The following is a 111,561-nucleotide window of genomic DNA, read 5'->3' as shown; positions in this document are numbered from 1 at the left end:
CGGTGAAGCTCCTGAACGCACCGTGCTCTAGAGTACTACGGAGGAGAGTTTAGTGAAGGGAATTCCGGTTCTTTTTTGAGATCCAGATGATTTGGCTCAAACTCGGATCTTGTGCTCCCGAACTGCTCTTTGCTTCCCATCTCTTCTAACTTTCACATATCTCAACTCCTTATAGTTATTTAGTATGTGTCCATACCTGCTGCAAATGTAAAACACTAATAACACTCCAAGCATAAATGGTATAATTTCTTAAATAGCTATCATTTTTAGCTAATGATACAAAATAAGGTCAAATCTCACTTCCTATTGTTACCTTCATAGTTACTCCTTGGACGTTCAGTTTAACACATCTAAGCGTGAAATAGGTAGTGTGGATCAAATATCCATATGAACCCATTAAAAAGGAAAGAAAGTACATGACCTACTGTCAGTAGTTTGTTTTATGCAAGTTTTGGCAAAGGCTTTTTGAGGTTTGCTCTCTCTGTGGAGGGTACCAATGATTGTCTGCTGGACCCTCACAATCCGGAATAAGAAAATGTAAAGTGAAATTAAATGTTACCATAAGTAATTTCATACAAGTATCTTCAAAGAGTTGTGATGGTTGGTGATGTTGTGGGCAAGAAGGATCTCACGTAGCAGTCAATCTTGCAAAGTATCTGATGAGGCCTCTGACTGAAGACTGTTGTGTGACAATCTAATGAAGAGTTATGGTTTGCTAACAACTCAACAACCAGGCAGTGGAGACGATATTTCGCAGTAACATGTCATTGGAAAACAGTGCTAATCCACTAATTTGCTTTTGTCATTCCCACATGGGCTTCAATACTCCACTGTGCAACTGGCTGCTGGACTTCCACATGGACCGTGTGGGTAACAACACCTCGAATGTCATTTCTTTACACACTGGCTCCCCACAGGGCCGTGTCCTGAGCCCTCTGCTGTTCACCCTGATGACCCACGACTGTCGTCCCAGGTTTAACACCAACCGCATCATGAAATATGCAGACGACACAACAATTGTGGGCCTCATTCAGGACGACAATGGAGTGAACTACAGAAAAGAGGTACAACATCTTGTGGACTGGTGCAGAATAAACGGCCTGCTCCTGAACGTCGACAAGACAAAAGAGATCATTGTAGTCTTCAGGAGGTCTCGACCCAACCACACACCACTCCTCATCAACGATAGAGCAGTGGAGATCGTCAGCAGCACTAAGTTCCTGGGGGTCCACATTACATTACTGTTTGGAAATGGTAATTATTACTTTTATATTATTTAGTTATAGGCACACTTGTGTTTTTGTGTGTGCCCCGGTGGCCAAGTGATGACATTTCATTGCCAGCTTTACTCAAGTTTCTTTGTGCAATGACAATAAATCTAAGTCTCTTTAAATCTCTGTCTGGCTGTATGGTCAGAAAACCGATCAGAGAGACGTTGGAGTAGGGGATGATTGTTACCCATTATGATCAACAAAATAGATGGTTTGAACTTCCTCCTTCTCTCTCTCTGCACCAGTGAAGCCTCCTTCCAACTTCTCTGGGATTTCAGGTGATGCTGATGCCAATCAGCCGCTCCCATTTGTAAAAACAACACACTGTTGCCACGGTTACACATCCTAACAATTGTTTGAAAACAAAAAAAAGTAAGACCAAAAAATCTTCTAGCTGCATAGCATTAAAACCAGAGGGAATAATAGTGCAAACATGCAGCGCCTCAACAAAAAACAGTTACCCACACAAGTCCAAAACGCTCTTCTATGAGCTGAACTACATTCTAGAAAATGCTTGAAATATTGTGTAATTAGATGATATGAATTTTGACTTTTGAGTCAAATTACTAAAATTAAACGATTTTAAAAAAAATGATATTCGAACTGTATATCCCCGAGATAAGGTTGTGATGGGATATTTTTCCGTTTCGTGACATTAGGAACGAAGTAGAACGTTCGCGGAGATGAGCCGGCACGTCGAATCGGCTCGGTCACGGACTCCTCTCAAAGTGAGCGACTGTGCCGCTCCACGGTAGCAGCTCCGCTTCGCACTTCCAGCCGCCAGAGAGCCGAGCTGAGCAGGGCCGGGGGTGGGGGGACAGACGCCTGGGCTCGGTACGCTGTGATGTGCAGTAAATGGGATTAACCCGCACAGACAGCTCTGGGAAACGCTAATAGTAGTATAGTAGTAGCGGTAGTAGTGGAGGAGAGAAGGGAGGCGGAGGAGGAGGGGGGGGGGGAGCCCCGCGTAAAAGCTGCGCCGCACGTGGAAAACTTGCGCTGCTCCGTCCCTTGGAGAGAAAACAAGCTCCCCCTTCCAAAACAACAGACGCCAACAAACAGACCCGGGTCCAGACTCGCAGCAGCCGTCCGGACCGACCTCTAGCTCTCCTCGCGCACATGCCTGCTGTGTTGATGTGGAGGAGCGGGGTCAGCGGACCGGGGAGCATGTTTGAATCATCTCGCTGAAAGTTGCAGGGGAAAACCAATTCCAGCTGACCATCTCGCTTTCTTCTTTTCTTTTTTTTTTGTTTGTTTGTTTAGTTTTTTTTTCTTCCTCTTTTTTTTGTTGTTGTTGTTTTCCTCGGTGGAAACCAAACTCAATGGAGGGCCAAGCGGGCGAGCTGCACGGCAACGAGGACGTGCGCAAGAGCGGCTACCTCCGCAAGCAGAAGTCCATGCACCGGCGCTACTTCGTGCTGCGCGCCGCCTCGGAGCGCGGTCCGGCCCGCCTGGAGTACTACGAGAGCGAGAAGAAGTTCCGCGGCAAGGCCCCCGTCCCGAAGAAGGCGGTGGCGCTGGAGACGTGCTTCAACATCAACAAGCGGGCCGACTCCAAGAACAAGCACATGATCGTGCTGTACACCCGGGCGGAGAGCTTCGCCGTGGCCGCGGAGAACGAGGAGGACCAGGACGAGTGGTTCCAGGCCATGGTGGAGCTGCAGTGCAAAAGTAAGCCGCACACACGCTCACCGAGACCCCGCGTCTCATGCACTGGGATGGTGGATGAGGAGAAACGTGGCAGTGGCTGCAGAGGCGCTCTGCGGGGACATGTTTCATTGGTGTTTTGGGGTAACGAGAAGGGATTATTTGAAAACCATTACAGCTTGACTAGACGAGTTAGTCTGCGTGGCGTGGCGTGGGTTCCCACCCTCTCTGACCTTTAAAAAAAAGTGTTTATAAACATCGTTGTGCTCGATTTTAGAAACCCAACCCAGTTTAAAGAGGTGCCTGGATTTGCCTGAACACATGCCCTGTTAGTATGGAGACCCAAAAGGGCCACAGTCCACATAAAAAAATAAAAAAATAAAAAAAAACAACTGAAGGAATGAACGAGTCATTCATTTCTAAAGCTGCTTTCACAGACAGGTGGTTAAGATCTAAATATTAGCTGTATTTATGTGAATAAAGCTCACGGTTTCTACTTTAGCTTTTTATGGACATGCATGTAAATAGATTGGGAACACTACTCCAAATGAAAAAGGCTGCTGGAGACAGTGTTTACTTTCATTTCTGCGCAAAAATCAAGCATCTACCGTAGAAATGTTTGTAGGTTTAACTCATCTGAACTAATATTTAGCTCATTATAAATACTGTTTCTCATAAACAACATGTTTTCCAACAGATTGATGCTACTGTGACCTTGGGTACAGCTTTAGATCTTCTTTTTACCAGATCACTCAGGTAAGTTTGTAAAAATGGACAGAGGCACTGCTGCAGATTACAAACAGTTTATTGAATTCACAAATGTTTCATGTGCAATAATAGTCAACTTATTTTATTATACCAAATGACCACACTAAAGGTGGAAGTCTATGCTGGCCCTGGGATCCTTAAAGCTGAATAATTAAAAACTAGATAAAAATTTGACTGTTTGGGGGAGGAATAATAAGAAAACAAAAGTATAACCAAATACACCTAAGTGTTCCAACAAAAGCACACTCACACAAAAATCCCTAGTGAATACAAAGGAAAAGAAACAAAGAAACTCCCCTTCCACTAGTCTCCTCAATCTAAATAAAACAGCCTAGGACCCAGGGACAGCATAGGTCCCAGTTTAAAACAAGTCAGCGGGCTAAAATAGAAAGTCCCTTTCCCTAAACAAACCCCCAAAAAAAAGAAAAGTTATTTTTAATCAACAACCTCTAAAAATAAGTAAATTGAAATCAAAACAAATCAAAAACTGAAACAGTAGCAGGCCAACCTACACACAAAAGAAATCAAGTTAGACAAGAACATTAACCAGCCAGATAAATCATAAGAAACGGCCCTTACCTTTTCTACAGTGAAACCAGTAAATGTTGCTCTTGACGTCACTCTCTAAAGTGCGTTTCCTACAACAATCAGTGGCAGAATCAGACAAATTCTAAACTCACTCCATGATTGATGTTAAACATACCTGTGCACAAGTTCTCAGCCTGCATCTGATCATCTCAGCGATCTACCTGCTTTTAAATGCAAATGCTGATCACCTGTCTCCCTAACAAGCCAGCTGCGCTCTGTCACAGCATCTTCCATATATGGGCAAGAGGAAGAGGGCGCAGCAGCACACATTCAGTGTGAAACAATATGCCCCGGCTACAATCTACCCCAGCTTTTTATGTTGACGGCCCGTCAATATACAGATTTTCTAACACCATGGTCGAAAAATGTCAGCCACACTGCTACCAGCACTAGTGATCTGAGAGACTGTAGCCCCTTCTGCCCTACCTCTTGGCCTCTCTGGAAGGTGATGGGGGTTTGAATGATAACCAGCCGTTTTCCTTGTTGTCCTTCGGAGGGGACCCAAACTTTCTCTGGTCTCTTCAAGAGCAACTGTAGGGGCAGATGGAGGGAGGACAGGAGGAGTACATTGATTTTCAGCCATCTGAACCGTAGAGGCCGATGCCTCCACACCCGTTGATCGAGTTACAACATAGACAAAATCCAGCTCCTCGTCCACATCTTCTTCCCTAGTGTTGGAAACGTCCTTGCCTCTCTTAGGCTCTTGGGGCCAGAGTCCCGCAGGGACTGGTTTCAACATCAAACGGTGCACTGTCCTCAGCCTCTGACGGTTATCCAAGGGTGCAACAGTGTACACAGAACCTCCAGGAGTTGGAGCTTTAATCACAGTATGGATGATGGGATTCCATACATCCTGGATCTTACTCCTCCCTTTACTACTGTGGTCTTGAACATAGACCAATTCATTTTCAGACAATTCACTAGTCAGACCTCCAGCATCATGACGCTCCTTGCGACGGTCAGCAGCCAGTTTCAGGCGATCTCGAGCACCATCAAAAGCAACCTGGAGTCGGTGCCTATGTTCTCGCACCCAGTCCTCCACTCTCCCCTCCCGGATCTCTGGAACCCTTCCAAGGAGAAAATCGACAGGTAAACATGGCTCTTGGCCAAACATCAAAAGGTAGGGAGACTCACCCGTGGACTGATGGACTGTGGTGTTGTAGGAATACAGAACTTGAGGCAAATAATGAGGCCACTGTCCCTTTTTCTCAATAGGTAGAGTTCGCAGCAAATCATGCAATGTTCGATTAAATCTTTCACATTGGCCGTTACCTTCAGGATGGTACGGGGTGGTACGAGTCTTCTGCACTCCATACAGCTCACACAACTGGTGGATCAATGCGCTTTCAAAATTCCGGCCCTGATCGGAGTGTAGTCTTGCTGGGACACCAAACTTGTAGAACCAGTCCTGTACGAGAACTTTAGCAACAGTAGAGGCTCTCTGGTCTTTGGTTGCTACAGCCTGGGTAAATTTGGAAAACACATCAGTCATGATGAGAACATTTTCCTTACCATCTTGGGATTGTTCCAGCAAGGTGAAATCTATTGCCAAGACTTGGTTTGGTCTTGAGGCCAACAAATGGCCCATGGCCGTCCGTGCCTGGGGGCGTGTCGCTTTGGCCAAGGTGCAACGTTCACATTGTTGGCACCAGTCTCTAATCTCCTTGTGCATCATAGGCCAGTAGCACCGTTCCCTAATGAGCTCAGTGGTGCGCTCCACTCCCTGATGTCCATGACTTTGGTGAAGCTGTCTCATCACCTCCTCCTTCAAGGAATCGGGCAGCAGCAACTGATGAATATCCTCACCCCCATCAGGACGTTGTGTACGGCGATACAACAGGCCATTCAGCTGGACCACCTTGCTCCACTGTCGAAACAGCTCAAGGACCTTTGGGGAGAGACTGGCCCTCTCTGCTTTATCTGGACGTCTCTGTGCCCTCCATGACTTTAGAAAAGCACTTATAGTAGGATCAGCTTCTTGGAGTGCAATGATGTCCTCAGGGGCATGAGCAGGGAACACAGACACTGCAGCTTGGAGCACATGTTGGGTTACATCTAGACAGCTCGGCTGCTTCATCAAAGGAACCAAGGTCCCAGGCAGAGGAATGTCAGCCTCTGTTACAGTTGGTGGCTTCCTTGAAAGGGCATCCGCATTCACATTTGACCGGCCGGATCTATAACGGATAGAAAAGTTAAAATCTGCCAACTGTGCTGCCCAACGCTGTTCAGTTGCCCCCAATTTAGCTGTATTTAAATGGCTGAGGGGATTATTATCAGTCCATACAATACATTGCTGACCCAGCAAATAGTCTCTAAATTTCTCTGTCATAGCCCACTTTAGTGCAAGGAACTCTAACTTCATGGAGCTATAGTTGGACATGTTCCTTTCGGTTGGTCTGAGTCCTCGGCTAGCGAAGGCAATGGGGCGGATCTTTCCTTCTTGCTCCTGAGAGAGCACTGCCCCTAGGCCGCTGCAACTGGCATCTATTTCAAGGATAAATGGCAAAGAAAAATTTGCATATGCCAAAACAGGCGCATCAATCAACCTGATTTTCAACTGACTGAAGCCCTGTTCACAGTCTTCTGACCAGTGGGCGCCCAGCTGCTGTTGTCGCTGATGACCTTTTATCTTCTGCATCTCGGCAACCAGTCGATGAAGTGGTGCTGCCAATTTGGCAAATCCTTCAACAAATCGTCTGTAATAGCTGGCGAACCCCAAGAAGGATCTCAGCTGTGAAACTGTGGTGGGACGAGGCCAGTCCTTTACAGCAGAGATTTTATCTGGGTCTGTGGACACCCCATGGCTGGAAATAACATGACCAAGGTATTTGACCTCCTTTTTAAAGAAAGCACATTTATCGAGCTTCACTTTTAATCCCTCCCGTTTCAAACGGTCTAGCACAGCTTCCAAACGTTGCAGATGTTCATCGACTGAAGAAGAGAAAACCACAACATCATCCAAATATAACAACAAAGACTGACAATGTTGGGACCCAAACATTCGCTCCATTAATCGCTGAAATGTACTAGGGGCATTGCACAGACCAAATGGCATTCTATTAAATTCAAACAAACCAAACGGTGTACAGAAAGCAGTCTTCATCCTATCAGGTTCAGCCACTGGCACTTGATTATATCCACTTGCTAGGTCAAGCGTGGAAAACCATACAGCCCCAGACAGAGCATCCAAGGACTCCTCTATTCTAGGTAGAGGGAAGGCATCACGGCGAGTCTTACTGTTGAGTTGTCTATAATCAATACACAGGCGTATACTCCCATCCTTCTTCTTGACAATTACAACTGGGGAGGCGTAGGGGCTACTGCTCTCACGAATCACCTGGCTATCCAACAGCTGCCGAATGTGGGTCTTTACAGCCTCATATTCTGAGGGAGGAATCCTCCTGAACCTCTGACGTACTGGAGCATCATCTAGCAAAGGTATTTCATGGGTTATCAGATCTGTACAACCCAAATCACCCTCATGAGCAGAGAACACATCCACATATTTCCTTAACAAAGACCTAACTTTCCCTTGTTCTGTGCAAGTCAAAGCTGACAAATCCAATGCTGATAATGGGTCTGACAAAGGTACAACAGAACTGAGCTGGGAAGAAATGGTGGCTTGCACTGGGCCAACCACTTCTGTAACACCTCCTGGGAGACTGACAATGTTAGTAGGGCCTAAAGTCCCTATTGGAGTACGTGGATAAAGAACCACATCCACCTGACCTACATTAACAATAGGGATGTGAGTAACCCCCCTAACCACCGTCACCAGTGCTGGGGACACCAACACCCCTGCTGGGAGGCAACTTTTATTGATAAGTGGTTCAAAAAGCCCAGATTCCATAGAGTCAAACGCCGCTTGAGAACAGGTAGCATCAACAACCCTTATAGTACCAGCGGGCACAGTAACTGGCCTGCGACCCCTTAACCGGACCATACCCATTTTAGGGCAAACAGTTTGTACTGGAACACTTTGACAATGTTGAAAGGCCATGTGCCATGAAGATCCAGCCTGACTGATCGTGGGTAACTCAAACAAAGCAGCACCATGTTGTTTAAAAAGCTCATTATAACATTCTCTAATAACATTCATACCCAATACACCTGGTACTGTAGACTGAGGGGAATGTTCCACAGGGTCCTTCACAACCAGAACACCACGTCTGGGTACCACCCTGCCCAACACCTCTACATCAGTTTCAAAATAGCCAACATAAGGGATGCTAAGCCCATTGGCTGCATGAAGCTCAAGCCAAGAGCAGGCTTGCAAAGGGCCCTGACAATGTTGGTTAAAGAAACTCTGTGTAACTGTTGTTACCATGGAACCAGTATCCAAAAGACACTTAAGTGGAACATCCCCCATTTTCACCAGTACAGTGGGACACTGGCCAACCAAAGGTGACCCTGAGCATTTGTTTTCAAGACCATTTGAGCCATGACTGCTCCCTTCTGAATTGTGGCTCGGCAAAACAGAAGGAGCTAGTTTCCCGCCTGCTGATAAGCAGTTGCAGCCTCTCCTTGCAGTGGAGTTGGATGCTGCGGGGCAGGATTCACCCTCGGTTGGTTACAGTTTCTGGCTATATGACCAGGTTTCTGGCAGCGCCTGCAAATAACAGGGGTGGTTCTGTTCAGAGGTGGAAACCTTGAGGTAGATTGCAGCAACAATACATTTTGAGAGAGCAGATTAATCTGTTCCTGTTGCTTTAACAGCATTTCCTTTATTTCTGACAAATCAGAAGTCCTTGAAACAACCTCTAAATGTGGGCTACTACTTTGGGATCTGTGTAATGCACAATATGATGGTACAGAGTAGCTTCTTTTTCTTACTTCAGCTGGTTGTCCCTCCTGTTCCCACCTAATTGCTTCCTTCCTAATGTCCAAAAGTGTAAACTCTGGGTTTTCTCTAATGAGCTTTTTCAGTTCCCTACGTAAAGTAGGATCAAGAACATGTTCAGCAAACTGGTCTCTCAAAAGCACGGCATCATTAGCAACAGCATTTGGTGCATTGGCAGTAATCTTTTCCATTAAACAAAACAGTGCATGAGAAAACTCCTTTAATGATTCACCCTCCTCCTGTCTTCTAGAAAAAAAATCTTCCTGCAAAGTTACATAAGACTTAGCACAACCATACAATTCTTGCAAAATGGCAAAAATGCGTTCAGGGTCCTCTCTTTCAGCCCGGGGTCTATATCGAATCTCCTCCTTGGCTTCACCTTCCAGGTGATCAAATACAAAATAGGCTTGGTCTAGAGGAGATAGATGTCTGGCCCGTACACTGGATCGAACCTCCTCTATCCAATCCATAACCCCAATCCCAACATTACCTCTGAAAACAGGACATTTACGTTCCCTTGGGATGTAAAAGAGCCGCTCCATTACAGGTACTTCCGCTGCAGAGACAGGTTGGGGACAGTTCCCTCTCACACCACTAGAGGTAGATGGTAAAGAGTCTTGATCAGTCATAAACTTTTCCTTAAGTTCTTGGTTCTCCGCTCGAAGGTGGTGAATCATGTCCTTCAGCTCCTGAAGTTGCTCTTCCATGGCTCCACAACGCAGAGTTCCTCTCGCGTTCCACCACGGATCAACTGGACTCTGTCCCCCGCTGAACCTGCTACTGTTTCAGTTAAAAAAAAAAAATGGGAAAGTCAACTACTCCTACCTAGCCCTATCCAACTCAATGAAACAAACCCTGCAAGCATGTGCCAGTGCCTTACAAAATCCTGCCAACAACGCCAGATTGTGACCTTGGGTACAGCTTTAGATCTTCTTTTTACCAGATCACTCAGGTAAGTTTGTAAAAATGGACAGAGGCACTGCTGCAGATTACAAACAGTTTATTGAATTCACAAATGTTTCATGTGCAATAATAGTCAACTTATTTTATTATACCAAATGACCACACTAAAGGTGGAAGTCTATGCTGGCCCTGGGATCCTTAAAGCTGAATAATTAAAAACTAGATAAAAATTTGACTGTTTGGGGGAGGAATAATAAGAAAACAAAAGTATAACCAAATACACCTAAGTGTTCCAACAAAAGCACACTCACACAAAAATCCCTAGTGAATACAAAGGAAAAGAAACAAAGAAACTCCCCTTCCACTAGTCTCCTCAATCTAAATAAAACAGCCTAGGACCCAGGGACAGCATAGGTCCCAGTTTAAAACAAGTCAGCGGGCTAAAATAGAAAGTCCCTTTCCCTAAACAAACCCCCAAAAAAAAGAAAAGTTATTTTTAATCAACAACCTCTAAAAATAAGTAAATTGAAATCAAAACAAATCAAAAACTGAAACAGTAGCAGGCCAACCTACACACAAAAGAAATCAAGTTAGACAAGAACATTAACCAGCCAGATAAATCATAAGAAACGGCCCTTACCTTTTCTACAGTGAAACCAGTAAATGTTGCTCTTGACGTCACTCTCTAAAGTGCGTTTCCTACAACAATCAGTGGCAGAATCAGACAAATTCTAAACTCACTCCATGATTGATGTTAAACATACCTGTGCACAAGTTCTCAGCCTGCATCTGATCATCTCAGCGATCTACCTGCTTTTAAATGCAAATGCTGATCACCTGTCTCCCTAACAAGCCAGCTGCGCTCTGTCACAGCATCTTCCATATATGGGCAAGAGGAAGAGGGCGCAGCAGCACACATTCAGTGTGAAACAATATGCCCCGGCTACACTACTTAACATTAATTATGTCAGGATGCCGGATGCTGGTTCAGGTTCGCTGCGTTACCTGAAGTCCTCTTCACCTGCCATTTTTTTTTTCCTCCAACGGGACTTTGCAGGGATTTGTCAACGACAGCTTGACTACACACTGGCATGTTCTAATAATTACTGTCTTTACAAGCAACTGTAGACGTTCTTTGGTCCGTCTAATCAGTTTAGCTCTTCTTTGTTCCGTTGGAGTGAAAGTTTTCTGTTTTCTTCCACATCCTACTGCTTTTAGTTTCCATTTTGAAGGATTTAAGGTCATTTTGGCTATTAATTTCTGCGTTTCATTATATGTTTCCGATTTTTTTTCACTATTCTTCTTAATATAAGTACGCTGTATTTTCATCCTTGGATAAAAGCCAGATTTTTGACACCTGTTTTTATAGAATGAATGACCTCACTAATTGCACTGTACGCTGTTATTATTACGAACAACTCCCTTTTGTCGGTGATTGTTGCTGCGCTGCTAATATTTCAAACACGACAACGGTCATAAAACGCTGTTCGAGATGAGATACCATAAGAATCCAAATTACGGGACATAAAAATATAAAATATGTGAATCAAATCAATAAAACTATAAAAGAAAAAAAGAAGTACAGGAACAGGCATAAGAAGTTAAATATTATCAAGAGGTAATTTTAATACAAACTCTAAAACACTTGACCTAATAAATGGACCTTTAACTGTTTTTCTTAGGAATACATGTAAATAAAATTACCCTCCGGTTATGAGCGCCGGCCTTGGCGAAGGGACAGAAGCAACCAGTTGCTTGGCGAATGTGTGTGAGCATGTTTCAGGCTGGGCTCTAATCATTGTTTCTGTTTTTCTGGTGTTCAGATAAGTTATCAGCCTTTTATCAGAGTGAGGCAGTAGATCAAGGCAGATAGCTTCATCACACTGGTCTGGTTTAAAAGACTAGCACAGCTGCACATGATGGCAGGCATATAACTGTTGACCAAATACTGGTTAGTGTCTGAAAGAGAACGTAAATGAAATGAAAATAGCAGTGGGCCAAACGTTGAGCCTTGGGGATCCCTGCAGGGTAAAGAAGCTTGCTAGCTTTTACTCCTGTATGACTTCAGTGTGTGAGTAATTAATCCAGGAAGCAGAAACAATTGAGATTTATGTTTTAAATGTAATTGTTATTGAATTGTGAAGTTGTTTTAGCTTTTCCCGTTCCCAGTGGACGGAGCTAATGCTGCTGCCGTGGAAGCTGATTGGTTTGAAGTGAAGTCAGTGTGCAGGTCAACCAATAGGATTGGTCCGCATTTATTGTTTGAACGATTCACTGCAGCCAAAGGACCAGGAAATATAAATATTATTACTAAAATAATGACATATGCATTTATCACGTTATGACAAAAAAAAGGTCAGATTTATAAATTAGATTTTTTTTAAATTATGTACTTAAATAAAAATTTTAAAGAATTTTGAATAAATTAATTTAATTAATTTCACTGCCGCTACAACACGTAAAATTTTATTAATAGATCTTACATTCATTCTTTGCTTTTGATAAAATCCATGAATATTATTAAATCATTTTGCATACATTAATGTACATTTCTGCATTAATAGCACAAATAACATACAATTTCATAAATAAGCATAAATTTAAAAATAATAGGGGTTGCTGCGGTGGTGTTAAGCACAACCCACAGACGAAGGCCTTAGTCTTCGATACGGCCGCCGCAGGTTCGATTCCCGGCCTGGTGACCTTTGCCACATGTCTTCCCTCTGCTCTCATTGCCCACTTTCCTGTCACTTCACTGAATGAAAGGCCACTAGAGCCAATAAAACAATAAAAATAAAAATATGTTGAACTAATATAAAGTTTTACAAAGAATTCCAGATGTGCACAACATATTCCTGTTCCATTCAAATCATGGTCCGTATAAATAATTACTTGTATGTTGAATACATTTTGGCGCCCTGTAACCGGACAGCAGCGTAGGAGTGTCGCCTCCACGGCTCTTATCGTGCTGGTGTCACATTTACTCCCAGACTTCTAGTGTGTGTTTTCTCCCCTCCTCTGTTGGGCCCCAGCTGTGTGCGAGCTTTTTTTTTTTTTTTTTGCCTCTGTGTCCCAACAGCTCAAACACACCCTGTCCTCGTGTTTTCTGGCCGTCTTTTCCTGCTGATGCTGCAGAATCACACGGTGGGTGGGTGGGGGGTAGGCGAGGAGTGGGTCGGGGGAGAGCATGGATCCAAAGTGGAGATCGGAGATTTCAAAAGTAGGCAAAGAAACGCCGGTCAGGTTTTCACCAATCGTTAAACATGTGGGGAAAAATAAAGACCCCACAAACACGTCATCGGTGTGGATATTTCTCAAACAGTGTCTGTCTGCCGCAGTGTAAACACAGCTGTCACAGTAGCCCCAGATCACCTGTTCCCTTATGGCCCGGTCAGGCCGTAAGGGACACATGACGCAACCTCAGCAAATCGAAGATATGAGTTCAAGGTGCCTCTCATAACCTGCTGGTTCTCTGTTGCATAAGGAGAGATAAGGAGGCTGATAAAAAAAAAAAAAATAAACGCTCCAGTTTTGTTTTCTGACTTTCTTTAGAGCTGCGCAGAAAGTCGAGCAAGTTTTTCTGACCTTCGAGAGGATCCTGTGACGTCATCGTCGTCCACTCCCCCCTCGGGGGTTTGTGTTTTGTTGTGTTTTAGTGTAAAGCCCAAAGGCCACGCTGTCCTGCAGATCCTCAATCAGGCTCCTTGGAGAAAGATGCTACAGAACGGCCCAGTCCAACACAAAGTACTGCAAATTATTATGTAAAGAAAAATAATACGTGGTTTTCTGACATTTTTCACACACAAAAAAAAAAAACCCCTGAAAAGTATGTATGTTTACAAAGCTACATCAGGTATTTTTTCGGCTAGGCATCCAACAGAGGTTGCAACTTTTGCCTGTTCTGCTTTGCAAAAATACTAAATAAATAAAACTTAAATTTGACAAATCTCATCAGATTCTAAGTTAGATTTAGGTCTGGACTTTTCCTGGACCGTTCTAACATATGAACCTCGTCCCCAGACTCCTGTTTTTTATTTATTTATCTTTTATCTGACTCTGCTAAAGAAACACAATCCTACAGCATGACGCTGCCACCACCATATGCAGCACCGTCCTCCACATGTCCCTAAAAACCTTGTGGAAAAGGGCAACCTTGACTTCTTCCTGTGCTTTTTCTTTATCAGTGGATTTTTTTCAGACAGAGACCAAATTATCTCTCCTGTTGACGGATTCTCTCACCTGAGCTGCAGCTCTCTGCAGAATTACCATGTGCCTCATGGCTGCTTCTCTGATTAATGCTCTGCTGGCCGGGCCTGTTACTTTAGGTGGGCGGCCATGTCTTGGTACTTGTGCAGCTGTGCTCTCTAATAAACCTCTGAGGCCTTCACGGAACAGCTGGATTTATGCTGAGATTAAATTACACTCACTCTGCTAACCATCTCCTTCTGAAGGCATCGTGGGCTGGATTACGTTAAGGTGTCATGGTAAACAAACAAATCCACGTCACACTTTTCTGGTTTTTATTTGTGAAAACCATGTCTTCAGAAATTTTCCGCAACTTTTGTTAACTTGCCTCATAAAATCCCCACCCGAGACAGAATGACATTTCCGATGCGCATCCTTAAAAAGACTTAAATTCATGTCTCCAAAATTAAGACCTTATTTTACAAAAAATTAATAAGGCCTTAAATACATTAATCGCAGAAAGTGCGATTTTAATTTTGCACATGTACTTCTTTTTTCTGTTCGCTTGAGATCTTCATTGCATTCTGTGATTTGAGGTGGTTGATGCTACCGCTAACTAGCTGCTATTATACCCCTGCTAGCTAGCTAGCTATCTATCATGGCTAAGTGCAAATTTTTTCACCAATTGGCTGGATGTTTGTTTGCCCCACTGGCTCACCTCTGTTGCCAAGCATTATGAGATTGGGTGCATTCTGTGCCAAAAAAAGCTAAAACAAAAATTTAACTCAGGATCCCCCCAACACCCCACCTTATTTATAGTCTTAAATTTAATTCAAGCTGGTATTAAAAATGTATTACAAAGTCTTAAATTCGACTTGCTGATTCCTGCAGATTCCCTGCATTGCAACAAGACAAAAGTGTAAAGAAGAGCAGTTCTATAAATGGATGCTCTTCTCTCTCTGAAGGAGACCAATCTACTGTCCTCGTTCAGACGTCATTCCGGCTGCCATGTTGTCCCTTTGGAGCTACGTTGCCACCGCACTGACGGCTTCTCGTCCTCTTTGTCGCTACAAGTGTTGTCTTTCTTGTATAACTCAAGCCTCTGGCTGTCAAAGACAAAGAGGCTGCGGCTGGCTGATGCATGAACTCGCACGCGGGTGTGCAGTGTTTTTGTTTTTTTTTCCCCTTGTGGTATGCACTGCTGCTGCATGGCTGCTGTTTGCAGGAGAACAAGGCCAACTCTTGTCTGTCACACAGGCTCGCCTCACTGCTGGTGCAGAGACGCGGAGGCGGCGGCGGCGGCTGCAGGTTCAGCGTGTGACAGACACACACGGAGTCAGGATTTCGGTCTGCAGTGCTGTTTTCTCTCGGAGATGATGGCACACAGTTTCCACCGCTCCCTCACATCCGATACCTGTGGAGCCGCTCGGATCAACTTCTGTTAAATCTCCCAATATCTCCTCGCTCCGGTCCGTGAGAAGTTCGCTGAAAGCAGCCGGGCCTCCCCCGGAGCCGGCCGCAGTTAAACACGAGCCGGACAAAATCCCCCGTTATTTATTCAGCTGAATCCTCTAAGACCCTTTCAGGCAGCGAGTACAGTATCGGGCTTTAGGGCGGCTGTTTGCTCAGCTATTAGGAGGCGGCGGAGTGTGTGTAAAGGTTTAACCTCTGCGGAGCGGGCCGCCTCATGGCGAGCTGCAGTTTGACCTCCACTGGAAAGGAGCGTGATAAAGTCCGAATGAGAGCGAAACACTATCACCAAACACACCCACATGCTCGCCAACGTGCCAAAACAAACAGGCCAGCATCAGATAAAGAAGAAGGTTTGATTCATGCCTTGAAGATTCATGACAAGCTGTTTGATTATCAGTTATTTATTTGGGTTATTAGACAAGAAAACAAAGTGTCTCGCTGCACGTGGCTTTTTATCAGTTCAGACTCTTTTCCTGTCACATTTAAGTTTCTAGATGTTTAAAGCATGAGAAAACTTTACTGCACTTTACCTTAATCATCTCTAAAGGAGTCCTGCACCCTGAAGTGGCGTCTCTCCGTTCAGATCTGGTTATCTTACAAAGTCCTGAATAAAGTTGAATATGTAGTTTTATACTTTTGGAAATGGATCAGATCTGTTTTCTTAAAAACGTGCCTTGAGATGACGTTTGTTATGAGTTTGCATCCATGTAGACAAACTGAACCAAATTTGAAACTAAGTTTGACGGTTTTCTGACTGCAGTCGGGCCATTTAACTTAACTACCTTAAATAGAAGGTAATAAAAACATTTAAAATCTGTTTTACTTCCCCTTAAGCTTGACTTTGGTCATATATTTGCCTTATTGTCCCATAATTTCTGACCTTATGTGTATTAAATGTGTGTTAATTAAGGTAAAATAAAGCTGGGGCCGGTCATGTCACGGTAAGACATTTTTCTGGACGATAAACTGTCCCTGAAATGATTGCAATGAAACATAATAATTGTTGTTTTGAGACAGTTTTCAAGTAATATTTTCACAGTGGCATTACAATGCAACTTCTCTCTTTTATCAGCGGAAGATTTAAAATAAGACATGACAACCAAGAACAATAAACAAAATGGATTATGAAGTCTCTGTAAACAAAACTGACCTTCAGGGAATGTTAATCAGAACAAAAATTATATATTGAGCTCCTTTTAGTTTAGAATGCGGTTAATGGATTAATTGCTCATTGCGACCGGCTTAGCGGGGTTTATTGAGGAGTTTATTAATAGTTTGTTTTTGTAGCTGGTATTGATTGATTTTATTTTTTTCTTTCTTTCTTTATTTTTTGTTTATCCTGGAGTGGCTTTTTTCCACCCTCCAGATCTGGACTTCCCTAAGCAGGCCGATAAAACGTCGAGCCCCGGTTGAAGAACCTCTCATCTCCCTAATTAGGCTGTAATTACTGTCTCGAGGGTCGGCTGATGGCGGCGCTGCGAAGGCTAAACAAGTCAGACACAGGAGCTTTTTTTTGTTGTTGTTGCAGGAAGCTGAATGTTCACCGTTATTAGCTGCAGGTTTCCCAGCTAGAGAGCGACGTCTCACCATTTGCTCACGTTAGCGCCCCGTAAGTTCACAACGTCCGATCGGTTCCGTCAGGCTGCGACGCGCACACCCGGCTCTTTGAGTCGATGTAGTACAGAAAAAAAAAGAAAAACATGGTGGACATGAGTCCCCAATGTCCCGCCGTCCCCTGCTTTGTCTCTGCTGCTGCTGACTGTCAGTTAAGTGCTCTGGGTTGATGATGGGCAGCAGAGGAAAGCCAGAGGCAGGATAATCCATTTAGTCAATGAGTGCCAATATGTTGAGCGCTGTAGAGCTGCGGGGGATTTTTGGATGGATTGTAACCTTTTTTACAGCAGGCTGCATCGATCGCTGTCGGTTGAAACGGGCCCATAAAAGTTGGAGCGGGGTGTCAGGATGTCCTCAGGTGATCTGCGTTGCCGGCCTCCCAGCGAATGCGTCACAAAGAGGGAGATTAGAGGAAATCCTCTGTGCTCTATACCCAAGCCTGTCGCAATAAGCCGCAAATCAATTAATCGCGGGATAAAGTAAAACATTTGCATGATTGATCATTTTTCTCTTGAAAGCTGGAGGACAAAAGTTTTCGGTGTTGTGCGTGGGTTTCAACTGTCCCTTTTTTTGAAAGACAGTTTTGTTTAGGGATTTCATCATTTACTTTTATTTGTTGTTTTGCAAATTTATTTTGGATATTTAAAATGTCTTCCAGTTCCAAAGTTCAGCATTTAAAGTCTGTTGATCTCTGAGTACATTAACTTCCGGGTCAAAATGTGTCGTGACAGAACTGACTGTACCTGTGAGATGTTCCTCTGCTAAGCTAAAGAGCTAGTTAGTTAAAGCTAGTTACCTGCTGTAGTGTAAATGATGCTTTAAAGGGTCAATTAGAGGAGAGACCTCCTCTAATTTGTTTTGGAAAAATAAACAGTGTCCATGTGGCTGGGGGCCAAGTCGCCCAGTAAGCAGCACAACACAGAGGCGTCCTATCTCCGTGTCACAGCATCCAAAAACCTGCTGAGATAATAAACAGCTGATGTCACCCGCATTCGAAAGCTGCTGTCTGTGGTGAAAAGTGGAGCAGGAGAGAGGAGACTACAGCCAGTCTGCAGAGCAGAGTGTGAAGTAATAAAGTCAGGATGCGCTCTGGGTCCTCGGTAGTTTATGTTTTTTTTTGCAAAAGTTGTTCTGCCTCTTGGAGACACACCTTAGTGAATTTTACTGGGATTTTATAGGATTAGATTACCAAGTAATGCTCACTTCAGTTACAGCAGCGAGTCCTTTTGGGTCAGCCGGCTTTTCACATCTGGAAACTAAAACCTTTGCCTGTTCAGTGCATCACAGTCGGTCAGATTGAACGGGGAGCATCTAAAGAATCTAAAGAATTTCCATTGAATGTGGGTCTGGACTTTGACTAGGCTGTCCTGACACATAACTACTCTTTGAACTAAACCACCCTGGGAGGTGAGACGTCTGCTCAGGATCTCTTCGGTAGCCATTAACGGGTTTCCTTTGTTGTGAGCTGCGTCCGTCTTTCATCAGCTCTAGACGGACGATCTCTTACAACGTTAGCCATAAGGTTTAATCTGGTCCGTGACACATTTGGAGCACCTTCTTCCACTTGTTTGCTGTTTATTTCCACACGATTTGAGGCAAACGGACCCTTTTTCATACAGACCAGATATGCATCGTCTACAGCTATTCTGACAAGAGTTTGCGCTATAAGCTAACTCTACTCTGAACTTCTCCACGTCTTTCTGACCTCTCTGCTGTGTTCCTTGGTCTTCCGGATTTGCCTCGTTTGTTATCGTTCTCTCATAAAGCTCTGAGGCCTTCGCAGAACAGCTGGATTCAGGGGGTTGAAGTTGACCCCTCTGCTTTTGGGCTGCAACTGAAGTTTCATGTTAAATTTGTCAGCAGGCATCATTTCACTGCTGTGTTCTGATAAACCGGGGGCGCTCAACAGGGGATAGGCTTTGCAGCTTCATCTAATTGCTTAATTTCTGTCCTCCGTTGACTTTGCTCCCTTGCTTAGTATAATTTTTATTAACTCAGCACCAGACCAGCCTTCAGCTTCGGTTTGGGCACGAGGGAATGGCAAGCCTCACCTCGTTTGTGTCACTGATTGTTTCATATACTGAATGTTTGTTTTGTACTTTACGACTAACACGAACCACATGCGAGATTCCCCCCACCCCCCCCCACCCCCCCCCACCGACTCCCCGAAGGCAGATGATGATGTTGAGTGTTGACGAAGAGTTGTGTGCTGAAGTTTTGGCCTGGACCAGGATGGGGGATTAGCGATGCTGGAGATGGATGAAGAGCGAGGAAGTAGATGCGTTTTAAGGAAAACGATTAAATGATCAGGCATACATGGAGGGCAGAGATTAAACTGAAGTCGTTGCCTGGAAATCTTCCTCCTCTCTCACAGTTTGCACAGGTCTCTGCTGGGGAGCTGGGGCTGGAGAGACATTTGGGGCGGGGGGGGGTGTAGTGTACACACAGGGTAAAGAACGATGGTTTAGGCCTCAAGTATCTCAGCGCTGTTTTTTTTTTTTTTTTGCGGTCTGCTAGCTCTGCGCGTTCGAGCAGTGAGGTCAGAAACATGAAACAGAGCCCAGCGAGCGCCAGAGTAGTTCTCCGTCATTTACAGGCAGCATTAACTGACTAGAAAGAAGTGTTCCTATAAACTCGAAGCATTTAAATTTGTTCTCTTGCAAATTTTAATGGCTCTTTTATAGATTTAAGGTAGTGGTGCAAAGACGGCTTTAAAAAAAAAACAAAAAAAAAAAAAGACTTCTAGTTCCTGAATCCTGTCAAGTGGCTTCAGGAGAACCAGCTTCCTGAGGATTTGCGTGATAACCTCAGCAGTAATTAGCCTGTCACTCTGAGACCTGCTGACAGCGCTTCAGCGAGCTTCTGGCAGCCTCGGGGGGGTAAATACGGCACCCCTAATATTCCCTTAACGGTCCCATTCATCTTCTTAATGACTTAAGGCCGACCAGGGGAGTTGCACGCTCTGCCAAAGCCGAGCCACGAACTGAGTTTTAAAGGAAGCGCTCCAGATCCGGATCAATCTCCACCAGGATTTATGGAAAGTTAGCCGAAAAATTTCTGCACAATTACATGTTTAGATCCCTCAGTTACTCAGTTACCCCCTTGCGTTTTGTGCTGTAGTCACTCTGTTGTGCAGAAAATGGAGTTTTTGTAAAAACATTTTTTTACATTTAAAAATCCCCACTTATCCAGATTTAAAGGTTACATTTTGAAGCGTAAACTCAGGTGTCGGATAAAGAGCTTGCAGTAGCCACACTCAGATGGATGAGTGTGACTTAACAGATTGACAACAAGGAAGGATATGTGGATACTAGAGGGATGGAGGAGATATAAACCTCTTGATGGGTCGATGGAAAGACAAATCGGTGGATGATTAGATGGACGGAATAATGGGCTTTAGGTGGATGAATGTGTGAAGCACTTACTCGGTTTCCAACCTGTAGCTCTGGAGCCTAACTAGTGTTTTTAAGTATAGATATAATAACGATAACTTTGAGGCATTTTGCTAATCTAGGTGGTTTTTAAACATTTTTTTTTACACCATTTTCCACAAATGACATCCAATGGAAGGAATTGTGTCCGTCGTGTTTCGGCAGACATTTGGTTTTCTTTTAACAGCTTAAATTAGAAATAAAACGTTGGTTGTTTAAAACCAAAGGCCACGTAGCAATTGTGGTTCTAAATGAGACTTAATTTGCTGCACTGGAAATAAAAAAAAAAAAAAAAGGGGCTAAAGAGTTTGCAGACCCCAGGGACGGGTGGATGGAGTCTCGGTATCCTGGCTGGTGTGTTCACTAACTGGTAAAAGATGGCATTTTTACTTTCCGATGAGCCAGTCACCTATTACCTTGTTTCTCTAGCTGAACCAAATTGGAAAAAGGTTTCTGCGATTAAGTTTATTTTCGTTCTCTCAGCAGTTTCATTCCATTCACGTGACCCACCTTAAAACTGACCTAGTCTCGATGCAAACTTTCACGATGCACCCGTAAAGTCTGGAAAACCAGATTTCTTTCCGTCTTAAAGCTCTCTGCCGCGACCGCATGAACTCAGCTGCGCTAACCGGTCGAGATCACAGCCTCCCAAAGGATCTGAAAGGACTCGGCTCCGGGCTGGCATATGAAGGACCGCGAATAGATGCCAGTGTCGGGATGCCGCTCGCGAACTGCACGTACGTCTACAAAGTTCATGCTGAAATAGAAGTTAACAGATGGTGTGTGAAAAGAGCCTATGTGGGCTGCTTTTAGTTTATTGAACGGGGAGGTGGAGGAACGTGATGCTAAAACAAAACTCTTCCTCAAGGTTACATAAAAGCTGGTCTGAAAGTTTTCACCCTCATGCAAACCAGCAAGTCTTCGTCATCGGATCCTCAGTCGACCTGCGGGTGTGTTTAGTTTTCACACGCTTCCGGTGTCGGCCTTGGGCTCCATCTCCGGCTGAGGGCCGCTCTGTTTTCTGAGGGCTCGTTGTAACTTATAGAGCTGGCGGAGGGAAGCTCACATGCTGATGGTTTCTCAACGGACTTCTTCTGGTTGGGGACCAAATAGAAACACACATTCACAACAACAACAACAACAAAAGAAATATTAAGAGCTCCAGAGTAAAAGCTTTGGGTGGGGAGGGGGAGCATCTATAATTTATGCTGCTCTGTGTTGGAGCAAAACCAGTGTTATGTAACCACGAGCAAATGGTTGTGATGTTTGGCAGAGGAGCATCAGTTTCTGCAAGGGTCTTGAAAGACCTCTCAAAGTTTTTGAGGGGTTTTAATATTTGCAAGAGAACTGACTCTGGATGAGCTACATTTCTTTGCAAAATTCAGAAGGAAATTGGCTAAAGATATACATTTTTCTGTGAAGCTTTTCTAGGGCAACCGCTGCTCCCACTTGTTCCTCTAATATCTGTAGAATCTCCTATGATCCCGCATGTCTCTGGTCCCACTGAAAGGTCCTCAAACTACCTCTTCCTGTTGTAAATCTCATGTCGAGGAAGCATAACGGAGTGAAAAGCAGCGCACGAAAACACCCATCTAGTGCATGGGGGAGTGCCTTCACACACACACACACACACACACACACACACACACACACACACACACACACACACACACACACACAGCCACCAATCCCCATCCTCTCTGGCTTTCAACAAAACATCTATTCTTGGTCTGTTTCGAGTTCCTATCGTGCGATCTTCCATTTGTGCGGGGGCAAACTGAAAGAAGATGTAGCGGGACGCTTCAGGCCTGTCACTTTTATTGTTGCAAGTTTTTTGGGGGTGTGCATATTGGGAAAAATATTCATCATGACAGAAGCTCGTCTAACAGGGCGACCACAGTGTACGCGGAGTCCCTTGTCTCCATATGGTAGTCATTGCAAAATTTGCAGCAGGAAGGCAGAAGCTCGCACATCCAGACACAGAAGCGTAGATTTGTTATGCTGTGGTCAAACTACTTTCTGATTAGGATAAATTATGACTCCGTTGCTAAAGTACATCCTCTTTCAATTAGAGGGGTTCTACCGTCATAACTTGATAAAATTATGTGGTGTTTCTGGATTAAATGTATCCTGTCAGGAGTTTGCTGCTCAATAACCTTTCAACTCAAATACTTTATTTACCCCAAAATTAAATTAAATGTTGCCATAACACAAATCCGAGCAGATTCAAAGAATCATTGTGGACGGTGATGCAGTGGGCAGGAAGGATCTCTGTTAGTGGTCAGTGTCGCAGCAAATCTGACGAGGCCTCTGACTGAAGACACTGTCGTTGTGTGACAATGTCCAGCTTTTGGAGGCAGGAGCTGCATGTGAGACTCTACAGGTCTCAGTTAGCATTTTAAACGTCATGACAGAGCAATTTCAAAGAAAATAATCATGTCTTGTAAGATATGAAAGAGGAGATGGTTTGGGCTTGTTTCCCAGCAACAGGACCCAGGCAATTTGAAGACACAAATTGGACCATAAGGCCAGCTGACAACTGAAGCCTTGTCCGAAGTATGTCAGAGAAAAATGTATGAAAATGAAAAATAAGTATCATCAAGGTGTTACATTGGCCAAGTTAAAGTCTAGACTAGGGATGCACTGATATGGGCTGAAATCGATGGTCGATATTAATACTGTTGTTCTGGATGTGTAAACGTGACCACACCACTTACTCTGCTTCTCTTGTTCAGTCCTGTGTCACACCAGTCTGACCGTCACATGGCAGAACAAATCCGACATGGCCAGTCCTCTCCCAAAACACACAAACAGCACCAACATGGAAACATCAGTTATTATCGGCCCTGTTTAACTTTTTGAACCAACACTGACGTGTTAAAAAAGGATTAAAGTCATCCAGTACCAACCTTCATTCGTCTTTAAACCACAACGAATTGATGCACAGTACAGCGGACCCTAAATGAATCTACAACAAATTAACCGCAGAGGCAGACAACTTTCTTTACACCATGACTGTATATGAGTCTTTACTCGTTCAGCTGTCAAGAAAACACTTTTCCTGTCAATACCAGATGTGGCAGACTAATGAGACAGGTTCTCAAAATTTTTCTAGAAGTTTTTCTGCTGTGGTTTTGACATTGATTTATCCTGCTTGGTAGAAGGATATCATGTTCAGACATGTGTTCAGTCTGGGAACATAATGAACCTGGAAATGTGGGACACTGAAGGATAGTGGTCATGTTTAAAGATATTTAGTTGGGGAGTTACCTAGTCCACCCAAAACATGAGTCACATGGTTTTTATTTTTATTTTTTTTTTCAATGCTAAATTACTTTTCGGGAGACAGATGTTTTGTCTTTTGTGGGTGGAAGTAAATGAGTCTAAACATAAACCCTGTTCTTCACGAATCCCATGGCATGACAGAGCGAAGGTACTTTTTAGAGGATAAACATCACATGCTGAGCCTCAATAATCTGAACAATACAGTGACTTTAAACCCAAAATATGCACGCAAATAATAATAATAATAAAAAAAAGTAGCTAACCAAGTCCTCTGCCTTTGTTAAATAAACATTTTGAACAAAGCAAGTTGAAGACAGATCAGATTTTCTGCATTACTGCATCCCTGTGGAAAGCTGTTCCCTCAGCTGCAAACTGTTTCACAGAGAAACTTTTGTTTTAGCGCATCATCAATTTGCTTTAGTTTCAAAGGAGGTTTACTTAAGAAGCATTTTCCATGGTGGTTTGCCGGAGATTTTTCCATAATTGCGGCTTTTCTCTCGCAGTCATCATTTTAGTGCAGCGCTTCAATTGTTGACTGTTTGGCTTTTCCATACCGGTTGTGGGTGTGAGGCTCTTGAGATGCCAGTGTGCTTGACAAATGGGACCTCAGATATGAGGCCTGCAGGTACTCTGAGGCGGTCTCACAAGCTGATACATGCTGACTTTGTGCTCAAGATCTGATTTAAAATCTATTTCAAAGCCCCAGCATAAGCATGGCACTCATAAAAAAAAAAACCCTTGCCTTCCACCAAGAGTGGTAGCTACATTTGGTAAATTATAATATGTGCATGAAAGTCAAATTCACTCCTTGATTTTGTTCTTTGGTGCGTTTCATTTTTCTCTCCTGTAACCTGCAAATGTTTTTTCTGTCTTTGAAGGTAAAAACCCTAACGACAGTGCGACTTCAGGGGACTATGGCGCGCCAAATCCAGGACCTGCGTTCAAAGAAGTTTGGCAGGTGAAGGTGTGGCCTAAAGGCCTGGGTCAGGCCAAGAACCTGGTTGGCATCTATCGCCTCTGCCTTACCGACAAGACAGTAAACTTTGTGAAGCTGAACTCCGACGCAGCCGCTGTGGTGCTCCAGCTGATGAACGTCAGGCGTTGCGGACATTCGGAAAACTTTTTCTTCGTCGAGGTGGGACGTTCTGCTGTGACGGGCCCCGGCGAGTTTTGGATGCAGGTGAGCGTGTGACTTGGAGTAGTGTGTGTGTGTGTGTTGGGTTTTAACATTCTCCAGTTGAACAGCTCTAAAGAACCAGTGAACAACACTACAGGAAAACCTGCATTCAAGCTCAAGCACTATGCGCTGTTTTAGGGTTTAATCCGTTGACTTTTATGTGTTGTGTTCTAGGTCGATGATTCTGTGGTGGCCCAGAACATGCATGAAACCTTGCTGGAGGCCATGAAAGCCCTGAGTGAGGAGTTTCGCCAGCGCACAAAGTCTCAGTCAAACTCTGGTCCTGGAGGAGGCGCCACAGCTTCCAATCCTATCAGTGTTCCTTCTCGCCGCCACCATCCCAACCCCCCTCCAAGCCAGGTGGGCTTCCTCCGCCGTCCCCGAACTGAGCCTACCTTAGGTGCTAATGTGGGAGCTCCGTTAGGCAGTTCCAGTGCCTCTCCCACACCTCGGCACAGCTTCCCGAGGTCCCGCACCGCCAGCGATGGAGGGAAAAGTGAAGATGGGATAGCAGGATCCAATCCGCTCCACGGTGTAAACACAAGTCCTTCTACCAATGGTTCCTGCTCTACCACCCCGATCCTCAGGTCAAAGTCAGCCCGCTCAGTACCAACCACTGCTGCTAAAACTCCTTTTGGGTTGATGCGTTCCATTTCAACTCCAGCCCCATCCCCATCACCGGCCCCAAGTCTCTCGTCCAGCTCTGGGCACGGATCTGAGTTTGGAGCCATCACATCTGCTGGTGCTGTCCCAGGGTCTGGTGCTTATACTCGTGTAGCCTCTCATCATACCTCAGTCTCGTGCTCACCCAGTGATTACGGCTCCTCAGATGAATATGGCTCCAGTCCTGGAGATCACACGGTTCTACCCTCTCCAAGCCTGCCAGGAAGCTCTGTCAGCAGCACTGGCAGCCAGTGCCTTGGTGAGGATGGAGCGAACTACATCCTAATGGGTCAACGAGGTGGGAGTAGTGGTGGTGTCAGCAACAGTAATCAAGGCAACATGATGTCCAGCTCCCAGCCTGTGCCTGGAACACCAACTAATGGCTCACTGCCCCAGACCAGGAGAGTACTGCGTCGATCTTCTAGCCGTGAATGTGAGGCTGAACGCAGGCTTCTGAGCAAGCGTGCATCCTTGCCTCCTATGGCTCTGGAAAGACTGGCCCCACACCAGCGCAGAGCTGAGGAACCTACGGATGAAGATTCAGCTGATTATGCCATTATGTCAAGGAGTACCAGTCGGGAGTCCTTTGCATCTACCTGCTCATCTATTCAAAGGGAATCAACCTTAGGCTCTTGCGTAGGGGGAGGAGGGTACTTGGACGTAGCAGGAGAGTTAAAAACTGATGGTGGTCCAGGAGCAGTTGCAGGTGTGGACAATGGGTACATGTCCATGCTACCAGGAGTCACCCAGCCTCCTGTTTCCTCATGTCAGACAATGACTATCTCTGTTCCAGAATCAGATTCCAAGCCTGCTGATGACTACATGGCCATGACCCCCAACAATAGCGTGTCTCCCCCGCAGCAGATTCGTCCCCTGCCAGTGTCTGACGGCTATATGATAATGTCACCCAACAGCAGTTGCTCCCCTGACCAGCGTGGAAGCCTCTCTGAAGGTGCTTGGGTTGGCAGTGCCGATAGCAGAGCTGGTAGCGACTACATGAACATGTCTCCCATTAGTGCACCTTCTGTGAATGGCAGTCCCCCTCAAAATGAGCACAACTGCCACTTGGATACCAGTTTCCAACAGCCACCCCCAAAGATGGTGTATTCCTATTATTCCCTTCCCAGATCGTACAAACATAATCCCACTTCTGGGCTTTTTGACGATGGGCCTGGACGAGGTAGACGCCCCAATGGGAACTGTAGCAGAGGGGGAGGTGGCAGCAGAAACTCGGGGGGGCATCTAGAGCAGACAGCAGGCAGTTCAGGGACTGGACGGCACCAGTCACTCTCTTCGTCCTCATACTCCTCCAGCTCAGCTAGCAGTGAGAGTCTTGGAGAGAACGATGACAGGACTAACCAGGCTCTGGGTAATGTGACAACTGGTTCTCAGCCCAAAGAGGTGAGCAAGATTGCTCAGAGGCGGAGCTCTGGTGGGTTAACAAAGCAAGGTAGCCACTTTAGAAGCAGACCAGTAAGCCTATTTGTAGATGTATCTAAGGCCAACACTCTTCCTAGGGTCCGTGAGAACCCCTTACCCCCAGAACCTAAGAGCCCTGGAGAGTATGTGAGCATTGAATTTAAAGGGGAGCAGTGCAGCCGGACTGGTGTAGGAGTTGGGCGAGGTAGAGGCCTGAGACATGGATCATTGCTGAATCATGGCTCAAGTCACCAGCATTCTCAAAACAGACCAACTCCATCTCTAGAAACCTTTATTCCCCTGTCTCATAGTCCCTCTGACCCTGTCTCTCCACCAACTCCATCAGAGTACGTCAACATGGACCTCGGCCCTTCACCATCCCCTTCACCCCATTCCAATACCCAGTTAGTTTTTCCACCTTTCCACACCCCTCCCACACCCCCAGTTCTTGCTCATGCCCCTAAAACCTGTACGGAAGGTACTGCTAGTCTGTGTCAAGGGACTGTTGAAGTTGCTGAGCCACCTCTTAGGAAAAGCAGAGACAGTGTTCCCTCAGTGACTGAGACAGAGTCTCCTACATCCTGTGGAGACTACACAGAGATGGCTTTCAGCTTGAACAACAACACTGCCCCTCGGTCATCGCCAAGCGTCTCCCCCAAAGTCCCCTCTCCTACAAGAACTGATCCTTCTGTTTCAGTGCTCTCTCGGGGTCTAGACTTCCCTCTAGGCAAATCAGGACTGAACCCAGACCAGGGTGCTAAAGTAATCCGTGCTGATCCCCAAGGACGCAGGCGGCACTGTTCAGAAACCTTTGTGGCCACACCCTCCCTGTCCACCTCTGCGTCTACTTCTTCTTCTACTGCCTCCCTCTTTCCAGAGCACACCCAGGCCGTCGCCCGCCGCCTCGGCTTTGAGAGCATGTTGTGGGGGAACGGTGCCGTCACTGATCCTCCAGCTCAATTTCCACTCCCTGCACAGCAGTCACTTCCCGCAAACAATCAGACATTATCCACGGAGCAGGGTCTCAACTACATAGACTTGGACTTGGTCAACAAAGAGAGTCCCCACGCTGGTCTGGAAGGCGCCACAGGAGGCCAGCCCCAATCTCGGCTGTTCTCTGTTCTTGGGTCGGGCTCCGTGGTTGGGGGAACGGGGGCAGCAGCTGGAGGGAGCAGCAGTTCAAGCCTCAACACGTACGCCAGCATCGACTTCTACAAATCCGAGGAGCTACGGACACATCAGAACGGGAACAAAGAGGGAACAGGTAGGAATTTTAACACTTACTGGAATAGTTTTCACGTTTCTAATTTCAACCTTAACCCTTTGCAGCTGTCTTTGCTTTTTATAAGATTGAAAGTGAAAAGAATATGTTCTGAAGATAATCCAGTGTCTTTGACCAATGCTTGCAATTAAACCATAACTGGCCCCAAATTAAAATACAGACAGCTGTCTTACTCATAAGACTGTCAATATACCTGCATATAAAGCCTAGTTTGGCTCCTCCAGCATTGATTCCCATTAAGGGCCTTAATCTTCTGCTTGTGCAGGATTTAATTAGGGTAGGCCAGATAGTCCAGTCATAAAAACAATGAAAAGAAATCTATGTTCTGGAGATCTTTCTCAGTTTTATTTCTCCAGTGTTGAGCAATAATGAATTGTGACATCTTTTTAAGTTTTCCTGTTGGTGTTCATCTTTAATCATCATTTGCTGCTTATATATGAGAAGAATTATTCTGCTCCGGTTGAGCCTTTGTGCGTTTTTTTTTCTTTTTTAAGAGAAGAAACGGTCAAGCAAATCTACCATATGCGCAGGTTGGAGCAAAGGGAACCATTCAGCCTTATAGAACAGATGCATTATTGTCCCAGTAGGAAAGTTCTGCTCAGTTGGTGAACACATATAGCACAAGCCATTTAAATAACTTAGGCATCATAATATCCGTCCTCTGAAAAGACAAATGGCAAAACAATAAATACATAACTGATTAAAAATGTTCTCGTCAGTCTTCCTATTGAAGCATTGCGCTTCCAAATTCAGTTCGGCTGACCCTAGTTTTGATTGACTTGTCTATATAAAATCCCTCACTGTAAGCCCAGAGCATCGGAAAGGACAAATGTTGTGCTTTGAAAATCATATTCGTATTACGATGAAACATCAGAAAATATTCACTTTCACATTTCGTTTTACACAGTTTGAGCTACAAATAGGGCCCAATAATGAGATACAAGCTTTTTCTTTTTCTTTTCTTTTTTTTCCAGAAATACGTATTGCCAAAACTATGTAAAAAAAAAAAAAGAGGTTTCAAAAAGTTTCACAGCCATGACTTAGTGTTTTCCTGGAGCATCCCAACTTATCTTGGGTTTCTCTCTACTGCCTTGGTGCAGCTGTTTTTGGCTGTCATCTACAATTTCCCTCCACAAGCCCCCTGTTTCTCTGTCAGATTGGATAAGTGGCGTTAATGGCCGGTGATTTTTAGGTTTTTCCGGTGATGTTTAATTGGATTTAAGTGCAGACTTTGACTGGGCCACTGAAAGACTTTCACATACTCCTCATATAGCCACTCCTTTCTTATCTTGGCTGTTTTCTAAAGGTAAATTGGTCTGACATCTAGTGCGCAGTGGAGCAGGTTCTCTATATTCCTATATTCCTATATTTAGCTGATGCCAACCCACTGTCTACCCAGACTAGTTTGTGGCAAACAACCTCCCCACAGCATGATGCTAACACCACCATACTTCATGTATGATGTGTAAACCCCCTAACCATATCACCCCAGAACTGATAGGATTAGGTGTAGAAGATCTATTAAGTGTTTTGTTTTGCTTTTATTGTACCAGAGGATTTTGCTTGCTCTGGTCTGGTGCTTTTTCAGACTGCCATGTGCGTTTTAGCGAAGAGCAGCTTCTGTCTGGCCTGTCAGATCTGGTAGGTAAAGTGCATTAGCAACGGTTGACCTGCAAGATATTTCTCCCATCTCCACAAGGGAACACCTGGTTTTCCATCTTAGTTATAGTTGTGGTTTTTGCTACCTCTCTTCCCTGGGTACTCAGTTTGATTGCGAGCATGGATATAGAGGGTCTTTGTAGCTCCAATCTGCTTCCAGTCTCAAACAATGGAGACCTCTGTATTTTTCAGGACACTTCACGCTGCTAGAACTGCTTTGTGTCTTTCCTCAGATTTATACTTTGACACAATCTGGTCTCTGAGATCTTCAGACAGTTCCTTTGGCTTCACTGTTATCTGCTTTATGCACTGACTGTGAGGCCTTACATCGACAAGATAATGCTTAATCAGATGAACCTGGCAGAGGTGGATTTCAATTAGGCTGCAGAAGTATTTCAAGGACGAACATGTCATGAAAAGGGTTTGTTGGTGGTGAGGTGGAGAGAACGCAGAGACCCAGGTATGAAGATGATGATTTTAATTAAGATGACGCTTGGAGTAGTCCATACAGGCAGCACGGCAGAGACTAGCTCACAGCTAAGTACCGGTAGCAACTGATTAACGGAACTAACATGCAAGCAAACACAATCCGGGACTTAGCAGTACGACCGGAGAGCAATACAGCTTGACGCAATCCAGGACTTAGCAGTACGACCGGAGAGCGATACAAGTATGACAAACAAAGACAAGGACCCGACGAGGAACACAGACAACAGGAGGGTTTAAATACACACGGGGTAATTAAGGGAATGAGACACACCTGGGGAGCAATCAACGGGGAGGACAGGACAGAGACTCACAGGAACACAGGACTGAACACAGAGAAACTCAAAAATAAACACACAGAAACACGGAACCTAACAGTACCCCCCCCTCAAGGGCGGATACCAGACGCCCACAAAAACAGAAAAGTCCAATAACAAAAAACAACCCAGCAGGGTGGGCGGAGGGGCGATGGCAGGAGGGCTAGAGTCCAGAACAACAAAGAAAAACAACCCAACAGGTGGGCGGAGGAGCGAATCCGGCGGGCGTCGCCGGCACAGAAACCGGAGTCCCAGAGGCGGGTCCGGCAGGCGTCGCCGGCGCAGGAAGCGGAGTCCCGGAGGCGGGTCCGGCGGGCGTCGCCGGCGCAGGAAGCGGAGTCCCGGAGGCGGGTCCGGCGGGCGTCGCCGGCGCAGGAAGCGGAGTCCCGGAGGCGGGTCCGGCGGGCGGCGTCTCCGGCGCAGAAACCCGAGACGTGGAGGCGGGTCCGGCGGGCGGCGTCTCCGGCGCAGAAAGCCGAGACGTGGAGGCGGGTCCGCCGGGCCGGCAGGAAGGCCGGCTGGAGCAGACTCAGGAAACTCGGGGGGAGCAGACTCTGGAAACTCGGGCGGAGCAGACTCAGGAAACTCGGGCGGAGCAGACTCAGGAAACTCGGGCGGAGCAGACTCAGGAAACTCGGGCGGAGCAGACTCAGGAAACTCGGGCGGAGCAGACTCAGGAAACTCGGGCGGAGCAGACTCAGGAAACTCGGGCGGCTGCGCTCCGGCAGCAGACTCGGGGAGCTCGGGCGGCTGCGCTCCGGCAGCAGACTCGGGGAGCTCGGGCGGCTGCGCTCCGGCAGCAGACTCGGGGAGCTCGGGCGGCTGCGCTCCGGCAGCAGACTCGGGGAGCTCGGGCAGCTGCGCTCCGGCAGCAGACTCAGGGAGCCACAGAGCAGGCCACGCCACTAGCCGCGCCGCTTGCCGCCCAGGCGAAAGTCTGGCTGCCTGAAACCCCAGCACCAAGGGGACGGTGGCGACTGGAGACGGGCGGACGGCGGTGGCTGGTGAGGAGGCAGGAACTGGTGGAGGTGTCGGGCAGATAGCGGCAGCTGGAGTGGCTGCTGGGACTGGCGGAGGAAACGAGTTAACGGTGGCGGCTGGAGGTTTGGCTGGTGCAGGAGACAACGGAGAGGCTGGAGAGATCGGAGCTGGAACAGGTGAGGTGAACCTTTGTTTATGCTGGAATTCTTCGTAGAGTTCTTCCACAATTTCTAACATAAACGGGTTTCCTTGAAACATCTTGAAAAAAATTTGAAAATCCTCCTCAAACTCAATATTGTAGATGTCCTTGGATTTAAGGAAAGGGTATACGGATGAAGCCGTGGCGGTGGTTGCTGGGTCCATGATGTTCCTCACCTCGGTCTGGTCGGGTCCTTCTGTCATGAAAAGGGTTTGTTGGTGGTGAGGTGGAGAGAACGCAGAGACCCAGGTATGAAGATGATGATTTTAATTAAGATGACGCTTGGAGTAGTCCATACAGGCAGCACGGCAGAGACTAGCTCACAGCTAAGTACCGGTAGCAACTGATTAACGGAACTAACATGCAAGCAAACACAATCCGGGACTTAGCAGTACGACCGGAGAGCAATACAGCTTGACGCAATCCAGGACTTAGCAGTACGACCGGAGAGCGATACAAGTATGACAAACAAAGACAAGGACCCGACGAGGAACACAGACAACAGGAGGGTTTAAATACACACGGGGTAATCAGGGGAATGGGACACACCTGGGGAGCAATCAACGGGGAGGACAGGACAGAGACTCACAGGAACACAGGACTGAACACAGAGAAACTCAAAAATAAACACACAGAAACACGGAACCTAACAGAACAAGGAAATGGGACCTGCTCAATTTTGTGTGTCACCGCAGTAAGTTTGGATGGTCATTCACCTGTTATTTTATTTAAATCTTTACATTTATTATAAATTGAAATTTTCCTAAAACGTAAAATAGTCACATCTGTCTTGGAATAAGTTTGTAGCAATATGGAAAAAGTAAAGACTTTCTGGCATCCAAGAAATTGGAAAACAAAACAAAACAATGGGAATAATCAAAGGAAGTGGTTGAAAAGAGTATGGTTCCTGCAGCTATCAATGACATTTATGTTTTCATTTCCTACATCTACATCTACTTTCTTTTATTTTTCCGTGTTTACATCCATTCTTACTGTAAGGCGCATTTTTCCAGCCTTTGAAGGACCACCCCAGCTAAACAATGACTAAACTAAGTCTCCACGAGACATTTCGTCATCGGAGAAGCATTCTCTTTGAACCGCTGTCTGCACCAAATGATGGGTACTTTCTAAGAAATAAATGCTTGCAGCTAAAGCAGATAGCAGAGACTGTAAGTGGATATTTGGATTTATATGCATCAGTGAAACACTTGGTAGCCTTCCACACTGTGGCTTCTGTCTTGTTTCTGAAGTAGCTCCGCTTGCCTTCTCATGATTTGCACTGTAAGCTGCGTTGGAATTAAGCCGCTCGGGAGTTTAGTGGTAAACATTTCATAGCTCGGCTCCACAGATGGATTTAATGAGGAATTTAAGGCATTAGCAAGATATTCATACGGGGGTTGTTGTGGTTTGTGTGTGTGTGTGTGTGTGTGTGTGTGTGTGTGTGTGTGTGTGTGTGTGTGTGTGTGTGTGTGTGTGCGCAAGGAAGCCGAACTTGACGGTTGGTTTTTATAGATTTCTCGGATGGAAATGAGCAATCAGTAGCCCGCTTCCGTGCAACAACGTGTTGGATTTATTGCCAAATGATGGCTACGTTGGTGAAAGCATGGGGTGTTTTGAAGTAAAAATGGTTGCTGGGTCCCACGGTGGGGCCGTTCGGCGGCCGGGAATGCCACGGGGCAGCATGGGTTGGGGGGTGTTACACGTTGGCTGTGAATGTTGAGATGGGGCCAGTGTTTCACTCACACTGCTCTCGAATACTTCTGTAGAGTGTTTCCCCCCCTGCTTTCATCCTCTGCGTCCAGCATCCCCCTCGTCCCTCTGCCAATAAATGATCCTTTTGTTTGCGTGTGTTTGCTCCGGCGCGCTGGCAGTCCTCAAAAGCGACAAGTCCCCAAGACCAGTGGCCTCTCCTGAGACACTTCTCCTCAGCAGCCTATAATTTTCCCCCTTTCAAATGTTGTTTTCCTCTCTCTGCGTCCATCTTCATTTTTTTGTTTTTGGATCTGTGCTGCTTCCCTTTGTTTGTCCGTCACACGGTTTGTCCTCGGCTGACATCTGGGCTGATGGATTTTTGGAATTCCTCCCCTCCCCTGTTTTTGACGCTCGCTCTATTCAACGTTTTATTTATTTATTTTTTTATTTTTTTGTTTTTACCATTATGCAGCTCTGCTTCCTCTGCTTCCACACAGCATTTCTAACCATCCTGTTACTGCCGTTTTACAAGTCTCTCAAACTGAGCTCTCATCCTTTAGCAATCAGCAGCGTCGAGACACAGCTTTTACCCCCAAAAATGTACAGAATGGGTGTGTTTTTACGATTGCTTGTAATTACAGGGGAATTTTTCTTCCTCCAGCAGCCATAAGCCAGTATAGGTAATGACTGTGTGCATGTCCCAGGGGCGAACACCGAGGGGGCCAAAGGCTAAAATTAAACATGGGTCGTGTGCCAGAAATGGTCCTATTAGATGCCAGTTATGTAATGTGTAAAAGGAACCTCATGGTTAAGATAATGAAGTGAACTGTTTCACTCTAAATGATGCCTGCTGTAGAAAGATATTTAACTTTGAGGCAAACGTTTTAAGCCAGGAATATTTATTCCCAGCCACAGGAAATACTGAGCTACTTTAATGTGGGGAAAGCCCCTCGAAAAAAAAGCATTAAGTACTCATTTTATTTCCAGGTAATTTATTGAGTTGTCTAGAGATTTCCAGATCAGGGTTTGAGCCACAATCATTTTGTTAAAATACATGCAATTTGTGTTGGGAAAACTCCAGTAGCTTTCTGTTTTGATATGTTTCACTGAGAGTTTGTTCACAACTTTTTTAACGCAGTTAATGGTATTTGAACAAAAGCTACAGGAAGAGTTCTCATGTTTCATTAATTTAGCTAGTCACTAAAATTTAGTGACTGGTGTTTCAGCTGCTTTCCCAGACAGCAGGGGGAGAAAAGCTGCAGAAGGATAAAATAAAAAGTTTCTTTAAACCATTAATACAGCTTGTTAGTCGTGCACAAGTGTTGTTTTCATGAATTAGGTTTAACAAATTGTGGCCCCTGAGCAAAATCACAGATATTAATTACACCTGCAGTTGGTATCAAGAGCTTTAGTCAGGCACCCATCTGGTACTTTTTTGATTTCTAATTTCTCATGGGTCAATTTTTTTTTTCTTATCAAAAAAAAAAAAAAACTGCTCATTTTCATGAACTTTACCTCCTAAATAAATAACTCCTAGCAGTTTGCCTGTGTGTTGAATGAAATGCTCCGAAAAGAATGAAACATGTTAATTGTTCCTGTTGATTTGAGAACAAAACACTTGACATTTTTATTTTTTTATTTTTTTATCTACACCTCCTCAGTTCACTTACTCGACACGGACTTAAATCTGACACAAACTTCGAGACTCGTGTAAAAAAAAAAATAACATTTGAAATTTTAATTGGCAATCCTGTATTTAATCATTATGTCTTCATGTAGCCACTTAAAAGTGAAATGATAATCGGCTGAACACATTTGTGCTTTGCAGCACCGTGACAAGCAGCCCATTAAGTGCGCTCTTACTCTGCAGAAAGCAGTCTGCCTGTGTGCGACAGACCCGTCTGGCAGGGTGTGTAATCCACGCCGATGCTAGTTTAGACTGACAGCACTAGTAGTGTTACGTAAAACACAAGCTCCAGGATTGGATGTGACCCCTTCCTCCTCCTAAAGAGGGTTAGGCTCAGGGCATATACATACATATATGTTTACGTGTACATGTGGTTGTTTATGTGCTGGGACGTCTTGCTTTGTGCTGAAGGCAGACTGCCTCTCTCAGCACAGTGACTCACAGTGCCGCTCACATTAATGCAGAGTGTAAGTGCATACAGATGTGCAGCAGAAACAGCAGGACTGAACACGTGGTGGCTAAATCCAGGGTTGGTAGAAGTCTGAATCCCGAAGCGCTTCATGCAACTTAATTTAGATATTTAGATGCTTGTGTTTATTTAGCGTAGACTTTACATAACTACTAATTCATCCTTCAAAGGTTCTTCTTTTTCTGGTTGTTTCTTTTTTTTTTTTTGGAATAATTGATTGTATAGTCTGGGTGGCTCAGCCCCACCGACTTATGATTATGTAACTCATATTAAAATGGAAATTTGCTGCAAACTCAACCTTCGTTCATTAGCCTAATTACAGCATTACACAACGGGATTTACCCAGACAGAGTGAAGCAAAAATAAAGCCATGTGTTTGCATGGGGACGGCTGCCAGGCCCAACAAACTCCATATTCCTGTGTTTATCTTTGTTTTATTCCTCACACATGTATTTAGATGTCTGTGGGACAATTTCACCGAGCAAATCTGCCAACGATCCATTTGAGGGAGCTGGAGCGTGTTTTTGTTGAAGTCAAGGATGCGTCCTTCTCTGAAGTCCAGTCTCGATTTGTTTGGGTGGTCTGCTCAAGAAAGTGACGTACTAACTTCACCCTCGGGAACAGCTACCCGCTGTTTGGGTTGTTTTTTTTTGTTTTTTTTTTTGTGGGAGGCCTTGAAGGGTGTGTGTTCGTCCGCACGCTGCACCTGTATATGCCGGAGCGCTCGAAGGCTCCTGGCGCAGAGCGTGCGATCACATCATCGTCTCGTCTTGGTCTTCTGACTCGGTCTGATTAGGGAAATCCGAGGGACGGAGGTGTAATCTGGGCTGAGACCGAGACGCGCACACAGACGGCTCTGTGACGGATGATCGGGCCGATGCCCAGAGCTGTTGTAAATATGCAAAGGGCTGTGTGACACGGTCTGGAGTTCAACAGTACAACTACACAGCAGCTGTAAACTATTATGAATCTGTGCAATTTAATCAATTTCCCTTTATTCTTTCTTTTTTTTTCTTCAAAATATGGCGAAATATGCATCATTTCGCCATAAAAAAGCAGTTAAACACTGACGTTTCAAAGCTGCTGTCTTTTAGTTCAAGCTACAATATGGCTGAAAAACATACCACGACGTAAGGGTTTCATATCAGTCGATATTGATAATTATTGATTAGTTTTAAATAACTGAAATACTTTCAAACTGTTGGTGTCTGGCCTTTCAAGTTTCATCCATAATTTCCTCTTGAGCTGCTGTTCTCATTTTCTCCTTTCACTCTTTTTATTTGTAAGCAGTTATGAGGCACAGTGGGGAGACCTTTAGACAGCTGTTGCTCAACAGGTTGTTGCTAGGTAACCAAAGAATGAGTGAGTTGCTCGGTAACCAAAGAGTGAGTGAGTTGCTCGGTAACCAAAGAGTGAGTGAGTTAGTTCATGCCACCAAACTTGCTTAGCTGGCCATGAGCGGTTGAGAGGCTAAAGTCTGTCCTTTGCCTACATCCCCCAGAATGCAGTGTGGTTCTGGATTGAGGTTCAGTGAAATTATTGATCGAATATTATCTGTTGGCATCGATCATGTGTTTATCGCGACACGTTGTTTTTGATGCATTGCCGAGCTCCAGTTCAAGTCTAGATGGGGTCTTAAGCATAGCATGAGAGTCGTGTTTAAGGTCATGCCACAGATAGGTCCAGGCTTTGACTAGGCCACTCTAAAACCTTCTTCTATGTATTTTTAGCTGTTGGACTAGCTGGTGTGGTTTGGATCTTTGTTCTACTGCATCATGCAAGCCTGACAGCTGGACATTCCCCTTCAGGAGTTTGAGCTGGAAAGCAGAATCCATGATTCTATAAGTCAAATGAAATTAGTCCCAGGCCTTCACACTACCGCCACCGTGTTTGAGTTGTCGAATGCTACACTAGCTTTGCACCAGATAAAGCAGGATATTCCTCTGACGAGTTTCACTTTGTCAGTTTATCAGGTCTGGATCAAGCTAGTGAAACAGAACCAAAACCCTTTGAGCGTGACAAGAAACCTGGAACAAAAGAAGTCTGCAAGAGGGGGACAAGCACTTCTTTTTAGCGCTGTCAGCTGTTTTTAGCTCCTAAATCTGTTGGCTCTGATTGAGCCTGCGATCAGCTGCTGAACAAACCCGCTTCTCCGGCCGGTGATCTGACGCAGCAGCGTCTTTGAGTTTTTGTGACCAGAAATTATTTCTAAATAGAGTTAGTATGTTTGTAACTGAGCAACAGGTGGAAACTTGGTAGTCTGCAGCAACTAGTGTGGGAGGGGCTCCGGCACTCTATGATTCAAACAGTTTGAGAAAAACCGCTGCCTCTTTCTCTGGCATCTTGTTAAAAGGAATTTAAACATGAACGATAAAGAGAAGGAACGGTTTTATTAAGCAAAAAAACTTTGTTTACCTCGATGCCAGTTGTATCAGTATTTACAGCTTATTGTGCAGCTTTATTTTTTAGGTTCTGTCTTTTCTGCTTCAGATTAACAGTGCTCTGATTCTGATGCAGCGGAAGAAACAGAGGCATTTTGGCTCTGCGTGAGGAATAGAGTCTGAATCTGCAGTGCGTGGTCGCTTCATGCACCTTTCTGCTCACTAACCTGACTCATCCTGCTGATTGGAGGAGCAGCACTCAGAAAGAAAATGAAGTCAGTCTGCGTCAGTCCGGCGTTGGCTCTTATTGACTCGCTTCCACATCAAAAATACAAAGGAAAGAAAATATTTGACTCCACAGAAACAGTTTGACGCAAATCCTTGTTGCCTTGGCGAAAGCTGGTGATGAAACCTTGTGTGTGTGTGTTTTTTCCCCCCTCCCTCTTTGTCTCTGTCACTTCTCCACCGCCAACAGATCATCAACTCACTTTGCTTTCGGTTAATTTCCTCCCGAAGACCTCGACCCGGTCGGACCTCACCCCGCCCCCACTCACCGTAAATTCATTGCGCTGTCGCAGAGAGACCGTCTTGCATTGTCACACCTGTCAACGCCTCTTTATCTGCTAATTCACAACTGGCGTGATTCATCGTCGGCAAGGTTGAGCATGGATGTACGAACTCTCTCAGGCGTCACGGATCACAGATCAGATGAAGCGATTGTTCAACGACGCTGTTCGATGATGCAGTGCGAAGGAAGTTACTGGACTACAACCGATAACTTTTTTTTTCTTTTCTGTGAGTTTATTTTATTAGCCAATTATCCAGGTGAAGCTGAGCCTCATTAAATACTGCAAAATTGAAAAAGATAAAATCCAGAAACCAGCTTATTTTGTTTCTCTGTAATAGCAGACGTTCAATTGCTCCAAATAGAAAAACATATAAAGCATGGGTTGTTTTCTGATTTTATGTGTCCTGATTAAACATATTTTAGAAATAGATTTAACAAAGTTTTGCAACATTTTCTGACCATGGTGGCCTTCACTGAGGTCTGTTAGTATTTAAACAATTAAGCAGAACTATCTGACTTCATCTTTTAGTCATTTAGAATTGAAAAATTCAGATTTTGGTACATAAACTTACATATACAACAAATACCTGCTTCAGTTGGACCTTACCTTAACATGAGTGATAGGTGGCACTGACAAGCGGCCCAGCAACAGGTCAGGGAGGGGCAGCTTTACTTCATGCTTCTTTCAGGCGGAGAAAACTCAGTTCGAACAAGCCTTGTTTCTGGTATCCTATTAAAAAGGCTTAAAAAATCCTTAACAGCCATGTCATGAAAATGTGGTCTGATTTGTGGGTGTAATTAAAAACCTCAGCTGAAGGCTTTGGACTGTTGAAGGAACAAACGAACACACAAACAGCCCGGCGTTATCGGTGAAGCACCAACGGGCGAATTGACCCAGAGCATTTTTTTTTTTTTTTTTTACTTTTTTTCCTTTTTAAATCTTTGTTCCCATAAAATCCCTCCTCAGGCTTTTTTTTTTGCTCTCGTCTAATGGTTTGTCAGCCTTTGATCGTTGGGTGGTGACTTCCCCCAAGAGCGCTCCTCCGCACTCCTTTGGGCGCATGCATAAACGTATAGCTCCGCAAAAATAGACGAGATTTGTATTTTCAGATCCGATAATTCAGAACCAGAGCGGCTAATTTTCGGTAATTCTCCTAATTTCCCTCGTCCGGCAAAAACAAAAAAAAAAAAAAAAGCATTTCTTTCAGTTGAGCTGCCAGTGGAAAGGTTCTTTCACAGGAAGTCGACTGCTTTTGTTTTTGGTGTGTACGTGTTTTTGTGTTGCGCTGGGGAACTGCCCGGCCATCCACATGGTAATTAGGTAGTAAAACCTCGACTAATGGTTCAGTACTCCAGTCATGTTTTGACTGACTAGTGCCTTAATTCACATGCATTTGGCACGCATGCACTCGCATGCAGGGGAGTGAATTGTGTTGGCAGCTCGGCCAGTCCGGGAGGCGCCGCTGGACAGACCGAAGTGTGTGTGCGTGTGTGTGTGAGTGTGTGAGATCTTCTCGCTTTGAACTGGTCACTGGACGTCACGTGACTGATTGCCAACCACACCTGTACTCTTTTGTTCTTACTTTTTCTGTTTCTGTCTTTCTTTCTTTAACTTCAAAGTGTTTTAGTTTCAACAACACGTCTTGGGTTTGTTCGGTTTACTCGCTTGCATGACAACACATAAATCACAAGTCTGTTGGTGGGAAAAAAAAAACAACAACCCACAAACGGTTTGTCTGGACCACCTTCCAGGAAGCGGGAATCGGCCAAAAGCGTTTCAGCTAATGGATAGATTTCACCTCCCTACCTCTGTCTCATTCACACACACACACCTATTTTCTCTTTTGTCCGAACTGTTTCGCCGATTCTGTCTTCCACAAAACCCATCTGCCCCTCCGCTGCCCCCCTCTCCCCTCTGCTCTTCCTGCCCTTTCATTCCTCCCCCTGCAGACTTTTTGTTTGCCCTCTTCTTTTATTCTAAATCCAGACTTTCCCCTTTTCTCCCTCTCTCTTGCAATCATATTCCAAGGATTTTCCACTCGGGCGTGTGAGCAGCGCTTTTGTGCAAAATGAAAACACATCCAGGATGATTAATAGAACCAGATTTACATTTTTCAGATTACTGGACCCAACAGAACAGATCCTGGTCTCAGGCCGACTTTTTATTTGTGCTTTGAACATGACTTTGTTTTATCAACCTGACATGTTGGATGATGTTCAAACAGGTCAGGTTCTTTTTTTTTTTTTTATAAAGTAAGACTTTATTTTTAGAAGTGTAGTGGCCATAATTCAAATCATTTTAAACTTTGTTTGAAACGAGCGGGTAAATGTTCTCTCAGCAGCAAAAGAAAGATGAAAAAAGCAGGTTTTTTTATATCAAAACATTTTCATTTGAAATGATATAAACACAATGTTTTAATGTATTTTAATTTGGTTTTATGAGATAAACCAAGACAATTTAGAGCATAGGTACAATAAGAGGGTTCTACTGGAGATTCTCAATTGGATTTAAGTCTGAACTTTGACTGGGCCATTCTCTTTTATGCTTAGATCTAAACAACTCCATTGTAGTTAGTCACTGCTTTGCTCCAAAATCCATTTTCACAGCTCAGATGTTCCAGATAGATTGACCCAAACTCTGATTTTAAAATTCTCTGTTCCTCAATCGTCGCACTCGAGGCTCCGACAATCGATTTTTTTTAGGTTTCCAAACTAATCTCTCAGTTGTTTCAAAATTAGTTGACTGGTAAACAGTTTATTTTCTTTGCAAACCTGCACAAGTTCAGTTCTTTAGTTTATGAATTCTCATAATAAATTAAAATAATTGGAAAAGAAAATAGGAAAAATACTTTATTTACAGTGATCCTCAGCTCTAACTGAAACTTAAATATTTAAGTCAAAGCTGAATTGAATTAAATGTCATTAATCATGTAAACCAGAGTTTGTGATTTGTTGAGAATATTGGATATTAAAAAATCGTTCACTTATCTGCAATATATCTACTTTATTCTTTTATGTGTTAATTTGGGGTCTTTAAATAAAAATAAAAATAAAGGTCATACTTGAGATTATATCTGTAAATAAATAAAAAAGTGTAGGTTTTTTTCTTTTACTTTGCAGTTTGTGTTGGTCTTTCACATAAAATCCTAATAAAATCCAATGAAAAGAAACGTGAAAGGTGTAAAAGTTCAACAGGTAACATGTGTGCAATGCACTCTAATAATAACTCAAACTATCGGAGTTCAGGAGTTTTTATGGCAAAAAAAAAATTAAAAATAGCAAATCGACACATGAAAACTGCTACATTAGAGGTGTGTGTGTGTGTGTGTGTGTGTGTGTGTGTGTGTGTGTGTGTGTGTGTGTGTGTGTGTGTGTGTGTGTGTGCACCCACGCTGTGTATCCGCGTGCGCTTTCCGGGCGACGTTCCAGCTCCGTGTGTGAGAGTGATCCTGGCTACAGAGCAGCGATTGTGCGCCGTGGTATGGGATGTATGCTGGGCTCCGACTGAGTCGGGCCCTGCCTTAAAGAACGGAGTTGCCACCCACCGACCCGCCGGGGTTACTGAGTGCACTGGGGGGGGGGGGGGGGGGAGGAGGACGAAGAGGAGAAGGAGGGAGTTTTTTCCTCTTTTCACACACTCATTCTTATTTGTGTCCCTCCCTCATTGTGCTCCCTCTCAGGATTTACTTCTTCTTTTTCTTCCCATCAAACTCCTCTCCCTGCTGCCTCAGGTGTTTGCCACCATCACCACCTCCTTGCTTCCTCTCATGCTTCAGGCATGATCTCTCTCTCTCTGTGTGTGTGTGTGTGTGTTCCCAGTCCTGGCATCAATCAAAATCTACCTCTAACTGGGTTTGTCTGTAAAGAGCTTAGCGCCGGTGGGCGTTTGGGGAGCGCTAAGCTGATTACTGTCCACTAACGAGCCACTTCTCACATGCAGACCGGCCCCGGCTCCCGCGCTGCTCGTCTGTGAGGTTGCGTGGCGCGACGGCTCGTATCCCAGTTGCGTGAGCCGCCACTTGAGCTGCGGCGAGGCCGAGCGAATCGGACGGTGGGCGCTCGGGACAACAGGAGGTCAGAGTTGATCCCGGGGCCGGCCGAAGTGCTGACTACGACAGCGCAGCGGGAATTCGGTCTCTCGCTGCCGGGGGTCAAATTATTCTCACGGGGGGGGCCGCCTTGAAATCCTTCTTTTTTTCTTCCACCTGCTTGGGCTTCACTGCTAACCTCTCGGCCCGATTAGACCGCTTGAATTGGGTTTAGTTAAGCCAATTTAAACTGGATGACCTGTTCTGAGCGACTGATGCGCTCTGCTGATTGTTTTTGTTGTTTATATCATTTCACTTTTATTATTGTTAACAATATTTACTGTTTTGAGTTGAGTTTCTTTTTGTTTTGTTTTTGAGCCAGAAGCATTTGCAGAAATGTAATGCTTCTCGGGGGTCGGAAAGAAATATTTTCTTTTTTAGCAATTTGTTGTCAAATGCTTGAACTAGACTGGATTCTTTAATCTGAACTTTCCCCAACAAATCCAGACATTAGAAGTGTATAAAATTTGAGGAACTTATCCCAAGTGTAACTCACAAGTGTGTACAGAAGAGTGCTAAAACTTTACAGAATCTGTATTTATGGGCTTATTGATAAAATGTTTCAAAGCCGTTGCTATGAGAACTTGAGCTAACGTTATAGCTACATCAGAAGTGACTGATTAGGGTCATGTTTACTTATTTAATCAATTTTTTTTAGCCAAAATTTAGTTAAACCGAATAGCTTAAATAAATTATTTAATCTCTCTTTTTTTTTTTTTTGCAATTGTTCATGATCTCTGACATTTTCTTAAAATTAAACATTATAGCACAAAATAAAGCAATCGCTCATGCATGATAAGACTAAGCAGACTGTCTCACTGTTGTTTTCTCAAAACCTAGAGCCAAGCCATTGTTTATTTCTTCTAAAAACAGCAGAAGAAGGAGGAAAAACCTGAGAACATCTTTGACTTGGTTTGGGATTGCTCAACTCCAGCGGCCGGCAGAGAGGAAGCTATAGGAGGAACTTCCACATGCAGGCCCCCCTTCAGTTGCGTAATCCTGACAGAGCGTTCAGCTGTTTGCGCAGCGATCAGGAAGCCAACAGGGATCTTAAAGAAACCAGCGCCCCGGCTGACAGTTTCCAGTGTAAACACGCGCAGACTTGTGTACGTTGCTACGAGTCGACATAACAGCCTTCCCACCACCTGAGCACATCTGGGACAAGTTCGCTTTAATGCTCTGGGAGGGCAGCCGAGAAAGGGAACACATGGCACCTCCACCCGCCTTACGTAACTCACAACACTGCGCCGTTTGAAGCGGCGGAGGTGTTTGCTCACCGCTACCATTACGGGCTGCAGAACGGTCATTAACCTTTAGAGCGCTGCCTCACCTCGGCGTCAGCGCCGCAGCCGGGCCGCCCTCTGATTTAAAGCGTGTGCGTTTTTGTCTTGTGAATCGCTCAAACTGCAGCGTTTAGCAGACCGTGTTTTTGTGTCAGGGTTCTTCGGCGGCCCGGAAAAATCTGGGATTCAACTTGATACAAGTATTTTCAAGGTCTGGATAAGTAGGAGGCTGACTGCTGTCGCTACCTGCTTGGTGAATACTGCAGCACAATGACTTGATGCAATCTGCTGGGTTTCCTGAGACGGAAAACAAGTTTTTAAACTAGTTTGAATAATAAACTGAGCTTGCTGTACCGTTTGATAAGTCAAATGAGTTGAATTGAAAGTGCCTCCAGATGTCATGGGTTGTAAATTGACTATATAAGTCAAACTGAATTGAACTGAAGCTGGATTGCGTAATGGAAGAAAAGAAATGCTGTGGAAAATGTCCAGATTCTCTAAGCATCGATTCATTGGTTTCTTCCTCAAATTATTTATATATGCAAACCGTCCATCATTCTGGCCATCAATCCATCCGTCAGTCTGCGCATTTATACTTTCATCCATCCATCCATCGCTCCATCCATTCATCCAAACAATCATTGGCTGCTTCATCCGTCTGTCCATCGTTGTGTCCATCAATCTGTCTGATCACTCAACCGTTGGTTTCTTCATCCGTCTGTCTGTACGTTCATCGATCATCCCTACGTGTTTCAATATTTTATCGTTAATTCTCAAGGTACTGAAGCAATCCGAATTGATTTGATCATTTTCCAGATGTAGGTGAGCATGGAAAGAAATTCTGCACAAAATTGTCTGTGTTCAGGTTTTATTTGTGCTCAAATCTCCCAACCAAAAGCATCCTAGTCATGTTGGTTCAGCTTGGTGTCAGTTTGCCTTGGGATTTACCTGGTTTGAAATTGGGTGTGCATCCATGTTTTTGTATCTTAAACAAGGGGACTGTATTTGCTTTTATGGCTAAATGGAAACATTTCCCTATTTACAAGCAAGACGTGCTGCAAACATTGGCAAAGCAGCTGATCAGACTGTTGAAGAACCATCAAGAACCTGTTTCTCTTAGCCACTCTTCAAAAGGGGAAAGAGAAGGAAACATTCGATTCAGGTGAGGCAGAGGTCTTTTTTCGTCCTATAAGTCAGGAAATGTGTACAAGGAAAAAAATCAGTAAGATGAAAAAATAGTGTTTATACTGTTAGCTGCAATCGTACTTCTTGCACAAAGCTGTAATTGAGGAAGCAGTATTGAGTAAAGACGAGTAATTTGAGCATCTTTATGTTAAAAACACAAACATAACAGCTTAGCAAACCGAGGTACTGACCTACAAAACAACCAATTACAGACGAGCACAAACGGCAACAAAAAGAACAAATTACTGATTAAAATGTTTATATTGAGGACAAACAGAGAATATAACCAAGTGGTGTCCCAACATTACTGCAAAGAAATGGTTGTGCTGTCACGACTATTGGCACCCTTGGCCATTAAAGGTGGTTGAAGTGCCTCAAGCAGGGCAAATATATATTAGAGTTTTATTGCATGGCACTTGAATTATAATGTGGTACACAGTGTGCATGCATGTCCAGTCAAGTTTATTAGCGTAGCACATTTCAGCGACAAGGCAGCTCAAAGTGCTTTGCATCATAAAAACATCAGTCGTCGCTAGTATGATGTAATTCAATAAACATTAGATTTATTTTAAAATGCTATCATCAATACACATCCTATGTTTTGATCAGTGTTTCATTTATTATGAATGAAAGGGAACTGTAAACAGGTGGGTCTTTAGTCTTGATTTAAAGGAACTCGGTGTTTCATGTGCCGTTGATAATAAAACCCTTAAGTTCAAAATCTCCGCCTGGATTTTTTTTTTTTTTTTTTGCTTATCTTAATTCTACGCAGTTCTTTAAATGTCCTGTGAGTCTATATATTTTCCCTATTATTCATAACAACTGGAACTTTCAGTATGTAGCAAACCGTTTTCGCAATTTTGCGTCTATTTAAAGATCTCAGCTTAATTTCACGGCGGGGGTGAAATTACCGTAAAAACCCGATATTGGCTGGAAAGCTCAACGTCTCCTTCAGAAACCGTTGGGATTTTTTCAGATGGGGGCAAAGCGTGGCGGAATTACGGTACTGCAAATTTGGCTGGATGGCCCGGAAGGGTTAATAGAAAGTTGGGTGGAAGGAAAAATGTCACAGTTAAGGGTGCACAGACTTTTCTTTGATCTAATTTAAAAGAACTCATCTGTTCATATGCAGTAAAGTGGCGACATCTGTACATCTGCTCAGACTTCCTATCCAACGAGCTGCTGGGAAACGTGCTGCTGTCGCTTTTCTGTTGCGAGAACACTGAGGACCACTTCCTCCTCCTCCTCCTCTTCCTCTTCCTCGCTCACCTCTCCACAGCCGTCAACACAATGTTCCTCTCCACTGCAGGCGTCACGGCGCCCTAAGTGGAGCATTAGCAGCATCAAATTGGCAGTAGGGAGGAAATGAAATGCTCTTAACTCTCTTGTTTACTCATTTAGTCATACCTGTTCAAGAGTAAACACGCTGAAACTGCACATGGGGGAGGGGGGACGGAGGGGAAGGCATCACCCTTCTGTTTCTTTTAGGGCGTCATCTCAAATTAATGAAATTGTTTATATATAAGACGTGTTTTTGTGCCTAAATTAGTAGGGGACAGGGTGTCTGGTTCCGTTTTGGTTCCGTTTTTTTTTTTTTTTTTGGTGGCTCACCAGAATCTGAATATGAATCATTACGTCGCGTATGGAACAGAGCGGCGATTTCGTCACGATGCCGTTAATTTACATGAAACGGGAACTTTGTGTCCGCAGCTGCCTCCGCCGACCTTTAACAGGACCCATGAATTCATCTGATGCTGGATTTATTGGTACCCCTCCTGTTAATACCTTGCAACTTTATTTGTCCTCTTTATAATTAGACAACAAAGAGTGCCTAATTGGAGATTTATCTTCAATAATTTGATTCAGCTGAAGCAAAAAAAAAAAAATAAAATCCTGACACTTGAGGAGTTCTGGGTAAAACATTTTTACAGACAGTTTTTTTTATATCTTAAATCCAAAATGTTTATATATTTTGTTTTGTCATAGTTACTTTGCTGAGGGTGCTGTTCTTTTAGTCTGTATTCTCCACTTAACGATTGTTTGATTATTGAATTAGTTGATAATTATTTCAGTAATCAGTTCATTACGACTAATCCGATTAATTGTTTTTGCCGTAATGTATAACTACATTTATCATCCAGATATATTCTCTGTGTCCCAGCAGACATTACAAAGATTAAGACGTGTGATCAATACCAATAGATTATACGTCTGACAGAATATTCAATATTCAATACATAGAATATTTACTGATCTTGGGTCCAGAACTGCACAGCATTCTGGGAGATGTAGGCCAGGGAAAGGCTTCAGCCGCTCAACGCTTCACAGCAAGCTAAGCAAGGTTGGTGGCTTCAGCTAACTCACTCACGTTTTAGTTACCTAGCAACAACCTGCCGGGTAACAAGCAGTTTCAAGTTCCCCCCTTCCCCTCTCCCTCCCACCTTTGGTTACCTAGCAACAACCAGCTGAGGAAGTGGGCACAGCAGCAGTTTAAGGTTTCACCATTGTGCCTCATAAATGCTTAAAAATAAAAAACGGCGTGGCATTTGGCACTATTTCAAAAAACTAATCAGTAATTATTGATACTGACTGATCGTCCAGTCTTAATTAATGACTTGTCTGTTAACAACAAGTCACCATTTGAGTCAGTTGAACTCAAATGAGACTCAAACGAAAACATGTTTTTGTTTGAGCCTCCATCTCTGTCCACTGCGTCTCTCAGCGGTTTCCTCTGTATGCCATTTTACAGCAGATCACATTTACTTTACATGACAGCAGAGGAGGGTTTTTTTTTTGTTTGTTTTTTTTCCCCAACCGTGCGCATGTGATGACAGTCAGCTTCGTAAGGCTAGAGTTGCCTTTTCTTTCATTTTGGTTTACAGTTCAAGGCTGCAGATACAACATGAAATGGGGTGACGGGATTTCGTTGCATGGATTCTCCTCCGAGTTTACAAGAAATGATTTGTTTGACGAAATTAAAACCGGCTGGCTGCTACACACATACTGTCGCTCAGTGGCCGTGTTTTCTGATCCCAACAAGTATTTTTGTCTAGTTTCTGGAGCAAATATCACAGTACACTTGAAGTGACGCACAAGTAATTTACAGGTAACGTTTCAGCTTTTAAGTCATACTGATTCATACTGATTATAAAAATGAACTATTTTTTCCACTTATAACAAGGCATTTAACATATGTTAAATGATATATAACACATGTTTTAAGTGAGATAATCTGTCAGTGAAACCAGAGCTTTTTAATTCAATATTAAGGAATAATTTACTTTAATATCAAACTCCCATATCTTGCAGGAAAGTTACTTTTTTTGTCTTAGTTCAAGTGTACTAAGATATTGACTCTAGAAACTAGACAGAACTAACACATTAATGGAACTAGACGGTTTCAAAAGCATAAATACAAAACATCACTATGACTTTGCTGAAGATGGATGGATGGATGGATGGATGGATGGATGGATGGATGGATGGATGGATGGATGGATGGATGGATGGATGGATGGATGGATGGATGGATGGATGGATGGATGGATGGATGGATGAACCGGTTGGTTAATTGGATGGATTGCTGCAACTTTTGAAGAACTTTTGTCAGGCGGCAAAGTTTGAGATTGGTTTTATTTTTCCACGCTGTATTTTTTTTCCTCCAGTAACAAGCTAACACTAACTGTGCCACAAGTTTAGGAGTGAAGGAGTTCAAAAAAAGAGAAGGATCGAGATCTTCTACGGAGAGGAGAGGAGGAGCTGACAGAGCCTCCTGCGGGGTCCTGGATAAATATTTGCTGTGCGTGTTGACCAAGTCTCCTGTCTGCAGACAGTACGGCAAACAACCCACTCACTCCCTGCTGCATGCCAACACAGTCTGCATTGATATCGATGTGCACACACACACACACCCACACACACAACCCACACACACACACACACACACCGATCTGCCCCACCGTTTGAGAAGCAACATGCTGCCGAACTCGGGTTAAAGAGAATCATTGAGTTTCTCTGTAACGACGAGAACAGAGCTCAATATTTCACCGGGGTTAATATAACCGGACCACATTTCAAAGAAAGCAGCTTCAGCCTCACTATTAATAATTACACACATGAATCATGAGACCGCAGCGCAAGCCGAGGGGCGTCGCACGAAAACACACGCCGGCTTCATGCGACGGGATCTCTGAACGCGCCGTCAGCAGCGAGAAGCGGTCGTCTGCTGCTGCTGCAGGGCGGTGGACTCCCTCACTCGGAGTCAGTTCAGGTCAGCAGGCGACTGAGGAGCAAATGTATTATTTAAAATCATCCCAAGAGGAGATGAAGGATGGAGGGCTTTTTTTTGTGTGTGTGTGTGTGAAGAAAATGTCAGTTTCTGTGCAGGAACAGGCAGATAACCCAGATTCGGCGACAGAATGCGACGCTGCCTCTCTTTTGTGTGATTCTTTTTGCAGACGTGTCTTATTGCATATTAAACCATTAAACCGGCTGCAACCGAAAATGTGCTAAAAGAGGCTGAAGATGCTCAAGAGGAGGCGTTTCAGTACGCAGGGCGGCATTAAAACGCGCTGCTTTATTAAGGCGTGGGCAATATGTACTTAGAGTTTTATCACAATTATTTATTGGCAACGATAAGAATTCTTGTTGCTAAGCTATTTATTGCTTCTCTTTTAAGTGGCTGTGATGCACGGCACAGCAATCGAGTATTACTCCTGACAATCACTCCCATTTGAAGTATGCTTCTTCAAGACTCCACTTTCTTAAAGAAGTGTGTTTTATATCATGGAACTGCACATAGTAACCACATTTAATCATGTTTTTTTGAATTTACTAGTGAAATACAGCGGTGGTGCTTCTCGTGCTTTAAGTCTTTCAGCCTCAGAACACTGTCCCCATGTTAGAGCATGGTGGTGGCAGCATCATACTGTGGGGATGCTTTTCTTTAGCAGGACAAATATCTATAGAGGTTTTCCGGAACTCTGGCTCTCAGGATCCTTCACGTTTTAGATGTCTTTTCTGAGGAAAGCATGCCACACTTTTCAGATTTTTACTTGTAAATGTTATTAACCTGGAATAACCTGGAATAACCTGGAATAACCCGGCTTCCACGTAAATTAGTTTTACCCTTTCGTGCATGAATTATGATCCTTTATGTCAGCATTTTTTCCCCCCATTTTTTTATTTTCTTAAGGTATAAAAAAAAGGAGGAAAAACACATTTTGTAAAAAAAAAATAAAATAACTAAATAAAAAAATTCTAGAATTTTTTTTCTAGGTGGGTGATCAGTTGGATTTTTCTCCAAATGAAAAGTTATTTGGAAAATACATGACTAGTGTTAGTCTTTAGGGGTTACTTGATGTCACAATATTTTTTTATATTTTCTAAAGTAGAAATAGGGACTGGATATCCTTGAGTTGCTTTTTTGTTTGTCTGCCATATTGGATTTATTGGATTTTTTATTTTTTTTTGCACTTAGAATGGACAGCCAGCAGTTGATAGTGTCCACTTCAGTGGTCTGTGTGCATTTCCGTCATAAAAATCCACAAGAAACACAAGAAAACGGCTTTTAGACATCGTCCCACTGCAGTGACCGCTGTGCATGAAGGGGTTAATCTGCTACTTTTGCTCAAATATCCTCTGGCTTTGGAGCTTCACGTCATAAAGTGTGAAGTTTTCAACAAACCCAGAACTGTTTGTGTGGTTATCCAGAACAAAATGTCACCATACATTCCAAGTTTCCTTTCCAGCACATAAAAAAAGGCGCACTTTTATTTGATAATATGTAATTAAACGAATGAAACAATATTAAGTCAGTAGCTGTAAAAGTCGGCCTTCCTGCGTGCAGGTTTGAACGTGCAGGCAAATCGCAGGAGCAATGTCTACGGTCGAGTCTGTGAAGCTCTAAAACATTGAAGGCGCAGCGGCTCTCCGCCCCGCCGAGATGGAGCAACAGCTTCTTGTGTTTCGTGTCATTATCCGTGTCGGATCCGGGGGCGATCCGACCTTCTGGGAGAGGCCTTGCTTAGAAGTGGAGACCCCACCTGCTCATCCGATCAGTCCGTATATCACCTCTCTCAACATGACACCCTAACGTGTGTGTGTGTGTGTGTGTATGTGTGTGTGTGGGGAGTGTCCTAGTGGCAGAACTTGTGGAGCAACACCAACACAGACAAATCATCAGAGATTGCAATCAGCAGACAAAGAGCCATGTGAGTGTGCTGGTGGTATGTGAATGAAAGGGATCACGTTTCCCAAAAAAAAAAAAAAAAAACACTTCAGGAACATGCCGTGCCGTGGCGGTTTTCAATACAGTAGCCGGTTTGTGCATCGCAGAAAACACAGACTTTACATGGATCGTCTTCCGCTTGGCTTTTGAAACTGCGAAGAAAATCCATGATGCAGCTTGTTGGAGAGACAAATGGAAATCTTTATTGGCACTCAGGGAGCTATTGCGCTCTTATCGTTGGTATTTTGGTCAAAGGTCAAGACGCAGCTCGCTCTGACTTGGGAGTTTGTTCTTCCCGTTTCATAACAGATATCTCTTTGGGACAGCGCAGTCTTCTTCTGCAGCGGCGTGCGAGTCATTCGTTTCCCGTGAACTTGTTTGTATTTTGTCACACTAAAACCACAAATAGTAACTGCTTGCTTTAATCAGTTAACATTTGAAAAGTGCGGTGTGCTTTTGTATCGAGCCTCCACTTTGCTACGGTTTCAGCTGCAGGTCTGTTGGAGGTTTATTTCCACCAGCTTTGCACGTCCACAGACTGAGATTTACCCAGAATTGTCCAATCAGGTTGGACGGATCCAGTTTGAACATGTATTCAACTGTGACTAGGCCTTCCCAATCTTGCTCTTGACCCTGTTTTTTGAATCCGGTATGCTGAAGTGGACTCACATCTAAAACTTGCAGGACTCTGACCCTCAAGGCCTGGCTTTAAGACTTTTGATCTGAACCGTTCTGTCGCTGCAGTTAAAACTATTCCACTCAAAGAGGTTCAGGTGGATCATTTTTACAGATAGTTTTTTTTTTTTTGCTTTATACAGTATGTATATATATATATATATATATATATATATATATATATATATATATATATATAGTTTTGGCTTCATTACTGTGTTGCTCTTTCAGCAAATGGCCTTTTTTTGAGTCTGTATACACCAGTTAGCTGCTAATCGATTACTAAATAAGTTGACGATTACTTCAATAATCATATAATCACTATTCATCACGATTAATCGATGAACTCCAGAGGTATGTGTTTTCTCCACGCTGCTGTTTGTGCCAGGAGCTTACAGGCCGTTTGTCCAGCTGGTTGAAAGTCAGCTTGTTAAAGAAAGACTCACTTCTACAACAACACTCAAATGTGGAGGCAATCATGGGAACACTGGACGCAGTTTTCCATGCAAATACGCCTCTTTTGCTCCCCCAGCCCCTCCGACTCGGCTGCTCTGTCTATCCCTCTTCCTGACCCCACACATTCCTGCTCCTCTGTGTGCCGTAACACACCCCTCGGGCTTTCCCGCTGTCATATTTGCAGCTCGACGGCAACTATCTAAAGCCGCTGGTGCTTTCAGTTTTCACCCGATACATCGGCCTAATAAAAGGTAGAGCTAGAAATTGCAATGACCTCACCCCTCACAACGCCGCCTCCTTCAGCTCCAGCTATTCCTACTGATCCACCTACGGGGCCATATTACATGCAAATGTACGTTGCACATTCGCGTGTTCCTGGTTTGAAAGCTGGCTGCACAGCTGCAGTAGGTGCTGCGGGCCTGATTGACAGCGGCAGAGTTAAAGACGGGACAGAGTGGGTGTGGAAGCGTAGTCAGAGCACATACCAGTCGCCTTTCAACACCCAGCAATCTGGTTTCCACTGCAGCTGGCGCGCAGCGATGTATAGAGATGCGGCGTGGACTGTAATGTGACAGGATGTCGAACATGTGCTGCGTTCATCGGCTTCCGCTTCGAGTGTCAAACTGTTGCTAAAAGCCGGCAGGTTTTGCAAATCGCTGCTCCTGCAGGCGGACACCTGCTCTTTCTGCGGAGGTGTGCGGCCGGCCCCGGTGGCGACTGATGCCGCTTTTGTCCTTCCCAAACGAGCCGTTCCTGTTGGTTCGGCAAACAATCGGAGGCCCATTGTCGTCCTGTTGGTTCTGTTTAGCTGAGCACTGGGTTTTCATTACCTGCTAAAAAAAAAAAATACAGGTTAGCTAAGCACAAGCGTAAAGGATCCAAGCCGTTGCTACCAAAACTTTTGCTGGACTCTTTTTTTGGATGGGGGAATAATAAACTAGAAGCCTGGATGTGATACTGAACCTTTTTCTCAATAAAAACGCTTTAGAATCGAGCACGATTTACTTTCCGAGTGCTCAGAAATTTCCTGCTTTTGCAAAAATCCAGTATTTTTTTTTAAACAGTTCTCTCTGTTTATAATGTCAACATTAATTATTTATTTTAAATTTGTTGGATGTTCATAATTTGGACAATATAAATAAAAATGGCAACATAAGAGCAACTGGTTTTACATTTTCTGTGTGTGGGTGGGGGGGTGATAAAAGAAATTCCCATCCTTTTTCCGTTGTAGATCCGGGTAAGTTCAGGACGGGATCCGTTTTAAAACGTTCTCCCATTTCGAAGAGTGGCTGAGGGAAATGGGCCTCCGTGTTAATCCTTATTCATACCCCAGATTAAAAGTTTCCAGATGATCAACTTTAAAACGGTTAAGCACGAGATGCCAAAATGCCTCACTGAGATGAATTTCGATTTTTGATCTTTATCGGCGCAGAATTCCTGCTCATGATATGAAGATATTGGAATTTGACGCCTGGATAAGGACGGGAAAATTAAAACGCAGAACGGGCAAATAAATGACTTGTAATTGTTCTGCTGCCGCTCGCCAGGAGACTCTTGTAAAAGAGTTTTTAATTCTGGTTAAATAAAAAATAAATGTTGATGTCTGCGTCCCATTATCTATTTTCATCTTTTCCTTCATTCTTTTTTGTCTCCTTTCTTCCTCTCTTGTGTCCTTTTCTTGTTTTTTGTGTTCTCACTTCTTTTCCTTTGTGTTTTCCATCTCTTCCATTCTTCCCATCCTCGTGTCCTTCCTTTCTCCCTTCTTCTCTTAGTTCGTCATTTTTCCTTCCCTCTGTCCTTCCATCGTTGCGTCCTAACACCCTTGTTTCTGTCCTTCTTGTATCCCACTTCCCTTTCTTGTTACCTTCCTTCCTATCCTTCCTTCTTCCCTTTTCTTGTGCCCTGCTTCCCTTCCTAATTGAGAGCCTCAGTAGGTTTCCAGAATTTGATCCTTTCATACTTTAGCTTAGACAAAAACACGAGTTATTTTGTATTGCCTTGCCTCAAGCAGACACTTAATGTGGGAAAATTAAACAGTTTGAGTTGAGTCGTGACACGAGGAAGAGGATGATGAGTTTTTTATCTGCTGCAGGGATTAGAGAGACTGATCCACCTCTGGCAGTGACTCCAAACATTGTGAAACCATCAGCTGATGCAGCTGACTCCCTCCTCGAAGAAGCAATTCTCAAACCCCTGTAACTCGGCGAGACTTTCGGGCGGAGTGTCGTTTCATCGTCATCCTCAGCTGGACCCAGATTCGCGACCGAGCAGCGACTACGGTGAAGTCAGACGCCGCGGTCAGAGGGCAACAAAACACGTCCCCCTGACCGACAGACTTCCCGGCGTCTCTGGAAGAAATGAAATGAGGCGACACCGGAGCCGTCCCGCGGGTTGCCAGTTCTCTTCCTGCAGCTGTCTTCGTGCTGGATCCCGGCTCAGGTTGCGCCTCTAATCCACTCACAGGAGAGACGAGTTAATGAAGTGAAGCATGAGGATCTGTGCCTCTTTGACTTTTTTCCACGCTGTGTCACGTTTCAACCGCAAATTGTTTTTTGTTTTGTTTAGTTTTGTTTATTGGGATCCAACATGACGGACTTTAGCTAGACCGTTCTATCGTGTGATGAACTTCCAACTCCGTCCTCCTTCACGTCAACTCTGACCAGCTTCTCTGTACCTGCCGAAGGTCCAGCATGATGATGATACCACCATATTTCACCTTGGGGATGCTACTTTTCACTCTCCTTGAATGCATGACGTTAGGGAAACATAATTACGAGACGCATATAATATATTGCGAGATATAATTGCTGAACACAGCAGACCGTCACTGTTTATGGGAATTTAGAAACAATAACTCAGATCTCCTCTAAAAGTGTTTATGACTGCAGCATACTTTAATAGTTCAAACACCAAATACAGGAAACCTTAATCTTAGCTCTACTGCTAAAGCTAACATCAATAGTCTTCCTCATTTCTGTTCTTCGGGTTACAGCCAATCAGGGCCATGGAAAATGAAATGCAGCTCCCGGATTGGCCGGTCATCGTGCCTTGTTATGTCAGCTTCCAAAGCTGCTTTTCTGTAAAAACATATTTTTGTTATGCTTTTCAGGAAGTCAGGAAGTGAAAGACTTCACAGGAAAATCCACAAATACTGACCTGCAAATCGGGGAAGTCGCCGTATTGTGGCGATATTGATTACGATTCACCCTTCATTGTTTTCTTACCTGACCCCGTTGAAGAAAAGCATCACACTGTCACCCTCATGGGAATGGTGTTTTTTTAATTATTATTTTTATAAATATTTATTTTACATCAGGGTACTGGACACGTGGTACGGTACGTAGTTTTGGTTCACCAGACCGGAGCGGCTACGTCAGAAAGTTGACACTATCCCAGACGTGGTTTGTGGTTTAAAATGACGTCGTGCTTTGTGTTGGTCTATCGCGTAAAATCCCAATAAATTGTACTGAAGCTGTGGTTGTAATGTGAAAAAACAACCTGAGAAAGTTTAGGCGGTATTAATGCGCTTGGAAAGCTTTGTAATGTCAGCTCCGGATGGTTTCAGAAGCGAAGTTGCTCACTTGGAAAACTTGCTGATTGGAGAGATTTTGTTTCATCCCTGATCCTGTGATGATTCTGAAATCCTTCGCTGTGGATCACAGGTCATGGACGGCTTACCCCTGGACTTTGAGGGAGTCTGTGTTTTTCACAAACAGGTCTCAGATTGCAGGTTGGAACCACACAATTTTCCGCCTGAATGGGGAAGCACAAATTATCTCGGAGGTGAATTGCATCGTTTTCCACGCGAGGTTAGTAGAACTCGCCTCCGTTCCCTCGCAGCTCGCAGCAATTCCCCTCATTGCCGGTGCTTACCTCCGTTTCCAATGATGGAGTGCGGTACCTCCGGTCTGCTCCTGTTTCTTTTCAGGCGAAATATAATTTTAGATGACTGCAGTGGCCAGCGGACACAGTGACTCATTTCATGTTGCCCCACGTCATGTGGGGAGCTGCAGCGGCAGGAAAATGACAGACTGACACGCTAGATTTACGACCAGAGAACTGGGTGGCTTTCAATTTTTAAAGCAGCCGTTCATCGGGACGTCTCTCTCTCTCGCTCTCTCTCTCTCTCTCTCTCTCTCTCTCTCTCTCTCTCTCTCTCTCTCTCTCTCACACACACACACACACACACAGACTTCCTTGATTACACACACACACACGCACGCACACAGTCACCAGCGGAGCCAGAGAGCAGTAAAAGTGGCGAGACGAGGACTGCGGAGGTAGATAGTCTTGTCAAACGTCTTGATTTAAACAGTCTGGCTGCTGGAATAAGAGGAAGAGAAGCACGCGGCCATTGTGATATTGATTTGCCCACAGATGGTGAAACGATTCGAGGAAATGAAGGAGATCGATGTGCTAGGGGAGAAAATAAGAAGCCGATATCTGATTAGTGGGGCCGAGGGAGGAAATGTTTAATTGTAGCATGCGAGGCAGTCAGCAGCTTTTATTTTTTCATCCATTTGTATAAAGTCTTTATTGGGGAAAGGTCAATATTACGCTGCGACGTGAACAATAAACTTCCCTCTTACAGATTTCTTCAATTTTTCTTGTCACACTTGAAAGTTTCGAAAAAATATATATATATCAAAGATAACCTGAGTCAATACAGCAAACAGTTTTCAACCTATTTTATTAAAAGTTGGAAAAATATCTTGAATGAACCACTTTTTTTAATTGCCTAATGAAAAAAAACCCTGCAGAATCAAGAAATAATTGAAACAGAATCTGACAGCATGAAGCATGGCAAAAGACCTCAAAAAGCAGCACTTCATATCAAGATCCAGAGATATTCAAGAAGGAAAGGCTTAAAAAAACTGCTGGGACTCTGTTGAGATCTGTTATCCACACATGGAGAAAACATGGCATAGTTGTGATTCTTCCCAGGATTGGCCAAAATTACTCCAACATACACATTCAGAAGATCACAAAAGAAAAAAAAACATCTGAAGCAAAAATGCCATCTATGGGAGAGTGCACCACTCCTAACCAAGAGGAACATATTTCCAGATGGCATCTTGACGATCCCCAAGATTTTTGTGGAAAATATCTGGTGGACTAAAAAAACAAAAGTGTAACTTGTTGCAGCCGGTGTAAACCTATCACCACCACGTTTGCCGATCATCAAACATGGTGGCGGTAGTGTGATGGTCTGGGACTGATTAAAAAAAAACCCAAAAGGCTCCAAAAAAAGGTTTTTTAGGGTGGCCTAGTCAAAGTTTGCTCATAAATCTGATTGAGGTGCTTTGGTATAACCTTAAACTGGTCATTAGTATTTGAAAACCATCTTCTGACTAAAACACTTCATAAAAAAAGAGTGAACCAAAATGCCTCCGCAGTGATGTAATTATCACAAACACTTGATGACGGCTGTTGGAGCCAAGGTCGACACAGGCAGTGTTTAGGTTCAAGGCAATCACTTTTTTTTTTTTCTTTCTTTTTTTTCACAATTGAACTTGGAGAGCTTTTACTCGGGTTGCTTTCATCTGACTTTAAAATCTCTGCAAACCCATTTAAGCTACCTAAAAAGCAACAACTCCATAAGCGGGAAAATACTTTTTCGAGGCCTGTAGCGTCTCCCTCTTCGTGACTTTATGTCGCCTCTTTCTTTGGGGTCTTCCAGACTCATGGCTTGTTGTTGTTTCTGCTGGAGAGAGGGAGGCGATGTGCTGCGCTTCAGTCCGCCGGGGACCGGCAGGCCGGCTGGTGGCCACCGCCTGTGCCAAGGGTAGGAGGGGGGGGCTAAATATAGCGCACTGCAAGAAACTTGGGAGAGAAGGAGGGGTATAAATATAGAGTATCCTGGTGCAATTAGAGAGTTGAGCGCTGCTGGGAAATTTTAGGGAACTCTCTGTGAGCTGGGTCTCTTCAGTAACTTTATGATGTTGTTTAGATTGGCCAAAACAGACGGAGTTCCTCCACCGTGAGTCATTGCGTTTTGCAGAAAGCAGTCCGGTTTAGCCGTTTTTATATTGCTTTTTAATCCCGTTTGCAATGCAAACTGCACAAGCAGCCACTCATTTACTCCAAAGTGGGACATTTTAAAACCGTAGATGCTCACAGCAGCAATTACACTCAAAGACACGTCAATTTGAGCATCAACGTGATCTTTAGGAGCTTGTCGCTCTTTTGTAAAAACCTGTCAGACGGTACGATAACAGTTATAAGGCATTTTGTAAGGAAAACAATGACGACATCAAATTAGGGAGCGGATCTGTCAGACGTGACAAAGACGGGACTCGTACAGTCAGAATCTCATTTGGGATCCAGAAGGGAGGAGAGCCTTGAGCGCAAATACTGCAAGTAATGAAAAACATTTGAGCAAAAATGTAAACAATTGTACGTCCAAAACTCCTCGAAGGCAATTGTTGCCATTACTGCTGCTGTGATAATCACACGATGCATGTTGGGAGGATGAGGCACTACTGCTTGTTTCACAGACGGACATGTAAACACTTACAGTGTTTTTGTTTTTCATGTGTCTGCTTCAGATCAACCTTTAGTTATTAGCAGGTTATGTGCTAAACAGATTGACCAAAGAGGCTTTTTCTGTCTATTCTGTGTTGAGTAAAAGTCTGATTAGGGGTTAGGGACACATGCTTCGAAGCATGAATGGGGATAAACTTTTGATTTCTCTCTTTTCTTGCAACTCATATTTGTTTGTTTTAGTCTACATTAATTGTGTCATCATTCCCATTTTGGCCAAATATTCTTAAACAGACTAGCTTGAAACAGAGGATCAGACCTCAAGGCAACGTGTTTGTAACTTTCATTAAGTGAAAAAAAGCTTTGGGATTTTAAGTAGGAAAAAAATCCATTCAAAGCACACATGTGCCATTCCTACTTAAGTTATTTGTAATTTCTCATGCCACGCTATGCAGTCGCTTTGTCTTCAATAATGAAGATTCCCTCCCCTCGACATGCTGGATGCTTAAAGTGACTGAAATGCCAGGGAGGTTGATAATAACTTGACTATTTACGAGCTCTCGTATGTTGCGTACATAGCAATAAACTTTCAGCCCAGCATGGTTGAGAAAAACAGTCAGTGCTCAATTTAAATTTTACACCATTCATTGTCATTCATGTGCAATTGGACGTTTTGCAAATTGTGCCTCATTTCTTCTTGGTTTGACTCGTATGAAATGCATTTTGAGACTCTCTCCATTTTACTGCGCTTCATGGAAGCCTTGAATGCATTTTCAAGCTCCAACATTGCTGTTTTCAGACCAAAAGTACAAGTTGCAAGCCTGCTGGCACATACAGAGTATTATTTGCAAAAATATTTTAGCGCTTTGAAGATCTGGCCAGGACATCCTCAGATGGCTTATTGTGTGTGAGACTGACAGATGGCTTCCTGACACCATGTGATTGTTTTTTTAGCCTCTGAACCGGGACTTTAATCCCATCAATGCTTCTGGGGATGAGTGTTTAAACTTTCGATTCTTGCTGCGGATGACATTTTTTTTGCGCATACCTGTGTGTGTGCTTCTATGTCTTCTATGCACCGCAGTCATGCAATCACACGGCCTGAGAAACGCAGCATCCGATCCGAATGTCTGTTCCCTGCTGGCCTAAAGTCAAAAGCTCAGATTTGTGTGACCGCCTGTAGCAGTAGGTGTCCTCGATGTCTTCGTATCTTCCTGTCCCCCTTTGTCTCTCTCCCTGTCTGAATCCCTTCTTTTTCTGCCTGTTTGACCGGCCTGTAAACTTCAGTCTTTCTTTCTGGATCACTGAGTTCCAGAACCCGTAAGCGGACACTTGTATCAAACGTCACCCATCCTAATAAACCTGATAAATTGTATCTTCTGAATGTCCGTTTTATTGTTTGTTCCACATCTTACCCGATTGTGTTTCTTTTTCTTCCTCTGCAGAGTGCTGATGTCAGCGATTCATCCTCGGAGAGACAATCTGGTATCACTCAAAGCGCTTCGATGCTCCACCTCTCCCTCCTGTGACAGCCAATCAGATGGACAGAGCTGCTGGATTGGACGCAACCCTGAAGCACTTTGACATAAACTGATGGAAAATTTCTTTTTTTTCCTCTTTGCTTTCATCCGGTTGGTTGAGCAAACCTACAGGGATGTGTGCCAAATGATATTCTTAAAGAGTAATTCGCTGCTCTCATTTCATGAAGTGAAAGCCAATCAGAGGACGGTACAGAATGGAGAATAAAGTGGGGGGTTTTTTTTGTGTGTGTGTGTGTGTGTTTTTTTGTTTTGTTTTGAACCTCTAATGACAAAAGAGTACAAATTTGGCTGAGTGGTATGTTTAAAAAAAAGAAAATATGTAAAGTCACATAGCTGCTCAAAAAGTGCCTCATTTTCATATCGTAGCCATTCTAAAAGCTAAAGCTTTTGGTTTTGTTGTTTCATTCTTGACTTGATGTAATTACAGCTGATGGTGCTGATAGAGATCAGTAGCTTTTTTTTTTTTTTTTTTTTTTACCACCGATGCGTTCATGTCATATAGGATCAATGCAAGAGATTGGAAATATTTAAAGTTTCTCTAATCAGAAACAGTCATGTTTTTAGCAAATATGCCATCTAAAATTCCAGAGAGCATTACATCTGCTCTGGTTTTAATACAGTAGGATCTTTGCTATGCCCTTTCCCTAAAAAAAAAAAAAAAAAAAATATGTATAAACTTTTTAAGTTGATAGTGAGTTGAAAAAACTAATTAATGTGATCTGCACATTTCCTAATTTTATTGAAATTAAATTTCCAAAGTAACTAAATGTTATTTACCTTTAAGTACATATCACCAGTGATATCTCATTAGTAATGCTTAAAAAAAACTCAGGGCTGTATTTTCATTTAATATATTTTGTTTTTTACTGAGGTGCTAGTTATTTTAATTAAAGTTTTTGGGTATTTCTACCACTGCCATTGTTGACGTTTATTGGAAGAAAGGATGTAAAGAAAGAAAATAAGATATTCATCAAATGAACCCCTTTAATGCAGAAAATCATTGGTTCCCAATATCGGCACGTTTCCAACCTTTCTTTTATGTAACTGATGTGAAAATCAGCATTTGTAATTCCAAAGATTCACTTGTTTATAAGCGGTGAAAAAAGGAGAACTATCTGTTTCGCAAAGATTTTTGTAAAAAGTATATTTTCGTAATTAATTGTATGCCATAAACTTTTTAATTGGGCATTTCTAAGTAAAATTTTAGCATATATGCTTAGGATGGAAATCAGAGCTATTGCTTAAGAGAATGTAAGACAATTCAACAATCTATTCCTTTATTTAAATTACATTAACCACCTTTAACAAACTCAGGTCTTTATTTTGTTAGATTTTTTTTTCTTCTGCTGAGATAATTGGTTTTAATAAAGAAAAACAATTCTGGAATGCGGCGCTATTGCACGTCAAATGACGATTTGTATTTTCTATTTGTTTTTTAAGTGATCAGTCAACACCAATGTTTGGCACTCTTGGCTTGCCATACTTTATTACAGGTTGGACCAGCACTGAAGTTCACCAAGGTGACACAAATAACTGATATTTAGCCATTCGATCTGAAGTTATAATGCCCGAAAATGAGGAGTGACCGGACCTTGTTAGGATGAGTTCAGAGTTGTATTTTTAACACATGCCGATGTGTGTTGCCCATTTGTCTGTGGGCATCTAAAACTAAACTTTTATAAGCTTCTTAGTTTTATAGCAACTTTGTCAGAATTTCTAAACAAACTATTACTTCGTTTAGCTGTGTCTGCATGAGAAGTTCTCAACAAAATAAAAGTTGCTACAACAATAACTCCAATATGACATGAACGCAAATATGTGTAAACGGTACTAGCAACGTGCTAGCCTTCTATCCGACTGTGAGAAATATTAGCAAAGCTGCCATTAGCTCTCTGCTAATCCATGTGTTGCATTTTGATGCTTATACTTTTTCCTCCTGACTTCTTCTCTCTCCTTTTTAAACCGTTTACTTTCATATTTGCTGTTCGGTGAGCCATAAATAAAAGTGTTCAAATCCACAGGCTTGAAAGAAAATGGCAATTGTAGCAGGGAATAGTGCAGCTTGCTCGCTAGCTTAAAGCCAGCTGGCTCAGATTAGCATATTAGCCTGGGCATAAATTCACTGTCCTGCTGACCACAGCCGGGGTTAGACCCCCTGATATAGAGCGACGCAATCCCATTAGTGCTATTAGTTTTAGACAGTCGCTTAATCCCGTTCGTCTCAGGATGCTAAATAACAAACAGTACACAGAGCCGAGGACAGTGTCCCTATCAATAGCCATGATTATGCTAGCGTTGTATGGTCAGCAAATATTGATTTTAGCTGTAAATGGGCTAGTAATAATTTTTGCTTTTGCATAAATCTGACAGCCAATTTGTTCTCAGTTGTTAATGTTAATTAGGATGTTTCATTTGTCTTTTCAAACTGATCAAAGTGAAAGTGCTTTAGCCTCTAAATCCTGCTTAACTACTCCTTTTTCTCCCTTTCCTCTTCGCTTGCCTCTTTACTTTAATCTTCGCTATGCATAAGCGCTGAAGTGCCTGTCCTATTTCCTAATCTGTCCTTCTCTTTCTCTCTGCCCCATTTTAGCACATAGCGCTAATACATTTGTCATAGCAGAATATAACATGTCTATTTTTGTGTCCATTTCTCGGCTGTACAGTTGAAGAGTAACTTGCTTCAGTTTGTTCTGTGTAAAATTCGTCTGTCAGCGGTCGTGGTCGGGATCCAAGGACTTGATCATCACGTTGTCAGCTGTGCCAAAACACAACAGCAGCAAAACTGTGCTGCTCCTGTCTCCGACACCACCTCAAGAATCAACCTTCAGTTCTCAATTTGGGACACTTTGCTTTGTTTTATGATTGAAATGTACATTTTGATTGTTTTTGCATTCTCTCGCTGTTTGGCGGGAGGCTACGCTCGCATATCTCTGCCCACAGTTGGCTCATGAGGCTCTCTCTGAGATAAAGGTCACTGTGGGAGACTTGTGTATGCTTTAACCTTGAATTTGCCTGTGACTTTGACTGGAGGCTTATTAAAAAAAGGGGGGAAAAAATGCATGGAGAGAAAGGAAAGGCCACCGTGGAGATGTACAACTTAAGTCAGAATACATATGTCTGTTTAGCATAAAGAAATATACACTGCCTTTCTTAATAATTCATACCTATTGAAATTTTTCATATTTTTTGCTGTTATAACCTCAAACTTGAGTGTGTTTTACAGGGGTTTTTATGTAGCACACCATCACAAAATAGTGCTAAGTGAACTGAAAGACAAAATAATTTTCAGGATTTCTTACAAATGAAATTGAGAGAAGTGCAGCATGGGGTTTTTCCTCAGCATGGTAGGGAAACACTTTGAAGCTCTACATCTTTTGACGTATGGATCTGCCAGCTTTGTAGGACAGACGGAAAACATCTGTGAACATCACTTTTCAAGTGTTTTTATTGGATTTCGGTCTGGACCACTTTGATACGTAGATACGCTTTGATTTAAACCATCTCGATTGTTGCTCTGGCAACAGTATTTATGGTTTTCCTGCTTGAAGGAGAATCTCCGTCTCAAAGGTTTTTCTACATCTAGTAGATTTCTCCGCATTTTGCTCCATCACAATTAAATCAACACAGATCAGATTCACTGTCCCTGCTGAAGAAAAGCATTCCCACAGTATGATGCTGCCACCATCATGTTCCACAGAAGTCTGCTCAGGAATTGCAGTGTTAGTTTTCCATCACACACTGAGGTTAAATTGCACACGCTGCATTTCCTTACTAATTGAGGACTTATAAAGGCAAATCGCTGCACTGTATTTAATTTAGGGACATTGAGGGATGAATGTGTGTGTAAATGCACATTACATTAGTTATTTGGGCGCTACTTTATGGCAGTCTATCACGCTGAATCCCAAGTAAAATACATTTTAGTTTGTGATTGTAACATGAAATGTATAAAAAACAAACTGAATGGGTTTGAATACTTTTTCAAGTCACCGTATCTCATGTTTTTGCCTGCCTGTAAGTCCACAAACTTTCCCAGACCAGTCACACGACTTTTCAGACTCTATAGCGCAACAATGCAGCTTTATTATGAGCTAAATGGGATCTGTGGGTGGAATTGCTCCGAATAATTCAGGAAAGAAAAACAGTTTGATCTCGACGGCAGATCCGACGCATCATTCCAGCAAAAACCTACGGGCAAACAAATGAGTCGAAACTGTAATGTACTTTGGAGATGTTCTCATGTGGTAACGCCGTCGTTTTCAGCCAAATGCTTCAGTGTACATTCAGCCTAGAGAAAAAGTCAGCAGACTTTCTCTCCAACCGGACGATTAGGCTTAGCAACGCTGTCCTTCAGAGAGCCGTTCATGGCCTGAGCTGTTCAAACTTGGTCAAACTCCCTTCATTTCCTTGCCGCTGATCTTGGCAGAGTGTTCAACGGCCGCCAGGTTCGTGGTGGAGCTCTGGCGGAGGAAGGGGTGTAGGTGGGCAGTTTAAGTGGCTGTATGATCTCACTCATTGCATTAGCGTTTTTTTTTTTGTTTTTTTTTCTTAGAAATTCTGATGTGCAGAAAAAAATGGTGCTGCTGCTTGGACTGAATTGTTTTATCTGCTCCTGCTGCGCCCCCTGAGGGATGGTACTGAATGGAAATATTGTAAAATTTAGTGTTGATGTAGAGCGTTCTACTTCTGTTGCTTGACGAAAAAAAAAAACTGACCTAAAAGATAAAAAAACTCATTCAACAAAAGTTGTGGTTATTTATTTTCCTCTTCAAAATGTGGCTTGCAGTTGCCTATTGTGCAGAATATTGCACCTTTTCAGTTCTAATTAGGGATGCGAGTCATTGATTGAGTTAATCTGAAGTTGATTGAGCTTATCAATCAACCAGTGATTAATTGACAGGCGGCCATTTTCTTAACCTGAGTTTTCTCTTGAATATCGTTAAACAGAACATTGTGGTTTTGTTACGCTATTGAATTTAGACATATTAATAAACCCTAACAAAATAGGAACTAATTAAGTTGCTGAATAGAAAAATAAAGAGAATAAAGTATTACTTAGTTTTGGTGAAACACTTAATTCCACATGAACAGAGAAATGTTCACACTGGACTGTATGTGGAAATGTTAAAACGTCACTTCATAAAGGGATTTAACTCACAGCAGTCCTCAAAATCAACCATGCTTATTGGCATCATGATTTTTCCAACATATTACAGTTTTCCTCTGTCGTTCTGTGTTTCTAACATTATCCTCACTCTCTTTGCAAATCAGTATGTTTTGAGTGAAGTTGCTGCCGCGCTGCCATTCAACTTAAAGAGCTTATCAGTATTTCAAAACAGAACCGCATAAAGTGCATTTTGCATCACACAACGGACTCTGGTTTGTTTCTCTTTCTGGTATCACCCCGCCATCATTGTTTCTGTATCAACTGACTCCACTTAAAGATGTCGGTGCTCTGGTTGATGACAGTCAAACTACAACACTAAAAGAAGGTCTGAGTTAATCAAGTGGAACAAATTTTAATCTAATAAACCATTAAATGACAACTAATTATTTTGCATCCCTAAATAACAATGGGTTAGTGCTGTGGAAAACTATTTATTCCTTTGCCTGATCTGTTTTTTGAAGAAAAATGTTTTTTTTTTTGTTTTTTTTAAACAGTCATTAACATCTTTCTGTCTGGAACGGGTCAATTTCTAAAGCTTTGGGTCTGCAGAAAATATCAGTAATTATCCACAAAAGGAGAAAACATGAAGCCAACGTGAGACAGAAGAGGCCTAAGATTAATCCAAGAGTTCATGGAAGAACCAAGATTAACCTATAATGCACTGAAAGTCTCACTTGCCTCAGATCAAGTCATACTTTAGCAATAAGAAAGAAACGGGGCAAACAAGACGTTCATGAGAGTCCCAAGGCTAAGACCACTGCTGATTAAGAAAAAAAAAACGCTTCAGCTCACATTTACCAAATAACATCCCAATTATCCCAAAATTTAAAAAACAACCAAAACTAAAACATGATTTCGACTTGTGAGACAAAAGAAGAGCTTTCTGGTAGAAGTGTGTCCCGCTATATGTGGACATTCATCTTCAGAAATATGTAAAATATACAGTATTTCTTAAAAAAAAAATAAGTACACCAACTGGAGCTGCACAGTATATCAAATCAGTTCTCACAGCACCGACGTTGGCAACATCGCATTTACAACTTACTGGTTGGATACATAATTTAGTAGGATATCATATTTCAATGGCAGTGCTCTCAGATTCTGCATGCCAGTAACGTACTGAGCTAATTGAATTAACTCAAACTGTCCTGGGCGCCCATATGGTTGTAATTTTTGACTTGAGATGCTAATGTACATAAAAATGATAATGAATGGTTGTTTTGCTGATTTTAAGACTCATAGACTGATGAATCTAAAGCAGTTCACCTGGAACTACTTCAGATCGTAGGTAGCAGAAGTTGCTGTTTGAGGATTTTTAACCTACTTCATGTTGTCACACAGGTTCTGTTTTAATGATTTCTTCATTTCAGGAGTCAAGGCTGTGAAATTGAACTCGGTTGCCTAAACGTTGTGGTAAATCGCTGTAATTTCATTACTTAACCAGCGGAGTAGCTGCCTTTTTATACCAGGTTGGGTTGGATAGTTTCTGTAGTTACTCAGATTGTATTTGTCTGATAGTAAAATTATGAAACTAAACTGAAGTAATGTGTAAGGAGGAAAACACTTCTTTTTTATTATTATTATTATACAGCTGTCAGGTCAGATTGGCTGCTAATTTAAGGCCTATAAATGTGAATTACTGTTAAAAACTAACAGAACAACAGCAGACTGGAGGGGAGAGGATGAGGAGCAGACGGCTCCTCATGGGAGGGGAAGTGTGAACATCTGCATGAAGTGGCACAGCCACAGAGGGACGCTTATATCCCACCACCACAGCACAGATGTCCCGCTGTAATGTGGAAAACAAAATGGCCTGATTGTTTTATTTGTTTTTGACGAGTCTTTTGAACTCTGTTAGTCACACCAAGCCACTCCCGCAGATAAGATCGTTTTCACTCCAGCCTGGCAGGTTGCCACAGGTTTTAATCACTCGCCCCCAAAAGAGAATTTAACACCTTCCACATGCCTTATTTGATACCGGCTAACTTAAATAAGCCTCTTTTTTTTTTCTTTTTTTTTTTTCAAAGTTGCACGGGATCTTGTATCGCTCTCGCCCACAGATGGTAATTGATCCTAAGCTGGGAGTGATTGTATACCGCACTGCAGGAATAATTAGAAACGAGGACACACAGGCAGCCCACACCTGCACCTGCAGATGCTCCCGCTTCCCTTCACTGCTGCTTTGTGAGGACGATAAGCAGGCTTTCAGCACCTGTACGACAGACACACACACCTGAAGGCGACTGAAGCCTCTCATCTCCTGTTTTACGATCTTGTCTTGCCTTAACTTTTGTTCAGCCAGCATGATAGACGGCGGAGTCCCCCAGGGGGATTTCAAGCCCTACTTTTAATAGATCTAGTTTTCTCCTTTTTGGCACGTTACTTCCTCTCTCCTCCCTTTTTTTTTTTTTACATCATGCGATTACACAAGAACTAGTGAATGAATTTAGATTTTTATCAGCAGGATTGCTCCTCGTGATACATTCCCAAGTATGCAGAATGTGTAAGTGAGTTTATTGAGGGGAAATAAAGGCAGTCTTCTTTCAACCTACTTTAACATCCGAGTCGTCTGAGGACAAATGCAGCAAAATTATTCAGCTGCTTCCTTCAACGTCTGCAGCTTTTTATAATGCTTCAACTACAGACTTAAACGTATTTTAGCAGGACTTTAGTGAAACACGGCACAGTTGTGCTGAGTTGTGAAGTGGAAGGAAAGTGAAAAGTGGTTTTAAACATCTCAGAAATAGGAATCTGAAATGACGGATGCGCATCAGTCCCCTATAATTTTGCACTTTGCAGCACTTTTTCCTTGCAATTACAGTTGCAGGTCGTTTCAGATAGTTTTGTTTTGTCCGTCCATAGCTCAAGGTCGGTCAGAGTGGACAAAAAGTGTTTGTAAGCAGCAGCTTTAAAGGTTATCATTTGGATTTAGGTCTGGACTTTGACTAGCCTAATATGAAATTAATAATTATTCATGAATGTCACATTCTTCTGATGGACATACATGCTACTCAAAAATTTTTTTGGTGAAATGGCTTTGAAGAGTAATTTGCTTATTCTTCCATTTCGCTGTAATGCACCACTTTGTGTCGTTCTACAGAAAATCCTAAGTACGAGGTTGCATTGTAGACAAAATGAGAACAATCCAAATGAGTGAATGCTTTCGCACCGCAATGTATAAGAAGAAGAAAAAGAAAAGATGCAGATTGGCAGGGAAACGGGCACAGATGCCATCTGGTTGTCGTGGTGACAGGCTCGCCTCAGCTGACGTGACAACATCTCCGTCCAAGAAAGAGGAGCAAAAGGAAGCAGAGGAGGGACGCTGGACGGGAGCCAAGGTAAGAGGACGTGGAGTTCATTGACAGAGAGGGTGAGCTGGCCTCAGGCCAACAGATGGACCCACTGCCCTATCATCTCCTCATCCAGATGGGATGTTTTTTTTTTTGTTTTTTTTTTATATCTGTGCAAAGATTTACGCAACTAAGAAAGGACGATTCGAAAGCTATGCTAAAAACAGGTTCTCGTCCTTGCTAAAAGCCAAATATTAAAGGATCCATGGGATAATTTTTGCGTCCTTAACGAGGCATCTTTCATGATTCGACTGAAAAACAAATGTTATAGGAGGAAATGTAAAAGGTCAACAGTAATAATATGGTTGCATAATTGTGGACACTTTTCGTTTCAGCATTTCAGTCTTTGGTAGTTTATGAACATGCAGTATCTCGACTCGACGATATTTGCAGGTTCCACCTTGCGAGATTCTCACATCTATCAAATTATCCACAGCCCTCTCGAGGAGTGCAAACAGGTGTTCAGTTTGGTTTGGTCGTTTCCAATCGTAACATTTCTTCTTGTAAAGCTATTTATTGAATTGAATGCATTCCCTACTTATGTTCAGTTTTCTGGCAGACACTTAGTTCAGAATTTCACCCAGAAAGGAAAAACAAACAAAAAAAAAACAACCCAGTTCCACTCTGAGATAAACCCACAGCATGACGCTGCCACTGATGCATTTTGGAAATGCACAGTGTTGATTATGTGTGAAGAATTTGACATTAACATAAAGTTTTATGAGGTTTTATCCTGGTCTGAAGCAGCTTCTGTAATCTTCCCCCCTTTAGTCCAAACATCTGGAGGATGCATTCCTGCCTCCTCTTTAGTGCTTCTTTTCATCACTTTTGGCGCAACCTGCAGGTTGTTTTTCTTCATGTTATATACCGTCCTCCTGAGGGACATAAACACCGAGATAAGTCCTTTGTAATTTCTCTGTTAACTTTGGTTTTAGCTAGAAAAAAAAATCCTACTTGTACAGCCAAACCAACATGTTAATCCTATAAGCGATGGCAGGTGTGAACAAAAGACCATATGACGTTTGATTTAGAAGTATTCCTGTAAGAGCGTGCGGACTTGTGTAAGCAGGTAATTACAGTTTTTATCTTTATTGAGTTTCTGTCGGAATGTCACAAAACTTTGGCATTGTGACAGCATGTACACACTTTTCACATCTGCTGTGTAGCGTCACATAGGGAGCCATTCTCTCTGCTTCTATCTGCACCCATGTGCCTTTGATCACTTTCACATGATGTTCAGGTTCCCAGAGTTGTCACTTCTTAAGCCAGTGGGGACGGGAAATTTTTTTAAAGAGCTCAACTTCAGATCCAGACTGTTGTTTGAACATATATACGATTAGTTGTGTTGATATAGTTAAAGCAGAGGAGAATTTCTCCCCACTGGACCGATTGTAATACTGACTATTGCAACTGATTTGCTCTGTTGAAATATTTAAGATCAATTAAATATTTAAATATATACAGCTCTGGAAAAAATTAAGAGACCACTTAAAATGATCAGTTTCTCAGATTTTACTCTTTATAGGCATACGTTTGAGTAAAATGAAGATTGTTCTATTATTTTATAAACTACTGACAACACGTCTCTGAAATTCGAAGCAAAAATTTGGCATTTACTTGCAGAAAATGAGAAACGGTCAAAATAATGAAAAATGACCTACAATAATGCAAAGAAAGCAAGTTGATATTCATTTAGAAACAACAACACTAATGTTTTAACTCAGGAAGAGGTCAGGAATCACTATTTGGTGGAATAACAATGAGGTATTCAATGGGGTTCAGTCCAATGGGCTCTTATTTTTCCAGACCTGTATTTCGGATTCGGCCCCATTTACATTTACTCTGACATAAAAAAGAAAAAGAGATGAAACAAACAAAAAAAAAAGAAATAAAAAAAGCAACCACACTGTCCACTACCATCAAGACTTGCTGGTCAGTGGAGTTAAGCTGTGGCTCAAACAGACTCAAATGATTCCAGATCGACATTAAAATCCGACAAGTTGCTTTTCCGCCATGAGGTTTTCTAATGACAGGTAATCAGCTGTGATGTCATTAACTCAAATACAAATGAGGCAGGATCAGGATTTCTTCAGTGCACTTTAAAAAACACGTACATTATGATTTATAGAGGAATCAACACTTCATTACCCACATGTTTTAGAGAAAGAAAAATATAAGACCCTTAAGTGTCTTTCATTGTTATAAGAGAAATGATTTTGGACATCCTGTGCCTTCCTTGTATAAGATAGTGCGATGTGAAAAACGTTCATTAAATGTGTCCAGATGAGCGGTTTTCGTTTTAAAGCCACTTTGGTGCATTAACGGATCTGCTAAGTGCTGTAAAAAGAAGAAGAAAAAAAAAGAACCGGTGGCATAAAACTGCTGTCAGACAGACATCTCGGCTGGCTCATGTGGATGAGAAACCATAAAAGTGTTGCGCATTTTTATGGTTTCACATCACGAGAACCAGGGATTTCTCCGTCCGAGTACTGCCTGTACCTCTGGAAACAATACAGGAAGTCTTCCTGCCTTTATGACTTCCTCCTCGGCTCGGGCCACAGGAAGCGCCGTGGATGTAGGACATGGATGCAGCTTTTGTTCCCACAGCTGATGTGGGAATGTTAAGGTCAGCCCTTTTTCCCCCTCGCTTGAAAAATTGCTTCCTTCCCCTCATTTCAACTCAAATGCCAGCGGTGACCTCTGATAATCTGATTTCGTCCCATCTCTGCAGGGATTAGAGCTAACGGCACCGCCGTGGAGTCGACGCACATGCGGATCCGACGGGGCCGTGAGGAGTAGCCATCCGAGCCGCAAATACCGCAGCCAACGCAAACGTCCTCTAATGTATTTCCAGCTCCCGTTTTCCTCACCGCCCCCTCTTTCACATAGTGTACTTAGCCAAACAAAAAGCCTTTCTCTTCGTGCCCCTGCCTCCCTCCCCGTCCACGTCCCAACCACCCAACACTCACTCTCAGTTTTCACCAGAGTCTCTTTGCCACCGTTATGGGAGTGCCTATGTTACACGACGTGCAAAATTAGCTCTGTCACTCCGAAGCCGGGTGGCTGCTCCAAAGAGGAAGGGAGGTCAAAGCCATAAAAACTTACCACATGGAGTGTGTGAGAGGGGAGAGGGGGGCAAAATGGGAAGGGGAAGTAGAAGAAGGAGGAGGGGGAGGTGGGAGTAGTGGGAGAATGTCAAAGGAGGTCGGGGGGAGTCCGGGAGGCCTCTGTGTTTTACTTTTCCTTGAAAGCTCGCTGAAAACCACAGACACATGGGAGGCAGAATTCCCCTCACAGCAGGAGAACCAGAGAGGGAGGGGATCCGGGGTGGGTGTGGGCTGCTGGTTTCGCAACTCCACAGCGTCTGTGATCAATCTGAGTCCGACTCGGGCTGAGAACATTACAGGTGAGAACGTATACGCGGCTAGGAGAAGCTGTGAGAACCTGGCAGGGAAAAACATCCAGCTACACAAAGAGAGGAACTTAAAGGAGCCAACGCTTCGACATGCCCAGACACAGAAACCTCCCCACAACATAACACCGTAAGCCTCTCCAACCTATGGGAAAGAGGTGCTTCCCACTGGGTACGTGTGACCAAATGGGGATGACTGCATTTTTAGGGGTGGGTGGCGGGTTAATCCTTGCTTTTTGGGGGGCCTGCCTCTTCCCTTTGTGGATCAGGACAAGAGCAAAGCTGTTTTTCTTTTTTTTTTTTTAAATGTAGGAATGAGGCAAAGGTGAGAGTTCAGGCTGTGATAATAAACTTTATGTGATCAACTTAACACTTGACAGGTTGATTTTATTTCAGTTCGAAATATTGTTGCATGTGCTGATGGCTAATGCTAAACTTGTATGCAGATATTTTCCATTCAACTGACAAGTTCTGTGCAAACGCATCAGGACAGCAGATCACGAGAACTGCCATGTGCAAAATGAAGAGGGGGGAAAATGAAAGAGCTGCGCCATCTAGTGGAGCATTTAGATTTTTTTTTATTTCTGTCGTAAACCTGAAATAAACTCTAACCTGCTGCCAAAGACACAAAAAGTTAGAAAATTGAGTCGATCTTGTGATTTCTATCTTAAATTAGTAAAAGTTACCCAGATAATTACCTTTTTTTATTTAAAAACACAAGTTCATGATGTATTCAGCTAATTCGTATAATATATTCTAATTAAAAGAAAAATCCTTGTGTAGTTGTAATAATGTAGGTTTCTAAAGGAATGACTGGTCAGTTTTTCTCAACTGTAATGTGTATTTGTGTTTTTACCTCTTTGAAAGCTCAGCGCTTGTGTTTAACTGTATCTCATTTCCCCTATAAATGGAGCTACTGCTGCCATTATTTATTTTATTTTATTTTTTTTTTGCTTTTCTCCTGGTACTGCATTTCTGTGATGTTTAGCTATGAACGCGTTGCTACATTTGTCCCTGTAATTATTATTTTTGTTAATTTAATTGTTTAAAGTTACAGAGCAGCGATGTTGCTATAAAATCTGTGTCAAGTCACAGAATTATGCAGCCGTATGCATGGGAACAAGGACCTGTGGAAGGGGAATATAATCACCTCATAAAAAATAAAAAAAACTCTAGAATGACCTCGCCTCATTCCACTTGAATAATTACATGCAAATCCTGGAAGAAAAAGAAAAGAAAAGCAGAGGTCATACTCGGGCGGCCTCGATGGACCCGCAGTTTTCCCCTCATTACAGGAGTTTTGATTTTCCTCCAGCAGAGGAGGAAATCTGAGGTCAATGCCGGAGGGTGGCGTTTAAAACACAACAAAGCGCTGTTTTACGAGAAGTGATTTACAGCACATGGTGATTTAAAATCATTTCCAGCATTCCAGTAATCTGCTTGTGGGGCCTGATGACGGGTTTCACCGCTCTGGGTACAACAAGGACACCACATGGCATGAGTCAGGAGATTGTACCTTCATTTGCTGCTAGGACTTGTAATTTAAGGCACCCATTCTAACAAGGCAGCTGTGACAATCGTCTGTGACTTGTAATACATTTAAATGTGCCTTAAAAGGAATTTAAGGGGGGGGAAAAACCGAAAGGTATTAATACTGGAAGCTCTGAACTTCCTGATCAGAAATATAGACCTTTTAACTTACTAGGTTAATACAGTGACAATCATAACAGTTACTATCAAAATACTGTGGCAAGGAATTGCTTAAAAGAAAACATTTCTTTGTTCTATTGCTGAAAGTTTTGATTTCTTTTTTTTTACAGCATGCAAATGATCATGATCAGCAAATAAAAAGTTAAATGCTCTGTCTAGCTGTTGCAGCTTCCCCCCCACTCCCTATATTAAAAGTTAAAATCTCAAAAAGAAGAAAGAAAAACAAAAAGTGAATTAAAAAGATAGATATGGGAATTAAAACCATTTCTAAAAGAATAAATATAAAGATGTTGCAAAGGAAGCAGGAAGAGTCCTGCCCCGAGGTTTGCTTACATTTTCTTAACAGTCACACAACCCTTTTATCTCCAATCCATCTTGTATTTAGCTCCAGTGGGCTTTTGTTTATTCACACCAACTGCAGGTATGAGTACATCTCCACATTTTAAAAAAAAACAAAGTAGCAGAAATTTGAGTCTTTCTGTGGAGCAGTTGCAGTATGTTACCTGCTCTACACAGCTGTCTATTTAAGATATGAAGATGTAAAAACGTTCCAAGCACAGTCGAGCTGCTGGCGTTGACAGTAAAGTCATTGAAAGTGCAAATTATAAAAGTGGACGCGTTTCTCAACATGAATAAAATGAGTTCTCTTTGGCTTGTTGACGTTGAACCTTTCATCCAATGTCATCGCACCAACAGTGAATCTAACCCGTTCAAATCATCAGGGATTTGAACAGGTCACGCTCCAGCTGACTATGATGGTACTGAACCTGGTCCTGATCAACTGCAGCAACCCCAGATCACAGTGCTGCCCCTGCGTGGAGACACCAGGCATGATGGGTTCATCACTTCATCTGCTTCTCTTCCAGAGAAGGACTCGGATTACACATTACCTTTATGCTCCTTTTAAAATTTTTACCATTTTTCTCCTGTTGACCTCACTGATTGGTGGTTTTCCTTTTAATGTCACCACAAATTTAAGTGAACACTAATGAAGGCCATTCATGGGGGCGGGGGGAGATTTTCTGACCACATTTCTTATTTAAAGAGTGTGGTTCCCCACCATCCTTCCAGTTTTTAATGACGCGTTGAAAAGCTCTCAACTCAGTTTCAGTAGTTTTTGCGATCACTGCTTGATGAATACCCATAATCTGACCGTTCTTAGACATCTTTTCCATGACCACAGGATGTCTTTTAATATGGTCGTTTAAGCAATAAGGTACTTATTACATCAGTTGGGTTAAATAACATGTTGCCGACTGGAAGACATTTGTCTATTCAGCAACTATCCAGTAGGAACCTCATACTTATTTACTCGGTTAAATTCAGGAAGCAATTTAACATTAACTGTACAAAAAAAAAAGTTTGTCTTTCTGATCTGCGCCACCTTTTCCAAGCTTAAAGAGTGGATTCCCTTTTTGTTGTCATCAGCACAAAAACCACCAAGTAGTTTTCCAAAAATGTTTATTCATTAGAGTTGCTTCAAGAAGGGAACACTTCAACACATTTCTATCGCTGCTCCAGATGTGATTTACCGAGTGATTTGAAAGAGACATTTCCAGTGGATTTTCGGAGGTAGTCGAGCTCCAGCAGGTCATTTCCTGCTGGCTCGTTCTCTGAAGCGGTTGATAAAACATCGGACAGATCCAAACTTCCACTTCCTTCACTCTCAAAAAACAAATCTGACGTTCCTACTTCATTTTCCGCTTCTTCCTTCCTGTAAACACTCTCCGTCTCCTCGTTGGTGACATTTGCTTTGGGACTTCCGCTCGTGTTCTTGACGTCATCCGATTTTGAGCTCCAGCCTTCTCCTAGCGCAGTCGTCACGTTTGGGAAACGACCCTGATGAACCGGAGACATCACACTGCTGAATGAAGCATTTCCCAGGACGTCCTCGTACGTAACGGCTTTCACCCTGGGCAGCCTGCGTATGACCGAGTTGCCCGTTGAATTGATGGCGATGGGTCCGAGGAGCCTTCTGCCGCCAGTTTGGGTCAGCTTCACCCGTTTGCCCCTCACTGTGCGGCTGGTGAGGGTCTTGAACTCAGGCACCTCCTCTGCGGCAGATTTGTTTCCGTCAGCCACTTTCGGTTCCAGTTCCTCTGTGGACTGCTCTAGTGAGCTCAGATAAGATGAAGAGACCATCGGAGAGATCCAGCTGGTGCTGCTGCGAGTGCCTACAGTTCGGTTTTTATTGGGCAGAAAGCTCTGAAGAATCTGGGTCTTGTTGGATGTAAATCTTGAGATTGAGCCATCTGCTCTTGCAATCTTTGGAGGCATTTTAAAGTCACCACTGCTACCTGGCTCCCTGTCATCTCTTTGACTGTACAACCTGTAAATCCTGATGGGTTTGGGTCTGGAGACCTCAGAGCTCCTGAGTTCAAACCCTTTGAAACTTGGTTTGGGTTTGTCGGGTGAATCTGCGCTCTGAGGTAAAGCTTTGGCTCCCTCAAGTGGTTGACTGCCATATCCTTCTAGACCGAACCTTTCCCTGTAGAGCCTGAATCTGTTCTCATTTCTGTTCATGCTTGCCCCAGATTCAGGCTGATGACTTTTGGGAGTTGTTGTGGAGGTTTGAACAGTGGTTGTACTGCTGACTTGGGTTACAGGAGAAGGTGGACTTGTTTTCACCATGCCCAGTTTAGCCGGTGTGGTGGTAGCAGCTCTTCTCTGGCCAAAGCTGTACTTTTGTGATAAAGAAGGATAAGCATTTGAAAATGTAAACCCAATGTCTACTCCTTTATCCAGAGTGGATTGTGTTCCGTCTCCAGAGGAGGGACCAGACGTTTCCTTTGCAGGTTTCCTCTCAGGGTTGGTGAGCCCATCGAGGCGATGAAATCTTTTAACAGACCAACTTGCTGCGTACTCCTGTCTCGGCTCTCTTGAAGTCACGTTGACTTGGTCCAGTAGACCAAATGCCCTTCTGCCATCCTGAGAATGAACCGCAGAGACAAGATTTTTCTGTTTCTTGTCCTCTGAAACAGGATGCAGAGAAAAAGGATGCAGAAAACCTGGTGTAGAGGCTGCGGCCTTGTGTGGAGTGGGATAGAAAATGACCCGCGGTCTACCAAAACCAATTTGGGCTTCAGATTCCTCCTCGTTTGGGTCTGTTCTGGTAAAATGGTTGAAATTAGAAATAAATTTACTTTTCTCTTGCGTCCCAGATAGACTTTGCTTCTGGGCCCAGTCAGCAGTATTTCTCTGTCCTCTAAAAGCTTTTTGCTCAACATTTGTCACGGTGTAAGTCTGAGCTGGAGAGTCTTTAACGAGATACGACTGGATGTTATTGTGTTCTAGCATTTCTCTACTGCTTACAGAGTTTTGGTTCTGTGGGAATTTTGAGATGGATGTCAGCCTTTCTTGGCCGGGGTTTTGTTTAATAACGCTTAAACTGTTGCCGAGAGACTGAGCACCACCCCAAGCCTGATTTGTAAAGTCAAGGACGTTTTTTGGTTGTATCCCACTGGCACTGCTCTGGACTCTGACCATCAGCAGCTGATTTGTTTCTAAAAAGTCACTGCCAAGCCCTCTTTGGGTTAGAAGTTGAGCACTCTGAAGTCCACCTGTCTGGGATGGAAAAACAGAATTCAACTTTCTTGCAGACCTGTCTTCATCTACCTTTGATAAGGGAGTTATTGGGATTCCTCCTTCGCTGCCTGGTCCTTTGTATGGGGAATGGGAGGTGAAAATGATGCTTGCTGGCCTCATCATTCCACCTCTCAGTAGTCTGGTTATTTTCACTCGAGGCCGCGCCTTATCCAGGCTGTTCTGACTGTAACTAAAGCTACCTTGAGTAAAGTGGACGGGATGGGAATGATGGTTGCTGATCGATGGGGCGTCTGCTGGTGTTTGGACTTGTCGATCTTCGCCCTGCCGACCAGCTAAGGAGGGAATCTGTTGCTCAGGACTGAGTCGTCTCAGGACGCTGTACTTCACTCTCTTTGGGATTATAGGTACTGCTGGACTAGCTGAGAAAAAAAGGAATACAACAAATGTATGCATTTATTAAATGTTGAATGATTAAACTGGTGAGAAAGTTCTGGTCAGACGTTTACATACATTCATGAGAATGACTGGTTCCTTTTGGCCTTTTAATAATTAATGTGACATTTTTCATCCAGTTAAAACATTCAACTTCAATGTCAACAATAAAAAAGGGTACAATTTTATGTTTTTGATGATTTCTCATTAAAAATGGCTTAAAATTCATACATTCATCCATGCTAATATTGACTTAATCACTTCTGCAGCTCAAATCATGAACAGGTGGGTAAAAAAAAAAAAAAACAGGACAACGATGCTTAACAACATGGTTTAGGATAGTTAATGTAAGCTGCCTCACATTTCAGGAATATTCCCAACCTTTGCATTGTTGAAGTTGAAAGGATTTTGTTGAAAAGTGGGGTCTGTTTCAGTAACCCAGCTTTTTTAGATTAAGTAAGACAACTTTAAGCATAATGGGAGGTCAAATATTTTAGATTAGATGGAACTGGACTATACAAAACTAGATTTGAATTTGACTTCATGATTGAACTGAGAAGAACCGAATTTGAACTTTAAAACCCATTTGAAAACAATACACACCACAACACCTCTGAAGCTAGTTTAGCATTGCTACATTGGAAGCAGAGCTCATGCTCACCTCTGTCAGCGTGCGAACACATTACAATCAGTATGACAGCTGCACACATCCCCACAAAGAGTCTGCAGAGAGAAAAACACACCTTGAGGCTTCCTTTTCTTTCTCAAGAACTGCTTTGTTGTCATTCAGGATTACCAGTAATTTTTTAACTCTGAATGTAACTTGAAGAAGCATTAAAACCAGCCATTTACCGTGAGAAGAGAACACAGCTGCCAGACATGACTGACAATTTCCTCCAGGTTTGTATGATACTCGAAAGAAAGGACTAAAAATAGTGGCAGTCGTGTTTTCACGCGACTCTGCTGTGGCGTTGAGAAGCTGTGCTGCTGCTGATTGGAGGCAATGCCGTTCACCTGGCGGCAGGTAACCTGCTTAGCCCGCATTAGCATATTATATCTGCTTCCGTCACATTTTGGCAAAACATTTTCTTTATTGTTCATCATATTTTCTTCTTTATGATTTTTTTTAAATTAACTCTAAGTTTTAATGTTTTTTTTAAATTTTTTTTTACTTTTTATAACTTGTTGATTCACTCAGTTTTCCAAATGTACCATGCACTCACAAAAAAACAAGCAACAGTTATTTAAAACAATAAGCAATTTATTAGTCTTTATAAATACAATACTGTAAAAAATATATAGCTCATACATTTAAAAAAAATCATAAATATTAAATAAATCCACTTGAGGATCATTAAAGCACCTTAAACCAAACTTTTTTTTTTGGCAGGGAAATATTAAAAGTGGACCATTACAATAAAGCATTAAAAATAATTATTATGTGTCCATCTGTCTTGCCAGCAAGATTTCATGATCTTCATCCAGTGCAACAATAAATATCACGTTATGGGTGTGTGAGCAGCTCAGAGCATGAAGCAGGACATCATGGCCATGTTCCTCAGATCATCACTGGTCATACAATCTGTAAAACAGACAAAAGACGAGGTCAGGAATGAAGCTTCAGAAGACCAAAGTAGTTCATATCTAGGTAAGAAAAACTGGGCATTTAAGGCCAAAGAATATTGTCCTATGAATGTTTACATCATGCTGTAACTTCATTGATCTTCACTAAATATTTTAATACCCCAGACTGGTTTGAACAAAGTGACAAGTTCAACAATAATTTGATTAAAGTCAATGGTTCAGTAACAGTCTATGTAGAGGCGGTTTTAAAATGTTATTTTTGCTAACATTCTATTTTATATTTAACTTCTTTGTTTTAAATAACACAAGCAAATTTTAGGTTATGACTCTAAAAAAACACTAGAGCTTAAAAAAACCTTTGGACTAATTAATTTGGAGTTAGTCCGAATTTACTATTTATTAAAACACCCAATTGAAATATTAACAAATAGACGAGCTATTTAAACAACTGTTTAATGGTATAATAATAATAATAATAACAACAACAACAACAACAACAACGATAATAATAATAATTAACAATATTATGAACTACCAATAAATGATCGTCTGTTTACCATTTGGTCTCTGTCGAGAGCTTTTGCCGCTTATCTTCCTCCAAACTTTGGTCCAGGACCGCCGGAGCCTCCCACCTCTGAGCCCCGCGGAGGAGTCACTATCTTCGGCTTCAGTCTCTGGGACTTCCCTCTCACACTCCGGAGCTTCTCCGCCTTCCTCCTCCTGCTCCTCGCCGCCGTCGTCCGGGTCCTCCTCCCGGTCTAGGACCCCCGCGGTCATCAGCCGCTCCAGGGCGGACTCATCCACCCTCAGCTCGGTCCTGATGTTCCCCTCTGCGGTCAGGGGGGTGCTGTGTCGGCATAGCGGGCAATCTATTGACCGGTCCGCCCCCGGCAGCAGCGGGCGGCTCCAAGCCCGGAGGCAGCTCTCGCAGAAGGTGTGCTTACAGTGGAGCTCCCGTGGGCAGCGGCGAGCCGCGTTGTAGGTCCGGTAACAAACTCCGCACTCAATCTCTGAGATCATGGTCGATGTTTTTCCTCTCTGTTGTTGTGTATGATCCGGTGTCGGAGCCTTCGCTCCCTTTTTAAAGCTCTTCCCCGGAACGGGAGGGACCAGGCTGAACGAGGGTGAAGTTGCATGACGCAACGAAACCTTATGGGACTGCGTGACGTGACGGATCCCCACACACCCAGCGGGACATTGAACTCACCGTGTTCTGTTCATTATTTATAGATCATTACCAAACGCACTCAGACTTAATCCATCGAGTACAGTTTCACAGAAACAACTGAACGGAAGACATTGCTTTGTCTAAATAGTGTTAAAAAGAAAGGCGAGAAGACATACATAAACAATGTTAGCGATTCTAAAATATCAGTGTTGAACATTTTTATTCAATTCAGATTTAAATATATATATATATATATATTTTAGTAGACAAAGCTTGACCACAATCAGCTGTAAATGAAGACTGAAAAACCAAACTAATCAAAGTCAAGTTGGCTTTCCTATTATAGTAATATCCTTTCTCAAGATTTGCCCTACATGTCCGTCCCGTCTCTCCTGACCCCGTGGAGGGAGTTTTTTTCCCCAGACATCGTCCCTCCTACCAGCGTTTCCAGCATGAGCATGAACTCCTTTCATGGTGATATCCGCTGGGATCTGGGCCAAAAATCACAAACTGAAAGCACTGTGTCAGAGTGTGTATGTGTGTGTTCCTCTGTGAATGTCTTAGTGTGCAGATCTAACAGTGTTTTTCAGATCTTTTGTTTAGAGCCTTTTTTTTATGCCTTCCTGCTCTTTCTTTCAGAGCTGAACTTACCGTAAACTCTATTCGGTCATGTCGGATGCAAGCTGAGAGACGGTAAAAAAAGGGGGGAGGTTATTACAAGAAAAAAAAAATGAAACAAACCCCAAACTTTTGGGAAAAGAGTTGGAAGGAAGTCAAGCAGTGTTACAACTTTTTTGTTTAACAATAAGTGTCTTTCTCAGCAGGTCGAATGAAAAGAACATAGTCAGTCATGCAAACATAAAACATTAATGGTTATGTCAATATTAAAACTGCAAAACCTATAATAAAAGCATACTTTTTACATACAGTCACTAAGATGTTTCCTGCTGAACGGCTGGATGATGTATGAGTTCCTACTAAATTCAGCAATATTTCAGTTTTTGCAACCTAAATGTAAAAAAAAAAACAAAAACAATGATTCACACCTGACAAACCACCATCTGAAAAACATCTGTCCACATCTTCAGTGATTGCATACTAAGTAATGATTAAAAATGTTCATCTTCTCTGTGAAAAATTTGAGTCAATAATATAATTAAAAATCTAATTGATTAATAAAGAAATAAGGTGATTTGCTGCCTCTAAAAGCTCAAACGCCATGTTAAAGATGGCCCCCTGCTGAGTCCGCCACCGCTCTGTCTCTCTTATAGCCAAACTGAACATTGTGTTTTTCACCAGCTTTTCAAATTTCTTCAAAACGAGTTTCAGATCTGAGTTTGCTGACTGTCTTAGATACTCTGATATCAGCTTAACGTTCAGCTTAAACAATAATTTTACACTCTTTGCTCTCTGATAAAAACTTTTTCCACCCATTTTTCTTCATCCATCATTCTGTAATAACGCCAACCAAGCAGCAAAAGACTATTGGCTTCTTATGAGTCACTGTAAAACACACGTACGTCTTCCAAAGCAGTACTTAAAGTCCATGGCAAAAAAAAAATAAAAATTAGAAGTAATCTGGTCTTTTAAATATTAAATATGATGCAAGGCACTATGCCTAATACTATATAACTAAAACAAAGTTATACTGCAGAGGTAATACACCTTCAGATATGCTAGTACATAGTCAGTTCAATGTGCTGTGGCTTCAAAACAATCCAAATCATTATACCTCCACTGCCGTGCTTGACTGCAGGTGTAGGGTTGCTGTCCTTATATGTTGTTCCCTTTCACCCTATCTTATCTTATCCTAATCACTAATCATCTCATCTTATCTTATCACTAACCTTATCTTTGGTTAATGGCCAAAACATGTTTTCTAGGTGGCTGAGATGAAACTGAAGGTGCTTTCAGAAGAAAAAAAAAACCCAGATCGTGTTGCGATAACCTTTTTAAACCAGCCGAACCTGTTCCGGTTTTTCCATGTGCTCTCTTATCGTCTTGTTGAGCTTGTAGAGGCTTGTTTTAGGTGTAGTTCTGGGCTTTTTTTAGATGCATTTATTGAGAATTGCCCCGTCTTGCCTCTGGGTGCAGCTCCTATGTATCAAGATTAGCAACTGTTTAGAAAGGCTTCCGAATGCAAATAGTGTTGATCGCCATGGGACCGTCTGAAATTGTTATGAAACACCTGGAACACCTTCATCCCTGGGATCTCCAGGGTAAATAAATAACAACACAAAGTGAGTTCTCACACGCTGTTCTTCATTTTAGGCTGCTTCGTATGCTACCTGAGGATCAAACGATTTTTTTTTCTTCTTGTATGTTTTGATATTTGAAAGCTGAACGACGTGTTGTCTATTTTTACCCCAGGCACGCAGAGCCGCCTCCAAATTAACTTCCTTCCAATGAACAACCGCTGCGGTAGGAAAATAACCGCTTTTCAAAGTTCCGCTTAAGTCAATATAATTCCTAACGAGTCTTTGCAAATCAAGTGGAAATCAAACGAGCACGCCCATTGGTTTTTGTTGTTGTTTTGTCTTGTTCAAACCCCACTTTAACTACAATGGATGTCCACTCATACCCTTCAAGATGAGGCTTTGTTGTAGATTATGAAACAGTGAGTGTCTTTCCATCCATCACTCGTCTATACCCACAAATCCTTGCAGGGGTTTGGGGATTAATGTGGCGGTCATGAGGCAGGAGTCAGGGTACAGGGGTGTCAGACTCACTTTCATTGTGGGCTGTATCAAAAATCTGAAAGTTTTTAAAGGGCCGGTTGTGGCAGAACTTATCGATAAAGCCAATGAAATTCTTAACTTATCAACAAACAGCTATTTTTGCATTCAATAAGTGTCTAAAATGAAATTATATTGAGCATCTTTTCACACTGATCAGTCCGTCCGGGACTCTGTGATTGTTGTTTTTGTGGTTCTTTGCAATCAAAGTCACAGATTTTGTGTGCTAATTTAAAATGGTTTGTAAGGAATTTTTTTTTTTTTTTTACAATATTTGCGCCAATGTGTGATGTTAAATGTGACTGTTTATTAATCGCTGTATTGGTCACAGACTATGACTTGACATCAAGGAAGGCTGAGGCAGCAGTTGCTCAAATCCAATGTTTTAGGCCAATTTTGATTTAAAAATGTCAGTAAAATCAGAAATAGTGTTGGGGATCTGTTGATTTTGTGTGAACTTTGTGGATTTGCGAAAAACTGGAGGGACTTATTGATGTATTTTGGAGTCTAGAGCGAAACATAAAAAGCTATGGCGGGCCAGATTTGGCCCTCGGGCCTTGAGTTGAACACATGTGGCCTGCACAGATTGCCAGTGCATCACAGGATTTGTCAAAACTTTCAAAGACAGACGGTGTCGCGGCCTTCTCGTTTCCAAAAAACAATATTCCAACAAAGGCCGTGGATGTTAACAGGTGGTTTTTGATTTGAACGCACTTCCGACTTAATTTGTTTGAAAAAATATATTCTTTATTTCTTGTAAAAAATAGCGACAAAATAATTACCAAAAATGTCCCACAACTTAATCAAAAAATGAAAGTAAACTTACTTAATATGACGTTTCAAGTACAAAAAAGTGAAAAGTGAAAGTGATCAAAAAATCATTTACAAAAAACCTCCCGTCCACACACCAAACATTTGCAAAACAATCGCTCCACTCAGCACCCGTAGTGTTTTAATTACTCAAATTAATGGGAGGGTCTAACCAATTACCAACATAATCTAATCAATTCAAATATACAAATTAACTACAGATTTTGGATCTAAACTTAACTTAAATAAATTCCAAACTCCCCAAAATAGAAAACTAAATTAGTAGAAATTACAAGTTGCAAACATTACATAAATGGCCACCACAGATGGATAAAACCGAGTCGACATTCAATTACAATATTTTGAAACTGGAGTTGGATTTGGCCTTTGCTCCTGTCTTGATTGACAGATAAAGCCTTAAAGATAATCTGGTTGGTGAAATCCGATGCATGTGAGATAATATAACCCCAAATCAACAAAACCCCACTTAAAAAAGACAATAGGAGAGTTTCCTTCTCCATTTAACAAATTGACTCACCTCTTAACAGCTTAAATAAGCAGGTAAAACTATCTCCATGGGAAGAGCTATTTTAAACAATCAAAAATAAGTTTTTGATTACGTTGCCAGTTGTGGTTTCTCTAGAAACCAAGCAGAGTAAGCGTAAGCTCTTCTGAACATGTTGTCCTATCTTTTGCAGATGTCAATAATTAACCAGTTTACACTTCACTGCTTACTCTTGACATACCTTAGCAGTCATACTCAGCCCCGTTGAGTTTTGATCGTGAAGCTTTCATTTCATATCAACACCTCCACGTGAAACGTTGAGTCATCTTTTCACATGAAACACCAGGCTGACCTTCCTTTCTTCGGTTGCCTGTTTATAAATGCATTTCATAATGAAAACCCAGATGCAAGTTGACTGGATGTTTGTTGAGCGTAAGAAAATATCATTTGGTTGAAACTCTAGCTTCCTTTTACGTGTAGGAAGATCTCGAGCGTGTTGATTCCTCTCTCTGTTTTTCCAAGGTTTCAGTCTTGTTTATCACAGAACCTGCTCCGCAAAGCAGGTTTGGATCCTATTTATCGGCCTGATCAAGGTTGTTTAGTCCCCTAGCTTTGTGAGTCACATGTTTTGAAGTCTAACAGAGATTCCCATACTTCCTTCTTTAATAATGTGTGTGTAATTATTCCTCGCTTCAGGGAACTTTAAATCCTGCCACATTTCCTGGATAATTTCACTTCCTTGGGGTAAGTATCTGCTGATGTAAGCCGGGGCGCATTAGGTCGTAAACCATGCTATTAGAGTAAACCGTCCTATTAGCACTATTAAATAGGATTGTCTCAACATCAACAGGAGCGCACAATAAAGCGGAGATACGTATCAGTAATGACTCCCTGCTTCACACTTGTAAACCACAAAGCGCTGACTGTGACGAAGCGTAACAACATAATGTGCGAGTCGAGCACTTTAAGTCATGATAAAGAGACTGGGATCTGTCATTTTCTGTCCTTTGTGTCCCGGTTACCTTGTCATCACCAAGGGTTTAATTACTGCCAAGACAAACAAGGAGACACCTCATGAGGGACCAGACGGAGAAGAGGAGAGAAAGCAGGTGAGGCGGAACCAAAACACGGGCTCAGGCTCGTAGCTTTGGAATATCAAAGCTTTGGCTCGAAGGTGCAGAGGCGAGAGGTGATCTGTCTCAGCATGACAACGTTTATGGATGCGTGTGAGAGGGAAAGTACCGATCCTGGGAGGAGGAACTAAACAGAGCTCTGATTGAAAAGCTCTGCTGCAGGTGAGTTTCCGTTTTATCTGCTTCAAGGAAGGGATGATGCCATTTCTTTTTGTTAATAATCCAACCACTTTATATCATTTTGAGCTCACAGTTAACGACTTCTTCTTCAAGAAATTAACGCATTAGGTCATGTGATGTAGCTTATTTTGGCTCTGATTGCACAGATGTGTCTCTGAAATGTGAGAGGGAAGACTTCAGGTTGCCATGGGGTTATGCAGAGGAGACCCAATCTCCAAAGCAACAATCCCACCTCCCACAACCACCCTCGGCACCACATTGGGTTTTAGTTGTTCCCATGTGAAAATGGGAAGCAAACAACAAACAACAGGCACAGATGTGTCGATCTAAGTTAAACAAATCTACAAACAATGTAATGTGCTTATTTCTACAGAAATTCAAAGGATTGATGCAACTTTACCTTATCATTATGCATTAACAAATACGTTCACCTGGAGCTTGTTTTTGACTGCTTACAAGGTGTTTGAATTAATTAAGAGTCCAAATTTACTATATGTTATGAAGTATGAAGTCATTTTTGACAGTGAATGTGTCCGTTCAGTTTTTACTTATGAAAGAAAGTCAGATTTAGGATGTCTGTGAATGAACTGAATCTACTGAATATGGCAACAGAGTTGCAGTAGTTACTATTTCCCAAATAAGGGTTAAATCAGACTGGCTTGTTAAAAAATTAAACAAATATAAATCTGTGATGGGAACAGATACGTAGAGTCTGGAGGTCCATAAATCCTCTCAAAATTCGAATCCCTCCTACAACAGCAAACTATTTAAGTTTAGCAGTTTTTATCAAATTACTTGGTAAAAGAGAAAATAAATCCTTATTTTCCGGATCTGTGGCCTTATATAACCAGCAACTGGAAATGTTCCTGTTTGCCTTGGACAGTCACCCCATTGGCTTACTGGCTTGTTTGACATACACCAAACACTGAATCATGCCTCACAGTCTGTGACTGCTCAAGTTTAGACCCCTTGGACTCACTTTTCTCTGTTTAGTTGTTGATAATGAAGAACATATGCGAACCCTTCCATTATTTCATCTGACAGTCGGCTCTCTTGTCGTGTTTCCTTTCGGTCAGTGCAAGTCTGCAAGCGCAGTTTTTACTGTAAGCTAATTTGCATGTTAGACATGAGACCGGTTAAAAAGATGAAGCAATCTCATCCAAAAACAATCATTTCATTGTCAGTGGTGGTGTTCTGTGGAAGAAAATATAGTTAAAAGACACAAACATCCACAAAAGCTAAAGAGTAATGATCTGCTGCTAGCATAAAACAGCAAGTTTTTTTTGTTTTTTTTTTACTCTGATGTTGGAGGTGTGCTGTAATAACTGTGGTGGTGAATCTGGTGGGTTTGGACAGGATTCAGTATTAATCTGAGTTCTGTCATTCTGAATTGTTTTCAGTAACGTATAACTAAGGGGGGGGAAATAGCAAAAATTGATTTTCAGATGCTAAAATTTGATATATTTGCTAGTACATTAAGATTTTATCATAGCATCACATAATGTAACATTGTGAGTTTACGTTGATCTCCACATTATTTGTGCACACATGCTCCAAAATTAATGGATGAATCTGGACTGGGTCAACACATAAAAGACAAGCTAGCAGATCAGCGGAATGAGACAAAAACTTGGTTTGTACAATTTCTTTTAAAAACCAATTAAATATGAATGCTTAACAGAAGGAAAGTAGTATTTTAGAACAAATATTATTATTATTATTACTGAAAGAATAAGTAGTTCAAAATTTAACGTAGAGTGAAAGAAGTATGAAGTCAGATCTTTTCTGCTTCCCCCATCTTGTTTATTAACTTTCACACAACTTTCATGCCAAGCCTGACACTTTTTATTTTGTTTTCTTTTTCTAGTTCTGTTTCTTCATTGTTTTTGAGCATATCCATATTCTGCCATGATCAGGACAGCTGCTGACCGAATCCAAAGGAAAAATGTTGAAAGGCCTTTCATGAATCCCGGAGGACTGGGGATCAAGATCACTTTTGAAGATGATAAGAAAATTCGACAAACTGGAAATCAAACGCTTTTACACCAAAATCAAAGAAGCATAAACGACCAGGTTCTCTCTGTTGTTCTCAGATGAACTTCCCCATTTCCAGTAATTATAAACTACACAGTGCACAAGTCCCCTTTACCAGCTCTTCTCAGACTGTTTGTACTTCCCCTCAAGATTTCTCATGTTCAATGAGTCAGTGGACGACTCCTGCGGATGACTAAACCAAAAGTCAGTGAACGTGCTCCAACACAGGTCGACATTTGGGGAAAGGATTTCAGTGATTTATTAATTTTTGTTCACAACGCCGCCTTTTCTTTTATTTTCCCCCATCCTGTGCAGTCATGTATACACACACACAGCATGTGGAGGAGCTAAGAAGGGGAATGCTGTGACTCATGATGCGAATATGTTGATTTAAGTTGTATAAACAAAGAAGTCATTCAGGAGGAGCAGATGGTGGTTAGAAGCTATAATTTCCTGGAACACTTCTAACTCCTTTTCTCATTACAGATTTTCCCAGTTTTTGGAAAAGATTCATCCAAACATTTCCCCAGAGTTCAGCTGTGTCCATCCGTCTTCCAGGGATGCCCGAGGATGTGGTTCAAGGATCCCAGCAGGAGGAACCAGTTAGTGCATCCCCTTTTCCCAGCACCAGCCCTGGGGAGGCCGTAGATTTAGAGTGTCCCATTTGCTACCAGGAGTACAACCAGTACAACAAAAGCCCCCGGATGTTGGAGTGCCTCCATGTCTTCTGCACAGAGTGCCTGCAGAGGATCCAGCTGAACCCCTGCGACCCCGCTGATCCCCGCGGCGGCCCACAAGCCATCCCCTGTCCCCTCTGCCGCCATTTAACCCCTCTGCGCACTGGGAACGCCCTCGCTTTGCCCTGCAACTCCCAAATCATGTCCAGGCTGCCCCGCGTGGCGGCCTTCCGGATGCCGGCGACAGTTTCCACACGCGTGGCGACGGTCACCCAGAGAGTGGTGCTCTCTCTGGAGGGCGCCAGCAGCGGCGGCGGAGGCGGCAGGGACAGCCGCTTCATCATCCTGCCCACCGTCAGCCTGCAGGTGCAGCAGATGCACCCGGACAGGCCGTACGGCGCGGCCGCGGACCTGGTGGGCGAGGAGGGGGTCATACAGCAGAGCCGGAGGACCCTGCTGTGCGTGCAGCTGCTGGCCGTCATCTTCTGGGTGCTGTTCGTGATCACCTGCGTGGTCGGCGTGGTGTTTGGGCCGCACTTGTTCAACAGGAAATTCTAATTGGGTGATGCTCCTGACATAAAGACAATATGTGAGTGGTTTCTGTTTAGGCTGATGAACATTTACTTAAATACCTCATTGTGGATGGCTGGTGCTATTGCTACTTTTTCTTTTTTTCTTACACGGATGAAGAGCTCCCTCTAGTGTCACATGGCTGTAATAGATTCTACACATCTGTTCTTTGGCATAGTTGGCCGCTTTATTCGACGCACTTCGCAAGAATTATTCCTCAGAGATTTTGGTGTAAATTGACTTTATATCATCACAGCTGCTGCAGACGCGTCTGCTGTTCATCCCAGAAGTGCTTTACTGATGAGAACAAAGTAGCCATCAGAAGATGGGCACACGATGTCCATGCAGAGAGGACGAGGGCAATTAAAAGAAGGTCACAAGTGGCTATTTGAGGTTCTGTTGTCCTTCTGTCATCTGGAACCACTCTGCTCTTTCTCCTCTGACATCAAGTCCTTTTTGTCCATACAACCACCTCTCAGAGGACATTTTACTCCTTTCAAACCATTCTCTGTTGTGCATCAAAACCCCAGCAGCAGGCACAAAAAAGTCATGTTCAAAGTCACTTTAAACTTCTTTGTTCCCCATTCTGAACTCAGCTAGGTCTAGATGCCTTTGTGATCAACTGATGTGCAGTCTTAGTGAAGAATCAATTAGAGATGTGTACCTAATGAAGTGGCCAGTAAGTGAAGCTTCCTATTTAGCGACATGTGATGCTTGACAATATTATAACAAAAGATGTATTTGTACCAGAACTGCTCTGCCAAGGATTCCTGCCTCAACTACACAAAATGTTGCAAAGTATCCTGAAGGAATATGTTTTTTTAAAAATGGTTTATTTATGCTATTATTGTAATTATCATTATCATCACCATTATTATTATGATTATTATTATTATTATTACTACAATGTTTATCTGGCCTGGGACCAATTTAAAAGTGTCTGAGGTGAACAATCTGAATATGAACAGCAGTACTGATTCTGTAATGTAATATTCCTTTTTCTGTGTGTGTGTGTGTGTGTGTGTGTGTGTGTGTGTGTGTGTATTTTGCTTTGAGTGTTTTTTATTTGTTTAAGAGAGACACATTTATTAGAAATACTAATATATGGAATCTGATTACCTTCAATAATCAGAATTAGAATTTCTGAGGAATTTTAAGTGATTATAAAACTAAGGAGAGAATTAAAAAAAAAAGAAGAAATCTGAAATGTATTGTTTGGAGGGTTTTCTGAGCTCTTGTTTGTTTATTTGTGACCATTCATCAAATTAAGCTGGTCAAACAACACTGATGAAATTAAAAAGCTTAATTTGAATGTATCTTAACTCATATTAACTATAAGCTGCGACTGAATCTCTACTTGTTCCTGTTTATGTGCAAGCTGTGTGTTTGCAGCACAGCTAGCGGTTATAGGAAGTTAGTAAATTGAACATAAGGCAGATGATTGACTGAAAATACACTTTTATCTGGTGCTAAGGAGGATATTGCATTAATACTGGGTCTTAAAAGCTACCACCCAGCCTGCCTGAAGCAGTAATTTTGTAAGCGATTTTCTAGATTTTGTTGCTAATTTATGTGAATGAGTTAAAAGATTTTTTTAGTGAGTTTAAGTTTTGTAAAAACACCAACATCTCATGTCTGTAACAGACCTGAGTATAACCAAAGCATCGGCTGCTGAGGTCCAATAAACTGTTGTTACTCTAAGAGATGCCTTGGCGGTCATTTTTTCCTGATTGCCACATTAGGCACAGACTACTGCTTGAATATATTTTCTTCTGGTATAAATTTGATAAGTACAGTAAATATATATATATATATATATATATATATATATATATATATATATATATATATATATATATATATATATATATATATATATATATGCCCTGCGACAGACTGGCGACCTGTCCAGGGTGTACCCCGCCTCTCGCCCGGAACGTGAGCTGGAGATAGGCACCAGCACCCCTCCCGACCCCACTGAGGGACAAGGGTGAAGGAAAATGGATGGATGGATATATATATATATATATATATATATATATATATATATATATATATACATAATGTCTTCTTCTGGCAACAATAGACATAACAGCTGAGCAGTAAAACATAACCCATCAGAAGGACATTTGGTAGATGTTATTTATTACCCTGATTCATGTTGTCCATTCATTATTTAGACACAAAAGGTTTTTTTTTAAGATCAATATAGGTATATTATGTATGAACATATTTTCCTTTTTTGGTAATTGCAGTTGTCAACTTCAGTTCTTATTGAAACCAATATTCAGTAAATATATTTTAAACCCATATAAACTGTCTTTGTATTTAAAATGTCTGTTAAGTAAAACTCATTTTATTTCTACACCATAAATGGTTGGGTATTATCCAAACCCAGGATGCAAAATTTTTACAGAAATCCTGATTCTGACCAGTTTCTTTTCTTTTCTTTCTTTCTTTCTTTCTTTTTTTTTTTTTACATTTTGAGCAATTAGTAACCAGACATGATAAAAATACAATTCAGGAAAAAAATATCCTGAAACTGTAAAAATAAATAAATAAATAAATACATAAATAAAATAAACATTAAATTATGTCCACAGACTTTGAATGAGATTCAGTGACATAGTTCTCTTTCTTTAGTTGTAAAGCATATAAAATACTTGAAGACAAAAATGATCAAAAGTACATAATCTTATCAAACTATCTGTATTTTGATCAATATAGCAATAGTTTTGAAACAAAAAAAGTAATAGTGACAGCTGTGAATGAACTGGCTGTGGTTCAAAGTAGGTAGGACCACAAACATCCAGCAAATTCTACTCTAAATCAGACATAGATGCGGCTTTTGATTAATCGTGGTTATTTACAGCAATTGTTCTGAAGGAAAGAGTGAGCCATTTTCTGATCTGGTCACAGTAGAAAAGTTGCATGCCTGATTTGCAATAAGAAAACAAACATACCAAAGTCTTTGCCACAATGATTTACAGATGTTTATATTTGTTTTGCTTTTAACAGTGTTACAAATGTCTTCATTTGGAGCAAAGCAGAATCTCAGTCAAATTCCTTGCTTGTGTGCTCAAACTTAAAGTTGTGATTCTTTTCTGTAAAAATCAAACATTGTTTTATTTAAATATTGTCTGTTTAGCTCATTGCAGAGCAGCTAAAGATCAAATAAAACACATTAAATTGAATTTTGGCTTCTTTAATTAAGAAAAAATGGACAAAATTTCTGAACACCCCTGAACTTATTACTAGCCTTCCACTATACCTGAGGATTTCTTCACCTTCATACGCCATCTTTTTTCATTTTTTATTTAATTTTTTTAAAGAGAATTTGCTTATTACTAATATAAACTTTACATAACCTTATTCTAAAACCAATCTGTTTTAAGGAACATCATTCTTTTAAATATACCTGGCACTCCTTGAACTCCCTACCTGGTAGAGGGAGCATGGCTGGGACAGCACGTAAAAAAAAACAACAAAAAAAAACCTGGCGGGAGGGAGGGGGGCAACGTCTTTACGTCACACGCCGCGTTGGCTTGCAACAAGCGGTGAAAAAGTTTTTAGACACCCCCAACCCCCTCCTCTTTATGTTTTTGTTGGGGGAAAAGTTGCTGGAAGTTTTAGCCGTGTGGATGTAGCGTGTTTGCCGTTTTCTGCCCCTCGGTAACGGAGGGAAGGAGCGTCGGCGCGAGCGTGAAGTCGTCCACGGAGGTTTAGAGCGAGGACTTTCCAGCGCTTTGTGTCCGTGGGCTCGGGCTGAAAAATATCAGCGGCCCCGTCCCGTCCCGTCAGCGCTGCATCTCGTTAGCTACCTAGCTGAGTCCCCAACAAAGTTAACGCTACCTCGGCTCCCTCGCAGCCTGTCTCTCTCCGGGGAAAACGTCCAGCTTTTATCCAGCGCCGAGATGGCGGAGACCAAAATCATCTATCACATCGACGAAGAGGAGACCCCGTACTTGGTGAAGATCCCCATAGCTGCAGAAAATATCACCCTGCTGGATTTCAAACAGGTCCTCAACAAGCCAAACTACAAATTCTTTTTCAAGTCTATGGACCAAGACTTTGGGTGAGCTGCTCTGATTTTCCCCTCTAATGCTTTTGGTGCATTGCACAAGCAGGAAAGCCACGAAATGTAGTCTTAATTCACAAGTAGTGTCTGAGGGCAGGAGCAGGCACTTAAACTTGAACCAAATTAGAGATCGGAGGGGTATTTCCAACTGTAGCTGCAGGGAGAATAAATTAAAAAATATATTCTTAAAAGTTGCTTCTTCAGGTTGGGACATTTCTCACTAAACATCATCATTACAATGGGAAACATTCCCTGTTCCTGCTGCTTTTCTGTGCCCTAATCCTCATCCCTCCCTCCCTTCCTTCCTCCCTCAGCCCATCATCTGGTGAAATCCTTGCCTTTTCTTTCCTTCAGGACTGAAGCCAGGGTTTTCTCCCCCTCCTCCCTACCTCTTCAACACTTTGGCCTGCCAGCCATCCTTTCATTCCCTGGCTTTCTCCTGACCCTCTCTGAGAAATAGCTGTCTCCTCTATCAATTAATCCTCTTTTTTCTCTCTCTCTCTCTCCCCCTGTGTGGCTGCTGTGCATTTTCCTGCAGAGGAATGTGTGTTTGTGGTTTATTCACCCGGTGAGACCCTCAGGGTTTCAGTTAAATGCATTGTAGTTTTGGATGTTTTTTTTCCCCCCATGTTGGATGGCACCAGAGCTGCAGAGGCAAACCCAAATTCAAGCTTGCGATTGTGCAAGATTGCTTTACTTTAAGGCTAGGTTGACTTGGCACTCCCCACACAGAAGGAGATTATTCATACGTCCTTTAATTAAAAAAAAAAAAAAAATTTCTCATATGACGACCACAAAATTAATGACATTTTGTAATAGTATATGTGCTAAAAAATACCAATCTGCTTTTTTCACTTTTGATACCGATACAGATATCTGTGGTTTAGTATCGTCCGATACGATCCAATAATCTGATGATTTTGAATCGACTTGAAACTTTTTTTTTTTTTTCAAACACGTACATGAATGTACTGAATTACAAATATATTTGATAACTCTGCACCAGTACAACACACTGAAACACACAATTAGATTCACAAGCTTGGTCAACATAAGCAGCACAACTTTTAATTTGTTCAGTCAGCGCAATTAGGAGTATAACGGCAAATGTGAAGTAAATAATAAAGAAACTGAAACTGATAAAAACCAACAGCTTGACTATCTTGGTGAAACATTGAAAAAAAAATGACGACAAACCTTTCAAATGGTTCAGAAAGTGCAATTAGGATTTCTAAATATAACGTGAAATAAATAATGAAGCATGACGTCACTCAGTACACAAAACACAGAATTGGACTGAATAGATATACCCTCATAGATTGGGCACATCATCCCAATACCCGAGCTAAATGTTTTTCAATATCAGGACCAAAACAAATATTAATATAGGTGTGTAATTGTGAAATATAAAGACGATTATATGCGGTTTGTTAAATCTGTTATAAGTAACATGAAAAATGTGTATTTGTATTCAGCTGGGAGAAGATGCAGAAGAAGGTGTCCCGGTCAGATGAGACCTTAATGGAAGTTTTTAACCAAAACATGATGCATGCTGGGAAACGTCACACTGCACGCCATCCTCAGCAGAACATCTCCACAGTAAAACACGGAGGTGGCAGCGTCATGCTGTGGGGGGAATGCTTTTCAGTCGTCTCTGTTGATGGGAAATAAACCCTCCACACTTTTAGAAAGTACAGCAAACTACTGTTCAGTGTGGCTGCTTACAAACTTTTCAGATTTTCATCTTCAACAATTTTAGAAGACCATGCGTCTTTTTGATTCTACTTCACAATTATCCGCTGCTTTGTGTTGCTCTGTTGTACAATTTTTAAAAAAATATAAAATCCAGAAAAGTTTGAGAAACACTGCAGAAGGAGGTATTAAAGTAAATCTGATTAATTTACAAGCTCTTGGTTGTAGCTTTGATTACAACCCTACGTCAACATGATGTAATATCCTTCTGTCTTCTCATTCTTTTTTTATCATCCCAATTTTCCAGTCACTCTGAGTTTTTGAATTGTGGTCACTGCCGTTATTCAGTGTGTTTGCGACTGTGATTTTTGACCCATCACAGGATTTTGTGATTATGCAACAGACCGAGGCGTTCTGTCAACTACACCAGAGGTTTATTTACTGCTGCACTTGTAAAAATCCCTGCTGACAACGTAAACATACCCAGAGTTTTAAAAATTACCTCTTTTGTTTTGGTTTTTCCTCTCTCTCTCTTTTTTTTTTTTAGCTGGGACTCTATGTTGAGCCGTTGGTTGGTAAAACTCGAGTTGAAGACGCAGAATGTTTAGTTTATGAATGAACGTCCATGTTTTCTCGGACAAAAACATTGGATTTCTGTTTCTCACAGCAGAGTGTTATCTGTCGCTGTCATTTTCCAACAAAATTAAGTTGACCGTTTTAGACTGCTGCAAGTCAATACATTGATATTTATTCTGAATAGCTGGACAGCCAAAAAACTTTTTTTTATTTTTTTTTGAAGGTTTAATGACATTATCCAAACAAAGTGTATAAATTATTATTTGAAACAGCTGTTTTATTTCAAACATCTTCTTCTTGGTCCTTAAAATGTAATGATTTGTTGTCCAAAGTTTGTACTATCGTCTAAATAAAATGTGAACATTGAGGGTAGTAAGAGTTAATCCAGCTGGGACTGCTATTTTAATCAGACGCAGGTAACAAAGACACAGCAACTGAAATATACTAGACTATCATTACGATATCATTATTGTGCACGTTTATGTTTTTCTTGGATATGTTCTGCAGCTCTTGGAAATATTGGCTTTATCAAATAAAAAGGCTTTCAGAGCACTTTAAATCACTTTGAATGTTACTTATGTCATCTTTGGTCGCAGTCTACCCGTATGATCTGCCTTTTGAGTATTTTTATGATTTGTCGTGATAAAAATAGATTGTGCATCTGATAAAGTATTCAGTATATAGAATATTCGCTGAACTGCAATACAGAACCGCACTGCATTCTGGGGGATGTAGGCAGATTAAACGCTTTAGAGGCTGAACCTTTCACGGACCAACTAAGAAAGGCAGGTGCCATCAACTAACTCACCCACTCTATGGTTACCCAGCAACCGCTCGCTCACTCTTTGGTTACCTAGCAACGGTTTGTTGAGTAACTTGCACAGCAGCAACCTCATAACTGCTTAAAAAAATAAGAAGAAAGGCATGAAATAAAAACTATGGATAAAACAGAAGCGATCACGCCATATTTCAGATATTTAAAACAAACAAAAAAATTATCTATCGACTGATATGAAACGCTTATATCATGATACGACCAGCCAGGTTAAACACTGACAAATTTCCTCTTTTAGTCGACGTTGCATAACCGTTTTTGACTCTGGACTACTGTTTGCGCACATAGCGGGCGACCCACTCAGCGGAGTACGGAAACTCAGAATCAGCCGTAGAAACCACCTCCCACTTCAAACCCGCCTGCCGGGTCTGATTCACTCATCCGAACGTCTCCAACTGAGCTCAGACGAAAAAAATTCAAACACAGTTCCCGAGTCAGCTGTCCAGTCGAAGCAGGGATTTTTTTTCTTCCCTCCCCCTCCTCTCTCGTCGACCCAGGAGAGGAGTGTGTGTTTTCATTTGCCCTGGTACGAGGCCAGCTGTCGGCCAGAGCCTCGTGTGTGGCAGAGGGGAGGAGGGGGATCCAGAACCGGCGCTGGACCACGAGGGGAGGGATCCCAGCCATTTGCTGCGTCGTCTGGGTCGTCGTCTACAAGGGGGGGAGAGCGGAGCTCGGTTGGAGTCTCTGGATCTTCTTCTGCGCTCAGGGAGAGCATCAGGGAGCCGTTTCAGGAAGATTAATTATTAGAAAGCTGATGCTGTTGAGAGGGAGGAATGTAATGGCTGCAGGGGACTAGGAGAACGGCAGCGGAGTGGATTTTAATACTTTTAAAGACTGGAATCATATGTTTCTCAGACGTGCATGCTTATGCCCGTTTTATTGTCTGAAGCAGTTTTCACTTGTTTGATTAGACTAAACAGTAAAGAAGGAAAAACTGTTGCATAATGGCTGCTGCTGACTGTGTATGAAGACATATGAATGTTGAATAAATGAAGGAAACATTTGTGGACCGACACCCGGCGGTCCACAAATACTGTCTTCCAGCTTCCTGCTGCAGATTCCCACCAGTTCCCACAACAAGCTGGCTTTATGCTGACACTCTCTAAACCGGCACTCAACAGCTGCTTTCAAAAGCCCAGCGGAGGCCGACTGATTCTCAACTAAATGGGCTGCATATCGGCTGAGAGGCTCTCTCTTTGTAATCCTGTCTGAGAAAAATATTTGAATAATAGCGTTGTGTCGCAGGAAAGTTCACAAATGATGTTTTTGTCTCTGATGGGACAGAGGTGGACGCACGGCGGGTTCTGTGTTTGAACCTTTTGATATTTGCAAGCAGCTTCTTTTAGTTGTATAGATCTAATGCATATCAATGTGAAACCAGAAGTTTACGTACAACAAATAGACACATTCACCTTCTTTTTTCTCAGTCTGCAGTTAAATCAAACCAAACCTTTCTTGTTTTATGTTGGAATTACCCAAAATTATTTATCCCAGTTAGCAAATAGAAATGAATGTGGTAATTTTTGCTAACTTAAAGCAAGAAAAGCTCCTGATTTAACTTCAGACAGTGTGGGAGAACAAAAAAATTTATCTTTTTATTTGGTAAACTTGTGATTTCAAGTTGATCAGGGCACAAAAACTTCCAAAGAAAGACGACCAAAAAAAAAAAGAAATGTTACTTGTTAATTTCTCTGATTGTGGATTTTTATTTTCTAACGGTTCCTGACTGATTTGACACGTTTTACGGTGTGTTGATTTTTTTTTTTTCTTTTACAAAAATCAAAGGAAACCTGTGGGATATTTCAGCGGCTGCATGAAGTTAGTTTGCTTGACATGTTTTTCTCTCCGTATGTTCAGCGCCGCTGCTGTCCGACTGCCTGTCTGCCTCGCCTGCTGTGTGCAGCTCGACACATCTTCCATCAGAAATAGACCAGAAGCATATTTTTAGCGCGGCACCAGGCTCTGGGATGCTTGTGAAAGCCGCAGCCTCCTTTAGGACATCGCGCATTGTTCATAGCGGCTACGGTCATGTCCAGTCCTGCCGCTTCCCGTCTGACGCCTCTGCAAAACCAATAAAATGACCAATTCATTTATTGTAAAAAAAAAAAAAAAAAAAAAAAGTGGTTTATGTTCCTCTGGAGAAGCTTCCTACAGGTATTAACACATTTTAGCTGATTTCAGGAATTCCTGACAGCGAATTGGGTATTCAAACAATGTTTTTAATTTTATTTTACATTCGTTTATCCAGATAAATCTCATTGAGACATGGAGTTGTGTGTTTGTACAGAACAGAAATAAAGCAGATCAAATATATTGATCAATGTAGTATTTATCAAAAGCAGCTCTGATTTAAAGGAACCCAGTGTTTCAACTCTTTTGCTGGTTTCTGGAAACAGAAAATTGTAAATGACATCAAATTAAGGCAAAAAAAAAAAAAGAAATCCAAACCTTACAGCTTTGTTTCATTAAAATATTAAAATGTTTATTTTATTGCCTTGCTTCATCTTGGATCTAATTTCTTAGAACAAATCATACAATCATACACCACGTGTTTGTGGTCATTCCTGACGAGGGAAAATTTGTATTTTTCCACCGGTTCCCCTGCTTTGTTATTGTTTATTTGCACAGCTTGAATAAAATATAAATAAATAAAACATTTGATGTTTCAGATTGAGCTTCACAATGTATCAAACTAGTCATTATTCCACCTTCAGTGTGTGCAATATTGTAGTTGCAAAGAGTGCCTGAGTGTAATATTTGGTAATACTTTAGCAAACGTGCATCAAGACCGTCGTGCCTGCCGGTAAATATGATGGATGAATTTATGGATGGATGGATGGATGGATGGATGGATCGATCTATGAATGGATGGATCTATGGATGAATGGATGGATGGATGGGGATGGATGTTCGCTGCCCCAAAGGAAAGACGTTGCAAGAAGAATCACCGTCATGTTTTCACTTCGCGTGTTCCTGCTTTGAGACAAACGCATTTATCTGAACGTGTCGACTCTTTGACTCCCTACATTTTCACTGTTCTCCTTCTGAGCAACATGTTCCTCCGCTCAGCTGTGCTACTGTGAGATCACCTTCATCCGTCACCAGTGTTGTGAAAACAGAGCAGTTTATGCTTCCTGAACCTCTCCTCTCCTTTTCTCTTTCTCCAGGGTGGTGAAGGAAGAGATTTCCGACGATGGCGCCAAGTTGCCTTGTTTTAACGGCAGAGTGGTGTCGTGGGTAAGAAGATGTGAACTTGTTCTTTATTTCTTTGACAATTTTCTACACATGTTGGCTTTTATTCAAATATTTCTGAATTTTGCATGAAGGCTTTTGTGTTATATGTACACTCGGTGCTTAGAAGTTACGTTTCTCATCTGGCTTATGAAGAAGTTTCTCAACTTGAAGAGAAAAGAGGGTTTTAGGATCGCCACTTAAACAATGGATGGATGGAAATCAACAGAAATGTGATCAGAGCTAAATCTTTTAGTTTCGTCCAGGGGAGTGAGGAAGGAATCTGAACATTGCAGCAAGTGAGTTTTTGATTTCGTGGAAGAGTCTGAACTGTTGGTATCGAAGTTATGCTGCAGTCCCTTTGAGTCTAGCATAAAGTCCACATATTCTTCACATTTCGTCACTAATTAACCCCAGTGAAACGTCTTCCATTGGCAGAGCACAGCTGCTTCCTGGACATAAAGAAAGGCCCCCCGTTTGTCCGATGATGCTCCAGCTCTGGCTCCGTGTCGCACGGCCTGCGAACGCTTACAGTAAAGCGATTTGCCAAAACAACTGTTGTAATACTTTTCCTTTTCTCTGGTGGAAGTCCCAGCTGTTTCACCCCACCCTGCGACTTGGATCCGAACAAAGACAGAACACCGAGACTTGGCCCAGAAACGCAGGTCTGGGGGCCAGAGCATCTGCTAAGTGCATAAGATCGAGGCAGGAGAAAAAAGAAAAAAAAACATGAAAGGAAAAGGAGAACAAAGGTTGGAGAGCAGAGGAGCTGATATGTGATCTGCAGACTGGAGCAGGAATCCCTGAAGTCTTTCCATGCAGGGACGTCTGTCCACATGTTGCTCATCGTTTGGGATCGTTTCTACAGACGGAGCTCATTTACAGGAAACTCTTTACTGTCAACGTTTTAAAATTCGTGACACTAATACGCCGTAATGTGTTTCTGAGCACGCCGAGCGCCTGCGCGGCGTCAAAGTGATGAGACCTCTGGATTGAAACTTTTTATCCCTCCATTTTTCAGTCTCACTCCCTTCCTGTCTGTGTGTTTCATGCGCCTTGTAATCCGAGGCTGCGCGGCTTTCATCCTGATTGTTGCTGTTTGTGTGTGTGGCCAGTTTTCCTGGATAATGAAGGGAGACAGGTTAAGTGTGGGATAGCGTTTCAGTTTGCCCTTGAGACGTTTGTCTGAAAAGAGTCGAGTGTTTCTATGTCAAAGTAATTGACATGGTAGACGTTTCCCCTCCTTTCACCTCCGCTCTCCTCCTCCTCCTTTCAGTCTTCTGAATTTCTCAACCACTCCTCTCGCTTTCAGCTTCAACATATAGGTTTATTTTCTCTTTTTTTTTGCCATCCTGCACGTCCTGTCTCTAACTCATCGCCACTTGTTCCGTTTGTCTCTCTCTTTTCTTAGTTGGTGTCTTCGGAGACTCCCGTTGCAGAGCCTCCAGTTGCGGTGGTGCCCCCTGTGGAAACAACCGCCCAGCCTTCACCACCTCCACCGCCCCTGCCACCCCCACCTGCAGAGAGGACAGGGGGCATCGGGGACTCCAGACCACCCTCCTTCCAGTAAGCAAAGCACAGTTGTTCTCATTTACTCTACAGTAAACCCTGTAGGACATGACCTGGATGCTGGACATGAAGGTTTTCCAGACTTAAAGTTTGGTGTAAACTTTGACAGAGAAACTCTTGAGCAGCTCACGCTCTCTGTCTCGGGTTCCTGCAGGAATACTGCAGAGATCTTGTAACTGATCTTACCTGAAGCCCCTGTTGTCTATACTGAGGACGCTCACAGTTACTTAATTTATTTATTTATTTTTTTTAGAAAATCTCTGGTGAAATGGTTTATTTTTACTCCCAGTTAAATTAAATGTGCCTGGCACATTTTTTTAAATTTATGCTTGTACGCTCAGTGGCCCATTTCTTAAGCCACTCTTAAAAGATGCAATAACTTATTATGCAAGAAAAGCAAATGTGTGTTAATTTTAATTATTTAAAAAGTTCATATTAAAAATGTAACCATTCTCAGTTATAGGTTAAATTCTACAAAACTCACTGTTGTCGTGCGCTGGCCAGCAGGGGCATATTTGGATCAACGAGTCTCCATGACAATCATATAAGCCAGTTATTTTAGGAGCATTCATGAAAAAAAAAAAATCTTTCTGTCCTTAGAGGTGGACAATGTGAATAGTTTTCAACCACTTCAAAATAAGAGCGTGAATATGAACGTCTTAAATACGTGAAGTATTTGTAACGATAAACAACATTTCAACACGGGTGTCGAACTTTATTCAACTGAGAGTTTACAAAGCAACCACGTAAATTAGTGTTTTTCGGTTTGTTCAAAAAAAATTTATTTAGCAGGCCCTAAGCGCGGTGAATGTTTTCAAAGTTAGCAAAAATGGTAAATGAAAAATGAGCTCTGCTGTGTTTCAGTACTGACAGCAGGTCGGCCATTAATTGCAGGGGTTTTCTTAAGTATTTCATATAATTTTTTTTACTCCTGCTAAATAAATAAACTCATATTAAAGGGTTAAGTTTTCTTTCCACTGTGAGATTCCTGCAATTAAACTCTTATTAAAAGACTTTCCATGCATCTTTATCAGATCATGTCAATAAATGTGATTGGTGTTGTGTTTAATAGAACTGAATAAAAGACACATGGGTTTGATTTTGTTTGCACGTTTCTGAATGGTGGACATTATAACTATTAAACTACAACTAAAGAAAATAGTTCAACAAAAATCGAGTTCTCTGCGTTGGCTTCGCTGCACACCAGCAGTCCTTGTAGCAGCGAGCTTTAAGATGTCTAAAAACCAGCTGAGGTAAACATAAGCAGGTTTACTCACACAGCTCCCACATTCAGCCAGTCATATGATTGGTTTTGGAGCTGAAGATTACGTTTAAAACGGATTTAGACTTTAGAAAGCCGTTGCTGAACGGCGCTCCAAACGTGCCTCTGAAGGAAAGTCTTGGAGGCTTTAGCAGAACAATAACGACCAAATTCAGAAGAGTCGCATTCGAAAAAGATTATTGCAATGCGAGAAATCTCACAACTGTTGGCTTTTTAGTTAGGAATTTGTCCTCAAAAAATGCATTTATCTATAAAACTCATTATTTAGCTGTGATGTTGAAACAAACATAATAAGTGTTTGAGAAACTGATGATTTCTTTCATTGCTAACACGCAGAAGCAAGGTGCTGTTTTCTAGTTACCCTCTTTATTTTTCTACATTTTCTCGTTTAGAGGACAACTATTAGTCTGAGCTGTTCTCGATTTCTTCCTTCAAATAAACCAGTGTTGGGGGAAAAAGAACAAAAAGGAGCATGTGATTTATAGGATCTTCCTCTAAATCGGAGGACACGTTCTATTATTAGGAAAATATGTACTAAAGCAGTATTTAAAGTTTAAACAGTTGTCAAGTCTAAACAGCTATTGCTTTCCAGAGTATATCATAAATCTGCAGATCAGTGACAGAGTGAATATTTCTGTTAGAAAGAATTTCCTCTCTATCCCAATTCTTAACAATCCTTTAAAAAGTCCGAAGACGTTTAAGAGACGTTTTCACACCTAGCTTGTTTACGTTGGTCCCAATCAGATAACCGATTTGTTAACTTGTAATCTTTTCATGGTGGGAGAGCAAAATGTAAATACAGGAAGCTGGAGAGCACATGGAGAATTTAACCATGTCATTAGATTTTTTTTTTTTTTTTTTGGGGTACAATTTAAAACTCGAACTGAGCTGCGCTGTGACCAAGGGCACCACTGATCACCGAGCGCATATGCAACTGGTTCCCCAGCTCGTAACTGGAAAACCGGTAAGTTGGGCGTGACATCACTCCCAGATCGGTTCTTCCCTCTGGAGTAAATGGATTGGAACCAGAGAGTAACGCATCTCATTTGCAGAAACAACTCGAGTGTTTTTGATCGCGCTCAGTTCACGAGCGTTTCTTAATGAAGGACCACTGCCGGTGGGACACGCCTGAAATCACACCAGGGGAGGCATCAAAGAGTGAAGTGGAAGATAATGGATCCCTCTTCACACAATGATGGAATTACCTGCATGGGTTTAACATTTGGCACAACATTTGCCTTTGTGCCTGGAATCGGGTTTCGCCTCCATTGTAATACCAAAACAGCGCTTATACTCGAGCTGCCGATGGATCTGCGGTTATCCGATCCTCTCAGGAGATTCAAGCCACGGGAGATGACTGCTTTAGTTTCTGGATTCATTGTAATATGATGAGATCATATCAGGTGTTGGTATCAGACGTGAAAAACTTAATTGAAGTGACAGGTAACTGGATCATTGCCTGTAACTAAAAGCTGACCGTCAGGCATGCTGTGTTTAAAAAAAAAAAAAAAAAAAAAAAATCTCAATCTCATCATTCGTGACCCGAAACGGTTCATTGAGCTTTAAAAAAAATATCCTCAAAGAAGCGCAGGGGCATCCGCAAATTTTACAATGATCACAGAAAACGGTTCAGATATCGAATGTCTGTTTTGCTCTCTGCAGTCCCAACGCTACGGGCAGCGTGGAGACTTTGGACGATCAGACTGAAACCGAGTCCGTGGTTTCCTTCAGGAGGGAGAGACCCCGCCACAGAGAGGGCGTGGATCAGCACGGTGAGAAACCGCACATCACCGCGCTCACAAAAAAACAATCCAGTATCACGGAGCTTTATCCAGACCTGGCGCGCCTCCACCCTTCCAAGCGCTGGCAGATAGGATCAGGCAATGTTCGACTGTGGAATGTTTTCCACTCGGCAAAGGGAAAACAGGAAAAGGTGAAACTTCATCCGGCATGATTTCTCCCGTTTTCTGTTTATTTTCAAGGGCCCCGCATGAACGGCCAGAGCCGCCTGGAGCGCCACCTGGCAGGGTACGAGAGCTCCAGCACAGTGATGAGCAGCGAGCTGGACACGACCAGCTTCTGTGACTCTGAGGATGACGACACCATGAGCAGGTGAAAGACGAAGGACGAAACTATTGTGACAATCCGAATACACAGTCTGGATCAACGTCTTTATAGAAACAAAAGGAGAAGATCAGAAAGGAAACTTTGATCAGATTCTAACTTTGCACAACTTTTGCTAAATCTCAGTAGCTTTAGTTTGTTTGTATTCTTGCTTTTCCGTTTTCTTCTCTGAGTTGCAGCACAGTTGAGGAGAGGATGTCGCCTTCCTGCTGACCTTTTTTCCTGATCTGTAAACTTGTAGGTTCAGCAGCGCCACAGAGCAGAGCACCGCCTCCAGGCTACTGAAACGACACCGTCGGAGGAGGAAACAGCGCCCCCCGCGGCTGGAAAGGGTACAACAAGCACTTCCGACACCCTCTCCTGCAAATTTAGTGTTTTGTTTCTTTCTTTTTCTCTTTTTTTTTTTACATGGTTTGAACTTTTTAAAAGTTTAACACAGATGTAGTAATTGAATCAATTTGTTCGTCAGGCCTCGTCCTTCAGCAGCGTGACGGACTCCACGATGTCCCTGAACATCATCACTGTCACGCTCAACATGGGTCGGTACTCGGCGGTAGTAATATTTTAGTTGAACGACAAAACGCACTCTTTAGCTCGTTTTTAAAGACCCGCTCTGATGTCTCAACAATGCAGAGAAGTACAACTTCCTGGGTATTAGCATTGTGGGCCAGAGCAACGAAAGAGGGGACGGCGGCATCTACATCGGCTCCATCATGAAGGGCGGGGCTGTGGCTGCGGACGGACGCATCGAACCCGGAGACATGCTGCTGCAGGTCTGCAGGGACGAATGATGCATTGTTGCTTCGGCACGGCTGCTTCTGTTACTGTGTTGTGTTGTAAACCTTGAATAATAAAAAAAAAAAAAGAAGCAGAATAGATGAATCTGCAACACTGTTTAGTATTTCAATAAACGTCTTTTTGCCGTCGAAGGTGAATGACATCAACTTTGAGAACATGAGTAACGACGACGCGGTGCGAGTTCTCAGAGAGATCGTACACAAACCAGGGTGAGTCGCTGATTTCCAGTCCGCATGCTTCCGGTTCTGCCTCGGACGTGAACTGATCTGTGTTTTTTTTTTTTTTTTTTTTTTTTGGCTTTGGCAGACCCATCATACTGACGGTGGCCAAGTGCTGGGACCCGGCCCCTCAGGGCTACTTCACGCTGCCTCGCAGTGAGTACACGAGCCCCTCAGGTCCTCCGGTAGACAAACGCCGCAGTCGGTCAGCTCTTCCTCCTCTTCCTCTGCCAGATGAGCCGATCCGACCCATCGACCCCGCGGCCTGGGTCAGCCACTCTGTGGCCATGACTGGGGCCTACCCTCCCTATCCGGGCAGCTCCTCCCTCAGCACCATCACCTCCTCCTCCTCCGTCACCGAGACTGAACGTGAGTCTGCTTTTCAACTTAGTTTTAGCCAGATGAGGTTCGGAATGACGCAAGTTCTGCTGACTTCGTTTCCGTTCATCTTTTATCTTTTTAATGACGTTAGCCCACAAATCCTGTTTACCTCTTTCTGTTTGTCTGTGTGATAAGTGCTAGGTGCTTTGATATGCTTCTCCTCTTGGTTTTGATCTGATTGAGTCCGGTTGGGTTTGTGTTAGCTTCTGTTGAACTTTTACACATTTACGTCTCGTTACGACTGCAAACTGCAGTTTACTTCATCAAGATGTTATGTGATAGCGACAATTTGAAAATATGGGAAAGTAAAGTGATCCTGACTGGTGGCATTTCATTTCCCTTTCGGGATCAATACAGCATGCTTGAATTTTGAAATTGTAAAGCTTTGTGTGCTTCTGTTTCCCTCCAGGTTTCGACGACTTTAACTTGTCGCTGCACTCTGACATGGCGTCCGTCGCCAAGGCCATGGCTTCACCAGAGTCGGGACTGGAGGTCAGGGATCGCATGTGGCTTAAAATCACCATCCCCAACGCCTTCCTGGGTAAGAAGAAAAGAAAAAGAGAAACTCCTGCAGGAAAAAAAAAAAGAAAAACCTCAGCTCTCTGTGGCTCTCTGGGGGTTACAGGGCAGCCATTATGCTCCCAGAATTAAAACCGTGTGACCTGTGGGAGGGAGGGAAAAATCTCAATCCTACGAATGGAAATACTTGTTCTGGCTGGAAACATGCGCCAAATTGGAATCACCTGCAAACTGACTCACAAGCAGCAATTACAAAATTTACACATTAGCCCAAATGTGGTGCTTTTTATTTTGAATTTTGTTTTTATTTTATCTGACTTGTTTGTATCGTAAAATCCTGCAGCTTAGAGACATTGAAGACAAATTACTATGGAGTCCCTCAACTTTATTTTGGGATTGTGACGTTGCCTTAGAACAACATGCTTCACTATTTTATACTCTGGGTGTTTATGATTGTCTGCAGTGGTATAATTTCATCTGATGTTTTTCTAACTTATTTTTGGTGCCCCATTTGCTCTGCAATGGGAGAGCTGACTCACAGAAAACGTTCAGTTATTTTCAATAAAATAACAGTGGAACATGGAAGGTGTGTTGTGACCTTATAACACCCGAGAGCATCAAGATATTTAAAAAAAATCGGCAGGTCAGGCTTTTTAAATCGCTGTGATCGGTCAGAAAACTGCAATCGGTGCACCCTTGCTGATTACACAACGTTTAGGGTTTAAATTCACTGTGGATTTTCTCTAATGTAGAGGTCAACATCATACATCCAGTCTAGACATGAAGGCATTCCACTAATATTTAGCCAAACATCAAACAAGTAGCGCCTCAACCTCATACTTTTTACTGTGGCTGGATGTTTTCTGGAAGGGTTGTGGCAAAGCTATTCTTAAATCTTAAATTTTGTCCAATCCAAAACCAGTTTTCAATTAAAGTCAATTCAAATTCAAATTGAAAACTACTTTATAGATCCCAGAGGTAAATTAAATGTTGGTGTAACTCGTATAAGAGAGTTATTGTGTGTAGTGGTGGCTGCTGTAGCGGTCGGTAACACAGTGAATTTGAAGAAGCCTCTGACTGAAGACGCTCTGTTTTCCCGAGAAATTTGCATGAAGACTTTGAACCGGATGAAACAGGCTGATTTCAACCTCCTGTCTGTTACTGTCTGAGATAAATGTTTCATTTATTTCCTGGGTGTCACTGAGAACCCGTCTCTCTCTCGCTCTCTGGGTTTCAGGCTCAGACGTAGTGGAGTGGCTCTTCCACCACATCGAGGGATTCCAAGACCGCCGGGAAGCCAGGAAGTACGCCAGCAACCTTCTGAAGGCCGGCTTCATCCGACACACCGTCAACAAGATCACCTTCTCCGAGCAGTGCTACTACGTGTTCGGAGATCTGAGTGACTGTGAGAACTGTGAGTCGCTGAAATGTTAATCTCAATCCAAAGGAAATTACAGACGGCATTTATTCTGATAAGGAGAGGTTTATATTCAAGAGTAAAACTCCTCTTGATTAATTTGTTGGTGGGTTGAATCTATTCTGTTCTTCTACTTCCCACCCAGACATGGCCAACCTGTCGCTGAATGACAACGACGGCTCCAGCGGCGCCTCGGATCAGGACACCCTGGCCCCCCTGCCGCTCCCCGGCGCCTCCCCCTGGCCCGTGATGCACACCTTCCCCTACCAGCCCTACGCAGCACATCCCTACTCCAGCCAGCCGCCTCCGTACCATGAACTCACCAGCTACAGCTACGCTCCGGGCAGCACGGGCAGCCAGCACAGCGAAGGTGACGAAACATAGTTTATAATCGTTTAAAAAAAACAAACAAAAAAAAACGTTTTAGGTATTCTTCAACTTCAGCTATCATGGACTCAGTTTTTAACTTTTGACTCCCCTCCTCCTTCAAATTAAACAGAATTAGTGTCAAATGTTTTGTGCAGCAAAGAGTTTAGTTTGTGCTGCGATCGTTTTAATATTAATAAATGTTTCCTGGGGTCATCAAAGGTCAACCTGAACCTCCATGTTTACAAAATCAAGCAGATTTTTTTTGTCAGTCAACTGTACTGCGTGGCTCTGTGGTTAAAAATGTACAGAAACTCGTGCTGTCAATGTAGGATAAAATGTTACAATTTAATTTGAGTACATTTGTCCAGTGCAAAAAAAAGAAAAAAAGTCCCACGTTGAGAAAAAATTAATTAAATCAACCAACCATTTACTCAAAATCCCAGTTGGCTTGATTTTTGGCACTTCTGGGACATTTAATGTAAGAAATTTTATGTGCATTTTTTTTATTTTCACTAGTTTTGAATAGCTTAGGAAATTAGCGCTCAACAGAATTTTCCTACTTTTGACCCAAACCGACTGAAATGAGAACATTTAGGTCTGGGGAAAAAGCAACGTTACGAACCAGTAAAGTGAGACGGTTTCTGTCCTCTGTTCCTCCTCCTCCTCTCAGGGAGCCGAAGCAGCGGCTCGACGAGGAGCGAGGGCGAGCGGCGGCGCAGCAGCAAGGGCCCCGGCAGCACCGTGGGCGGGGGGGAGAAATCCCCCTCCGGAGACGGCGGCGGCGCCGAGTCGCGCTCCGGCAGCGGCAGCGAATCGGAGTACTCCACCCGCGGCAGCCTGAGGCGCGGCCACGGCTCGTCGGCCCCCAGCGAGCACAGCCACGCCTCGTCGCAGCGCTCCCACCACCACCGGATGCCGCAGCCCCCCCACATGTCCCCGTACCCGCCGGGCATCCTGCCCTACAACCCCATGATGCTGATGATGGTGCCCCAGCACCCACACCCGGCCATGGCCGCCCACGCTCTCCAGCACCCGCAGCAGCTGTCGGCGGCCCCCATGCACCAGGCGCTGCCCCCTCCTCCCTCCTCCACACCGGGGGGCCCACCTGGGGCCCCTCCCACCCGTGACCTGGGCTCTGTGCCTCCAGAGCTGACCGCGTCCCGTCAGTCGTTCCACCTGGCCATGGGCAACCCCAGCGAGTTCTTTGTGGACGTCATGTAGATTGCTTTCTGTTTTGTTTTTGTTTTTCTTTGCGTCGATCGGTTATTCGTGTGAAGTCATCGAACGGTTCTGCTCGGCGAGCTCACGCCGCCCATCGGAGGAAGGGCTTTGGTTATAAATTAGGTAAAACAGGGTTTAAAATTACAGAAGAAATTAATAAAAAGCAAGCTGATATGGAATACGGTTTGATTAAATGTGCCAATAAGTTTAGTTTCTGCTTAAATAAAAACAAAAAGTACAGCTTTAACGGTTCAGAAAGACTCGTCTGTTCGGGTTCTTCTGTGTTTGGAGCAAGGTTTCAGCACAGCGTCAGGAGCCAGGCGGAGCTGCTCTGCAGCTTGAGTCGCTGATCTCAGATCTGCCCTCCCTGGCGCCACACAGAACAGAGTTTAACACTAGAGGGCGCTAGGTACACCATGTACTGGAAGAAGGATCCACTCCTGAATGCATGGTATGTTTTGTTTCTTTTTTTTTTTTTTTTTTTGATGAGTGCCTTACTTTTTTGAGACGTGAAACACTCCAGGTACATAACATGTTGTTCCACATTGTTTGACAATGAACTTCTCTGTACATAAATATCCGCAGCTCCTATGTAAAGCGTGTGCTCCAATGTGAAAGGAAAAAGGTCCAAAAGCGTCAGCGGGAATCAAGAAATGAATCAGATCACTGCTGACCTGAAAGGTACCACGATGTTCTGAATGTGACACCACGTGCTTATGGCGGTACCTTTTCATGACATTCAGTGTATTTCTTTAAATGTGATACAGCTCCTCATCCTTATTTTTTATGCTATTGACTCACGTTATTCACCAATTTTTGTTTTTTTTTGTTTTGTTTTGTATGCGTGACTTTATAAATCATGTATAATCCAAATATTAAGGTGCTAAATGAAGAGTCAACATTACAGAGAGAGTGACATGGACAGTGTGGCGCTGTTTCAACTCGTAACACCATCTTTGTTTGTGCCTTTCAGAATAAATTTGATACTAGCTCACCGTCTTGTGTGTTTAGATTTATTCGTATGTGGCTGGAAACATGTTGACATTTACATAAGTTCTGAGGTTAAATCACACTAAGGTTTTTTTATGGTTTAGGTCAGTAAGTTTTGCCTAAATTATTTCTATTTGCTAAATGTCAGAATGCATTACTAGATATTTTCACCATTTGGAAAAACCCAGATAAAAACCCAGATAATTTTATGACTGACCAAAAATGAATAAAAACATATAGACAAAAAATCCTAAGTGAGGTTTTTAGAATTTACACAAGAGTTTAATTACTAAAATACATTCTAGCTCCATAGAAGTGAGACG

General features: G+C 42.6%; 5 protein-coding genes across 6 annotated transcripts; 3 read left to right on the top strand and 2 right to left on the bottom strand.

Annotated features, from left to right (window-relative positions):
- The first annotated feature begins 1,992 nt into the window (after positions 1-1,992).
- Positions 1,993-65,052, top strand: LOC106934130 (insulin receptor substrate 1-B). The gene is made up of 4 exons (XM_015013840.2): positions 1,993-2,942; positions 24,884-25,185; positions 25,357-28,528; positions 60,830-65,052. Exons 1-4 carry the CDS (start codon positions 2,594-2,596, stop codon positions 60,835-60,837), a joined length of 3,831 nt encoding a protein of 1,276 aa, XP_014869326.1. The 5' UTR covers positions 1,993-2,593; the 3' UTR covers positions 60,838-65,052.
- A 10,956-nt stretch (positions 65,053-76,008) lies between these two features.
- On the bottom strand, positions 76,009-79,698 carry LOC106906750 (uncharacterized). Its single transcript, XM_014972154.2, has 3 exons — positions 79,395-79,698; positions 79,204-79,265; positions 76,009-78,529 (listed from the first exon to the last, which is right to left on the bottom strand). Exons 1-3 carry the CDS (start codon positions 79,421-79,423, stop codon positions 76,071-76,073), a joined length of 2,550 nt encoding a protein of 849 aa, XP_014827640.2. The 5' UTR covers positions 79,424-79,698; the 3' UTR covers positions 76,009-76,070.
- An 84-nt stretch (positions 79,699-79,782) lies between these two features.
- LOC148154068 (RING finger protein 227) lies at positions 79,783-81,201 on the bottom strand. The gene is made up of 2 exons (XM_088015510.1): positions 80,684-81,201; positions 79,783-80,124 (listed from the first exon to the last, which is right to left on the bottom strand). The coding sequence occupies exons 1-2, from the start codon at positions 81,144-81,146 to the stop codon at positions 80,066-80,068; spliced, it is 522 nt and encodes a 173-aa protein (XP_087871636.1). The 5' UTR covers positions 81,147-81,201; the 3' UTR covers positions 79,783-80,065.
- A 5,100-nt stretch (positions 81,202-86,301) lies between these two features.
- On the top strand, positions 86,302-91,639 carry LOC106906752 (uncharacterized). The gene is made up of 2 exons (XM_014972160.2): positions 86,302-86,639; positions 88,525-91,639. Exon 2 carries the CDS (start codon positions 89,252-89,254, stop codon positions 89,924-89,926), a length of 675 nt encoding a protein of 224 aa, XP_014827646.1. The 5' UTR covers positions 86,302-86,639; positions 88,525-89,251; the 3' UTR covers positions 89,927-91,639.
- Positions 91,640-93,149: 1,510 nt separating this feature from the next.
- dvl2 (dishevelled segment polarity protein 2) lies at positions 93,150-111,243 on the top strand. 2 transcript variants are annotated; one of them, XM_014972159.2, is made up of 15 exons: positions 93,154-94,013; positions 100,287-100,356; positions 101,762-101,916; positions 104,864-104,973; positions 105,184-105,313; positions 105,567-105,657; positions 105,795-105,864; positions 105,959-106,098; positions 106,256-106,332; positions 106,430-106,497; positions 106,576-106,710; positions 107,132-107,263; positions 108,479-108,655; positions 108,804-109,028; positions 109,698-111,243. In XM_014972159.2, exons 1-15 carry the CDS (start codon positions 93,853-93,855, stop codon positions 110,246-110,248), a joined length of 2,292 nt encoding a protein of 763 aa, XP_014827645.1. In that variant the 5' UTR covers positions 93,154-93,852; the 3' UTR covers positions 110,249-111,243. The 2 variants fall into 2 exon arrangements, with proteins under 2 accessions (XP_087871531.1, XP_014827645.1); XM_088015405.1 differs by having other exon boundaries at positions 93,150-94,013; positions 106,430-106,710.
- Positions 111,244-111,561: the final 318 nt, after the last annotated feature.

The sequence above is a fragment of the Poecilia mexicana genome, unplaced genomic scaffold, assembly GCF_051168715.1.
Source record: "Poecilia mexicana isolate PSO_F unplaced genomic scaffold, ASM5116871v1 scaffold_18, whole genome shotgun sequence".
NCBI lineage: Eukaryota > Metazoa > Chordata > Actinopteri > Cyprinodontiformes > Poeciliidae > Poecilia > Poecilia mexicana.
Note: the sequence above shows the minus strand (reverse complement) of the source record. Positions and strands in the feature narration are given on the sequence as shown.

Excerpts from the sequence above, each read along its gene's own strand:
- LOC106934130 (XM_015013840.2), top strand. The coding sequence starts at position 2,594 with ATGGAGGGCCAAGCGGGCGAGCTGCACGGCAACGAGGACGTGCGCAAG. Across the intron at positions 2,943-24,883 it reads GGTGGAGCTGCAGTGCAAAA|GTAAAAACCCTAACGACAGT; the intron begins GTAAGCCGCACA and ends CTGTCTTTGAAG. Across the intron at positions 25,186-25,356 it reads CCGGCGAGTTTTGGATGCAG|GTCGATGATTCTGTGGTGGC; the intron begins GTGAGCGTGTGA and ends GTTGTGTTCTAG.
- LOC106906750 (XM_014972154.2), bottom strand. The coding sequence starts at position 79,423 with ATGTCTGGCAGCTGTGTTCTCTTCTCACG. Across the intron at positions 79,266-79,394 it reads AGCTGTGTTCTCTTCTCACG|ACTCTTTGTGGGGATGTGTG; the intron begins GTAAATGGCTGG and ends TTCTCTCTGCAG. Across the intron at positions 78,530-79,203 it reads GTGTTCGCACGCTGACAGAG|CTAGTCCAGCAGTACCTATA; the intron begins GTGAGCATGAGC and ends TTTTTTTCTCAG.
- LOC148154068 (XM_088015510.1), bottom strand. The coding sequence starts at position 81,146 with ATGATCTCAGAGATTGAGTGCGGAGTTTGTTACCGGACCTACAACGCG. Across the intron at positions 80,125-80,683 it reads CTCTCGACAGAGACCAAATG|ATTGTATGACCAGTGATGAT; the intron begins GTAAACAGACGA and ends TCTGTTTTACAG.
- LOC106906752 (XM_014972160.2), top strand. The coding sequence starts at position 89,252 with ATGCCCGAGGATGTGGTTCAAGGATCCCAGCAGGAGGAACCAGTTAGT.
- dvl2 (XM_088015405.1), top strand. The coding sequence starts at position 93,853 with ATGGCGGAGACCAAAATCATCTATCACATCGACGAAGAGGAGACCCCG. Across the intron at positions 105,658-105,794 it reads GCCCCCCGCGGCTGGAAAGG|GCCTCGTCCTTCAGCAGCGT; the intron begins GTACAACAAGCA and ends TTTGTTCGTCAG. Across the intron at positions 108,656-108,803 it reads TCTGAGTGACTGTGAGAACT|ACATGGCCAACCTGTCGCTG; the intron begins GTGAGTCGCTGA and ends CTTCCCACCCAG.